The following is a 144,179-nucleotide window of genomic DNA, read 5'->3' on the forward strand; positions in this document are numbered from 1 at the left end:
AAATCAACAGCCAAATACGATTAACTTCGATTCAGCTTTCCCGAAGACTTCTTTCCGGAATCGGTCTCTTTGATTTCCTTTGTTGGATCACAAATTGTCACTGGGGTCCAGGTGGGCTAGTGGAAATTGTTCCTCTAGCCGGCGAGTGAATTCCTGGTTTTTGATTTTGTGACTTGATGGCTGGGGTAAGAGCACGTCGATGGGGTACTTGCACTCTTGATAATATACTTAAGAAAAGAGCGTATAGTCTGTTGTTCTGTGCAGTATCGTGTTTTAGACGAATCTTAGATGCTCCAAATTACCTCAGCAATGACCCCATTGTATCGTTCGACTATGCCGTTGCCAGGGAAGAGGGTAAGGCGTGATTTTTGTTTTGTACATTCCGAGCAGCTTGCAGTACTCCAAGATCAATTCACCTGAAAATTTTGAACCTCTGTCAGTGTGAATTGAATCTGGTGCGCCAGCCACAAGAAGCTATTTCTCCACGACTCCTCTTGCCACCGCTTCAGCAATTTTTTTTTCAAAGGTGTGCTTTCAACATATTTGGTGAAAGTCACAGATTACGAGATTATACCTCTGCCCTCATAGTTTTGTTTTGAGCCTCAGCCCAACTAATCTGCGTCAAATTTGTCGAAATAATCTCTACCGTCAATTGTTGAAAAGGCGCTCACCGTTTCTTCCCAGCTGTAGATGAAGTGCACGTTAAACTAAACAGTATTCACATTTCCTCTCGATGTCTTTACTGAAATTTGGCCACTAAAACCTTGCCTCGTTCTCTCAAGTGTTTATTGAAACGCAAAGTCAATGCCACTTATCTTGGAGTCGTATAGTTGTTATAACTGAGCTGCCTCAGTTAGTTTAGTATTTGCTCCTTTCACCATCCATTTTGGAAATTGAAATCCATCTGCAAGTTGTAGTTGTTCCCACACACACACACACACACACACACACACACACACACACACACACACTCATACACACACACCTGAGTGCCACAACACTTTCTCCGGCTGCAAAGGATGCTGCTTTCTTCATGTGAAGCTTGCCAAGTGATGTTTGAGTGCCATTTTTGTCAACAACGACCCACTAGAAAATAAGTTTAATGGCAGGTTCCTGCGTTTGATGTTGGGGCTTTTCTCTGCCCTCCTCTACGATAATTTCTTTTTATGTCTCCTCCTTTTTGGAAGGATTCAATTTGGGTTGTCGGAACCGTCGGTTTCCCTGGCCAATCAAACTCTCCAATACATGGTTTTGCTTGAGTATGCGCTTTCCTCGTCATCTTCTGGAAGTTCCGATTCCGATTGGTCGGGGCTACCAGTGTCTGTGGTCATATGGAGCCCTTCGACTTCGTTTTTGCTGAGGTAATCAATCTCATTGTCGGTTGACAAGTCGAGACCTATTTTTTTTCTTGATGCCCGCTATTCCATCACCACATTGTAGAGTTTCATGAAGTTCATAAAAATTCATATTAGTCGCTATCGTCGCTTTCTTTCTGTTGAGCTTTCTTCTGATACGGTAATTTTCAGACACATTCTGCGTGATGATGTCTGCAATCTTAATCTCTATCTGTTTCTATCCTTTCCGTAGTCCTGTCTTTGAAATCACTTCTGGTGAATGAAAAAGTTGGCTGAAGAAACCAACAAATGAGCTAACCTCTGTGAAGTTATCCGGTCATTTTCACTCTTTTAAGGCTCTGATTTGTCCTTTAGAGGAGAAATTTCTTTGGCACCAAACTTCTACTCTTCTATGGCTTCTAATTTATTTTTTTTTAGGACTTCAAACAAAATCCGAGGATGCCCCCTAGTTCTTCTTTTGACTAGCTGAAAACATCGTCCAAAAAATTGAGAATAAAACTGAAGAGCTACTTGTTGAGGATGACTGTCATCAAACGTTGAATAGTTCATGTGCATTGCAGAGACCAAATGGCAGTCACGGGAACTCTTAATGACAACTAAATGGGTGAAAAAAGCGGTTTGTGAAATTGCTGCCACTGCAAGTGGTATTTGCTAGTATCTAGAAGCTAAATCTACACGTGAAAAAAATACCTCCAAGAAAATGATCGAGTAGTTGATCGGTTCTGGGTTAGGGGAAAGCATCTTTTCTCGTCCATTCCTTCAGTTTTTTGAATTCTACCTACATTCGTTGCTGCCCTCTTCTTTGTTACAAGTAAAACGGTTGCACTGTAGTTGATCTTAGATGACCGGAATTTGTTCTGTGAGAGCATATCTTCTACTTCTCGTTCCACAACGATCATCTTTCCTGGGGCTAGGCAATAGGGAGCAATTTTATTTTGGCTATGGTCGCCATTATCAATCTGGTGCTCCAGTAGATGTGTTTGAACCAATTCTGTGTTGTTTAATGTGAAAACATCTCGAAAAGCCGCAGTCGATTCTGTTTTACCAGGTTGCAAATCTGATTCACTTCGTCTTCTGATGTGCACTCATTGAGTGCGCCTGCTTGTTTCGTGGAATATGGGTTCTTGCCTGTTTTTTTTTACTTTTACTGGTTTTTAATATCTCTTTAGAAATGTCAAGCTAACTGTACCGCTTTATGTTCCCATCATGAGTTTTCTTTATTAAAATTCAGCTCTAATTCACTTTTTTTTATAAAATTGGCGCCCCCAAAATCAAGGGACGTCTCTGTCCAGGGTAAAAGAAATTCCATTTGAACGACTATACCTGATCCAAAGGCAAGATTTCTTGTGATTTTTCAATGGACTCGAAAGGGGCCGTTGGTTGAAGATAAGACTTTATGGTGGAAGTCAGACATCATCTGTTCTGAATAAAGTTTCTGCGTTTTTTTTGTAATAAAAATTTCACTTTACTGCCATTCAGGTTTGCAATTAAATAAATAGTCTTTTCAAAGATTCCATTAGCGTTCTCGGTACTTGTACTGCTGAAAATTTCAAGTTGAGCTCTCTGGAGGATCATCTCAACGACTGAATGGGTTTCAGGGTTTCTATCTTGTCTTTTTGAAGTTGTGCTTCGATCAGGGCAAGGATTCGAACATTGCCACCAGTAAGGACAATGGTAGCATTTTGCGTTGTCGTATCTCTGGAATCTGGCTGCACTGCGCAAAGATTTATGGGGTGGTCTATCCTGCTGTTTAATAATGCGCTATGTTTAGCTTCTCATGTCGTCCTCCACCAAGTCTTCGATCCCCCTGCTCACGTTCTTTGTCATGTCTCTAATTTCTGTTTTTATGTCGCTTTTGTCGTCATCTCTTTACGTCCACCGTACATTTTCTGTCCACCTTGATCAATAATTTGGCGGAAGCGTTGACTATTTCCGGGTGCTCTTTGAGAAGAAGGGTATATCGTACCTCACAGTCTAATAATCAGTCAAGGAAGGTTTCCTTGTTTGCATCTTGCCTCCTTGCCAAGTTAAAGTGAGGGTTCTTCTTGAGAACTCTTCGAGTCTCTCCCCTTCGCTTTGCTGGAGGTTTTTGTACGCGATTCTGGTACTTCTGTAGTTTGGGAAAGCCGCCGATTCGATTGTTGAATGCATAGAGGTCCAGCTCGTTTGTTGATGCTGGTTGTCTTTGTAACTGATTTGTGCAGACTTGGTAAGACATGTGAGGAGAACTGCTCGCTGTTGGGCATCGTCCCAATTGTTTGCCAGTGACAATGCCTCAAAGTGGCCAATCCACAGCTTGAAGCAGTCAAACTCCGGGCTTGGGTAACGCAAGAGAGTATGGGGCGGCATGACACTAGAATTTGCAAGTCATTTTTATTGTTGTTTGCATTTTCTACGTGTATATCGAATTTTTTTGCGCTGGTGTAGTGTAAGTTTTGTTTTCTTCACGGTTTTGTTTTCCAGGAACAAAAACTAATGATTGGGATAACTGTCCCCTGCCAATGATTTTTATTTAATTAAAGAAAAACTATTAGATTTTTTTCGATTCTTCAATCATTTGTTTCTAATATAGCGAATCATTACTTCATTTCTGAAGTAATTTTTTTCCTTTGTTCTTGTTTTTTTAATTGTTTCCTAAATAGTTTTTTTTGCGACCTAAAACTATTTTGAGGGTTCTCTGGCGATACCCGAGCCCTGTTCGTGTTTCTAGTTTTAATTCTAAGTGAAGTTGTTTGGCTATTTTGCTGACACAATTTTTTTATGCAAAAACCTGTTTTTTTTTGTGAGGCCCCCGTAGTCAGGAGTTTTTCCCCTTATAATCAAAAACAAAACAACAAAAACGAAAATTCGCCGCTTTTTTGAACAGTTTATAACTAAATTATAATAATTTCTCAATAAACGGTTTCCAAGTGAGCAATCGGTCTTCATTAGTGCAGTTCTGATGTAAACATTTTTTGGCTGTTTATTTTTCTAAGTTATCCTTATTTATTGAGTCAACACTTTTTAGTCCTTTAAAAATTCACTGACTGTATGTGAGCGCAGCTCATATTCTATGTTTATTTTAATTCATTGCTTAACCGTTTTTCAAAAAAATCTGTCCGTGGTTGTCATTTTACATTTTTAAAATTTTAGGCAAAGGATTTTTTTTCTATTCAAATCCCAACAATAGGTCAAATTGTGTTTGTTAGAAATAAAGAACTGGAGAAATGGACATTCGCAAGCCTATTATCCTGAGTAGACATGAGGGTTATACCATGTCCTTCTTTTGTTCTCATGATTCAGACCTTAAGACAGTTCGTATAATTGTGCCACCTATTTAGTTCGTATAATACCTCAATTATAAGCAATTTTGATTCACAGTTTGCTCGTCTCAACAATGACCTCGGGTAGAAAAAGGATAAAAACTTTTGAAATAGGTGGCACAATCATTGAGCACTATGGCAAGTTTTCATTTTCATTAAGTATTACTAAGAGATCCATCTGTAATCCTCAGAATTACTAGATGTTGATGACAAAGAGAAGGTCATCGGATTTCACTCCACATCCCAAACAGTCGAGTCTCAGACAATTGAGAAAGGAACGCAAGATTTTTTGGCCACCACTTAATTCAGGGTTTCTACAGGCCCTGTTAATTGTCTACATGGTTCGCCACACTACATGGCTTAGTCTTACTTGCCCAACTTCTACGATCAGGCAAACTTACCCTCAATTTGGGGTCACTTATTCAGTGTCCATCCAAAGGAAGATCACGGTGATTCTCTCAGAAACTTTGATGTCCAAGTCTCAGTAGGTTTTAACTTACGCTATTAATGGTTGATCTCTGTAAAACCACCTATTTCTCCTAAGCTGGTTATAATGAGTTTTCAATTAAAGCCGAAGTTTATCTCTAGCTTTTATTACATCTATGAATGAGAGATTTCGAAGTTACCTTAGCCCTTGTTTCTAAGTAAATCAGAAATGGAATCAAAACAAAGTATTTACTCGGATGAATCTCATACCTATTTACTAATGTACGTTATCTGATTTTGCACCGACTCTATCGAATAATTTAGAGAAATCGAAGCTAAGTAAACACTAATACCGCAGAAAATCGCAAGACCGTATAACAAGCAGGTATATTTAGAATCCAGAAGTTGGGTTAATAAAAAGGCTCACGGACAAGCCGTATTGATACTGGCTTATCTGTTCAAGTCTTGAGATAATTGAGTCCGCAAGCTTATTTTTGTTTATCAATACGTAATAATTAGGTTCCGACCGTTCCATCCAGACCGTTCCAGGTTTTTTTTGTTCAACACTTAGCCTTATTCAGATCTTGAACAATGATTTTCGTAAATTTTCAAATAGTATCGTGCTCGAAAAATGCAAGTTGTTAGTTTTAAGTTGATACCATTTTAGTTTGAGAAAATCAAATTTTATCTCTAATCTTGTCAATCTCACCAATCAATAGTTTCTTCGAGAGGACTTGAATTATCACGACATTTTATCTTAGAAAAAGTGTTAGATTGTTTATTTGAGTCAATTTATGCAAACAAGTCTTAGAAAGGTGGGTGGAAAATACGTACGCATTAAAATTTTGTTTTTACCACGCATTTGTCTAATGTACTTGACTTACTTAGTTGCCTTCTCAATTTTTTTTTAAAATTTCTTGCCATACTTAGTCGCCCAACCGCATAAACAAAATCTCACTATTGAGCTTTTTCCAAGTGCAAACGAAACACGTCTGATTTTTAATCTTTTGATCCACATAATACGCTGGAACATAAATCACAGTCCCATCCGGCCATGCACCCAGCATACTGGCGCAAGCACCCTTGTGTCAGGAAACCGAGAGCCCCATGCGCGATTGAAACTTTGTTCGAGAAAATCAAATTATGTTTCTTGATCTCTACAAACAACCATTTTTCTCTTTAGCTTGTCGGAAAAAAAAGCTGCGATAGCTTTGTAGACGCATGGACTCAAGATATCAATATAAAAAAGAGACAGAATGAACAAAGAAAAATACCAAACGTGACGTCTCAATTTGATATAATCTTATATATAAAGACTCCCCAAAATAACCTTAAATAAGATTGAATCATCCTCAATTGACCCTAAAGACAAAATTCAATATAATTAAAAACGGATTCTTTCTGTTTGTGCCATTGCCGTACGCTATTCACCTAATTACGTAGTACAGAAATATGTAAATTATGGCGCGTGCGTTCTCATGGGTGTAAATAATATGCACGTACGCAAGAGAGTCGAAGTCATTCATCGCGACGTAACGCCATCTGGTTTTGTAAACTCTTTACGGCAAAATAAAAAACAGAAGGAACAGTTGCGGAAGAGACTCAGAGTGTCGGAACTTCCCAAGCAGCCTATAGAACCATTAAACGTTCGAGAAAAACCCCAATTAAACTCGGCACTAAATTCAATTTTCATAATATCGTTGAATAAATAAAAGATCGTTGAAAACAGAAAAAAAAGAAGCTGGTGAAATTAAAACCAAGTTTTCGTAGCGAAAACAACTAGTCTCTTGCTTGCCATATGTTACAGAAACAAATTGCCACGACGTGATCGATAACAAATATGAAAAAACAGCAAAATTTCTACAACTGATCATTTTGCAACAGTTACCACTCTCAAGTCTGCAATGCTAACATTAAAATTACAGGGTTCTCACACTGAATTGAAATTTCAGACTGGAAACATTTTTACAGTGCAGTGCCAGGAGCCATGATATTATTCGGTTTTCAAAATATTATTGAAAAAATTTGTTATGTGACAGGAGTTAAACCAAAATTTCTGCTTCAAGAAGAATAGCGATACACGGAAACGATTGAAGAAGCTTCATTAGTTAGTAACTATATAACTGAATGTAATGAAACTAAAAGTTTTCGTGAAAAAAACTTGCTCGTTTTTTTTAGTTGAATGATGAAAAAACAAGGTGAAAAGGGCATTAAAAATCTTCACAATAAAAGGATCGAACGAGATTTAATCTTTGTTAAACAAATTTGGATATAAGATAACAAGATTTTTTGGAATAAGCGCATCTACTGAAATGACCGGGTTTCACTTTTGAGAGACTTCATTGGTTTGCAAGTAAAAAAAGCCTAAAACTTCCTCTTAAATTTGATCCAAAAATGTTTAGTTTCCATTGCATAAGAAGCAAGACCAGAAATGTGATCCGCGATTCAAAAAACTTGAGTATACCTCTCGCTTGTTAGAAAAGAAATCTACGCGGAGATGAGAGATCTAAAACAAAGCTAGTGGAAGCTCTCTGTTAAGCGTTTTCTCCCAGAAAAATATCCTGAAAAGCTGAGAAAAGCCTGTGTAACTTCTTTTCAAAAAAGAAATAGTGTAAACTGAAATTAGAGACCTATATCATTCACTCTGCTTGTGAGAAATTATTGAAAAGGTGGTTAGCTTGCTAAAGACAGCCTTTTTAGAATTGTAGCAATTAATGTTTGGTTCCGTTTGGTTATCAAACACAAATTCAACAACGGATGCTAACTTAAATTCTGCGAAACAAATTTTAAACAGGGAAAAACAGTCACAAGTAAATGTTTGAGAATTGCAGATGCTCCGATTCTAAAAAATATGAAACTTCTACCAAAACTTGAAAGCTTAAACGAACACGCTACCAATTTTTAAAAAAAATGTTTGAGCAGAGGAACGCAAAGAGAAATTGCCTTGAATGGAATTCAGATGTATTGACTGACTCTGAAAAACTAACAATTTAACAAGGTGTTGTTTTAGGTCCCCTATTATCTATCATTTAAGTTGATAATCATCGAAAACAAAAGTTATGAACAAACTTGCGTCGCTAAAAGAACATAGCCGGTAGAATACGGGAAACAACTAGAAGAGTCGTGCAATCTAATTACAAACCTAACCTCACCTGAATAAATACCAAAGAAAGGCAAAATAACGAAGAAATTAATAGCCTTCTAAAACATCGGGAGCTTCCTAGAAAATAAAGTTTGAAGGTCTCAAAATTAATTGATTTGCAATCTGTCATTGAAAACTTTTGGTTTTAAATTAGAACCAATTTTAATCTTCACCGTGTACATAGAAAAGTTTAGCTTGTTTTTAAGCTCGCTTTTACTCATGTAAAGTAAGGGTCTTTAAATAATTTATTGTTTTCTTATTTTTGCATTATAAATTCTTATTGCATTTTTACCATTTAATTTTATTCTTCTGTATTACAGGAAATTGACAATGTTTTCTTTCAATCAATCATAGAATTAATTACTTTGAGACTAGCTCTAGTAGTGAAAACTGGTTGAGGTCATTCCGCTACAGTTCCCAAATTTAATTTCGGTTTTTGTTCTGCCTCGAGGGGGATTTAAAGCACCTTTTCCTTTCTAGTGGGTTAATACCCTCACCTATATAGCTTTCAGTATTCCGACTGTGTTCACTTCAACTTCTTACTCGTTTCGCAGAAAGATTTTGTCATTTGTTATTGGAACCAATGCCTGAGTAGTGAATTTAGGTGCGGAAATGGCTTATTGGTGGGTTAATCTAACACAGGAGGCTGAAACAGGAGATGTTTTTTCATGACTACTGTACTCTGGACCTGAGATAGGCGTTTTTCTATTGGTTTTTACAACTGCCACTTCCCTTTTAACACTCCTAAATTGCAGTCGGTACCAATTACTTTCAGAATATTTACTATAAGCCCCATATTTTCCAAATTACATGTCTTTTTAATTGAGCAGTAATAAAATAGCTCTCAGCTCCAATGTAGTTCCTGGTTTGTCTGGACAAGAAGTCTGGAGCAATACATTTACAGTATCACGAACGAAAAGAATATAAACATAAAAGTAAATTGGATTAGCGAAAGGAAATTAAATCGAATTCTGCGTATTTACAATTTCTATTTATTTACAAACGAACGGATCGAATCAAAACATCACAACAACCATCACGCTCACAAATCTAATGTCTTCTTTCACGCCACAATTTCTGGCACTAATGAAGCGTGTTAAGGTTTCAAATAAAATAAGCTTTGACTTTGCATGGTTACTCTAAAATCAATCAAAAGGGGGCAAAAGGGGGACCATAAGGCAATTTATTATCAGAGGAGCGTCAATGTTAATTTTATGTTAACACTAATTATTGATTTGGGGTTTGATTTTAGGAATCACAAAGGAATGGACAAATAGTGTTTTATAGTGTATCAAATTGAAATTTGCCAAAAACTAGTTTGTGTTATTGTTGTTCTACTTTCATCTCAAGACACCCGTGGAGAGATTTCTTTGACTGCAAGGTGTTATTTGTTCACATAGCTGTAGGTGAATCAACGCACATACGTAACATACACAAGTAAGGTAATCAAATTAGTACTACTAATAAGCAACTGAATAAAAGCAACTGAAAACTATGAAGGCAAGACTAATTATGAGATGTCTGAATAGCCACAAAAATAGCAGAAGGGAATATATGGACACAAGCGGACACAACCAAATCAGTCAAATCAAAATCTAAACACTTTTTCCATGTCCACAAAGCGTGAAGAGAATCATTCAGCAAACAAACTGATGACGATATTAGACCGTAAACAATTCTCACCGAGAACACTCATTCCAAGTGCATTATACCAACGCAATTTTACAAGAGAAACCTCCTGGTTTTAAACTACTTTGCCGGAAATAATTTGCCTGCTCCAGATAATTTTTGAGGTACAAAACTCCAGGAAATTTGCTTCTTTATATTAAAAAACAAGTCAGTTTCAGGGATCTTTAGCGTGATGAGCTTTAGGAATAGCAAGTCGTCAATCGGATGACTCATGCTTTTGTTGGATTTTGGTCAACACTTGCAGCGCATCGTCAACAAGCGAGTCAAAAATAGCATCGGTGAGCTGTACTTTAACATTCAGTTCATCGTCATTATAATCTACCCACTGACTTTCCTCTTCCCTCAACTCTTGAATCAGGATTTTGTCGACTAAGTCTCGTCTCTTATGGCCAAACTTCAATGTCTGAGTTCTGTGTTGTTGTCTTGAGCTCAAATTAATCATGTTCAACACCTTTTTGTCTACGATATCATTCAACATCTCAATTGACTTCGGCCTCATCCCTTGATAATGGACTCGTTTCGCCATTTTGGGCTTCATCCAAGGCTGGGTGACCTTAGGAACAGTTTGATAGATATCTGCAACAATTTCCCTAACAAGCTCAAACATCATAACCTTGAACGACTTTCTACTTTTCGATACATCATCACCACCTACAGAATCGGATCCCAAAAGCTCAATTGGTATTTTGGAGTCATTAAAATCTTCACCCAAAGATCGTTGATTGAAAAAGTACGCACAATAGGAATTCGAAAGCTCTTTTATTTCGTCCGATTTGCAAGGCACAAACATTTGAGGCTCAAATATTGACGCAATTCGTTCCGCATGTGCTGAAAGTCTTGCACTGAGCGCAGTTTCCTCCACTGAAAGACCTGAATCGGGTAAAGTGGGTTTCTGCGTCTTATCAGGCTCTGAGGTGATCTCACTGATGTCAATTGGAGGAACAATTGGAGCAATATTCTCTTTGGACTCATCAGAAGTCGCAACATTGTTGTCATTGAAGGCAAGATCGTCGTCAATGAACTCGCCACCGATACCCGCAGTTGGACTTGATGGTGATGCTGGCAAAATATTCTCTGAATTACTCTTGTCAGTTACTTCTTCGCTAACTGGAGATTCTGGTCGCGGTTCCACTCTATCAAGAGACACGGATTCCTTTTTAGCACTAACTGGTTTTATATCGTCAACTTTATCTAGTATCAATTTTCGGTCCTCCAATGACTCTTCCCGTAATTTATCAACTTGTTCGGCTTCTAATTTTCCACCAGATCTTTCGACACTTTCAGGACTTTGTTCGTCTTCAGCGCTTGCTTCTAACTCATCTATAGTTTCCGAGGATTCCTCTTCAATAGAATCGACCCGAGGTATTTCAGACACTTCTTTGGAGTACACAACAGTACGAAGTTTAGTTCGCTTCGTGTCCCTACAAATGAACGAATCATCAAGAGCCTGTTCCACAAACTGACTCGATAACTGATGAGAATAATCGTTCACAAATCCAAGATGCAACTTTCGGTCTTCGAATACTTCATCAAGAACTTGATCGAAGATTGATTCGAATACTCGATCGCAGTATTCGCTGGCATCTGTATCGCTTAAATCTGCAGGCGGAAGTGGCGCATCTTCGATGAGAGGAGGTTCCTCAATTTCAACAAAGTCCTCCACCTTCTTAATAGCATCATTTACAAACGGCTCATCATCCACGTAACAAGCTTCTGGTTCAGTAATGACGTCACATGCAGTATCAACAGTTTCGTAAACAGTCGCAATTCCAATAGTTTCTGCGTCATGGATCGAGAAGGAAATCGACTCGAAGTCACTTTCATCGTCTTCTTTAGGTGCCAGCTCTTCTTCCTTTCCTTCAGATTCGTTGATCAAATCCTCGACAGGAGTGGATTCCAGAACTTTATTGCTTCTTTCACTTTGAGCAGACTTATCATTCTCCTCACTTTGAATCAATTTCTCCTCATCGACTTCGGACACTTTTTCGGGTGATGGAGTCTTTTCTAGTTCAACTGCAATATTATTGGGTTCGGCTTCTTCTTTTCCAGAATCCTGAGTTTCGGTCAAAGTGATATTAACGGGTTCATCGCTAGACTGATTTTGATCTTCTGCAGCCGAAATCTCTTTCTCGTTTTGCTTACTTTCACTAGTGGAACTTACTATTTCAGATACAATTTCTTCCTTAATCGATGCAGCAGATGCAAGTATGCGAGGAGTCCCGTGATCTCCAGTGCCCGCCGTGCCAGTGGTCTTATCTTCAAAGTCTAGAGAGTAGTCTTCATGTAGCTCTATCAATTCCGGCTCAACACCTGTGTCATTTTTATCAACCGCAGCTTTAACTCTGTCTGATTGAGAGACTAGCATACCAGGTCCATGTTTACAAGAGAAGAACTCGTCGCACCTCGAGTCGTGTGACTCCAACGAGTCGTCTAATTCAACTCCAATTAGGAACTTGTCCTTTACTTGGGATTTGAACATCAACACACCACTCTTTTTGTCGTCAACTACAACCTTAGATCTAAGACCAATCTCTTCGAGTGGATCAGAAATGGTGGTGAACTTTTCATCACTAATATCCAATTCTTTAAAATCCTCATCCTTCGACTTGGAAAATTCAGAAAGGTGATTGTCCTTTTTGGGAACCGAACCATCTTTCGAGCTCTCAGCCTCCGATGAATGAGTTATAGTAGCGTCAGCAGCAGGGCTCAAAACAGGTTCATTATCTGGCTCAAGCGATCTCGTCTTGTCAGCTGGGGATTTTTGACCCGAAGATTCTTTGGAAACTGGAGTGGATGCGCGCGGTGTTAGGGCAACGTCAGAATCCACTGGTTCTTTAGCAGCTGAGATTGAGATCTCGTCTTCCAAGGTACTATCATCAGATTCATTATCAATTTCTTCCGCAACTGATAGTTCCTCTTGTACTTCATTTTCACTCCTTGGCGACAACGATTTAAGAACCTCGTCTTCGATTAACTTTTCGATCGTTCTACTTTCTGCAATGTGAAGCTCGGGTTCCAAGGCCACTTTCTTTTCCGGTTCATTTTCAGGAGTCTTTAAGACTTCCTCTTCATAATCCTGGTCCTCTTCGAAGACCAGACCTCCAAGTACTTCCGGTTCTAACTTGGATCCAGGATCGTGGACCAGTTCAGTGGTACTGGACTCGCTGTTTCGCGCCGAGGGCACTGGTGTCGTGGAACGAGATGATCGGGCGGACGGTGTTCTGATGACGGGTTTCTTTGATATGTGGACAAGCTCGTCATTTGCACCAAGCAGTACATTCTCACTGTCTGCCTTTTCCAACTCAGCTGTTGCCTTGGCAATATACTCGTCGTAGTACTAAAATCAGGAGTGGTTCCGATTTAATGCAGGGCAATGTTTAAGGAGACATAAAACAGCTCACTAAGTCTACGGAATACGTACAAATAGGTATGGAAAGGGTCACCCGAGAACTTTCTGTTGATCCAATTTGAGGGCTTTCCGGAAGAAGTTAGATATATGTCAGATAAGCTAACCAACTTAGTTTTGCAAAAATTCAAGCCAAATCAAATCAACCAATTAGGATGCACTGATGACGTTAGCATCGATTGAGAGAATCAGCTATTGAAAAAATTCCAATGATTCAAGTGAGAAGTTACCTTGAGCTGTTTCCTGATATTTTCTTCTTGTATCCTAGCATGTTCCCTGTCTCGAGTCCGCTTGCCTTTCTTCAACTGCCTCAGTCTCTCTGCCTCCTCCTTCCGTCTCCTTAGATCCTCTTTAAGTGCCTGAATCCTGCCTTCGACATCACTCGCATCTGAGAATGAGGACGTCCGTCCACCACGACCGACACCAGCGTCTAAAGAGTACAACATAAATAAGCCATTCGTATCAAGTTTAACCAATCTAATAGCTGAAACGTTAAATTGAGGTTTCAAAAAAGTTTCACGGTGTACATACAAACATGGAGGAATTCACATCTCTAGGGGACATGAAAATTTACAATTTCTGCTCGGATGCCTCTAAAGTACAAAATATTCATATTGAGAAACGAAAAAAAAAAACGAAATTGACCGAATAATTTTCAAAACCACAACAAACTCTTGAACTCTCCGGTTTAAATGTATCATCGAAGACTATATTTAGTTCAATTAAAATTAAGATGAGGCTATACTGAGAAAACTTTCACTTTCCATGCTCAAAATAGTTTAAAAACCGCGAAATATCGACTCAGCTATTGGACAAAATTCGCATTGTCAAATTCGAAGTCACTGCTGCACGCTTTCCTTAACTTAAATATCCAAACATAAACTCAACACCGTCAGACGAACTGTCGTTTTAGACGAACCGCTCTCGGACGACAGTCAAGAGGTCTCTTTTGGCTGCAGCGAGCTTAAGAGGGTCAGCCGCTCTTGGCAATATTGGCAAGAGGGGGCAGATAATGAGAGAGGGGCTTTCCAAACCATAAAACCCAAATTACCTTTCAAACTATGAAGTCGTGCTTCCTAGGCGACTCTTCGACCTAGATGGAGCCTATAAAGGCTCAAGGAGAGCTAGAAACTCGCAGAATCATTGCCCTCGAACAATTTTATCTCGCTTCTTAAGACAAAAGGTCATTGATCAAGGGAGGTAACAATCCAAAACGGTACAGCATTTTCTATTCCGCAGAATATCTAAAAAGACTCAGAGACTCTTAGAAATAAAACTCCGCCACCAACAGCGCAAAATATAAACATCAAAATTATAACCTAAAGGCTGGTCTAAAATTAGTATCAGTTTAAAAATTCAGTAAAAAATTTTTCCACTTTTACGATGGTGTGAGCTAATTAAGTTGTTGAAAGCATAGATGTAGTAAGAGCATCTATGGGAAGGGCAAGTGGGGAGGCTTTATTATGGCGGGCGAGCTCAATTAATCGTAGTTTTGGGAGGGCGAGAGGGTACATCGACGTCAGGGCAAAGTGGACAGTGTAGACGGGAGGGGTTATTAGGTGGTAGAGGACGCAGGAGGGGTAGGTAAGAGGAGCGGTGATAGAGTGGGGTAGGAGTAGTTGCGCTAGGGAGGAGTACTCATAAGGGGTCAAAATACCTCAACTGACCGTTTCACCTTGAGTATTACTGGAGGTTAATAACTACTATAAATTAAAAAAAAAAAACAAAAATCAAAACGCTAACACTCAACGTTCGATAAAATAAGCAATTTTCTTTGAGAGCAATTCAGCAATATTCTCCGGAGAAGACCATTACACACTTATGGAATGATCACTTTCTGATTGCGAATTCAGCATTTGAATGAAATTCGTTTTCCGATATTCAATCTTAATCGATAAGTAGTTGTGTACGTGCAATTATATGGGACACCGAAGAAAAGTTGGAGACATTTGGAAATGAGTGATAAAAAGGCAAGACTAATGTGGATATAACCGCTAAATAAGATGATACAGGTGCTAGTATCAATACCAAGAAGCATTAGATATAGATATGATAACTTATACTTATAAGAACATACTTCAAAAAGCAGGGATCTAAATAAAATTGGGCTTTAAGGGTTTATCGCGTTTCTAATTTTGGTTTCGTTTTTTGATTCTATGCATTTTAGATTGCTTTCCTGAGCAACTGCTATTTCATAAGCATTTTGAGCAGAATGAGCGAACAAAGAAACTAGTCTCGAGAAGTCAAAGATTTCACGCAAGATGTCGCAACAGCGGCAAAATGAGTTAAAGCTAAAAAAATTTCGGTTCGACAAAGTAAAGAACATCGCAGGGCATGCAATCCAAACAATTGAATGAAAAATTTAGAACAATTGCCAGCAGATCAATTGAAAAATATCAGCCAAAAAGAAAAACAGTCTCAAAAGTTGAGAAACTGAGATATTCAAACAAATTGAACAAAAAAAATGCTAGCTCTTGAAACTTTAACCCTGAAGGCCAAATTTGATCCAATAGATATACCTATTAACCCACGCACAAGCCATGAAAGGGTTTTATTGGCCAATTAAAGAGAAAAACTCAAATACGAGAAATACTCAAAAAATGAAAATAACCAAAATGAAAGTTACATTTTGCAATGTTAACATGTTCAAAACCCAAATTTGTCTCTTCAATCCATCCAGTACCACATGAAAAAAAGATTTTAAAAACTTTAATTGGCCCTTAAAGATTGATAAAGCAAATAACAATTCGAAAAAAAATTGAAAACAATCGCAACTTTAATTGAAATGTTGCAAAAGTTCGTGATATTAATTTTTTCAGAACCGCTTCTTTGTTTCAAGAAAATATTCAGTAATCCAATTCCAAACCTGAAAACTTTAACTGGCCAATAAAGATAAACTAGGAAAAGAAAATTTTCCAAAACTTTTTTAAAAAAGCAAATTTTATCAAGAAATTGTTAAAACTCTTGACATTAAAATGTTGCAAACCATTCCGCTATCACTAGAAACCATGCAGTAACCTAATAATAAGCCCGAGAGGAGTTTCCAAATAACTTGAAAACTGCAAACCAATAGTATCAATTTTGCTTTTTATGTTAAAACACTCATAAATGTACGCTTAAAAATGTTCATATAAAGAAATTATATCTTGCAAAAGACCTCTATCAACTTTGACAAACGGCAACTCAAGACTAATCAAACAAAAAAACTCAAACAACACCGAAGAGAAAACGTTATATATCTCACAATTTTGGGCTCAAAAACTAGAAAAATTGAACTTTTAGCCTTGAATTAAGGCCGTCCGCAGTTGCACCACTAAGCAATTGATGGACCACAAAGTCATGAAAAAATGTGTGAAAACATGTTACAAAAAATGACAGAGCACCAATACAGTCCAAATCGTTTGGATTGTAAAAACATAGCAGGACAAACCCAGAAACAATTTAAAAAACTTTGAGTGACAAAAATAAACATACCCGGCAGATTGCCGGAAAATAGCCGCCGTTGATTCCAATAAGCATGCATGATTGGGATTTAAAGATTAGAAGATAAGGAAGAAAAAAGATTTTTGTACAAAAACATTTTTTAAGTCCGATTTATTTTGATGGCATTTCGTAGTTGAACATAACGTACTTCTGTTTCTTAGAGAGAGGCTACAGGGTTACCATCAATACCAATAAGCATTAGAGATGGTAACTAAGACTTATAGAAACGATGTTCAAATAGCGGGCATCTAAAATTGGGCTTTATGGGTTTATACCGTTACTACTTTGACTTCAATTTTTTATACTGACTCTGTTCATTTTGAATTGCTTTGCTGAGCAACTGATGTTCAAAATCACTTTTAGCAGAATGAGAGAAGAGAGAAACAAGCCTAGAGAAGTCAAAAAGATTTCACGCAAAATGTTGAAAAAGCGGCAAAATGAGGTAAAGCGAAACATTTTTTTCCGAAGAAAAAAAAACATAGCAGGACAAATCCTGAATTACAATCTAAAGAATTGTAAGGAAAACAGACGTAATGAACCTGCCCAGCCGAGGTTCCCTGGCCACTGAGGAAAAACACTAAAATTTCATAAATTTAAAGAAAAAATTGCAATTTGAAAACCGCTAAAATTAGTATTTTTTTACCACTAGAAACTATGCTGTATCCTATTATCAAAACCTGGAGGAGATTCCTTGGCCGTGCAGGTTAAAGGAAACTGAAAAACGACAAATCTTATCGAAAAACTTGAGAAAAATTGGAAATTTTATCAAAAAATTCGTAGAAAATTTCCGCAAACACTTAGCAAACCCTAGCTGAGGTTGCTTGCCCTCTGGGGCTGGAAAACTTGAATAATGACAAAAATTGACAAAAAATTTGAAAAAAAAAATGCAAGTTTTATAAAAATTGGTAAAATTCGTGCAGTTAAAATGGTGAAAATAATTCCGTTACCACTAGCAACTATGCAATAACCTGTCAGAGGATGTTTCTTTGCGCCAAGGGGTGAAGCAACTCAAAAAATGACAAATTTTTTCAAAAAACTTGAAGAAATTGCAAAAATTAGTATAAAATACTGTGTTTATGTTCGGAGTAGCAATACATACAGTTCTTAAAATGGCTATAAAAAGAAATTACGTGTTACAAAAGATCTTCATCAACTTTTAAAAACCCCACTTTCAGGCTGGTTCAACAAAAAATCCAAATATTGACGAAAAATGCAAAAAATTGCACCATTTTGGGCTCAAAAACTCCTAAAAATGACCTTTTAACCTTGAATTACGGCCTTCCCAGTAGCTTCACCACTCTAAATACTTAGAGTGCTACTAAACGGGGCTGACAGACTCTAATGAAACTTGATGCCCGCTGAGCTTTACCTGTTTATCCCGTTTTGAAAGATCAAAGTCATGGAAAAAGGTGTGAAAACCTCTTACAAAAATAAAAAAAAGACAGAGCACCAATACAATCCAATTCTTGGATTGTAACAAGGAGCGCTATAATAGCCGGCTGAGAAGATGAGGGCGGCTATTAAAAAACTTAACCCAGAAGGGACTAAAAGTGGACTGCGAAAATTATTTAGAAAATAATCAGTAAAAAATCGAAAATAGTGACGATCAATGTCACAATGCCGCGTGTGAACAAATACCACTAGGGAGAAAGCAAATTTTTGTTCAAACACATTTTTCTCACTCCACTTTATAGTTAGAGGAAAAACATTTCACGCCGCAAAATTACTCGATTCTTTGCTCCACTTCCTGTTTCGGCGTGAACAAAATCATCACTTCAATTCAATTTCAAAAATCTTAAAATGTTGCAACAGATCTCAAAAAAACATGGCCGGACGACTCCGGAACCAACTCGAAGCAGGCATTCACTATAGACCTAGCCATCCCCTCACTAAATGAAATCAGCCTATTAAATAGTTCACTAATGATTTTGAAAAATGAACTGAGGAAAATTAAAAACAAGTGAAGCCAAAATTGATATCTGATTAAGTTTCTTCAATAATTACGACTCCATAACAACTATTGTCACAACAGCTTGCAATACAGATAACCATCATTCAGCAAATAAAAACCATCCAATAAAAAAAGAACTGACACGGCGGTACTTACAGAGGAAAAACAGGAAAATGAAAGAAAAAGTCAGGAAATTGCTTAAAACTGAAGAAGCGGCTGTGAAAGAATTTCATCTAAAAGTTTAATATTTGCTTCAAAAGTTCAAAGATGATCCCAAACGTACTATGTATAGCTTGGATAATTGAGACGAACACTGAGTTAAAACTAAAATTAACTCTCAAATTAGTACCTGAATAAAAACCACTCCAAATTTTCCCTCTGTTTGACTTTTGTTCAGCAGATTGACCTATACACTTTTTTTCTCGTGCGGTATTCGTCGTCTTCTAAAACACATCCTACAAAAATAGAAGTCACCGAAAAAAACAGATAAACAATACTACTCTTTGAGTCGTAAAAAAACAGCGTCCAATACAATTCAAATTTATTAAAATTTTCTATTCAGCACAATAATAGCCTGCTGAGAGGACAAGAGCGGCTATTAAACATATAGTTATGAAAAACAAGTGTGCATGATAAATTTTAAATTCAATATTTTTGAGCAAGTTCAATTATCCAACACGAACGATTGCATAAAAGCAACTGGTTGCACAAATTCTTTCTATTCAGAGCAAAGGTACAGACAAACTACGTTTATTGAAGAAGTCTTATTTAGCATAATTACCATACGCAAAAAAATAGGGAAAAAATTATGAAACAACTGAATGACTTTGAACCCAAATTTTGAGCAGTAAACTTTCATATATATAGTTATCAACTATAACCACTATAGATTCTGGAAAAACAGAAGTCCAATTCCAAATCATTGCTCTAAATGCGAATGACTATTGCAAAAGATCTTTGCTGACCAATAAGTTTTTTTCATATTGAGTAACGAAGCAATGTACTTTCAATTTAATATATCGACAATTGCACTCAACTATTGCCTTCCACCTCACTTAAGACCACAACGAGAACTATTTACGAACGGCAAAGTCAAGAAGTCCTAAGTAGGGAAGTCAAGAAAAATGGCAGAGTTATAAATTATTTATTTTCAGCTGAAGGCATTAATGCATTAGAGCACCATTTTCAGCTGAAGGCATTAGAGCACCAAACTGAAAAATAATCCATAACCGACTAGTCGAGCGAATTGCTCTCAAACGACAGGCAGGGCCAATTCTTTTGTAGTCTGCATCAGACCGGGGAAGGAGGTTATTTGAGGCCTGCTTCAGCGGATGCAATAACTTCAATAGCGGGTCTTTAATTATCTTCATAGGGTTTATTAGATACTACAAATTTTCAACTAATTGTGATACACATAATTGAGAGCCTAATTGTGATACACCCTCTAATTGACGTTTAGCAAAGTGCCGCCAATTCAATTCAGCTTCTTAACATTACGAAAGAGAGAAATTTATATCACGTACAATTCAATAAACGCAAGGACAAAACGTCCAAAAATTGGTTAACCGAAAACTGCATTAAAAAAGACACCTTACTGCAAACAATTTTTCACACTTCGTACGAGAGCATCCAAACGATTGAGAACAATTAAAAAGAAGTAGTTGGAAAGTGACTCATATTACAGATAAATATACCAACGAATGTTGACGATCTGCAGAGACGAATTTCCATGTACAGTCTTAAACTCAATATCGCAAAACATAGATGTGCTGAACTTAACATATTGAGAATAATGCCATAATGTGTTAAGTAGTTATAATCTGGGTCTTTGAGCGGCATTTACTCACTTACCTAATTGAAGAATATTAATGTCACTTAAGCTTCTCCTGGTAGCATAAGAGTAATTAGGGCCTAATTGTAATCAGAATAATTAGGGCCGACATATTGCTGTAAATTTTTAAAACGCATTATTGGTGCAGGATTAAAATTTTTAACTCCTCAATTTAGCGATCTTAAAAATTTGCTATAATAAGGATAATCTTTTTTCAGCATCGATTCGAAGTTTTATAACCTCAGTACAGTAAAAAAACAACTGCTGTCCTACATCTGATAAATATTTAGATGCACAATTGACAAGTAACATCGACAATAACAAAACGAATATCCCCAAAATTGCTCAAAAGATGTCCATAATAGTTTGGAATTCATGTGATTATTAAGAATTGCCAAAAAATGACAGATTAGGAGCAATTGAAGAGATATTGAACACTAAAACATTGGTTGTAATTGATAGACGAAAAGAAAAGAACTTGACAAAAATAAGATGCACATGCTAACAGCAGACTAGAACACAAGGAGCATCAGTCTGTAGTAAACTGAGTGACTTGTTACCTGAGGAGTAATTGGCAGTCGAGGAGGAGTGGTGGTCGTCTTCGTAGGCGTCCGAGTATGAGGACACGCTACTATTACTATTACGACGCACCTTCTCACGAATCTCACTCGCAGCTGTATATCAAACATAAAATTACAACCCATATACTGACTTTAACTTATCTGTTGGTTTTCGCGATAGGAGCGTATAGTGAGATATTAATCGCAGAAAAAGACATGCTAAAGTGCAATGTTTAGAAGCACTAATGATGCACACATTTCATTGCCAATATCGGATATAAAGAACCAAGCTTCACTACTCCAAACTGCACTATATAACACTCAGGGTGTCTCAATAGCCACGCTTTACATTTTGCAATAAGTTATCATTGCAATAGTTATCAAGCGAACAAAAGCAAAAGGTTTGTGCCGAACAGTACAAAATATTGCTTTATCAACCCAAAACGGAAACGGAGATAACCAATTGTTGAACATATCCAGAAAAAGTTTGCAAGGATTTAAAAAAATTCGTATTTGTTGGGAGAAAACGCGACAGAAAATGTAAATGCTAAGTTATTTTCCAAATTAATTTCCACGATTTTTTAGCTCCAAACTGCAATAACCTGGGAAACGTTTTGCAGTGAGCATAATAAACTAGTTCTGACAGGACAAAAAATGCGTACTGTACGTTCGCGATAGCTGCTGACTGTGTAAATAAAGGATTGAATTAAATATTGAAATGAATGGCTTGTGAATCAAGAGAAATTAGTAGCTAAAGAAAGCGAGTGAATTTTAAGCGGGAAATTTTGCGTGTGTTTACACAATTGAACAAAAATCAGCCATAGCGAGTAACATCAAAAGTCATTATATGCTTTGAGTAATTTATATGTTTATACATTGCCGCCCCCGTTGATGTATGGCATCAAAAAATATATAAATGAAAAATTGCTTCAGATCATATGTCAGTTTTTGATAGCATCAACCGCTATTCAACCTTAATTACAAGAAGAATCATATTTGGACCAAGTTTAGTCCTTGCGAAGTGCGGCTTGTGAGAATCCAATTTCCAGTGGTCAAGGCTTCTCGTGTCCGGGTACACAGGTACAGAAAGTGGCCTCGTGGGAAGGACGGCGGGCGGGATCGAGTTGGCTCCTTTCTGCAGGATTATTTTCCAGAGCTTCTGGATTGAGGTTAGCTTGTGTTGATTGGTATCTTTCTGAGTTTTAATATGCGTCTGTTTGAGATATTGCCATTTCCTGTTTTTATTTTGGCTACTATGACCAAATTGTCATTTCCTGTATATGCATTTCCTCCATCCAAATAGAGGTTAGCTGTTGTTCCGATTGTTTTGAACAGCAGTAGCTTCATCGATTTGACTCCTGCTTCCCATAGTCCACCAAAATGTGAAGCTTTGGCTGGAATTGTTGACCAGTTGACGCCTAAATCTAGAACAGCTTGAGGTAAACAATCAGTTCCGTATTTCTCTTTCAGCATCCTTTTGAGTTTTATGAGATCATTCAATGATCCTGTAAAGTTTGTACCATTGTCCGAAAAAATGTGAGCTGCGCATCCTCGTCGAGAAATGAACCGTCTGATAGCTTTCATGCATTCCTGTGTATCCAATGCTTTAGTGACATCCAAGTGAATGGCTTTTGTAACGAAGCATACGAAAACTACCAAATAACATTTGGTTTCAGTTTTGCCACATCTGTAAGGCATTGGACCGGCGAAGTCCATGCCCCCGTTACCGAATGGTGGAGCTGGGTTGACTCGTTCTTGTGGTAGGTCGCCTAAGAGTTGAGAAAGGTTACGGCCATTAAACCGAAAACATGTGATGCAGTTTCCAACTATAGACCTTGTCAGCGTTTTCACTCGAATTATCCAGAACTTCTGACGCGTATGAACAACTGTTGCGTTTACGCCTGAATGTAACACTCGTTGATGACTGTCAAGTACGATTAACCTCGAAAGATGATTTTTGTAAGGCAAAATTGATTGAAATTTGGCAGATTCATTCAAGCAATCTGCTGCTACTAGACGTCCACCAACCTTTAAAACTCTTTCCTCATCTATGAAGGGATACAGTTGAACGATTCTCGATTTTCGCCTTATGCTTTGGCTTTTCTACAATTTGTCTATTTCATCAATATAATTTTGTTTCTGCACATCTCTAACAAGCATATTTAATGCTTGTCGCTTGAACTCTTTTCTCTCGATTGACTTTTTAAGCAAAATGTAAGCAAACTTTAGAACTTGCTTTGCTACTCTAATTGCTTTGTCGAGACTTCTGTAACGTTCAATAGGGAATAATTGGTCGATTTGATGATTCGACTGCTCTATGTTTTTGATCATTGAGCGGGTCGTTTTCCTCCACAAGAGGTTCGGGAATAGTGCCCGAATCTATTGTTAATATTTGACTCCGCACTAGTTCAATCTTTACTTCTGTTGACTGAAGAATTTCTGATTGTTTTGGGATAGTCAGGTTTCCATCAGAGAGCCATTGTGGGCCTTCTCACCACATTTTAAGGGATGAAAGCTGTTTTGCTGGCACCGGGCGCGTAGTATGATCGGCTGTATTTTCTTCTGTTGGCACGTATTTCCATTTTTCTGGTTGATTTATTTGTTGGACTTTGGCCACACGGTTAGCTATGAATGTTGAGAATCTGCTAGGGGTAGAATTAATCCAAGCTAAGGCAATTGTTGAATCGCTCCAAGCATATATTTCCGTTGTAAATCCATTTTGGTTTACCGTTGTCTGAACTCTTTGTATCATCTGCGCTCCTACAACCATTGAGCACAGTTCAAGTCTCGGTATGCTAAGTGTTTTTCTGGGCGCCAATCTGGACTTGGAACATAGCAAGGTAGACTTGGTTTGAGATGCTTCCAGTGATCGGGCATATATAGCAGCTCCCTAAGCTTTTTCAGAAGCGTCGCAAAGTAAGTGAAGTTGTATTTTTTCAATAGCGAAGTTGGCCACAAAGCGTGGTATACGTAGCTCAGATAGATGATGTAATCCGATCATTCAAGCTTTAAATTGGTCAGTTATGGTTGCCCCAACGTCATCATCCCATTCAATTTCATGTTCCCAAGTCATTTGGAAAAGAATTTTGCATTGAAGCGTTACTGGTGTTACGAGACCAATAGGGTCAAATATTTTACCCATATTGCTAGATATTGCTCTTCTGGTGGTTATATGTACGTTTTCAGGATGGGGCAATTTGCTGTTAAGTGAATCTATCAACATTTTTTTGTTAGATGAAGTAAAAGTTGATTTTTTAGCTTCTTTATTTTGACTAGTTTTTTGGATCGGCTGCGGCTTCGGCGTTCTTTTGTCGAACATACGTTTGTTGTACCTGGAATCTTTTTGATCAAAAAGTATCGGGCATGGTTGTTTTTGAATGGTATTGTTTTTCGCTATCAAATTTTTCATTTTTTGCGAAAATTTTGTCCTCAAACGTGACCACTAATTTTTGTTTTTCGGTTTTTTGGTTTTCTGTGTTTGAGTAGTTATTTTCAGGTTCTGAAAGCTCGGATGACTTCGGGCAGCTATCAGTGTCTGAGACAACATCTCGGAAGTCGCCGATGGGCGTTTTTTGCAGATGTTTTTTCTTGATTGCATTAAAAATGGTTCCTGTTGAAAATTGCATTGAATTAATCAGGCAAATATGGAGAGTTGCATGGTTAGAAGCGTGGGAGTCCATTAAATGGATTTCCTTTAGTTTGTTACAGTCAAAGTTGACCACTAATTGGGGAAAATCCGATTTTTGAAACTCGTCAAGTTCGACTGATGGACACTCAATAACTGTTTCTTCGTGTTCGGGCAGACTCATAGTAACGACGCTGCACTGACTTTGGGGTCTATTGAAGTAGAAAGTGTCTGTTTTGGGCTGCCAGTTCAGACCAAGTGTTTTGATGGTGTGGTCATGTTCACCGATGAAAAGATCTTTAGTTTTCTTGTAGCTCCTGGGAAATGGCTTCCATAACCTCATGTGAGTTGCTTGCCCACTTGCGAATAGACATCCCAATGAGTTTTAGAGTAGTTTTAATGTCATTGAACAGGCCAATTACTTGTTCTTGTGTGTCACCGCCACCAAGAAGGTCATCAACATAAAATGAGTTCAGTAATCAATTTTTGCAATGAATTGATGGCGCATCTTTTGCTGTAACACGTAATGCCCTGAGGGCGTGGTCTGAACTAGAAGAAACGCCGTATATGACTCGTGTGATACGGTACTTCTTTATTGGTTGCTTTTGACTACTTCGACAATACATCTGAAAAAAGTTACGGTCCTTTTCGTTTAGTTCGATTTGGCGGTACATTTCTGTGATATCACCTGATAAAGCAATGCGATGAAGACAAAGTTGAATCAGTATCTCAAAAAGGACGGGCTAATGTTTTGGACCAATCAGGAGGCAATCGTTGAGACTTCTTCCGTTCGTTGTTTTTGCTGATGCGTTGAAAACTGCTCTGCATTTTGTAGTCGTAGAGCTTGATTTCCATACTGCGTGATGTGGCATCACAAAGTGTTTCTCGGGTGGCAGATTATGGTCGCTTTCAGGCACTGGTTCTAAATGTCCTGTCTCAATCATCTCTTGAAAGAAGTCTGTGTATTGAGTTTGGGCATTTGCGTTTCGTGAAAGCTTATTTTCGTTACCCAAAAATTGTCTGAGGGCTTTTCGAGATGATTCTCCAATGTCGGGCAACCATTCCTGACTGTCGGGATCAAAAATGGCTTCATGTTGGTCAATTCGTAGTCGAACTTGAGGCCTTACATTTTGGCCATATGTTGTTGTCGTCTCATAGTGATTAATGCAAGCCAATTCTTTGGTAGTGAATATGGCTGGAGAAGTGCTGGAACATCTTCGATTTCCCAAAATTTGGCAAAGGACTTGATTTCGTTGTCAAGGAGGCATATTGCATTCGACTTTACAATAGGTTTATTTGCTGATTTTAGGTTGGCTAATCCTAAAACTGTCCAGCCTAGCGTAGTTCCTGTGAGGCATAAGGAACCTTGTTTCAGTATTCGTCCTTTTATTATCTGTGTGTATGCAGAAATACCGAATAGTATGTCTATTTCGCCTGGTTGCCAAAATTGATCATCAGGCAAATTGTAATTGATCACGTCTGCGTAGTCAGTCTCTGAAAGGGGTGATCTGGATTTTCACTGGCTGTAATTGTCTTCAGCACTACGCAGTTGAGAGTAATATTTTCCCCTGTTTTGGGAATAATTTCAAGTTTGAGAGAAACGTCAACCGGCATTGAGTCTTTCTGATTGACCTCTATGATTCTTTCATTGGAAGGTTTTGGTTCTAATCCCAGTGTCTTGCAAGCTTTCGCTGTAACTGCGTTGACATGGGCTCCTATGTCTAACAATGCTCTTCGATTGTGTATTTGTTTGCTTCTACCAATTACTTGAACACGAGCAGTTGGTAAGATAGTCATTTGGGAAGATTTTTGAGTCAAATCAAATGACAAGCATGTGTGCCTGGTATAGCATTGAAAGCCTAATGTAAAAATGTATGATGCTTACCCTGACATGTCTTGCATCTAGATTGTGACGAATATTGGTCACTTTCGTGATTGAATCTCAAGCAATTTTGACAGGACTTACTGGCGGCTATTGCAGACTGCTTATCTTTCGCTGAAATTTCCTTGAATTTTGAGCAAGCCCACGGAGCATGGCATTCCTTGCATTGAGTCACGACACACGGATGTTTGGAACCTTGCTTCGATCGCCCATCCCGTCCAGTGACGTGCAGTTGTTTGGGGGGAATGGGATCGTTTAGCATTTTTATCGATCTTACTCTGTTGTCAAGAAAGGTCATCAGTTCTTCAAATTTAAGACATTCAGTGCCTTCATTTTTGAGTTCCCTTGCTTTCTGAGAGCCGACATCTAATTTTGTGAAAAGAAGATAGTGCCACATGTCGTTATCAACTTGTCGGCCAAGTAAGTGAATCGACTGAGTTACTTCATTGAAAGCACTGTGTAGCAGACGGAGTTGGTACTTGCTTTCTCCTCTCACAGGCTTGAAATCAACAGCCCTAGCTTGCAATGTTCGTGGAATTATGCGATCGTTTTTGTATCTGTGCTCGAGTAGATTTCTTGCAGTCTCGTAGTTGCTGTCAAATGATGATAGGCTTTTTATTAGTTTTTCAGGGGGCCCTGATAAGCAACTTTTTAGACAGACAAGTCGCTGGCTGTTTGACAATTTCGTGCTGAGATGCACGCCTTTATCGCATTGATCGATAAAGGCTATCCGGTCAGTGAATTTGCCATCGAATTTGGGTAGCTGTATCTGTGGTAGCTTTGCAACATGCGGCTGGTGCTGTGTTGCATCTCCGAATGACGTATAGTCACGTTTTCGTCCACCTTTTCCAGCTCAAATTTGTCTATGGCTTTTCCCATTTGAAGTAGCTTTTTACGGACTAGTGTGTGCTTGTCTTGAACCAGATCGAATTCTGTATCGCACTGATCATCCAGAACTGTTTCCAAATAGGATTCGTTTAGATGCTGTTGAATTTTGAAGCATTCAGTGGCTTCGGAGAGGGCCAATCTGAGCTCGTCTTCGTTAAATGGCTGGCTAGGTCTATCCCATTCATCATAGATCTTGTTAAGCTGTCGTGAATTGGCACGCCTCCTTCGGGAACTTGTCTCTGTAGACGCTGCTTGGCTCATTTTGTTGGCGGACCAGAATAATGTACGTTCGCGATAGCTGTTTACTATGTAAAAAAAGGATTGAATTAAATATTGAATTAAATGGCTTGTGGATCAAGAGAAATTAGTAGCTAAACAAAGCGAGTGAATTTTAAGCGGGAAATTTTGCGTGTGTACACAATTGAACAAAAATCAGCCATAGCGAGTAACATCAAAAGTCATTATATGCGTTGAGTAAATTATATGTTTATACACGTACTATTTGGTGAAAACCCATAGCTTGCAAACTGCAGGTAAATAGCCACCATTCACCCCACTGACCAACGTTGGATTAAAGGATTTGGAGTTGACAAAGTTTTCAAAAAGTGTTCTGATTTGGATAGCTGTTTTATTATATTTGATAATATCGTGAATTCAGCTTCTAAACAAGAAGACAATATACTTTATACCAATACTACTTAGACGTATACTCTAAAGAATTCCAAACTTAACGCACTAAGTTTGATATTAACCACATTTGAGTAGAGTTGCCAGAAGAATTCTAAATTCTACCCCACTGAAAATGTGAGATAGGTCAGTCAGAAATCAAACGTGAAGGTCATGACGGGTGTAAAACGAAAAACGTGATCGAAAGGTGAAACGATTTTTTTTAAAAAACGTAGCGCAACATTTTCTGAAATACAGTCGAAAGAAATGGATGGACAAAAAAAAACTTTTCTTTGACCCGGAAAAAAGACTCTTTCAAGTGAAGAATACGAGCCAAAGACTCAAAAATAAAATTCCGCAATTTTTTTAAAATGAACACTATTGGCATTTAAATGGTAGATCTTCTATATTGTGTTGAATACCGAGGTTTCCATTTAACAGGACAAAACACAACAAATTGCCAGAAAAATATTGATGGACATAATAAGAGCACGCAGCGGCAGTTAAAAAAACTGACTGCTGTAATGAAATTTTTAATTTTACTAATAAATCCTTAAGATTCGCTGGAGATTACAAGTTTTGCATACCTTCATATTTTCCATTCAAAAGCTTCGTAGATCTTCAGTCTCAAAACGATAGTAAAAGAAACAGGCAAAAAATAAAATTCATTTCATTAAATGATGAGATGTTACATTTTTTTAGGAATCTGAAAACGCGACCAAAAAATGTAAATGCTAAACAATCTTAGATGCCCACAGGAGAAGCAATTTTTATTTTCCAAATTAATTTCCACGATTTTTTATCTCCAAACTGCAAAAACCTCGGTTTCTTTCTGCAATGAGCAGACTATTCTCTAGTTCTGACAGGATAAAAAATGCGTACTATTTGGTGGAATCCCATTGCTGGCAAATTGTAGGAAAATAGCCACCATTCACCACACTGACCAACGTTGGATTAAAAGATTTGACGAAAGTCTAAAAAATTGACGAAAGTCTTAATTTTACAGAAAAGGTTCTAATTTGGATCGCAGTTTTATTAGATTTGATATATATCGTGAATTCAGCTTCTAAACAAGAAGACAATAAGATTTATACCAATACTAGTTAGAAGTATACTCTAAAGAAGTCCAAACTTAACGCACTAAGTCAACTCTTTGTGCCCGGGCTTTAATGGTTTATCTAGATTCCAGTTCGCTGTTTGACATTGACCACATTTGAGTAGAGTAGCCAGAAGAATTCTAAATTCTACCCCACTGAAAATGTGAGATAGGTATGTCAGAAATCAAACGTGAAGGTCATGACTGGTGTAAAACGAAAAACGTCATCGAAAGGTGAAACGATTTTTTTTTTAAAAAAAAACGTAGCGCAACATTTTCCGAAATACAATCGAAAGAAATGAAAGGTTAAATAAAAATTCCTTTCGTTGAACGGAAAAAGACTCTTTCCAGTAAGATTACGAGCCAAAGACTCAAAACGCAAATGTTTTCTTTAAAAAATGAACACTACTGGCATTTAAATCGTAGATTTCCTATATCATCAAGTTGAATACCGAGGTTTCCAATTAACAGGACAAAAACAAATTGCCAGAAAGATATTGATGGAGATATAAGAGCACGCAGCAGCAATTAATAAAATTTATTGTTGTAATGCATTTTTTTCACTTTGACCAATAAATCCTTAAGATTCGCTGCAGATTACAGGTTTCCATACCTTCATCTTTTCATTTCAAAAGCTTCGTAGATCTGCGGTCTCAAAACGATAGTAAAAGAAACAGACAAAAAAGAAAACTCATTTCCTTAAAAGCTGAGATGTTTCATTTTTATTAAGAGTGTATAACAATGCTGCTTCTATTAGCTACTGTCAAATAACCTTCAATTTGATTGACATACAATCACCTGACCGTATACATTTGAATTAAGATAAATTTAAGTTGAATTCCGCAGAAGCCTTTTTATTAGGGATCTTTATTGCACAAATTAGTTTCTTTAACCTTAAACTAATTCAAATTAAACTTAAAGTTTTAACGTATAAAAGTCATTTTATTGAGTGATGTAGGTCACGTAGGATCAAAATCTAATCAAGCATATGACCAAAAAAACTTTTTCTAGAGTGAGTGAGAACTGACGTCACGCGCGCAAATGCCGTCAGTGAGAGGAAGAATTCATTCAGAAAATTTGACTTTTTCAGCTTTGCAGTGTGAACAAATGTAACAACTGATTAACGTCGGGCGAATTGCTCTCAAACGACCGGCGAGCGGTTGGCATCGTTCAGTAGCTAGCTACGGTTTAGTGAGGCTAGCTTTAGCTTAATTGAAGGAGCGTAAGTGAGCGGAGCGGGGGGTGCACCTGGGGGCTGTTTGGGTGACAACAGTAGGGGGGGGGGGGGGTCAATCTCTAAGAACCACCCTTCGCACCATAAGTATAAGTCCCCAGAACAGATTTTGTGAATCACATACTTGAAGACTAGTGAGCTGAAATGCTCTAAGAGCACTTATTGCCCGCTGGGCGCTACCTGTTCATCCCGTTTTGAGGACGAAAAGTCAAATGCGTCAGACGACAAATTGGTCAAGCGAAAAATCGCATAAAAAAAGACTGACAGGGCCAATATAATTGCTACAAACTTCGTTTGTGAGCAATTAAAAGCGAAAGAAGAGCGTCAGACGGCGAAACAAAAAACATAGCAGGACAACTTCGCAGCTACAATAATAGGCATATGCATGTTAAAGTTATAGTATAGATATCAAATTATCATTAAATATCTTTTCAATTTATCATGTAATATTGTTTTCAAAACAAGTTAAAGATGCTAAAAATTGATTAAAAAACCGATGTTTGCTTCCAAAAATATTAGAAACGTACCGTATGAAGAAGGAAGAGCTGGGGATTTGTGGCGTGGAGTGACTCTCAATTTGCTAGTCTTGGATCCAACTAGAGAGCGAGGGGTGGGGATTGAGGAGGCTGTTGTAGGTTTCTGGTGCGAAAGGTCCTCAGCGTCCGAGACGCTCCTAAAATTATGTTGTGACTTTCTTTATCCAATCATGTTTGCTTTTCAAAAATTCTAATCAGCCAACTTTTCTCACTTAAAGCAACTATAAATCCGTTTTCACGTTGTTTGAAATAGAATTACTCAATTGTCCAGCCTAATTTTTAAAAATAGCGTCAAAATGTAATAGACGCAGAATATCAAAAGGATTCGACAAAGCTGAAACAATAACTTGTTCATTTTAGTTCCAACATTTGAGGTGATAACCCCTCGAACTCGTACTAGTTCCCACTCAAAGTTCAGGACTTCCATAATTAATTATATCTCCGCCTCCAAAACCCGTATGAAAAGCCAGCTGTTAATTAAAGGTTGAATGTTAGTAGACGTCGACATTCACCTGTTAGATGTAGACTGGTAGCTGAGACTGGATTCTACTCTGTCAATTTCTTCCAGCACAGAACTACTGTCTGACCTTGTTCCCTCTACCACTTTGCCTGATGCTCCATTGTCGGATGGTTCACTGGCAGCAGCAGCCGCTGTATTCTTCTTCAGACTAATTAACCTCTTCTCTTCCTCGGCTAGTTCTGCTTTGAGATCTTTGATCTTTCTACTCTTGAGGTAGGTGGGCGTGCTGCTGCGCTTCAGAAGCTGATCCAAGTCCTGAAACATTTTTTATTTCGATTGCATCAATCTTTCAAAGCATAGCCAGCAGATTATTAATTTCCAGAACTCCGATAATTAAATTAAGAGCGCAATTTTATGACATGAAGGAAGAGTCCCTCCCTTTGAAGAGCTCTGTAAAAACGAAATATTGAAGATGAAAATTCAAACAAAATCCTGAAGTATCAGAGCACTTAAGTTTGAGGTATCCTTTCGGTGCACAGTATTGGCATTCAATTACTGAATATTTTAAAACTAACAAGTGACTGCAAAAGTCATTAATGGAGTGCCATAAGTTGAAAAATATTCAAACAGTTGACTTAAGATCTGCCGCCAAAGAGAAAATATTGACGTCTGACGCACAATTTCAATTGCAGAGCGGTAGAAGTCACTCCAAACCAAAAGGTCAACTGGTCGCAAGAATCACCCGAGACGATGAATTAAAAAACATAGCAGGGACAAAAGAAACTAGATCTATAATGGACAAAAACTGAATTGGGAAGAATCCCATCAACAAATTGAAAAAGTTATTAAAAATCAAATTCAATTGCCGCATCTGAAAAAAAACCACAATCGTGAAAGAAAAATTTTGTTCAAACGCCAGTTCTTACTCTTCTTTAAAATAAGAGCAATAAAAATGCACCCCGCAAAACCACTCCTTTTTTCGCTCCACTTCCTATTTTGCCGTGACCAAAATCAGTTCTCCAATTTGACGTCAAAAATCATGAAAGAGCATGAACACATGAAAAAAACTGAAAGACGCCTGAACCAACTCGAAGTATACCTTCCTTTATAAACCAGCCAACCACTATAAAATGAGCCTACTAATTAATTAAACTACTAATTAAATAATAACAGGGGAAAATGAAACAAAAATTGATAGCTGGGAAAATATCTCATAAAACTTTTTCACAAGTTGCGCCATCGAAATCACTATCGACAAAGCAACTGAAATTCAAAGTCTTCATTCAACAACTACCATCTGATATTAAAAACAAACGAAATAATAAGAAATGTAAACCAAGGAAAATGAAGAAATAAAAAATGTCACAAAATTCCTTAAGTTAAAACACTTCTACCACAAATTATTCTGGGAGACCTTTAATTTGTTTTGCTCGGTCAGTGGAACACCAAATGGCAGTGGAACACCAAATGGCAGTCAGAGAAAGGTTTAAAACCAAAAAAGAAAACATCGAAAAACCGGGAAAATAGCAAACTCATTTAATTTATTTCTGTAAAAACTGCGATATATAAACATGAACTGCCAATTCTTGGTAGCAAAGACACTATAAACGCTCTAGATTAAATAGTGAATAAGAGAAGTTATTGCCAAAAACTTATTTTAGAAAAAAAATAAAAATACCAGAGACGAAAATGGGCCACAGTCTGATAAAAAATTATCCCATTTTCTTTTACCCCACTTAAGCAAACTCAAAAACAAATTCTGTCAAACCGAAAGACCACTTGAAACACTAAAACAACTAAGAGCAACCAAAATACTCCCCAAAGAAACAAAAATTTTTATATCGATCGCATCAACCTTTCAAAACTTCTTGAAACTTTCAAAAGTTTCAGAACAATTCGATAAAAAGTTTTCCTCCCAGATTTTGACATAGAAGTCAGTAAAGCAAGTGAACATTATACGGAAATTTTTAAGCACAATATACTATTTAACGTAAGAACGCAAACAAAATCCTTTATTAATTCCACTCAGGGATAGTGACAAAAAATACCAAATGAGTGACAAAAATCGGGTCAACGGTTTGGAAACAAATGCATTTCAAGCATTAGGACTATCAGCTGCAAAAAATGTCAAGCAATGGGGTGGGAGGGATAGGGTTGGGAGGTTGGAGGGGTTCAGATCGTCAGCTGGATGGGGATGGACGAGGTGCCCAAAAAAGATGACCTGACTAATATAATTGCTAAACTTCATTTAACTGAAAAAAAGTAATATTTAACTGAAACAGAGCGAAAACAATAAAAAACGCCAGAAATGAAAATGTTAAATAGGTTCACTCACCAAGATATATGCGGAGACGACAAAAAAAAACAAACCGACTGAGGTCGGATGATTGCGCCCGAATGACAGGCGGGGCAATTGAATTTAGAGCTTAGAATTGTAGCTTGAAATTTTTATGGGTGCAAAGCTCCGAACTCATAGAAGTCGAAACAGAAGAAGTGAAACGTGAAAGAGTGACATGAGAAATTTTAAAAAATCCAGAAAAAAGCGCGAAAAAAGCGTTAAAAAGACAAACACGTTGATAATAAATTATGGGTCTGACCCATAAATGGTTTGGCCGGAATTTACTATAACGCCGGAAAAGTTGACGACTTTTGTTACCATAATTTTGCTTCTATTAAAATAACCTATGGTTCAATCAGAACAATTTTGTTGACCTGGCTTTAAGAACGTTAATTTAGCAAAACTGTTATTTAAGTTTTGGAAAATGTGTGAAAACAGTTAAAAATGTGTACGTTAGCTAGTTCTAACTTAAAAAAGGTAATCACAATCATTTAACGTACGCAGAAATGTGCTCAGACTAGTGGAATCTCTAATCTAATGCAGCCTGAGAGAGAAGTCAAAAAGATTTCACGCCAAATGTTGAAAAAGCGGCAAAATGAGGTAAAGCAAAACATTTTTTATTCGACGAAGTAAAAAAAAAAATAGGAGCGCTATAATAGCCGCCTGAGAAGATGAGGGCGGCTATTAATCACACAAGGCAGAAAAGTCAAGGGCGAGAAGTCTCTCGAAAAGTCAAAACGGGCAGATAAAACCAAAACGTTCACAATCGCTCAAAATTCTTTTAAGGGCAATTTAAAAAATGGCAGATTACCGATAACTAGACACCATTGATTCCCATAACCTATTGAAAGATGATTGAAAAAAGTGAAAACATAATCGACTAACGTCGGGCAAATTCATATCAAATGACCGGTGAGCTGTTGGCCTTGGTAGTAGCCAGCTGGGGCTTAGGGATGCTAGCATTATGGGGTGCGAGAGGAGAGGGGGTTAAGCAATGGGGGTAGGGTTGTGGGAGAGCGGAACGAGAGGATGTCCAAAACGCAAGGTTAAGCGAGCGTGGACGGGGGTGCCGGGGGAGGGGGTTTGGTGGAAGGGGTTGACTGAGGTGGTCAAACTTTTAAGACTAAGAACCACCCTTCATGCCCTGAAATTGTCTTCTGAAAACAATTTCGGTGAATCGCATACTTAGGAGACGAGCAAGGCGTAAGGCTCTAAGAGAGCTGCTAGGCCACTTAATGCTCTCCGAGCGCTACCTGTTCATCCCGTTTTCAAAAACTAATGGGTCAGACAAAAATTTGGTCAAAGGAAAAATCGGATAAAAGATAACAGGACTAAAATGATTGCAACAAACTTTGAAAGCAATTAGAAACTTGAAATTTTTACAAAAAAAAAATTAAAGTGCACGCTTATGATGACAAAAATGCTCTGGAAACGCATTGCTGTATGTTTAACAGCTAATGTGATGCTTTATTCCCTCAATTATAGTTTACATGCCAGTTGAGTTTCAAAATAAGTATCTAGTTTGTAAAACCCAGATTAGTTATCCATGCATGTATCAACGTTATGGTTTAAAAATTTAACAATTTAATAGAGTGTATAAGAGTAAGCGACCATTCGCGTACCGCAGAAATTCATATTTTTATGTCGAAGAAGAGATCTTTTGTCAGATCAAAAAAAATTTTGCTTAGATAAGAACGGCTATTCAGAGCAGAGCTAATAAAACTTAAAGCTTTAATTTTTACCAAACTCCTATAATCAGGGAAGGAAATCATGTTAGTCATCATGCTCATCAGGCTTTTTCAACCGGTTTTGACCCATTAAAAGCTAATACAAAAGAGATCATTGCATTCTTTGAGGATTGAAGTTCTCTCGATAGACAGAAAAAGTTTTGTAGGTTCAGTTGGTTAAGTACTTCTCTAAATGTAAGAAAATGTTTTGGTAATTAGTACAGAAAGAGTCCCCAGAGAAAAAAAACTGCAGAAAATAAAAAAAACTACAGAAAATTTCAACAACTGGCAAATAGGAATAGAAATAGCTAACAAATTGCTAGACAATAGCATCGAAAGACGGTCGAGACATACTCGTTAAAGAAGATCAGCAACCTGGGACAAAAAAAAACGAGATTCCATTTTCGAATTCTATCATTATTTTAGAAATCATAAATTGAAAACTAATGTCTTTCAAACCATATCACTATCCAGTTTCTGTGACCTCTGCTCAATTTCAATTAGAGTTCATTCTCAATTTAGATGAGCGCATACAATTGACCGCAATAAGCTAAGTGCTAGAAGTCATCAAGAAAAGTTGCCCTTTGACTTATCGGAGCATGTTCAAAAAGTTGCAGCACAAATCGAGAAGACAGCGAGTTTACAAAAAACCATAGCCAGAAGACCTTAAAACGAACGGAAGCTTCGCAAAAACTAAAACCTCAGGCCAATTTTGACACTTTACTGTTATTGATAAGGGACAAAACTTAAAGTCCTGATCCTATGATCCCTTAATTAAAATCAAGTTGGCGAGTGTCCAAGTACTCTTAGTGCAGTTCAGTTAATAAGACTTCCTTCGATTTTAGGTGAAACATGTGAATAACCAACCTAGTTAAAAGACTGATTGGCAACCAATATTAACGTTCGGCCCCGTGAAAAAACACAATAAGACCAATAGTAGCTTCCGCTATTACGACTGCGCTGTTAATAAAAGACGTTTGTGTTCGGAGGCCAAAAAAGTTTTAGATAGAAAAGAACAAGAAAACTTTGATAATACAAATCGGCAGATTTATTGTTCAACACTTTTCCGCCAAATTAAAAAACTGTATTGCAGCTTTCAGGAACTATTGGTAAATATCTCACGATATATTGTTAAACATTTCATCAGACAGCTCAATCTAGAACATAGCTGGCAAATTGCCAGAAAATAGCCGCAATAGCTTCGTAGATCTGCAGTCTCAAAAAATAGTTAAAGAAACAGACCAAAAAACAAACTGGTGAGATGTTACATTTTGATTAAGAATCTGTTTAATTTATTGCCGGTTCTGTTATCTGCTCTCAAATTACCTTAATTTAGAGTGACACACACTCACTTGACTTTATACTCCTTGAATTAAAGTTGAAAAAAGCGAGGACGTCATTTTTGAGAGTGAGATAAGCCACGTGTGACCAAAACCTTGCGAATGAACAAAAAACTCGCTCCACTAAGAGCAAAAAATGACGTCACGCACGCAATTGAGTTGAAATTGCTTGAACGAATGAACAAAAAGCAGATTGTGACGTCATATGGTCGTAACAAAATTTTGACGGAACAAAAAAACCAAGAGAAGGCGATAATAGCCGCAGCTATCGCTGTGCGGCTATTAATAACAATCGATCTATCAACTACGACAATCAACTGTTAAAGCATTGGACGTAATCGGAAAATTCAAAAGATAGAAACCATCGTCACACTAACGGCTAACAAAGAACAGACGAGCTGGCTTAAGCTTAATAAGGAGGCTAGCTCCACTTCGTGGGAAGGGCAGGAAAATCGGGAGGGGGGGCAAAGGAGGGGGATCCCAACTTCCCAAAATTGACCTTAAAATCAAGAAACTAACCTCTTCAGAGCTTTTGCTGAAAAGTATATTTAGACTTGCCGAGTAGTAACAGCTCTTAAAAGACACTTTACCAGAATTTCCCTTGGACTTTACCAGTTTATCCGATTTTTGAGGACGAAAACTCAAAAGCCTCAAACGAAAAATGGTTCAAGTGAAAACCCTACAAATTAATGATACGAAGCCACGCCCTATTTGAAGCTAAGAACTATACTTGTCGGAAGGTCAATATTCTTGATTACTTCGTTTTTCTCGATTCCTAAGAGAGATTTGGGCTCTTCGATACTCCGAAACGAAAACACCCAAATCAAAACGTTTTGAACTTGACTTGTCACTAATTTCTTATACACATTGAGGGAACTCTTTGATAACTAAACAGCAGTCTCTAGTGTCAACTAACAGTGGCCACTTAATGCTCTCCGAGCGCTAACTGTTCATCCCGTTTTCAAAAACTAATGGGTCAGACAAAAATTTGGTCAAAGGAAAAATCGGATAAAAGATAACAGGACTAAAATGATTGCAACAAACTTTGAAAGCAATTAGAAACTTGAAATTTTTACAAAAAAAAATTTAAAGTGCACGCTTATGATGACAAAAATGCTCTGGAAACGCATTGCTGTATGTTTAACAGCTAATGTGATGCTTTATTCCCTCAATTATAGTTTACATGCCAGTTGAGTTTCAAAATAAGTATCTAGTTTGTAAAACCCAGATTAGTTATCCATGCATGTATCAACGTTATGGTTTAAAAATTTAACAACAATTTAATAGAGTGTATAAGAGTAAGCGACCATTCGCGTACCGCAGAAATTCATATTTTTATGTCGAAGAAGAGATCTTTTGTCAGATCAAAAAAAATTTTGCTTAGATAAGAACGGCTATTCAGAGCAGAGCTAATAAAACTTAAAGCTTTAATTTTTACCAAACTCCTATAATCAGGGAAGGAAATCATGTTAGTCATCATGCTCATCAGGCTTTTTCAACCGGTTTTGACCCATTAAAAGCTAATACAAAAGAGATCATTGCATTCTTTGAGGATTGAAGTTCTCTCGATAGACAGAAAAAGTTTTGTAGGTTCAGTTGGTTAAGTACTTCTCTAAATGTAAGAAAATGTTTTGGTAATTAGTACAGAAAGAGTCCCCAGAGAAAAAAAACTGCAGAAAATAAAAAAAACTACAGAAAATTTCAACAACTGGCAAATAGGAATAGAAATAGCTATTAAATTGCTAGACAATAGCATCGAAAGACGGTCGAGACCTACTCGTTAAAGAAGATCAGCAACCTGGGACAAAAAAAAACGAGATTCCATTTTCGAATTCTATCATTATTTTAGAAATCATAAATTGAAAACTAATGTCTTTCAAACCATATCACTATTCAGTTTCTGTGACCTCTGCTCAATTTCAATTAGAGTTCATTCTCAATTTAGATGAGCGCATACAATTGACCGCAATAAGCTAAGTGCTAGAAGTCATCAAGAAAAGTTGCCCTTTGACTTATCGGAGCATGTTCAAAAAGTTGCAGCACAAATCGAGAAGACAGCGAGTTTACAAAAAACCATAGCCAGAAGACCTTAAAACGAACGGAAGCTTCGCAAAAACTAAAACCTCAGGCCAATTTTGACACTTTACTGTTATTGATAAGGGACAAAACTTAAAGTCCTGATCCTATGATCCCTTAATTAAAATCAAGTTGGCGAGTGTCCAAGTACTCTTAGTGCAGTTCAGTTAATAAGACTTCCTTCGATTTTAGGTGAAACATGTGAATAACCAACCTAGTTAAAAGACTGATTGGCAACCAATATTAACGTTCGGCCCCGTGAAAAAACACAATAAGACCAATAGTAGCTTCCGCTATTACGACTGCGCTGTTAATAAAAGACGTTTGTGTTCGGAGGCCAAAAAAGTTTTAGATAGAAAAGAACAAGAAAACTTTGATAATACAAATCGGCAGATTTATTGTTCAACACTTTTCCGCCAAATTAAAAAACTGTATTGCAGCTTTCAGGAACTATTGGTAAATATCTCACGATATATTGTTAAACATTTCATCAGACAGCTCAATCTAGAACATAGCTGGCAAATTGCCAGAAAATAGCCGCAATAGCTTCGTAGATCTGCAGTCTCAAAAAATAGTTAAAGAAACAGACCAAAAAACAAACTGGTGAGATGTTACATTTTGATTAAGAATCTGTTTAATTTATTGCCGGTTCTGTTATCTGCTCTCAAATTACCTTAATTTAGAGTGACACACACTCACTTGACTTTATACTCCTTGAATTAAAGTTGAAAAAAGCGAGGACGTCATTTTTGAGAGTGAGATAAGCCACGTGTGACCAAAACCTTGCGAATGAACAAAAAACTCGCTCCACTAAGAGCAAAAAATGACGTCACGCACGCAATTGAGTTGAAATTGCTTGAACGAATGAACAAAAAGCAGATTGTGACGTCATATGGTCGTAACAAAATTTTGACGGAACAAAAAAAACCAAGAGAAGGCGATAATAGCCGCAGCTATCGCTGTGCGGCTATTAATAACAATCGATCTATCAACTACGACAATCAACTGTTAAAGCATTGGACGTAATCGGAAAATTCAAAAGATAGAAACCATCGTCACACTAACGGCTAACAAAGAACAGACGAGCTGGCTTAAGCTTAATAAGGAGGCTAGCTCCACTTCGTGGGAAGGGCAGGAAAATCGGGAGGGGGGGGCAAAGGAGGGGGATCCCAACTTCCCAAAATTGACCTTAAAATCAAGAAACTAACCTCTTCAGAGCTTTTGCTGAAAAGTATATTTAGACTTGCCGAGTAGTAACAGCTCTTAAAAGACACTTTACCAGAATTTCCCTTGGACTTTACCAGTTTATCCGATTTTTGAGGACGAAAAGTCAAAAGCCTCAAACGAAAAATGGTTCAAGTGAAAACCCTACAAATTAATGATACGAAGCCACGCCCTATTTGAAGCTAAGAACTATACTTGTCGGAAGGTCAATATTCTTGATTACTTCGTTTTTCTCGATTCCTAAGAGAGATCTGGGCTCTTCGATACTCCGAAACGAAAACACCCAAATCAAAACGTTTTGAACTTGACTTGTCACTAATTTCTTATACACATTGAGGGAACTCTTTGATAACTAAACAGCAGTCTCTGGTGTCAACTAACAGTGGCTGAGTCGAGGGATGGAGTGGTTTTTAAGCCTGCCCCTCCTCCTGTTGTGCCTTCTTCCAGTTGTTTGATTTTGCTCTTCAAGTGAAGCGTGCTCTCCCTCATCTTCGATATCTCCCTCTGTTGTACCATGAGCAGCTGCCGTTGTTGAGTACCCGCTTTGTTCGCTATCTCTAATCGGCGCAACTCAGCCTGTAAACGCACAAATTCCTATCAAATTTAAAAAGATTTCAACGGTGAATACAGTGAAAATATGGTGACAAAAAACGTTAAAATAGAAGTAAGCCCATTAAAAAATGTAGCCGGCCGATTGCCGGAAAATGGCCGCCTTTGACTCCACTGACCTCCGTTAAGATTGAAAGTGAAAGAGAAAACTTGGTGACAGCCAAAGTGTCCTAATTTGATTTAAAAAAGTGTTCTAATTTGAACCGCAGTTTCAGTGATTCCATAAATATGATGCATTGAGCCTCACAATTGGAAGAGAATAAGCTCAAGTTGCCTAGTTACTTAAAACATAGCCGACTAACGTCGGGCGAATTGCTCTCAAACGACCGGCGAGCGGTTGGCTTCGTCAGTAGCTAGCCAACGTTTAGTGAGGCTACCTTTAGCCTGATTCGACTCTGCAACTTTTAGTTTTCTAGCCTTGTTAGTAAATAAATCAAATAAAAAACTAATATTTTAAAAATTTGCAAAATATTGTAAAAGAAACGTTTCCAGATTTCGCAGTGAAGAAATGTTCAAAACCATTTTCTGTCTCTGGAGTTCTGTCAAGTAGCTCATCTGCAAAGTTTTGTTGGCCAGTAATGATCGATAAACTCAGAAAAGGACAAAAATATTCAAAAACATTAGCAAATTTTAACAAAATCTTACTAAAACTCAAGATAAAATCTTCAAAACGGTTTCACTGCCTCAAGAGACTATCCAGTATCCCTATTTCAATCTTTAAATAGTTTCACTGGCTCATAAAGATCCATAAACTTGGAATATGATAATACTTTTCCGAAAATTTGATGAAAACCAAATTTTATCAAAAAATTGCTGCAGCTTGAATTATTAAAATATTGATAACCATTCCATTAACTCTAGAAACTATGTAACAGCTTATTATCTAACCCTGGAGGAGGTCCCTAGGACCCTGGTGCCAGAAAAAAATTGCAAAATATTTTTTTAAATTGCTTATATTCGTGATACTAAAATCTTGAAAAAACATTTCATTACATCTAAAAAATTATGCAGTAACCATTTATCAAACCCTAGAGGAGGTTATGTAGCTCTTATGTGGCTGGTGCAACCTAAAAAAATGGAAAAAAAAAATCAAACAACTTGAAAAAAAATAGCAAGTTTTTAAAAAAACGCAAAAAATTGTGATAATAAAAAGTTAAAAACTAATCCATGACCAAAAAAATTCCAGTAATTTATTATCAAAACCTAACGGAGGATTTCTGAGCACTGAGAAAGAAAAAAAAACTGAATAATGACAAAAGATGTCAAAAAAATTCAAATTGAAGAGTTGGGTGGAGGAGTGGGAGAGGGTCTAAATAGTTGAGAAAAAGAATTAAGTGACTTATATTATAGATAGCAACAGCTATTGAAAAACGGAGGCATTTGCCGATTCAGTCCATCAACGCTATTGCAAAATTCAGTTTTTTGTTAATAATTATCCAATTTTTTGCTAAAAAAAAATAGTTTCCTCACTTGATTATCCTCCCTAAGCTCTATTTTTACCAGCCCTCATTAAGCATTTTTATTTATTAATCTTGGAAAATTTTAGAATAGCATAAAATGACATCAAAAGTCAATTTAAAGAGTGATGTCACCGCGTAATTTAGCAAAAAAACTCCACAGAAAATTAGCGCAATAGAAGAAGTTACGCATATCATTGATACGAAGCACTGCTATCAATCGCTCTAATGAACTTTGATAACCTAATGCACTATGACTTAATGGCCAGGATTTATCGATTTATCCCCTTTCTATCAATTTTGCTCTTTTGGCATTGACAGAACAACAGGCGGGCAGGCAAATCAATTCAGCGGCTGTAGCCAAGATAAATTTTTCTTCATGAGTGCAAAAATAGTTGACCACGCCGAGATTCGAACCATAGAACTCCCGATCCCTCACCAGAAGCACTACCCATCGGCTATCAGGCCCTTCTTTTTGCTATGCTACAATCGATTTTGTATTAGCAACAACCTTTACTTCAGAGTGGGAGCCATAGCGATCACTCAATATGAAGAACGAAAGCGTGAAAAGGTCACTTGAGAAGTCAAAAATATTCTAGAAAAATGCAAAACGATCAAGCAAAAAAATTGCATAAAAAAGACCAGGCCGCAAAAAACCAAGTATTAGAAATTAACCTAATCAAAAATTATGCAAAAGCAACAATAATAGTTAACCAGGCTATCAATGAATAGAACAAAAATCTTTGAAGCACTGCGTGATCAACTCAACTCGATCATCATCTATCCTTGGTATTTAATCCATCGTGTTCCCAGGCAAATCGACAGGCGGGCAGGCAAATCAATTCAGGGGCTGTAGCCAAGATAAATTTTTCTTTATGAGTACAAAAATAATTGACTACGCCGAGATTCGAACCATAGACCTCCCGATCCCTCACCAGAAGCACTACCCATCGGCTATCAGGGCCTTCTTTTTGCTATGCTTCAATCGATTTTGTATTAGCAACAAGCTTTAATTCAGAGTAGGAGCCATAGCGATCACTCAATATGAAGAACGAAAGCGTGAAAAGGTCACCTGAGAAGTCAAAAATCTTGTAGAAGAAAAATGGAAAACGATCAAGCAAAAAATTTGCATAAAAAAGACCAACATGTTTACAATAATTGCTACGAGCTTCGTTCGAGAACGATTAAAAACAGTAAAAAACATACCCGGCAGATTGCCGGAAAATAGCCGCCGTTGATTCCAATAAGCATGATTGGGATTGAAAGAATAGAAGATACTGAAAAAAAAAGATTTTTGTACAAAAACATTTTTTAAGTCCGATTTATTTTGATGGCATTTCGTAGTTGAACATAACGTACTTCTGTTTCTTAGAGAGAGGCTACTATCAAAACCAATAAGCATTAGAGATGGTAACTAAGACTTACAGGAACGACGTTCAAATAGCGGGCATCTAAAATTGGGCTTTATGGGTTTATCCCGTTTCTACTTCTGACTTCAATTTTTTATACTGACTCTGTTCATTTTGAATTGCTTTGCTGAGCAACTGATGTTCAAAATCACTTTTAGCAGAATGAGAGAAGAGAGAAACTAGCCTAGAGAAGTCAAAAAGATTTCACGCAAAATGTTGAAAAAGCGGCAAAATGAGGTAAAGCAAAACATTTTTTATTCGACGAAGTAAAAAAACATAGCAGGACAAGTCCTGACGTACAATTCAAAGAATTTTCATTGACTAAACAGAAAACTAGACCTAGAACGGACTATGAATGGTTTCGAAAAACCATTTAGAAAAAAATCCGATCCAAAAAATCGAAAAAACAGTAAAAATCAAAGTGAAATTGCCGCATGTGAACAAAAAACCACTACCGATAAAGCGAATTTTTGTTCAAACACCGTATTCTCACTCTACTTTAAAATTAGAGCGAAAAAATTTCACGCCGCAAAACCACTCGCTTTTTCGCTCCATTTCCTGTTTCGGCGTGACCAAAATCACTACTCCAATTTGACTTCAAAAATCATGAAAATGTGTGAACAGACCTTAAAAAAAAAAAAAAGACAGCGCCCCAATACAATTCAAATTCTTTGAATTGTAAAAATAGGAGCGCTATAATAGCCGGCTGAGAAGATGAGGGCGGCTATTAATCAATGTACAATTGCCGCATGTGAACAAAAACACTCGCGAAAGAGCGAATTTTTGTTCAAACACCATTTTCTCACTACTTTGAAATAAGGAAAAAAATTTACTCGGCAAAAACCACTTGCTTCTTCGCTCCCAATCCTATTTCGGCATGACCAAAATCATCACTTCAATTTGACTTCAAAAATCATGAAAATGTGTGAACAGATTCTTTGAATTGTAAAAACCAAGCGAAGGCCAATAATAGCCCCAGCGATCATCGCTTAGCGGCTTTTTAAAGAAGGATAGCGCCTAAATAATAGCCGTTGATATGCTGACGGCGCCTATTAACATAACATTGCCCTTTACACCGTGAATTTATGCTGCCTATACTGCAGTTGGGTGGAGGGGCTGGGGTGGTTTTAAACTCAGGGAATTGCCCTTCACACCATGAATTTACGCTTACTCCGCAGTTTCGGACTGCAAATAAAACCCAATCAAATGAAAAATGGCTACTGAAATTGGAAATGATGCACTTGCTCCTATGTTTATTAAAAATTAGCATTTAGTTTAAAAAAATGATTATAGCCGATGGAAAGGATGAAAAGAGAGGCTACTTCCATGCATTAAGAAAGGCCTCTTCCATAAAAGTTTTGAACGGCACTTTCATACGGCACTTTGATTTCGCTAAGAAAGAATCTTTCGACACTTAAACAATTTCACTGGGTATTAAGATTTCCTAACCTGCTCCTCTTGCAATTTAATGACAACAGCCCTCTGTCGCTTTTTGATGGTCGACATTTTCTCAGAGTCTCCTTTGTGTTGCTGCTTCAACTGGTCCAAATACTCCATCTCCGCTTTCGCCTTATCTTTCAGTGCCTTCTCTCTCAACTTAATCAGAGCAGCCTGGTGCTGTGCCCTTCTCTCTTCTTCTCTCAGATACTGCTTCAGCATTTCCTCCGAGAAGTCGTCTCCGATTACGATACTCCCACTTGCTCCATCATCCAAAGTGTCTTCGAATAGATCTTTTCCCTCTCCTGAAAGTTGTGGTGAGAACAGCTTCTTCGGCTCCAGATGTTTCACTTCCTCTTTCAGCTTTTGTTGATCTGTGCAGGAAATATCAACAAAGTGACTCAATATTGTCAGAAAATTAATACGATTTGCGTTTCAAAGATATTGATGCAATTTTACAGTGCTGCTGACAGTGATCCATGGAAAATAGATTTTTTTTTTCAATTCTTTCAAATGCACAGAATTTTATAGCACTTGCAAACGAATGGACTAAACCCTGAATTAAACAAGAACCATTGACACCTATAATCATTAAAATTGAAGCAGATTAATTTTAATCATTAAAACTAAAACAAGACTAACCCTCGGTTTTCTTACGATCAGGATCCACGGACACGCTTGCCAGTTTAGACTTGCCATCTTGGGTGGCATCAAAATCATCAGAATAGTCAACTGCAGTCAAAATAGAGCCATCTGCTTGTCCCGAAGATTTACTCTTAGCGCCTCCAACAGATGCTGGTTTCGGACTGGATCTCGGTGATGCAGTCGGTGAATAGTGACTCAAAATCGAATCACTTTTTGATAACAATGAGTTTACGTTTTGAGGCAAAGAGGATGAATCTTTCTTGCTGCTAGAAGCAACGGACTTAATGCTTTGAATTACTGATTCTTCTTGAGCTTGAATAGGCGCTGATGATGCTGGTTTCTCAACGACCGTATCTTGTTTTGGATCTACAGCTTGCAAGCTGCCAATGGAGTGCAAGCTTTCGTCATCAATATTCTCCGTCACTTGCGACTCAATCCTATCATTACTTTTATCAGAAATGCGACTCTGCTCATTCTCAGCGTCGCTCATTATTTCCGAATACTTTTCAGTATAGATTGTTCTACTGTCTTCGAAATTGTCCTTATCTTCATTTTTTGTCTTAATGGTTGCACTTTTCTGATGACTTGGAGACGCTTTCAAAGATCCAACAGACATTAAAATTTCTTCGGAACTTGACGACTTCTGGCTTCTAGACTTTTCTTCACTTCTCTGCACCGGTGATCTACGTTTGGAACTAATACTTGTAGTGGGTGACACATCATGAGAAGGAACCTTGTTGACAGTTTGCATTTCCTGTACACTAACAGGTGATTTCCTTGCAGACTGAGATCTCGGAGACAAGGATTCCGATGGCGTAACAGAGAAACTTTCACTGCTTGTTCGGGATCCAACTCTGTTACGATTATATGAAGGTGACGCCGAGTCGTGTTTTCTACGTGAAGCAACTTTGTCCATCGACTTTTGAATGTTTTCAGCTATAACAGCTCTTGCTGCCGCAACAGCAGCTGTAGTAGCAATTTCCTGAGCACTTTGGCCGTCAAAAACATTTTGTCGATCTCTATTGTTCGAAGCTACAGGTGTGACCGGAGTTTTACTAGCTTCCGCTCCCTCGACAACCCTGGCCACAGATGGCAAATTAGTCAGCTCCTGAACAACCTGGGAGGTAGCTTGTGCGGCTCGCTGTTGGCTTTCCAAAAGCTGTTCACTTCTGGCTAGCAAATGCAGCTCGGCTTCACTTTGCCGTTGCATTATACCTGCCTCCAGTGCCGCATGGTTGGCTTTATCTTGGGCTTCTTTCAACTGTCGACTAGCTTCCTGTGTTTCTTGTTTCGCTTTCAAGGCTAACTCCTTCAAGTCATTGTCATGTGCTAATTGACGAGCTTTTAAGATCTGAGATAAAGCTACTGTTTCTTGTTGTACATTGGCAACAGCGTAAATTTTCTCAGCGTCTGTAAGTTGATGCATTGATTCCTGCATCGATTCCAAGTAGTTTAATTCGCTCATCAACTTCTGCTCCAGGGTGCGAGGCGAAAACCTAGGAGAGTTGAAATCAGATGAGACGTTTCGGATTGGAACCACTCGGTTCTGCTCGGAAGCAACTTGACCAATTGCATCATTTTCGTTTTGTTCTACACGTTGCTGTCTAAGAACTGCCTCGGCGATCTCAGTCAACTCTGACGATTCTGATGAAAGCCTTGCACTTCTCGGCGAATTGGGGGACCGTTTAGGTACAGACAGGACCTTGAAGGGATCCGACTTTGTGTGCAGTTGAGACAAACTTTCAGGTTGACTATCTGCTATATTGGACTGACTGTTGTTCAAGCTAAATACATCGCCCGCAGAAACATTGTGCGTCTCAAAAGGAACTGTCGTATTCTGACCAATTTGTTCATCGTTTTCTTCATCAGTAGAATCCAGTTCTGCTTCAATTGAGGTTCGTTGACGAGAATTTGGTCCTGCGTGAGGTGCAGGATGCTGCAGTTTCTTTATTCTCTCAGAGTATTCTAAAAAACAAATAGATTTTAGATAACACCGACATTTACAAGTCTTACACCTTTCTTGAGGCTATTTAATAACTTCAACGATACAAGATATAGAATTGACTAAACGAGTCCCTTTGCGAAGGACACGCATCAACAGAAGTTGAAAGGGTCGGAAAAATACAGCTCCGTGTAAACAGAGCAGTTTTGGTTAACAATACACCAAAGCATATGTCAATATGACAGCATTGATCAATCGGGAAAAACTGCAAGACAAGAGGAGAAAAGATTTTGCTCAACGACTAAACAGTAAACTGATTACTTAGAAAAAAGATTTATGATCCGCAAAAAAGGATCGCATAATACGCCTTACAAGTACAGCTAACCTTTCGCCATTTGTCTGGTGTATATATTGATGACTGAGAATGGATCACCTCCACCCTCTCTGCTCGGCATAAAACTCTCATTGAATTGGTTACTTCCATCAGCTCCACCCCTACTACCACTGTGACCCGTTCTACTGTCCAAAGTGCGCATTTGGTTGGGCGAAAAGATGGACTCGGGCGAATTCAACTCTGCTTCTCGGATGATGCGCTTTAGATATGAGTCAAATTCCTCTGAAAAAGTCTTTAAGTTAATGATAATTTTAATGAAAAATACCTCTAATCCGGTGTAACAAACATAAATTTTTCACACCTAAATTACCCATCGGCAAACCATAACCTTCCTAACTGAATGTTTTATTTGCTCACTGTTTACATCACCTTTTGGGGGATCTAGATAGCTGAATATAATCAAAATAGCCAGCATAATGTTCCTAACCTTTTCTGTCATTTAGTTGGCCCTGACTCTGTTGATTAGTGTTTGCTGGCACGAGAGGAGGTTGTTGATATGAGTCAGTAGCATGAGAGAGGGTGAAACTTGGCCCACCTGTCTTTGAGATATGTTGCATCTATAAAACATCAATGCTCTTCTGACAAAGGGGGCTGATTTATACTTAAAAGGACGCTGTGCATCCGTGCTTTCGCACAATTGCTTTTCCACAACAACAAAAACTTCATTTTGCGATTCCTATGACTTGACTTACTTGCGGAATCTTCAGATTTTATGTCAAGCGTAACAATGACATCATTAGAACTCTGATCCAAAACGCATATTTAATGAATCAGCACTAATTAAGAAATGGGGTTCACTCAAGGTTATAGCATATTCGTGATGATGTTAAACGGATAAGACCCGTTTTAGTACGTCATCAGCATAAATCATTTAACTCAAAAGTTGAACGAGGTTCCCACTTACCACAGTCCTGGTTGTAACTCTAGCCGAATCCGCGTTTGATGCCGCCTCACCCAACGCTAACCCTGGCTGACTACTGTCTGTTGCCTGGGGAGTCGGCATCGTAACCATGTGCAATTTGGGCTCCGGCAGTTTCCATTTGATCGGTTTCGAATGGCTGGCATCTACCTGTTGTTTACGGTTATCATTCGAAACAACGGGCGGCCTTTTCCTTTTACTGCCACTCATGCTCTGATATCTAATGGGTTCACCTGAAACATCACAATGAATTGAACGGCTTTTTATATGCCTTATAGGGCGAATCAGTCCTTTTTATCTGTCCAGCCAAGCGAATCGAAAATAATGTTAAAATGAAAATCATGCTTTTTTGGTACGATACCACCAAAGCCTTTCATTCAAGACTCATTCATAAGTTGTTAACAAGCAAGAATATCAGCAGAATTCTTTTCCCCCTTTAAGAGAACAGAAAATGCTTCCGGACAAAAAGGTTTACCCGGTACCGAATCTTCGATTGTTTATGCTCACCTTATCGATATATTCACAAATTCACAAATGCAACATTTTCACTCAAAACAAAGAAGTTCCTCTTTTTATCCCTAAAATATGAAGTCCTCTGATTCAAAAAAAATAGCCTGCCGATCGCCGGAATAGCCGCGAAATAAACTTGCGTGCCACACAATACAGCTCGAAACAGATACAGAAATGAGTTGATGAAGTTCCTGACACCGCATAAAAAACTAGGACAAAATTTCAGCGATGCACTGATTTAACTTGCTCAATTTCATTCAGCAGGCGGCGTTTTATAACTGATCTTCATTACACAAAGGAGTTTCTTTGAACTTAAACTTATTAAAATCAAAATAAGTTTTAAGCTTTAACAAAATAAGTCATTTTGTTGAGTGAAGCAAGTCACATATGACCAAAATCCGGTCACGCAAGTGACATACAAAATCTGCCTAGAGGTAGAGTGAGAGATGATGTCATGAGCGCAAATTATGTCAGTTAGCTGAGGTAATTCAAAAACTTTTGACTTTTCCAGATTTTCGGCGTGAACAAATGTAAAACGAAAGAGGTCAGACAAAACAAAGAGAAAAGCCACGGAAGAAGGGGTTGTAGAAGAAGGGGTTGTAGATTTTGTGAACAAATGTGAAACGAAAAAGAAGGGTCAGACGACAAAACATTAAAAGAACAAACTAACCGCAATATAACTACACTCAGCTTACAGCTAAAATAAAAACATAGATCGACTAATGTCCCGACGAACTGCTCTCGATCAACATCCGGACTTGAAATTCAGTTTTAGCCCGCTTCAGCGGGGAGAGGGATTGTAACCCGCAAAAATTTAACACTTTTGGGAAGACTTTAACAATTGCACTGTTGTGCCAAAAGTTAGAGGCTTAAAATCTTATGAAAACTGTTTTCATTTCTACAAGCTTCAATATTTTTGAATAGGCGAAAATAAGAAAATTTTGAATTCAATAAAAATATTTTCTCAAAATTAATTTAAAGCGAACACTCAAACTGCGCAAATTAAAAGAGAAGAGGGCCGAATAATTAAAACATGCATGGCAGATCGCCGGAAAATAGCCGCAATGATTCTAATGACCCGATTGGGACTGATACAGCATCATAAAATGAAAATTTTCCTCCAAAAAAAATCCAGCCTGATTTCATTTTATTGCTTTCCTGAGCACCTGCGCAGCATCTGAGCGACAAATCAAACTACCATAGGGAAGTCAAAACGATTTCACGCAAAATGCTGAAAATGCAACAAAAATAGTTAAATCGGATCAAATTAATCATCAAATTAATTATCGGACAAAAAATAGCAGAACACGTTCCGAAATATAATCTAAGGAACTCACCAAAACCAAGACTTGACCATAAGTCAAAGAAGAGGAACAGCTCTAAAAGGTTATCAAAGCACACAGCCGTATGTAGAGGTAAAAGAACAAGGAATATTCTAAAAACTAAATCACTTTCATTCCTCTTTCTTAAATTACAGTTCACAATAACCGTCTTCAAAACGCACACACCAACTACGAAGAAAATCAACGAAGTCAAAGCGTTAGTTTGAAGAACAAGAAAAATGAGAAAATCGAATATCACTTGTCTTTGAAACAGTGAAGTCATTAAAATATAAACTAATACATTAAAACTCTTGATCACATCAAACTATTCGCCATTAGAAAGCACATAGCCAAAAAGACATCTCATTGTTTTTGAGAATCAAAGAAAAGAAAAAAAGAAAAACAAAGACGTGTAAAAGTCAAACATAGCTGGCAGATTGCCAGAAAATAGCCGCAATAGCTTCGTAGATCTGAAGTCTCAAAAATATGGAAAAGAAACAGACCGAAAAAGGCACTTTTTTGAAATGCTGAGCTGTTGTATTTTAAGAATATGTTCAACGTATTGCTGATTCTATTAGCTGCCCTTAAATACCCTTCAGTTAGAGTGACACTCATTTGACCTTATCTCTTCGATTTAAAGCAAGAGAAAGTCAATTTCAGAGAGAGAAATTCATTTTAGAGATTGAGGTAAGTGACGTGTGACCAAAAATTTAATCACATGAATGAACAAAAAACACTCTCCACTTAGAATGAAAAATGACGTCAGGCACGCAATTCAGTTGAAGTTGCATGAACGAATGAACAAAAAGCAGATTTGAAGCGGTGATTGTGACGTCATATCGTCGTAACAAAAATCCTGTTGACGAAATCTAAAAAACCAAGAGAAGGATAATAACAGCCTCAGCTATCGCTTTGAGGCTATTAAAATTTATTAATATTTAAAGAAAATCATTACTTTCAAATTCATTAGTTGATTCTAACTAAAATTGACCAGTAACACGTTCAATTATGCCTAACAATAAAATGTCATCAGATCTGTCATTAATATCCCCGAGTGACAAGAAAACAAAAAACCAACAAATATGGAAGAACTAACGAATCACTAATATTGTATTGAAGCAAACAAGTCAGAAAACGAGAATACTAAAATGAAAACTTCAAATATGACCATCGATATCTCACTAGAAGTAAATCCATGTCTTTTCATTAGTGAAACTTAACATATATAAAGAATAGTAAAACGGTTAAAAAATGACCAAAAATTTATTTAAAAAAAGGTCATGGTAACGAATGTACTGAGTTATCAACTGCAACGCTTATATAAATATACCTCACTAGATCGCCGATGAGACCTTTCGGTATAAAGTCTAAGCAACCGGACGTCACAAGAGCTACAAATAAGGGCAAAACCCAAAAACTCACTAAATAAACCAAAAGTTCTTCACTAAAAAGTCGACAAAGCCTGTCATTATTGAGCTTATGCAAAAAGACATCAAAATGAACAATAATTAAAAAAACCCATTATCAATTTGGAAAAAAAATCAAAGTCAGAACATCATTAGTTATTGACTGAAACACCCAAATAGACGCAACTATGCCTCATTAGTTGTCAAAGTCACAAAAACTAATAGCTATAAGTTGAAATGGGTTACTACTTTCATTTGTATCCAATTAGAACGCCGGAAAGACTTGTTGTTAATAACATTATGTGACAGAACAGCAAAAAGAATATCAAATAGGGGCAATTCTGAAAAATGTCTAATCCTTTTTAAAGACAAGTAGTGTTAAACACGTAAAATAAATAGCTACTGAAACCATTAACCACTTTGATTTATACGATTTATTAGAGAGCCGATAAAACTTAATGATTTGAAGAGACAATACATTAAGAGGTCAAAAATCATTAAGAAGCTTTTTCTCTCCCTTTATTAGCGTGACCAAAATCAATACACTAATTTGACTCATCATTGAAATATAAAAACATAAACCGACAAATGTCGGAGGAATTACTCTTGAACAACAGGCGACGCAATTTAATTCATGGTCTTTAGATTTTTTTATGGGTGCAAAAAACTTTTCCCACACCGGCATTCGAACCACTGACCTCTTGCTCCACTAACCACTGCGCTACGAGTCAGTTAATTTTGCTATGCTGCAACCGACTTTATATTAGCAACTTCGGAGCACTAGAGATCACTCGAAAATGATGAACGAAAGCGTGAAAAAGTCACTTGAGAAGTCAAAGAATGTTCTAGAAGAAAAGCGAAAAAATTTGCATAAAAAGACACACACGTTTACAATAATTGCTATGAACTTCGTTCAAAAGCAACTAAAAACTAAAAAATATGTGAACAGATCTTCAACAGAGCTCCTCGAGACAGTCCAAATCGTTTGGATTGTAAAAAAACATAGCTGGCAGATTGCCAGAAAATAGCCGCAATAGATTCGTAGATCGAAAGTCTAAAAAAACAATAAAAAAGACAGACCAAAAAATTCGTCTTCTCATTGAGGCTGATCTGTTATATTTTGATTAAAAATCTGTATAAGTTATTGCTGCCTCTATTAGCTGATCTCTAATAACCATCATTTAGAGTGACACACACCCATTTGACCTTATCTCTTTGAATTAAAGTAAATAAAAGTCAATTTCAAAGTGAGGAAGTCATTTTTGAGAGTGAGGTAAGTCAAGTGTGACCAAAAATTTAATCACGCGCATGAACAAAAAAACTCGCTCCACTAAGAGCGAAAAATGACGTCACACATGCAATTCAGTTGAAATTGCATGAACGAATGAACAAAAAGTGGCTGTGACGTCATATGGTCGTAACAAAAATCATGACGACGAAATAAAAAAAACCAAGAGAAGGCCAATAATAGCCCCAGCTATCGCTGTGCGGCTTTTAATAAAAGAAAACGAGCGGGAAGATGACACTATTAAGTAAAAGATGAGGTTTAAAATTTTACAAGACTATACAATTTTTCAGGTGCTTTCAACTTAACGCCCCGGAGAATTGTTCAAGTTCTTTTGATTGCATTTGAATATATGCAAAAGTTTTCCACTTTGAATGACAAAAAATTAAGTAGGTACATATTCAACATAAGTCACGGCAGCAGTTTAAAAATTTAGACAAAACCTCTGACACCAAAAACGAATATTGATGGTCTTCAAATTGTTCGTCGCTTGAATCTCTAATTACACAAAAGTCCTCAGACAGAAATCAAAGAGCATTCACATAAAAGCGGATCCAGAACTCAATTCTAACAAGCATAATTTACTCATTTTGAACATTTAGATCCGTTAATATGCAAAAAATCTCTTCAAAAAAACTATGCAAAAAACTAGTTGCATTTCATTTCAAACTTCAGCGCAATTCCAAATGCAAAATTGATACAGCTTCAATAGTCAAGCAGTTTTAAAATATTAACATGCCTACTGCTCATGGAGAATTCACACCGCCAGCTTTTTAAAAACATAAAAGACTAACGTCGGGCGAACGTAGGTAGAACCCAAATGGGGCATAGGGATGCTTACATTGGCGGGGGGCAAGCGATTAGGGGGGTTGGGCTGGGAGAGAAGCGTCGCAGCCACCAGGTAGATGAGGGAGGACTGGGGGTGTGTTGGGGGCGGGGTGAGACTGGGGGATCAAACTTTCAAGATTAAGAACCACCCTTCATACCGTAAAATTGACGACTCAAAGCATTTTTGGTGAATCGCATTTCTAGAGACTGGTTAGGCGTAATGCTCTAAGAGAACATAATGCCCTCCGAGCGTTACCTGTTTATCCCGATTTTGACGACGAAAAGGCAAATGGGTCAGACGAAAAACCGGTCAAGCAAAAGATCACATTAAAAGATATAGTCGTTAGGATACCAGAAACGACTCGAAGAGTTGTTCAAAATTACTACCAACTTAACCTTACCTAACAAAAATAATATCACAGAAAAGAAACAACGAAGAAATTAATAGCCTAATGAAACTATAGACATTGTTTTAAAAAAATTAGCAGGGAAGTAGGTTGAAGGGGTAAGTGGGGGGAGGGATAGGCGGGGTTGGGGGTAGGTGGAGGGAAAGTCTGAAAATTTCTCAAAATGTCCCTTTGACTTTGAGTATTATCAGAAGCTCCTTATTACGATGTATTAGTAACTAAGCTAATGTTAAAGTCCAATGTTCTCAAGTCGTACGCATTGCTCAGGAGCGACAGTTGAAAGCTCAATTTACTTCTAGACTTCTTCATTAGAGTGGGGATATTAGCCTGGTAAGATGTCCCTATAGCATTCCTTGGACCACTACTAAAATTTAAAAAACAAAAATTTGGCACACTTTTCTTTACAATTTTATTAGCAGATTAACGCTAGTTGGCTACTTAAACTCTGCTAGGAATTTCAACATAAATATAGCCATCAAATTGCAAAAAAAATAACCACTGTTGCCCGCTTGACTCACATGAGGATTGAAATAAAAAAGGAAATTGACAGAAATCTTCAAGTATCAAAAACTATTCAATTTGATGGTTCAGTTAGATTCCAAGTTATACTTAATGCAGCTCCTAAACAGAAGGCTAACAAGTTTTATACTAATGCGAGCTATCACTCGATATCATGAATTTTGACAACCTAATGCACTTTGACTTAATGACCGGGCTTTATCGATTTTCCCGCTTCTTTTAATTTAGCTATTTTGATCTTGATCGTTTTCACTACATTGCGTAAGTCATTTCAGTTGAAACAGTGAGTGAGGTAAGTCAGAAGTCAAGCGTGAGAGTTGTGAATTATGTAAAACGAAAAAAGCTATCGAAAGGTAAAGCGAAGTGAAAAAAGAAGAGCGGCTAAATAATGGCCTTTCAGAGGACAACTTGCTAAAGTGAGCGATGGAATATTCTAGAGCTAATTAGTCCATCAGACACATATGACTAAAAACACAAATGACTAAAGACAAAAATACAAAAATTGCTGCGTCCTTCTTTCAAGCGCAGATAACCACAATTTTATTGGAAAAAGTCAAAAATTTTCCCAATAAAAAGTCGAAAAACCATTGAAATGACTGTTTGATGATGCCATACAGAACCCTCTACTGTAAAAAAAATATCAGTGATCGACAAATGAACTGTCTAAAAGCGTAGGATCTCCCAGATAGGACAGTCGAAAGCAAACAAAATTTAGGTTTATGGTGAAAAAAATGAACCTTGAAGGTAGTTGTAAACGCTCTAAAATTAAAAACATGCCCCGTAGATTGGCGGAAAATAGCCACCGTTGATTCCCATAACCAAGATTGGGATTGAAAGAAGAGAAAAAACTCAGGAAAAAATGATTTTTTCACACAATCAATTTTAAAGTGCAAACTATTTTGTGATTTTGGAGCTGAACAAACTCCTGCTTCGTAGTGAGCCTACACTGGGGCTAATATCAATACCAATAAGCATTAGAGATGATAACTAAGAACAATATTCGAGTAACAAGCATCCAAAACTGGGCTTCATGGGTTTATCCCGTTTCTATTTTTGATTTCGTTTTTTGATACTTACTCTGTTCATTTTGGATTGCTTTGCTGAGCAACTACTGCTAAAAATACTTTTAGCAGAATGAGAGAAAAGTGAGACTAGCCTAATGAAGTCGAAAATATTTCACACAAAATGTTGAATAAGCTGTGAACTATGGCAAAGCGACAAGATTTCTTTCGACGAAGTAAAGAACATAGCAGGACAAGTCCTGATTTACAATTCAAAGACTTTCCAATGACTAAACAAAAAACAAAACCTAAAACGAGGGGGACTATGAGTGAATTGGGAGAACCATTTCAAAAAATACCAGAAAAAGTAAAAAAAAAACAGAAAATCAAAGTCAAAATGCCGCATGTGAATAAAAAACGCGAGAAAGGGAACTGTAAAAACCCTTTAGAAAATCCAATCCAAAACATCGAAAAAACAGCGAAAATCAAAGTGAAATTGCCGCATGTAAACAAAAAACCACAAGCGAGAAAGCGAACTTTTCAAACACCGTTTTCTTACTCTACTTTAAAATTAGAGTGAAAAAATTCAAGCCGCAAAACTACTCGCTTTTTCGCTCAACTTCCTGTTTCAGCGTGACCAAAATCACTACCCCAATTACTTCAAAACTCATGAAAATGTGAACAGATCTCTCAAAAAAGAATTAAATTAATTTATGACTTGACAATCATTAACTTCGCTTTAAAAGCCAAATGAGAGCTGGTAGTCATGAGACTAAGAAATGACTTCGGAACATTAACAAGCAAGACTAAGAATTCAACTTTTATGTTTTTGAAAAGACAGGATCAACATCAAAAAACAACTGCTGAACTCAAAACTGCCACCTATATTCTTTTAATTCATATTAAAAGTCGATGAGTCCTATCACTAAAAATATTAAAGACACAAATAACCAAAAATCGCAAAAAAAACTCCCTGAAACTTTTTGAAAACACTTAGTATAAGAGTCACATAACAAAACAGCAACTAAAGGATACAATTATATCAATTATTTGAGTACGCAATTATACCTTTCATCAATGAGATGAAGTGATGAGACAGCAATCAGTACAACAAAGACTAGCAAAACTGAAAACATCACTGAAATTTTTTAAAATGAACAAGCGTATAAGTCACAAAAAGCAACAGCTATGAACTGAACTGACTTGCTTTAATTGAAGCCTCCTTAGCAAGCAAGGAGACCTGTCTATAATGAGACAAAGTTAAGACGCCAAATTTGAAAAGAAAAACTCGCAAAACTCAAACAACTCGAAAATTGTTATTGAAAAAAAATTATTGTCAGAGTCATAGAAAGCACTAGCTCGAGCAAAAATGATAAAATCGATACATCTATTAATAGCAACAGAGATTTGTCCCCAATGAGATTAAATGAAAAGACATCAAAAAGTACAATAAATACTTACAGAATTGAAAAATTCACTCAAAACTTTTGAGAAGAAGTAGTGTCAAAGTCACGACACTGGGGCTAATATCAATACCAATAAGCATTAGAGATGATAACTAAGAACAATGTTCGAGTAACAAGCATCCAAAATTGGGCTTCATGGGTTTATCCCGTTTCTATTTTTGATTTCGTTTTTTGATACTTACTCTGTTCATTTTGGATTGCTTTGCTGAACAACTACTGCTAAAAATACTTTTAGCAGAATGAGAGAAGAGTGAGACTAGCCTAATGAAGTCAAAAATATTTCACACAAAATGTTGAACAAGCTGTGAACTATGGCAAAGCGAAAAGATTTCTTTCGACGAAGTAAAGAACATAGCAGGACAAGTCCTGATTTACAATTCAACGACTTTCCAATGACTAAACAAAAAACAAAACCTTAAACGAGGGGGACTATGAGTGAATTGGGAAAACCATTTCGAAAAAAAACCAGAAAAAGTAAAAAAAAAAACAGAAAATCAAAGTCAAAATGCCGCATGTGAATAAAAAACGCGAGAAAGAGAACTGTAAAAACCCTTTACAAAATCCGACCCAAAACATCGAAAAAACAGCGAAAATCAAAGTGAAATTGCCGCATGTGAACAAAAAAACCACAAGCGAGAAAGCGAACTTTTGTTCAAACACCGTTTTCTTACTCTACTTTAAAATTAGAGTGAAAAAATTCAAGCCGCAAAACTACTCGCTTTTTCGCTCAACTTCCTGTTTCAGCGTGACCAAAATCACTACCTCAATTACTTCAAAACTCATGAAAATGTGAACAGATCTCTCGAAAAAGAATTGTATTAATTTATGACTTGACAATCATTAACTTCGCTTTAAAAGCCAAATGAGAGCTGGTAGTAATGAGACTAAATGACTTCGGAACATTAACAAGCAAGACTAAGAATTCAACTTTTAAGTTTTTGAAAAGACAGGATCAACATCAAAAAACTACTGCTGAACTCAAACTGCCACCTATATTCTTCAAATTCTTATTAAATGTCGATGAGTCCTCTCACTAAAAATATTAAAGACAAAAATAACCAAAAATCGCAATAAAACTCCCTGAAACTTTTTGAAAACACTTAGTATAAGAGTCACATAACAAAACAGCAACTAAAGGATACAATTATATCAATTATTTGAGTACGCAATTATACCTTTCATCAATGAGATGAAGTGATAAGACAGCAATCAGTACAACAAAGACTAGCAAAACTGAAAAAATCACTGAAATTTTTTAAAATGAACAAGCGTATAAGTCACAAAAAGCAAAAGCTATGAACTGAAATGACTTGCTTTAATTGAAGCCTCCTTAGCAACCAAGGAGACCTGTTGATAATGAGACAAAGTTAAGACGCCAAATTTGAAAAGAAAAACTCGCAAAACTCAAACAACTCGAAAATTGTTATTGAAAAAAATTGTTGTCAAAGTCATAGAAAGCACTAGCTTGAGCAAAAATCATAAAATCGATACCTCTATTAATAGCAACAGAGACTTGTCCCCAATGAGATTAAATGAAAAGACATCTCAAAGTACAATAAATACTTACAGAAGTGAAAAATTCACTCAAAATTTTTGAGAAGTAGTGTCAAAGTCATGAAAACCACTAGCTATCAGCTCGAGCCATTAATTTGGTTCTTTTATGCCTCATTAGCAACCAACCAGATCTGGTTGATGGTACTAAGTGATAAGACAACAGATAATTTTAAAAAGGGGCAAAATCTAAACTTCATTTATATTTTATGACAACAAATAGTTGCATAGTCATAAAAAGTTTTAGCTGCCCCTTAATGAATTCAAGCAAAGGCAAATAGCCACAATTAGAACACATATGTACCGTCATAACAGCATTGAATGAGAGGAAACTTTGAAGACAAGTCAAATTGACGCATCGGAAATAAAATCCATCTCAAAAACCGCCAAATTGTTCAAACACCAATTTCTCACTCCACTTTAAATTTTTCGCTCCCTTTACTATTTCAGTCTGACCGAAATCATCACTCTAATTTGACTTCTCACTGACGTGAAAAAGCCGAAAAAAGCCTCAACAGATCTTGAAAAAGACAGCGCACCAATACAAATTCTTTGAATTGTAAAAAAGGAGCGCAATAATAGCCCGCTGAGCGCGGCTATTAATAAATTACCTATTTCTCCAGCATTGAAAACGGCAATGCAGAAGAGGATGCCAAACGAGCACATTTTCATTCTTTGACTGATACCTAGGTTACAATGCATCAATCTCGATACAAAATAACAAAAGGGAAAATTATAGAACTTGACAATTTATCTGAAATGGTGATAAAATTACGAAATATTGCAAAATATAACGTCACCGGTATTATCAGAATGCATGGGAGACGCTTGCAGCGTTACAACCCAGGTGGCTGTTTTATATAGTTTAGAAGGAAGTGGCAAAGTTGTATACAAAGCGGTGAAAAAATCGAAACTTCTATGTCGCCATAACACAATCTTGGGCGTTCAGATGGTTTAGAGGGATGCTCGAATCACCAGGGCCTAATAATTAAACATAGGTTTCGGATTCTCGAAAACAAATGCACTGAAGCGAATAACGAGCGGTTGCCTTCGTCAGTAGCTAGCTAGATTAAGGTTAACACTCAGAGAGAGGGAAAGAGAAAAAGGGTTGTATTAGGGAGGGCGCTAAAGAGGGGTGGGTGTAAGGCAGAGGGCTGGAGAAGGATTTTCGCGAAGGGGTAGAGTGAGATGGTCTAAACCACCAGAAACCGCCCGCACACAATCATATTTGTAATCCCAGCAGCTTCAGTTAGGGGTAAATTTAGCGACTAGTTAAGCCCCAAGAGACCTGCTCAGCGGCTTACTGCCCTCCCGCCTTTACCTCCTTATTCCCTTTTGAGGAGGAAAAGTCAAATGCTCAGGCGAAAAAAACTAGACGAAAAGTCGATAGTACAGAAAATCTCATTAAAGAAGACAAACAGGACTATTATAAATGCTATACACTGTGTTTGAGAGCAATTAGAAATCTCAGCATTCGAATAAGCCATGTACGCAGTTCAATTGGACGAGTGTTGATTTCAAGCAATCACTACCCAACAAACAAACCCATTGTGCTAATCATTACTCATAATCTCATGCCCGACACCTTGGGTTTCTTGGGTAGTATGGTTCCTGAGGTATTCTACGTTGTTGCAAAGTTTGCTTTGAACGAGCAGAGCCATTATTATGGCTATTTTCAGCCTTATATTATGGGAATTAAAAAAAATAAACACGTCACATTGGGAAGAATACACAAGGAACTCACCAAACTCATTTCTTCTAGCATCGACTTCACTCTGTCTCTTTTCATTACTCTGAGGTGCTTCCGACCACCCGACGCCACTGGCTGGAAACCGGAACTCCTCGTGGTCCTGTGAAGTATCCAGGTTCCCAATGTCAACTCTCGATTCAACTGCATGTTGTCGACTTTCATAAACTGCAGCTTCTTCAATCGGCGCTAAGAATGGAGAAGTTTTTCTACCACTTGCAGAAGACGTTGCCGCAACATTTACACGTGGGGAGGGTCTTTGATTGGAAAGGACAGTTGGGTTATTAAAGCTAGAATGGGGAGTTTGATTGACATAATTGGTGGTTGAGGATGCTGAAGGATAAAGTCGGTTTCTATCACCCAGATTAGCACCACTACTGTAAGATGGTGACGCAACCCTGTTGTCGTAGATTGGATATGCTGCCGAGATGGTGCTCGTTCTGCCATTTAACAGTTCGGTTAGTAGCGATTGTACAGTTGGGTTAGAAGAGTTTTCTAGAAAGATTCATAAAGAGAAAGGTTATAGTTAGAAGAGCGGACAGTTTGATTTTTAGTTAAAAACTCATAACAAGTTATAGACAACATGAATTAGAAATATGCCCAGATCTTCGATTTTGCTTCAGCCAAAACTAAAGTTGGATTTACAATATTTGGCAGTGTAGCTTAATGTTAAGAATTCGAATTTAATGTCGCTTAATGTCGAATTTAATAGAGCTCCCCCCCTTTAAAACTGGGGTATACCAACTATGAATGATTCACATCACGTCTCGGTACATAAGAAGACATGACCGGATTGGACGCTCTAGCTTTAATGTCCCAAGCGCGGTGTTCAATTTTATGATTTTGAGATACTTAAAATAAGTTAACATTAAGTTCACATCCCAATTTAAGGTAGATTTGTTCTCATTCTTAAACTTATTTTGAATTTTCGGGAAATAAAGTCGATTGACCTTATTTGTTTACACAGATGATTCATATATTGAACAATAACATGCAAATTCTGGTTGCTAAATGATTACGTCAGAGTCAATCATTGCGACGAACCAAATAACGCAACAAAATAGGCAATCAAATCCGATCAATTTCAAGTAATTTGCTAATGGTCTCCTTGCATATGTGGCAAACCATTAGACAACTGATTCAATCCACACAATTTTGGAGGCCAAAAATGTAACTATAATCAAAGATTTTCCTTAATTAATAAAAAAAAGACTCAATCCTCTAACGAAATTTACGGTAATCCGAAAGGACATCTGGCATTCAAACCCATGTAATACACTTGATTTTATCAACAGGGACCGAAATTTATCAATATTGTTAATGCAAGCTGAAAAAGTCTCATGCATGTTACTTACTAGGATTGATACGATCTGCAAGATTTTTCGTCTCGTCTGAAAGACGACTTCGCAGGTCATTCGCAGTTTTACTCAGCTTCATTAGCCTGTCATTAAAGTTTCCACTTTTATCATCGCCAGAAGCAGCACCTCTTTGAATGTTGGGATCTCTTTGGGTTTCATTATTCCTAACATCCTGTTCAAAGCAGCCAGTCGCATTTCTTGATCCCTCAGTATCATCAGGCTTCGAAGTAGTATTAGTTACTGGCTTTTGAGATGACGGAATTCCCATCCTCTTCATGTTCAGTTCTGCTAAGAGAGCTTTGGACCTTTTGAGCTGTTCGTTGACTTCTGACGTGGATATAGAATCCCTTTGGCGTCTCACACCTGTTGATATAGATTCTTCATCCAGGGTATAGTCAGAACTTTCTAGAAGATCAGTGACGTCAAATTTGATTCTAGGTCCACTCTTAACTGAGTCTAAGGATGCATTGTTCCTGGAATGCATATCCGACCTCTCTTTTCTGACAGGACCTGTATGCTTTTTGTTCTCCTTATCAGAGGAATCCAAAGAGTTGTTCAGATTAACGCCGTTCTAAAACGACAACATATCTTCCTGAGAATGAAAACAAAATGCATTTCAAACCACTAAGCAATCCGATGCGAAACTTAAAGTCAGCTCCAACTAATCCACACATGACAAAATTTCTTAATTTAATTTTAGATTCCTAATCACAGTCACATTTATCATCGGTAACAGCCAGAAGCATTTCTATATAGAAAAACAATAATATTTTCACAAACAAGCAATGCGCTAAAAACCCTGACATACCACCCGTCCAAAAAAATTGAGAAAAAATTAATACAGCAACCCACAGACCTATATAATGTCAGTACCCTAACATTTATTTTAGGTGCTCCTCTAATAGATGACATGACTGAATCAATTTTAGAAGTTGGACGTTCGGAAAAACCATCAATCTCGTCAGTTCCATCTTGCTCATCATCGCCAGCAAACTCCATTCCCAGAATCCTGTCACTTCCTGGCATATCAAGAGCAGAGCCCAACTCAGGGTTAAAAGGTCTCTTCACAGCTCTCGAAGCGGCTTCTTTCCGCTTCCGTTCCAACTCTTTCAACCGTTTTTCTTTCTCCTCTCGGCGTTTCTTCTCGTCTTCTTGATTTTGTTTGTCTTTTAGTTTCTCCAAATGACGTTTCTTTGCCATATATTGACGGATGGAATCTGTGTCATATGTTTTAGCCTTGCTAACAATTTGCTCTTGTGGTTGTTGAACACTGCTTACATCACTCGGGTCCTTTGCTCTCCGCTTCACACCAATATTGCTCTCCAATAGCTGTTTTGAAACCACTAAAAAATAAAAGTCATATCTCAATTTTACAAGGTTTCATTAGTCTACAGCAGTTTCAATAGTCAAAAAAGTTTCCGGGCAAAAGTTAAGCACGCCATTACAGTCGTTTGATATCTTTCAACTATGGAACTATTAGTAAAAATAAGTCATATGTAAAAGCCACAATCAATTCAACTTTTCGGGAACTTTTGGACTTTGATTACGTTTTACATAGTTCAAGCAAATCTCTTCTTTTTACTGCCAAACTAAACGTAAGAAACTGAGGCAAGAATGATGTGCCGCTGCCGAAAGCCTTCCGATTTCAGTCACCTAATTTTTAAGGATCGTCCGCACAGAACAAATGGCCATGCGTCATACTTTTATCACTCCCAAAAAGAAAAACGAAATATTTAGTTTTCCTGCCCGATTTGAGGTTCTAAAGCAAATTACCTCTTTGCTCATCCTGGATTTCAGAGAGGATCTCTCTTGCTGTTTTTGACATAGGTGGATGCCTAGATGACGACAGAGGTTCTTCTGCTTGATTAGAGAGAGGCATGGTTGATGCATGAGTCTTCGCAGATGGAGTTTTGACAGGCACTGATGAAGCCATCGCAGTCGGCACACTGTCGTCCGGCAGACGCACTTTGCCATTTGAATTTGCATTGCTTTTTACTAAAATGATTTTTTTCTGGAATCTGAAAGGTCTTGACAAGAATAGCAGTTCAAGCCATAAACATAAACCGACTAACGTCGGACAAATTGCTCTCGCACGACAGGCGGGGCAACTTAATTCATGGGCTGTAGCCTCGATAATTTTTTCTTCATGGGTGCAAAAATCCGATCATTAAGGAATTCGAACCCCCGACTTGGTTGCTGGACAGACATTTTGAACACTCAACTATCAGGCCCTTGTGGTATGCCATCTTACAATCATTTTTGTTTTAGCAACAGACATAATAGCTAAAACATAACCGACTAAACGTCGGAAGAAATGCTCTCGAACAACTAGTGGGAGCTCTAATCAATTGCAGCCTGCTTCAGTCGGGGTGGGGGATGGGATTAAGAAGTTCAATAGTGGGCTTCCAATAACCACATTAGAGGTTAACATATACCACTATTAAGATTTAAAGTAAAAAATGACACCAATTTCGGCGCACTTTTCATTTGACTTTTAGTATTAAATTGCCAATTTAGTTTGAAATTGTGATTGAGAGAGAATTTTAGATCACGCGAAACTCAAAAAGTAAAGGGCGTAAAAGTCACTCGAAAAGACAAAATTGTCAAGCGAAAATTTTGCATAAAAAAGACACACACGTTTACAATAATTGCTATTAACTACGTTCAAGAGCAATTAAATAGCTAATAATTTAGATAACGCAAAAACTAAAAGATCAAGCGCGACAAAGGTACTCGGGAAATGAAATCGAAAGAATGTTCTAAAAGCGCACAAACGGACAAGCAAAAATTTTCCTTTGAAAACGTAGCAGGCAGAATTCCGGAAGCCACCCGAAAAAAATGTAATTGCAATCTACAGCATAATCGTCAGACAACAATTGCTCTTTGCCTCGTCAGCAAACTAAAAGATTTTAAAAATTAAACCCTTGTCGTAAAGAAACATTTTAGCAATGACTCATTAAGCAAACAAAAACAATAACAACCCGAATCATAAACAATATAAGCTACAAATCTCTAAATCGGATGACAAAATTTTGACAGCAGAAAAACAGTAAAATGTTGAAACCACAAAATTGCTGTAATAATAAAAACACATCTGGTAACGCTGAAAAACAGCCGCAAGCCGACCGGGCTACTAATTCCCTAAGGAAAACTACTTTTTCACATAATTTAAACAAAACCGACTAACGTCGGGCGAATTGCTCTCAAACGACCGGCTGGTATAGCCACTGTATAGTGAGGCTATCTTTGGCTGAATTGAAGAGGCTGGAGGTGAGCACAGCGGGGGAGGGGTGCACTGGGGGCGTGGGAGCGCGGTTTTTGGCTGCACGGGGCCCTTACGGCATGAACGATGTGCAGGGGTGGGGATTGGGGGAATTGAGAGGGAGCTGGTCTGGTGGGCGGGGGGGGGGGGTGGGTGGGATCAACCTTAAAGAACCGCCCTTAACACCATAAGTATAGGTCTCCAAAACCATTTCTGTGAATCGCATACTTGGAGAATAGTGAGCTGAAAGGTTCCGAGAGCACTTAATGCCCACTGGTCGCCACCTGTTTATCCCGTTTTTGAGGACAAAAGTCAAATGGGTCAGACAAAAAATAAGTCAAGCGAAAAATCGCATAAAAAAGACCGACAGGACTAACATAATTGCTACAAACTTAGTTTGAAAGCAATTAAAAAAAATTAAAACTACTCTATTGTTGGAAAACTTTGTTAAAATGAAAACATTGTAAAAATTATATCAAACTTTAAAATTATCAGAGAAAAAAAAGATAAGATTAAAACTCAAAGTCTAAGAAATTGTTCATTGCCATAACCTAACCCCAAGAAATTGACATCAGTAAACATACCACTATAGCTATTTCAATTCTCAGAGCTGCAGTACGTTGAATGAAATCAACTTCAAACAAAAATACTGACAAAAACTCTATTTTCTTTTAACAACTCATTTAACTACAAAAACTCAACATACCTACCTTAAAAGAATCGAAATGGTCCCAAATTCTATAATTTGGAGGTTACGTACACGTTGTAAAAATTATTAAGACATCCTCATAATTTTGAAAGCTGAAAAATGATAAACTTAGCCGGCAGCTTGCCGGAAAATAGACGCTTGGGGCCTTCCATGAATTGAAACAACTAAAGAGATCAGATAGACAGATCAACCACCAGTCCTTTAATAGACCACTAGACTTTTTGGGTTAGATTTGGACTGTCATTTTTATGAGACACATAAGCTCTATAAGGAGAAGGCCCTAATAGGGCTTTTCAAAATTAAGATCTTTTCCGTTTGTGTCCCCTCAGCTTAGTGAGCGCATATTATTTGCACCCCTCAGATGCACGTGCAATATTTTTTTTACATAATGACTTACTATGTAATTGCACGTGCTCTGTAACTGAGGGGTGCATAACGTACTGGGGGCACAAACGGAGAAGATCCCAAAATTAATATTCGAAAACAAAAACTCAAGACTCTAATAACCTAGAATTAGGGCATATATGTTTGGCAGTACTTAGATGCACACTATTGACCTTTAACAAGTAAATGTTCATAAAATTTAAAGTCCTATAAGTGAGTTCAGAAGTCATTTTATTGAGTGAGGCAAGTCTTTGAAGATGTAAATTCCAAGAAGTCAGGGTGAGACGAAACAAAAATGTGTTAGACGAAGTAAATAAAAAAATTAGGAGCGCTATAATAGCCGCCTGGAATTGAGGACGCGGCTATTACAAACAACAAAGCTGAGAAATAAAAAGAAAACAGGTACATCTCATTGTTGCAAATTCAGTAAAAAATACAAAGCCCTTTGTCAAAATAAAACCATGGTAACATAGTTAAAATCTGTTTTTAACAAATTTTTATCAATTTCAAACACTTAACGCCTAAAATAATTGAAACATTAACAACACGCCATTAAAAGCCCCAACGGCGGATAGCTTTCAATGAAAGAAACTAAACGACAAAAAATCGCACAAAACCGACAAAAATTAAATTATTATTATTATTATGAATTAGTATCTGTATATTCGGATTGAAAAAGAAAAAATAAGAGATCGAAATTGACAGAAGTGTCAAAGTGTTCTTATTTGTAGTGTAAATTCGGCTTCCAAACTTACACTTAATTCAGCTTCTAAACTGAAGGCTATTAAGCGTAATACTAACACCAGCTAGCAATCGCTTTAATGAACTTTGATAACCTAATACACTATGACTTAAGGACCGGGCTTTATCGGTTTATCCCGTTTTTTTGATTTTGCACTTTTGACATTGACCGGCTTCACTACATTACGTAATTCAATACGTGAAAGAATTTAAAATCCATTCTAGTGAAACAGTGAGTGAAACGAGTCAGGAGTCCAAGCGTAAAAGTTGTGACTTATGTAAAACGACAAACGTGATCAAAAGTTAAAGCGAATCAAAAAAAGCAGAGCGCCTAAATAATAGTCGTTCACAGGCTGACGGCGGCTATTAAAAATAAATGAAAAACCCAAGAAGTCACAAAAAGTAAGAAAAATTAGCCAATTTCAAACATGAAAAGCATTATGGGACTCTCAAAAACATTGCAAAATCGGGTAACGAGTACAGAGGCCTACATATAAATTCACCGTTGATTAAAAAAATTTTCTAATAAAGTAAATAGAAGTAAATCTATTGAGCCAAATCAACGATAAAAGGCCTTCGAAATGTTTTTATATATGCGCCATTTTCTCAAACACTTTTCAAAAATGAGAACTCTTAACTCAACGCAGCGCATGAACAATATTCTCGAGCTCAGAAAAAATAAGTTCACACAAATTTTTCTCACTTCGTCTGGACAAATAGTACTTTCATTAGAAAACAGAACCGAAAGAATTCCGGAGGCAACTCGCACAGTCTGAGCTTCAAAAGCAACACGGTAACTGCAAACCACGAGCGTCATCTTTTGTCTTGAAACATTTCTTTACCTGAACAATTTTAATTAAAATGTTTAAATAAAATATTAAAAACTTAACCTTGTAACTTACACCTGAAAGATTTGAGAACTGACATCAACGAAACAAACTATAAAAATTACAGCATTATTCAGAAACCATACAAAAGCACAAATTCAAGAAAAAATTTAGAGAAGAAACGTACTGCGAAATTTTATTAGAAATATCTGCTGAGGTTGATAACGGGTCAAAATTCATAGGATGGAACAAAAGTGATAGGATCAAAAAACTGACTTACACATTTTCATGAAATAACTCATCATAATGGTCTTAAACACTGACACTCCGTAATTAACTCCAGAAAGGCAGTGTGAAACATAAGGCAGATATAATTCTTGAGAAACTGAACTGAATTAATCAAAAAATCAAATACAAAAAATCTAAATAATGAAAAAGAGTGCAAAAAAAAACAAAAAAAATCGTTTATAATCAGAACCTAGCCCCGAGAATACTCGCAGAAAACATCAGTCAAAATTTTAAAGTAATTATAGCAAACTTTCATCACATTATATCAAATAAATTAACTGCAAACCAAAAAAAGGAAAATTTAAGAACGGCGAAAACTTCTCAACAACTAGAAAGCAGAGTGAAGAGAGCTATAGGTTTAAAGAACAAGCTAGAATGAAAAATGCTATACCTTGATAATACGGCCACATGGTTAAAAAAAAACAAAAATACTGCTTCGTAAATTTTTAAATAAAATTGAAAATGAGGTCGAAAATCAAAACATTTCATTGTTTAGCAGTCTTGGATTGAAAAATTCTATAGTTATACACCTGTATCACTGAAAATGATCAAAGAAATTAGAGGTTCGAAAAAACTCGATATTTTGGAAAAAATGTCGACAAAATACTTAAAATTGCTATTAAGAAATAAATTTTAATAGATTTTCAGAGTTAAAGCGAAAAGTCAGTTAAACAATTATTAACACGAAATTAAAATCCGTCATAAAGACCTTGAAAATAATAGGATAAAAATCGCCAAAATTTGGATGAACAAAACTATAACTTCAAAAAACAAGAATACCTCAGTTAGTGAGGTGTCCAATGCATGATTTCTCAAATGTCAAGCATCTCTCTGTTGCCAAGCATATTAACTTTTTATTTTAAAAAGTTCGCTCAAAGACCCAAAAACAAAGAAGCGCATGTAAAAGCCAAAAATTTACTAACATAGCTGGAAACCAAATCCAGGTAGCGGGCACCTACAATTGTGCTTTCAATGTTTATCCCGTTTCTAATTTTGATTGTTTTTTCATATTTCATTTCAGATTGCCTTACTGAGCAACTGCTGTTTAAAAACAATTTGAGCAGAAGGGGCGACGAATGAACTACTCTAGAGAAGTAAAAAAACTTGACTTGGTAAAAACTCAAAAAAGCTGCAAAATGAGGTAAAGCGAAATATTTGTTCGACCATGTAAAAAAAATAGGAGCGCAATAACAGCATGCTGAGACGATGAGGGCTGCTTTTACTAACAACAAAAAAAATGAGCCAAATGGACAAAAACCGGCTTCAAACGGTTATCTATATGCGACATTCTCTGGAAAACACTTTTCAAAGTCAGACAATTTTACTCACTTTTGCGTTTGGGCCAAAACGTCGTTTGAACAAATACTACTTCCGGCAAAAAAGCTCAAGAAAACCAATACTCCTCTTCGAGTCGTAAAAACCTCAAGACAACCAATTTACCTCTTCGAGTCGTAAAAAAGACACACCTTAGGGAGCAATTAAAAAATCATATTCATTCCAATGGCTTGCTTTTCTGCGCAGTAGCCAGTGTGCGCGGACAATAGATCGAAAACAGTTAAAACAGACAGTAGGTCGAAAATTAATCTCAATTGTCATTAGCTATAATTAAGCGTTATTTGCGAGCTGGCATGAGGTTATTGCATCAGACAATGCCTCGCGAGCCATGGGCATGCCTTAGCGTCTTGATGGAGGGACTTGGTATCAATCAGTCAAAACCGAACATGTTATACGCTGTATTGCAAGTGAAACTCAAATATCTATTGCATTTTCGATCTATTGCATTGCACCAACTCGAATTTCATTTTCGATCTATTGTCCTGGCACCATTGGCCAGATGCTAAGTAGTCGACTCATCACTAGTCACAGTCATTACTTAACTAACCGATATAACATGCTTCTCCGTTACCATTATTTTTTCCTGGTGGCCAAAATTTTTTTTTGACTCAATGCCTAATTCAAAAATATCCCGCGATATTCTTAATCTCAACTTAGGGCTGAACTGTGTAGTTATCGTGAAGACATACCTGAGACTGCTTTGGTGCTTTTCCAAACATTTGTGTTGAGAATGGAAGGATTCTTCTGATGTGCCTCCTCATTGAACGCTGCCACCTTTCTTACCACCTGAGTCTGTTGCTGTTTGCTGGGCTTCCTTTTCATAATACTTTTTGAAGTTGCTGTTGGTGGGTACTCATGTCCATGTTGATCAATAGTCTCAACGCCTGATATGGAAAATAACCCATTATTGTCACAAATATACATTAAGTTTCGACAATTCGCAATAGAATATTTGAATTTTCAGTACAACTGAACTATAGGCTCAAAACTCCTGATCTCTTGAAACTATAGCTGATAGTACACTATTGTTTCTCAACAAAAAGTCGAAGCAAAAACTCAATTACATCAAAAACCAAATTATAAGCAGAAACAAAGGGCGCCAGATATCCGAAATGTGCTGTAGAATACAGATAGCAACAGAATTGAGTTGATGGAATTGCCGATGCAATCAAAGTACCTTTAAAATCTTCATTTTAAATTTTTATTCGAATAAATCGAATTTGGTCTCAAAGCTCTGTATTAATAAATCTTTCATTATATGGGGGCTTCATTAAAAGGTTCATTCATTTAAAAAAGTAAACTTCAATGACCTATATAATAGCGATAGAAGTTGTTCAGTGGGGCAAGATTAATAAAAATAATAACGCAATTCAGCTCAAAACTCACAGTAAGAAATGAAAGCACGTACAAGTAGTAAAATAGCAGATCAAGAAAACTACTCTTTTCAGTTTTACGGCGTGAAAAAATAAAAAAAAAACAGACTGAGCGACAGACAAAACAAAAATGCTACTATTTCCATAAATCTAGTTGGACATTTGAGTACTTGAGAGTTAATTTTTGTTTGAAAAACTACAAATTCGAAAACTGGGGTGATACTCCGTAAAAAGCCTTTGAGCTACAGTTCTTAAAGTAGCAAATAAAATGTAAGGTTGTCGAAATAAAGCGCTAAATTCGAAATGCAAGACTAATTACCCACAAATTACAGCGTCGAGAATTGCCCCTTCGTTTTCATACTGAGCGAAAAAAAATTAAGCAGTCCAGCGAGTGAATAAACGAAGTCAACCCCAAACAACACAGAAAACAACCAAAAAAATCCCATCTCAATAATGCTAGTGCACAGACAAACAAACAAGTAAACTATCGACGAAAACAAACATAACCGACTAATGTCGGGCGAATTGCTCTCAAACGACCAGAGAGCGGTTGGCCTCGTCAGTAGCTAGCCACGGTTTAGTGAGGGTAGCTTTAGATTAATTGAAGGGGCGTAAGTTCAGCGCAGCAGGGGTGCAAAAGTGGATTGGGGGACTGATGTGGGGGGCGGTGGGTGGGTGAGGTGTGGGATCAACTTCTAAGAACCGCCCTTCACACAATAAGCATAAGTCTCAAAAACAGTTTCTGTTAATCACATACTTGAAAACAAGTGGACTGAGCAGCTCTAAGAAAACTTAATGCAAACTGTGCGCTACCTCTATATCCCGTTTCTGAAGACGAAAGTCCAATGGGTCAGACGAAAAATCGACCAAGCGAAAAATTGCATAAAAGAGACAAATAGGATTAATATATTTGCTACAAATTGCTTTTGCGAGCAATTAACAATGATTTCCCAAAAAGTGCCTGTTAAGTCATTTTTGATTAAAACATTTCTTCTATAACTCATTGTTAAAGATGATCAGAGATGATGACATTACGCCACATAACAGCAGCTGAAGTGCGACATCAACAAAAAGAGAGATAGAGATAAAGGAGAAAGAACGAAAGAAACCCTAATCCACAGAGAGAGAACGAGAGAGATAGGAATATTTCCCATGATGGGATTCGACTCTGCAACTTCTAGTTTTCTAGCTTTGTTAGTAAATAAATTAAATAGAAAAAACTGCAAAAGTCCAAATAAAAAAATTTCAACTTCGCAGTAAAAAAGTTGAAAACCATTTCTGTCGCAAAAGTTCTGCCAAGTAACTCATCTCCGAGAATTAAAAAGTTTCGTTGGCCAGTAATGGTCATTAAACTCCGAAAAAAAACAAAATGAAAAATTTTGGAAACAATCGCAAATTTCAACAAAAATCTTGCTAAAAATCAAGTTAATAATATGTTAAGAACCATTTCATTTTCTCAAGAGGCTATCCAGCATCCCTGTTTCAAGCCTGAAATATTTTCACTGGCTCATATAGATCCATACACTTGGAATATGATCAAGATTTTCCGAAAGTTTGAAAATTTTGAATTTCATCTAAAAATTAGAAAAACTGAAGTCATAAAAATATTGATCACCATCAAATTAAATCTAGAAACTAAGCAGCAGCTCATTATCAAACCTTGAAGGTCCCAAACCTTGAAAAAACCTTGAAAAAGAAATTTTCAAAAAGCTTGAATAAAGCACGTTTTGTCAAAAAATTGCTAAAATTTGTAATATTAAAAAGTTGAGAACTATTCCATTGCAAATACAAAGTTTTCAGTAACTCATTATGTAACTCAAACCGTTAAGTAAATTTTCTGGCCCCTAGGTCTGGAAAGACTTGAATAATGAAAAATATCATTAAATTGAAATTGCACGTTTTGTCAAAAAATGCTTAAAATTCGGGATGTTAAACTACCACTAGAAACTATGCAGTAACCTAGTATAAAACACTAGAGGAGGTTCCTTGACACCTAGGGCTGATAAAACTCATAGAATGACAAAGCTTTCTTTCAAGCTTTTTTAAATTTTGCTATAACTCAAGATATTAATATCTTAAGAACCATCTCATTGTCTCAAGAGGCTATCCAGTATCCCTGTTTCAAGCCTGAAATAATTTCACTGGCACATAAAGATCCAGACACATGAAACATGATAAAAAATTTTCCAAAAATTTAAAATTTTTAAATTTTACCGAAAAATTATTAGAACTGGAGACATAAAATATTGATCACCATCCCATTAGGCCTAGAAATTATGCAGCAGCTAATTATCAAACCTCGGAGAAGGTCCCAAGGCTACTGGTGCCGAAAAAAAAACATGATAAACATGATAAGCTCTTGAGGCTAGAGAAACCTAAAAAATGACAAAAAAATGCAAGTCGAAAATTGCAAGTTTTATAATTAAAAAATGCTAAAATTTGGGACATGAAAAAGTTGACATGAAAAACTATTCCATGGCCAATACAAATTGGTCAGTAACTAATCAAACTACTTAGGAGGTTTTTTGGCCCCTGGGTCTGGAAAGACCTGAATGTCGAAAATTTGAAAAAAAGCAAAAAGCACGTTTTGTCAAAAAATGCTAGAATTCGTGATGTTAAAATATTGAAACGATTCCATTACCACTAGAAATTATGCAGTAACCTATTATTAAAACCTAGAGGAGGTTCCTTGACACATAGGGCTGATCAAAATAAAAAAATGTATCAAATTTGCAAAAAACTTGAAAAAATTTGCAAAAGAGCATAAATTTGCGTGTTTTTGGCGAGCGGTTGTTCGTCATTAGCTAGACACGGGGGGGGGGGGGGGCAACAGTAAAGTGGGGGGCAACAGCTTGATGGTGTGGGGGGGGGGCAATAGTGGGGGCTCAACAGTGGGGGTGTCTTCAACCTCTAAGAACCGCCCTTCGCACCGTAAATATAAGTCTCCTAAAGTTTGAGCTGAAACAGCTGAAAGGCTCCAAGACCACTTATTGCCCGCTGGGCGCTACCTGTTTATCCAGTTTTTGAGGACGAAAAGTCAAATGGGTCAGACGAAAAATCCGTCAAGCGAAAAATCGCATAAAAAGACCGACAGGACTAATATAATTGCTACAAACTTCGTTTGAGAGCAATTAAATAAGTGAACTATCGACATTTCAATTTCCAAAAAAAGTTAAAACCTAAGTGTTCAAAAACTGATTTTCTAATGATTAGGCTAAAATGGGTATAAGTAAAGGAATAAAATACTCAGAAAAAATGAGTTCCAAATGAGTATATTCAAGTCATTTAAAAACCCAAGATATAAATTTGAAAGGTTATATGGACAGATTTCTAAAAATTAACTGTTTGGCAACGCTCAACTTGAAAATGTGCCTAAAATTATTTATAAATGAAAAATACTACGTTGGAAAATCCCCTGAACAATTTATTGACATACATAATTAGGTGCTCAGGTAAGGCTTTAAATCGCTTAATAGGCAAGCTTCCAAAGGAATTATGTTGCATTAATCCTCAAAAGCAACCGACATATCACATTCTCACGAAAAAAAATTGACGTTGACTAGCTAAACGTACTTAACAAAGTCAACAAATAGTTAGCTACCATGTGTGAAAACGATCATTTTTTTCACCTTAAAATTAATTGTGCAATGAAATCGGTAAACATTTTTTTTCCAAAAAAAAAACTAAATTTGAAAGACAAATAGTGTTCAGGAATGAACTATAATCCATGTGAACGCCACTGTTTGTTACATTTTGAAAAACTCAGGGAAACTTATCTGATGCCTGTTCACGTAATTGCAGGTTCACGTGAAATTGAGGCGTACAGACACCTGAAAAGAGCCTTAACTGTAGTTCAGCTATTTTTTACATGAACTGTTCCAGGTCTAATTACTGAAAAAGTAGTTTCAGCTTACTTATCAATGAGATCAATCGGACTACGTTGTTTTTAAAACTTTCTCAAACAATCAAATTTTGTGGTTGCTTTTCAACGAGAACTAAATTATCCGGGCCTTAATTTCGCATTTTCATGAGTCAAGATTCATCTGACACTAGGGTATTGTAACTCTTTTCCTTCTTCGTTTTTTTTAAGTTATCAGACTGCCTGTACAACACTGCTGTGCCATTAAACTACTATCCAATTCTTCAGAATGAACACCGTTCTTGACAGTAATCAGACCAAAAGAACATTTTGATACAGTTTTTAGCCTTTCTGCCGTTCTTCGGAATGCAGTTTTTTTTTAAATAAAATCAGACCCTTCATCGACCATCTGCTCCTCCCACTGAGAATGAGTTCTTCCAATTTAACTACAAGAATTGCAAATTCAGAATAATAATGGTCAAGAACTCAGTCCATAGACCATTCCATTCACACTTAAGGTCGGGAGATCAGAAACAAATTTTTTTGGGCGGATTAATAACAATTTTATGCAAAATTTGCTTTACTATATCTATTTAACTTATATATGGCTGAATACGTTTCCGACATCAGTTTGTTCAACAAACAAGCCTCGAATATTCTACTTTTCGGTTACTTTTTAGGCCAGTCATTAGTATCTGTTCGTTAACGGAGACGTTACCGCAGACGTCTCTTCATGCAAGAACCAAAGTTTTGGCATAGTCGGTAACAAACTTCTGTTGCAGCAGAAAAACTCACAGAGTTCTTCAATTTTTCAAGCTCTTGTAGATTGGAGATATTTCTAAAGATTCCGTGGTTCCTTCTACTCATTAGTCTGAACCAAACACATGAATTGCAATTAATGCAAAAACTCCGTCGGAATGAGAAAATTCCAGAAGTTGGATATTTCGAAAGAAAGCCGTTTCTACAAAGATTGAACCTATTTTACTTTTGTCGACCACTTAACGAATTACCTAATAATCTTTGACTGTTAATTGATATGTCTTACGTTCTGATTGTATTTTTCCGTGGTATCTGTAAGTAGTAAGAAACCAGTACACCTGAACTCACTTTTTGGCTGATTTTACCCAAACATGGTCGATCATGCGCGCGGATGAAAAGTTCTTGGCAATTATTCCCTTTTAGTTTAGGATTGTTGCCTGAGAATTTAAAACACTTACCTGAAATCCAATTGAATGTGGCAGTGTGGAAGTTTATACGGAAAATTAACACACTGTGGAGAATACTGTTTGTATATCCGACAAATGCCTAAGGGCTATAAAACCAGTCTAAATTTGTCAAGAACACTTTTGCGCAGAAATCTGGGCGTCTAATGTGAATAAACTATATATTGGTATTGCGAATGCAGGCTTAATTCCTACTTACGCAATTTTGAAAAACACAGTTTTATAGGTTTATAATCAAGCGTTTACACTGTGGAGAATATTGTTTGTATACAAATGTCTGAGGGCTTTAGATCCAGTAAAAACTTTTGCGTAGAAATATCTGGGCTCCTAATGTGAATAAACTATATATTGGTATTGCACATGCGAATTACAATGTGACTACATGTGAAACGTCTGGGTAGGAAGCGTTCAACTTTCTGATGAAATTATTACCTAAGGGCTATTTTTAGAACACAAACTCAAACTCGAACTCGTCTGGTTCAGACTGTTAATAGACTTCCCTTTCATTTATTACACAATAAGCCATATGATTCAGACGTATTACGTTCTGACGAAATTCGTATCCGAAAACAACAAGTTCGAACACGGTAAAAGGAAGTAATTGATTCTTCAATAGAATTTATTTAAAAAAGGAACCAAAAAGCATTCTGAAAGATAATAATTTACTGAAACTTTGACCTCATCAACTGTTGTTTTGTCCAGCAAAGACCAATTGACAGGGAAGACAATCTTCGATTAGAAAGAACACAAGTTGAGAGTAACTTCTACCCCCCCCCACCCCGCAATTTAAATCAGGTTAATTCATCATTTGAAAAGAAATCATAGTTTGAAGTTATACTAAAAAGTTAGGTCCTTGAGGAATCCGAAAAGTATAGAAACATCTTGTTTTTAGTTTTGAAGGCTCTAACAGAAAAACGAGTAGTGTCAAGAAGAACCTTTGGGTGTAACAACATCTTGTCACCTTAGTTGCAGAGAATACAAATACACAAAAGACGGAAAAAACCTTGTTTGAATTCCGAGCGCTTCAAAAACAAATTGGCATAAGGAAGCAAAAAAGAACAACTGGAAACCAGAGGAACAGCATTTTGTTTGTCTATCATCAGAGCGCATCAAGAAGCCCTAAGCAAGAGGAGTGGTTCAAAACAGAAAACTGGTGCAAAGTAAGTTAAAAAAACTTCTTTTGTCTTCATGTAGCTCCTCCATCATTTCAACCTATATAACTCATCCACGGATCAAAACAAGGTAGTCGGAAAACATCAATTTTGCTCACATAACATATGTATGAGTCATCAAAGGTCAATTGTACATCTTTTTTTTCCGCTTAATGTGCAAGTCCTAGAGAAAAATTTCTTAAGGAAAAGTTGTTCTATTAGTAAAAACTAACACAAATATACTTTAAAAAACATCACTTTTGCTCATATAACATATGTATGAGTCATCAAAGGTCAATTGTACATCATTTTTTTCCTCTTAATGTACAAGTCCTAGAGAAAATTTTCTTAAGGAAAAGTTGTCCCATTAGTGAAAACTAACACAAATATACTTTAAAAAACATCACTTTTGCTCACATAACATATGTATGAGTCATCAAAGGTCAATTGTACATCATTTTTTTCCTCTTAATGTATAAGTCCTAGAGAAAAATTTCTTAAGGAAAAGTTGTCCCATTAGTGAAAACTAACACAAAACTACTTTAAAAAACATCAATTTTGCTCACATAACATATGTATGAGTCATCAAAGGTCAATTGTACATCATTTTTTTCCTCTTAATGTACAAGTCCTAGAGAAAAAATTCTTAAGGAAAAGATGTTCCATTAGTGAAAACTAACATAAATATACTTTAAAAAACATGAATTTTGCTCACATAACATATGTATGAGTCATCAAAGGTCAATTGTACATCATTTTTTTCCTCTTAATGTACAAGTCCTAGAGAAAAATTTCCTTAGGAAAAATTGTCCCATTAGTGAAAACTAACACAAATATACTTTAAAAAACATCAATTTTGCTCACATAACATATGTATGAGTCATCAAAGGTCAATTGTACATCATTTTTTTCCTCTTAATGTACAAGTCCTAGAGAAAAATTTCTTAAGGCAAAGTTGTTCCATTAGTGAAAACTAACACAAAACTACTTTAAAAAACATCAATTTTGCTTTTATAACATATGTATGAGTCATCAAAGGTCAATTGTACATCATTTTTTTCCTCTTAATGTACAAGTCCTAGAGAAAAATTTCTTAAGGAAAAGTTGTTCCATTAGTAAAAACTAACACAAATGCACTTTAAAAAACATCACTTTTGCTCATATAACATATGTATGAGTCATCAAAGGTCAATTGTACATCACTTTTTTCCTCTTAATGTACAAGTCCTAGAGAAAAATTTCTTAAGGAAAAGTTGTCCCATTAGTGAAAACTAACTTAAATATACTTTAAAAAACATCAATTTTGCTCACATAACATATGTATGAGTCATCAAAGGTCAATTGTACATCATTTTTTTCCTCCTAATGTACAAGTCCTAGAGAAAAATTTCTTAAGGAAAAGTTGTTCCATTAGTGAAAACTAACACAAAACTACTTTAAAAAACATCAATTTTGCTTTTATAACATATGTATGAGTCATCAAAGGTCAAATGTACATCATTTTTTCCTCTTAATGTACAAGTCCTAGAGAAAAATTTCTTAAGGAAAAGTTGTCCCATTAGTGAGAACTAACACAAAACTACTTTAAAAAACATCAATTTTGCTCACATAACATATGTATGAGTCATCAAAGGTCAATTGTACATCATTTTTTTTTCCTCTTAATGAACAAGTCCTAGAGAAAAATTTCTTAAGGAAAAGTTGTCCCATTAGTGAAAACTAACTTAAATATACTTTAAAAAAACATCAATTTTTGCTCATATAACATATGTATGAGTCATCAAAGGTCAATTGTCCATCATTTTTTTCCTCTTAATGTACAAGTCCTAGAGAAAAATTTCTTAAGGAAAAGTTGTTCCATTAGTGAAAACTAACACAAATATACTTTAAAAAACATCAATTTTGCTCACATAACATATGTATGAGTCATCAAAGGTCAATTGTACATCATTTTTTTCCTCTTAATGTACAAGTCCTAGAGAAAAATTTCTTAAGGAAAAGTTGTTCCATTAGTGAAAACTAACACAAAACTACTTTAAAAAACATCAATTTTGCTTTTATAACATATGTATGAGTCATCAAAGGTCAATTGTACATCATTTTTTTCCTCTTAATGTACAAGTCCTAGAGAAAAAATTTCTTAAGTTGTCCCATTAGTGAAAACTAACTTAAATATACTTTAAAAAACATCAATTTTGCTCATATAACATATGTATGAGTCATCAAAGGTCAATTGTCCATCATTTTTTTCCTCTTAATGTACAAGTCCTAGAGAAAAATTTCTTAAGGAAAAGTTGTTCCATTAGTGAAAACTAACACAAATATACTTTAAAAAACATCAATTTTGCTCACATAACATATGTATGAGTCATCAAAGGTCAATTGTACATCATTTTTTTCCTCTTAATGTACAAGTCCTAGAGAAAAATTTCTTAAGGAAAAGTTGTTCCATTAGTGAAAACTAACACAAAACTACTTTAAAAAACATCAATTTTGCTTTTATAACATATGTATGAGTCATCAAAGGTCAATTGTACATCATTTTTTTCCTCTTAATGTACAAGTCCTAGAGAAAAAATTTCTTAAGGAAAAGTTGTCCCATTAGTGAAAACTAACTTAAATATACTTTAAAAAACATCAATTTTGCTCATATAACATATGTATGAGTCATCAAAGGTCAATTGTACATCATTTTTTTTCCTCTTAATGTACAAGTCCTAGAGAAAAACTTCTTAAGGAAAAGTTGTTCCATTAGTGAAAACTAACACAAAACTACTTTAAAAAACATCAATTTTGCTTTTATAACATATGTATGAGTCATCAAAGTTCAATTGTACATCATTTTTTTTCCTCTTAATGTACAAGTCCTAGAGAAAAATTTCTTAAGGAAAAGTTCTCCCATTAGTGAAAACTAACACAAATGTACTTTAAAAAACTTCAATTTTGCTCACATAACATATGTATGAGTCATCAAAGGTCAATTGTACATCATTTTTTTCCTCTTAATGTACAAGTCCTAGAGAAAAATTTCTTAAGGAAAAGTTGTTCCATTAGTGAAAACTAACACAAAACTACTTTAAAAAACATCAATTTTGCTCATATAACATATGTATGAGTCATCAAAGGTCAATTGTACATCACTTTTTTCCTCTTAATGTACAAGTCCTAGAGAAAAATTTCTTAAGGAAAAGTTGTCCCATTAGTGAAAACTAACTTAAATATACTTTAAAAAACATCAATTTTGCTCACATAACATATGTATGAGTCATCAAAGGTCAATTGTACATCATTTTTTTCCTCCTAATGTACAAGTCCTAGAGAAAAATTTCTTAAGGAAAAGTTGTTCCATTAGTGAAAACTAACACAAAACTACTTTAAAAAACATCAATTTTGCTTTTATAACATATGTATGAGTCATCAAAGGTCAAATGTACATCATTTTTTCCTCTTAATGTACAAGTCCTAGAGAAAAATTTCTTAAGGAAAAGTTGTCCCATTAGTGAGAACTAACACAAAACTACTTTAAAAAACATCAATTTTGCTCACATAACATATGTATGAGTCATCAAAGGTCAATTGTACATCATTTTTTTTTCCTCTTAATGAACAAGTCCTAGAGAAAAATTTCTTAAGGAAAAGTTGTCCCATTAGTGAAAACTAACTTAAATATACTTTAAAAAAACATCAATTTTTGCTCATATAACATATGTATGAGTCATCAAAGGTCAATTGTCCATCATTTTTTTCCTCTTAATGTACAAGTCCTAGAGAAAAATTTCTTAAGGAAAAGTTGTTCCATTAGTGAAAACTAACACAAATATACTTTAAAAAACATCAATTTTGCTCACATAACATATGTATGAGTCATCAAAGGTCAATTGTACATCATTTTTTTCCTCTTAATGTACAAGTCCTAGAGAAAAATTTCTTAAGGAAAAGTTGTTCCATTAGTGAAAACTAACACAAAACTACTTTAAAAAACATCAATTTTGCTTTTATAACATATGTATGAGTCATCAAAGGTCAATTGTACATCATTTTTTTCCTCTTAATGTACAAGTCCTAGAGAAAAAATTTCTTAAGTTGTCCCATTAGTGAAAACTAACTTAAATATACTTTAAAAAACATCAATTTTGCTCATATAACATATGTATGAGTCATCAAAGGTCAATTGTCCATCATTTTTTTCCTCTTAATGTACAAGTCCTAGAGAAAAATTTCTTAAGGAAAAGTTGTTCCATTAGTGAAAACTAACACAAATATACTTTAAAAAACATCAATTTTGCTCACATAACATATGTATGAGTCATCAAAGGTCAATTGTACATCATTTTTTTCCTCTTAATGTACAAGTCCTAGAGAAAAATTTCTTAAGGAAAAGTTGTTCCATTAGTGAAAACTAACACAAAACTACTTTAAAAAACATCAATTTTGCTTTTATAACATATGTATGAGTCATCAAAGGTCAATTGTACATCATTTTTTTCCTCTTAATGTACAAGTCCTAGAGAAAAAATTTCTTAAGGAAAAGTTGTCCCATTAGTGAAAACTAACTTAAATATACTTTAAAAAACATCAATTTTGCTCATATAACATATGTATGAGTCATCAAAGGTCAATTGTACATCATTTTTTTTCCTCTTAATGTACAAGTCCTAGAGAAAAACTTCTTAAGGAAAAGTTGTTCCATTAGTGAAAACTAACACAAAACTACTTTAAAAAACATCAATTTTGCTTTTATAACATATGTATGAGTCATCAAAGTTCAATTGTACATCATTTTTTTTCCTCTTAATGTACAAGTCCTAGAGAAAAATTTCTTAAGGAAAAGTTCTCCCATTAGTGAAAACTAACACAAATGTACTTTAAAAAACTTCAATTTTGCTCACATAACATATGTATGAGTCATCAAAGGTCAATTGTACATCATTTTTTTCCTCTTAATGTACAAGTCCTAGAGAAAAATTTCTTAAGGAAAAGTTGTTCCATTAGTGAAAACTAACACAAAACTACTTTAAAAAACATCAATTTTGCTTTTATAACATATGTATGAGTCATCAAAGGTCAATTGTACATCATTTTTTTCCTCTTAATGTACAAGTCCTAGAGAAAAAATTTCTTAAGGAAAAGTTGTCCCATTAGTGAAAACTAACTTAAATATACTTTAAAAAACATCAATTTTGCTCATATAACATATGTATGAGTCATCAAAGGTCAATTGTACATCATTTTTTCCTCTTAATGTACAAGTCCTAGAGAAAAATTTCTTAAGGAAAAGTTGTTCCATTAGTGAAAACTAACACAAAACTACTTTAAAAAACATCAATTTTGCTTTTATAACATATGTATGAGTCATCAAAGGTCAATTGTACATCATTTTTTTCCTCTTAATGTACAAGTCCTAGAGAAAAAATTTCTTAAGGAAAAGTTGTCCCATTAGTGAAAACTAACTTAAATATACTTTAAAAAACATCAATTTTGCTCATATAACATATGTATGAGTCATCAAAGGTCAATTGTCCATCATTTTTTTCCTCTTAATGTACAAGTCCTAGAGAAAAATTTCTTAAGGAAAAGTTGTTCCATTAGTGAAAACTAACACAAATATACTTTAAAAAACATCAATTTTGCTCACATAACATATGTATGAGTCATCAAAGGTCAATTGTACATCATTTTTTTCCTCTTAATGTACAAGTCCTAGAGAAAAATTTCTTAAGGAAAAGTTGTTCCATTAGTGAAAACTAACACAAAACTACTTTAAAAAACATCAATTTTGCTTTTATAACATATGTATGAGTCATCAAAGGTCAATTGTACATCATTTTTTTCCTCTTAATGTACAAGTCCTAGAGAAAAAATTTCTTAAGGAAAAGTTGTCCCATTAGTGAAAACTAACTTAAATATACTTTAAAAAACATCAATTTTGCTCATATAACATATGTATGAGTCATCAAAGGTCAATTGTACATCATTTTTTTTCCTCTTAATGTACAAGTCCTAGAGAAAAATTTCTTAAGGAAAAGTTGTTCCATTAGTGAAAACTAACACAAAACTACTTTAAAAAACATCAATTTTGCTCACAGAACATATGTATGAGTCATCAAATGTCAATTGTACATCATTTTTTTCCTCTTAATGTACAAGTCCTAGAGAAAAATTTCTTAAGGAAAAGTTGTACCGTTAGTGAAAACTGACACAAATATACTTTAAAAAAAACATCAATTTTGCTCATATAACATATGTATGAGTCATCAAAGGTCAATTGTACATCATTTTTTTCCCTCTTAATGTACAAGTCCTAGAGAAAAATTTTTCAAGGAAAAATTGTTCCATTAGTGAAAACTAACACAAATATACTTTAAAAAAACATCAATTTTGCTCATATAACATATGTATGAGTCATCAAAGGTCAATTGTACATCATTTTTTTCCTCTTAATGTACAAGTCCTAGAGAAAAATTTCCTTAGGAAAAATTGTCCCATTAGTGAAAACTAACACAAATATACTTTAAAAAACATCAATTTTGCTCACATAACATATGTATGAGTCATCAAAGGTCAATTGTACATCATTTTTTTCCTCTTAATGTACAAGTCCTAGAGAAAAATTTCTTAAGGAAAAGTTGTTCCATTAGTGAAAACTAACACAAAACTACTTTAAAAAACATCAATTTTGCTTCTATAACATATGTATGAGTCATCAAAGGTCAATTGTACATCATTTTCTTCCTCTTAATGTACAAGTCCTAGAGAAAAATTTCTTAAGGAAAAGTTGTTCCATTAGTAAAAACTAACACAAATGCACTTTAAAAAACATCACTTTTGCTCATATAACATATGTATGAGTCATCAAAGGTCAATTGTACATCACTTTTTTCCTCTTAATGTACAAGTCCTAGAGAAAAATTTCTTATGGAAAAGTTGTCCCATTAGTGAAAACTAACACAAAACTACTTTAAAAAAATATCAATTTTGCTTTTATAACATATGTATGAGTCATCAAAGGTCAATTGTACATCATTTTTTTCCTCTTAATGTACAAGTCCTAGAGAAAAATTTATTAAGGAAAAGTTGTTCCATTAGTGAAAACTAACACAAAACTACTTTAAAAAAATATCAATTTTGCTTTTATAACATATGTATGAGTCATCAAAGGTCAATTGTACATCATTTTTTTCCTCTTAATGTACAAGTCCTAGAGAAAAATTTATTAAGGAAAAGTTGTTCCATCAGTGAAAACTAACACAAAACTACTTTAAAAAACATCAATTTTGCTTTTATAACATATGTATGAGTCATCAAAGTTCAATTGTACATCATTTTTTTTCCTCCTAGTGTACAAGTCTTAGAGAAAAATTTCTTAAGGAAAAAATGTCCCATTAGTGAAAACTAACACAAAACTACTTTAAAAAACATCAATTTTGCTCACATAACATATGTATGAGTCATCAAAGGTCAATTGTACATCATTTTTTTCCTCTTAATGTACAAGTCCTAGAGAAAAATTTCTTAAGGAAAAGTTGTCCCATTAGTGAAAACTAACTTAAATATACTTTAAAAAAACATCAATTTTGCTCATATAACATATGTATGAGTCATCAAAGGTCAATTGTCCATCATTTTTTTCCTCTTAATGTACAAGTCCTAGAAAAAATTCCTTAAGGAAAAGTTGTTCCATTAGTGAAAACTAACACAAATATACTTTAAAAAACATCAATTTTGCTCACATAACATATGTATGAGTCATCAAAGGTCAATTGTACATCATTTTTTTCCTCTTAATGTACAAGTCCTAGAGAAAAATTTCTTAAGGAAAAGTTGTTCCATTAGTGAAAACTAACACAAAACTACTTTAAAAAACATCAATTTTGCTTTTATAACATATGTATGAGTCATCAAAGGTCAATTGTACATCATTTTTTTCCTCTTAATGTACAAGTCCTAGAGAAAAATTTCTTAAGGAAAAGTTGTTCCATTAGTGAAAACTAACACAAAACTACTTTAAAAAACATCAATTTTGCTTTTATAACATATGTATGAGTCATCAAAGTTCAATTGTACATCATTTTTTTTCCTCCTAGTGTACAAGTCTTAGAGAAAAATTTCTTAAGGAAAAAATGTCCCATTAGTGAAAACTAACTTGAATATACTTTAAAAAAACATCAATTTTGCTCATATAACATATGTATGAGTCATCAAAGGTCAATTGTCCATCATTTTTTTCCTTTTAATGTACAAGTCCAAGAGAAAAATTTCTTAAGGAAAAGTTGTTCCATTAGTGAAAACTAACACAAATATACTTTAAAAAACATCAATTTTGCTCACATAACATATGTATGAGTCATCAAAGGTCAATTGTACATCATTTTTTTCCTCTTAATGTACAAGTCCTAGAGAAAAAATTTCTTAAGGAAAAGTTGTCCCATTAGTGAAAACTAACTTAAATATACTTTAAAAAACATCAATTTTGCTCATATAACATATGTATGAGTCATCAAAGGTCAATTGTACATCATTATTTTCCCTCTTAATGTACAAGTCCTAGAGAAAAATTTCTTGAGGAAAAGTTGTCCCATTAGTGAAAACTAACTTAAATATACTTTAAAAAACATCAATTTTGCTCACATAACATATGTATGAGTCATCAAAGGTCAATTGTACATCATTTTTTTCCTCTTAATGTACAAGTCCTAGAGAAAAATTTCTTAAGGAAAAGTTGTTCCATTAGTGAAAACTAACACAAAACTACTTTAAAAAACATCAATTTTGCTTTTATAACATATGTATGAGTCATCAAAGGTCAATTGTACATCATTTTTTTCCTCTTAATGTACAAGTCCTAGAGAAAAATTTCTTAAGGAAAAGTTGTTCCATTAGTGAAAACTAACACAAATATACTTTAAAAAACATCAATTTTGCTCACATAACATATGTATGAGTCATCAAAGGTCAATTGTACATCATTTTTTTCCTCTTAATGTACAAGTCCTAGAGAAAAATTTCTTAAGGAAAAATTGTTCCATTAGTGAAAACTAACACAAAACTACTTTAAAAAACATCAATTTTGCTTTTATAACATATGTATGAGTCATCAAAGGTCAATTGTACATCATTTTTTTCCTCTTAATGTACAAGTCCTAGAGAAAAAATTTCTTAAGGAAAAGTTGTCCCATTAGTGAAAACTAACTTAAATATACTTTAAAAAACATCAATTTTGCTCATATAACATATGTATGAGTCATCAAAGGTCAATTGTACATCATTTTTTTCTCTTAATGTACAAGTCCTAGAGAAAAATTTCTTGAGGAAAAGTTGTCCCATTAGTGAAAACTAACTTAAATATACTTTAAAAAACATCAATTTTGCTCACATAACATATGTATGAGTCATCAAAGGTCAATTGTACATCATTTTTTTCCTCTTAATGTACAAGACCTAGAGAAAAATTTCTTAAGGAAAAGTTGTTCCATTAGTGAAAACTAACACAAAACTACTTAAAACATCAATTTTGCTTTTATAACATATGTATGAGTCATCAAAGTTCAATTGTACATCATTTTTTTTCCTCTTAATGTACAAGTCCTAGAGAAAAATTTCTTAAGGAAAAGTTCTCCCATTAGTGAAAACTAACACAAAACTACTTCAAAAAACATCAATTTTGCTCACAGAACATATGTATGAGTCATCAAATGTCAATTGTACATCATTTTTTTCCTCTTAATGTACAAGTCCTAGAGAAAAATTTCTTAAGGAAAAGTTGTCCCATTAGTGAAAACTGACACAAATATACTTTAAAAAAACATCAATTTTGCTCATATAACATATGTATGAGTCATCAAAAGTCAATTGTACATCATTTTTTTCCCCTTAATGTACAAGTCCTAGAGAAAAATTTCTTAAGGAAAAATTGTTCCATTAGTAAAAACTAACACAAAATTACTTTAAAAAACATCAATTTTGCTTTTATAACATATGTATGAGTCATCAAAGGTCAATTGTACATCATTTTTTCCTCTTAATGTACAAGTCCTAGAGAAAAATTTCTTAAGGAAAAGTTGTTCCATTAGTAAAACCTAACACAAAACTACTTTAAAAAAAATCAATTTTGCTTTTATAACATATGTATGAGTCATCAAAGTTCAATTGTACATTTTTTTTCCTCTTAATGTACAAGTCCTAGAGAAAAATTTCTTAAGGAAAAGTAGTCCCATTAAAGAAAACTAACACAAAACTACTTAAAAAAACATCAATTTTGCTTTTATAACATATGTATGAGTCATCAAAGGTCAATTGTACATCATTTTTTTCCTCTTAATGTACAAGTCCTAGAGAAAAATTTCTTAAGGAAAAGTTGTCCCATTAGTGAAAACTGACACAAATATACTTTAAAAAAACATCAATTTTGCTCATATAACATATGTATGAGTCATCAAATGTCAATTGTACATCATTTTTTTCCTCTTAATGTACAAGTCCTAGAGAAAAATTTCTTAAGGAAAAGTTGTCCCATTAGTGAAAACTAACACAAAACTACTTTAAAAAACATCAATTTTGCTCACATAACATATGTATGAGTCATCAAAGGTCAATTTTACATTATTTCCCCCTCCTAATGTACAAATATATGAGTAATCGATAGTCAACTGAAATTTTGAACGGAAATTGCCTTAGGTAAAAAAATTAAGCAGTTTTGAAATTTAAGTTTAAAAATTAAGTTGCCAAAAAGAATTCTCTAAATGCTTCTTTGTTTCATTTGTCTCTCTCTTCACATCTGTGAAAAAAAATGGATTGACACCAAAACTTTCTTATTTTGAGATATAAATATAGCAAATATCGAAATAAACTTGTCATTGAATCAAAATTCCTCAATCATAGCAAAGATTTCTCGCCTAAACTTAATTTGCAGACCAAACGTCAGTCTACTTGATTAAAATAACGGTCTCAAAAAGCACTAAAAACTCCCTAATAGTCCTATGTATGCATCGTTGGAGGTTTGCAAATCTTAATTGCAACAGAAATTTTCGACTAAATTCCGTTAGTGCTTTACAACATAAATAAATTTGTTCAGAAATATTTCAAAAAAGTGTCAATGAGTCATCATAGATATAAAGTTCATAGTAAAGACATTTCTTGTAGGTAAAGTTTTTTCTAAATCAACTAAGGATTTTAAGAGAAAAAAGTTTTCAAAGGTCAGTAGAACCACTATGCGCATTTCTTAGCATATTTGTTTTGGATTTAAATCAAATTCAATCTCCTTTATGTAAAACATACGAGTTGAGTTTTTGTAAGATAAGCGGTGAAATTCACTTTCACTTATATTTAAACAAAACAAAAATTTTGTCCTGGAGGCTGTTCAATTGTTAATGTACGTTCAATTGAAATATGCAAACAAAAACGTACCAAAGAGTTCATCTATTTAAAATCAAAGAAAATTTCAGATAAAAGTTTGAACATTAGCAAAAGTTTCTTATCATTAAGTAACTACTCATGAATTTTTGTTGAGGTTGTTTTTTCGAAACCATCCTAAAATTTGTAATAAACGTTTCCAGCAGTCAATAGATGCAAATTAGTTTTTATTAGATGTCATAGACTATGACATAGTTTCTCTAAGTTTGTTTTTGAATGAAAAACTAAAATAAAAACGTTCAGACCATTTTGTTGAAGAAGCATTTATTTTGCTGATTCGATTGGCAGCATCAAAGAAGAAATTCAACATCAAGAATTTTTTCAAAATTACAGTATGAACTATGAACGTTATGTACTACATACGTATATGTAGTAACAATAACTTTTAACCAATTTATAGAACCGAAAAAAAAACTTATCTAGATAAAAGTTGCATATTTCGTAATCAAGGGCAAATTGAGCATCCGTTTTACATTATGTGGTACTGAGTGCGGGGATCTGCAATGTCAAAGTTTGTTAAACTGTCAAAATAAACTGAACAGAAACAGAATGTTGATATTTATGACAAAGATCAGCAAGACAAAATATGCTTTGCGCTACCCAAAAAAAAGCCAGATTTTTTTTCCCATGCTACAAAAAATGGCGATTAAAAATCACAAAACTACAATCCAGAAATCAATTGGGTAGACTCCTTCTCCTTCAGGAAACAATACAGCCCTTTTACAATCTACTCGAACTTGAACTTACCAGATGAAGCAAAACTGAAAAACTTTTGGTTTCTTGGAAAAAAATTACGACAACTATATGGATTTTGACATTTTTTTAAAGTTTTTTATTTTTGTCAACTTTAGTTAAAATTCGTGATCCTTTTTTTGCAAGGTACGATAATAAACTAGTGTGCTATGAAATTTGATATGTAAAACATGATTTTCTCTTCAGTCTTTTAACTTTTGATTGACTGTTGAATTAATTGTGTTCGTCAACCACAAAAATGTCCTCAGTTGACTTGTGAGAAAATTCGTTTTGAACACCGAGGTCACAATCATCAATTTTTGAAAATTCAGTCAATTTTTTTGTCATATTGCATCTAGAGATTGCTTTTATCAAATTTTTTATTGAACCTCAAAAGCATTAAAACTTTTACTGCAACCCAAATTACCAACGATTTGATTCTGTCACACTTTATTGAAAACATAATTTTCTGTAAGTAAAAGATTCATCTGACAGTTTTTAAAGCAACCCAAAAAAACATCAAGGAGAAAAAGTCAGTTGGAAACTTTAAGCAACTCTACATCGAGTTTCTAATCAGATATAAAATTCATGAATAGTAAAACAAGTCGCAAGTCAGTCAAAAAAACATTAGGGCCTTATCTTGATTTTAGCCTAAGTCCACTGGGTCCACACAAAACAAAAAATCAATTCAACACAAAAAAATTCAAACAGATTTTAGAGAGACAAGAGTACTATGAAAAACAATCCTTGCTTTAAAAATATCCATTTTGAAGCATTCAACAACTACAGATCAGTCGTTCTTTTTCTTTCCCAATGAATTAGTTTTGATTTGTAAAAACTTAACAACAAAAATCTTATAGAAGTAAGTTTAATCTTATATAATTGAATCTAGTTGTTGCAAGTGGTTGCCATATAGTGAGTTCCCAACTTTTTTTCTCCTAATTTAAAGCAAACCACCTAATTTTGGAAAAAGCAGGACTACCATGTTTTTGAGGTTCAATCTCAAATTATCGCATCAGTTTGAGACAAGAGTACCATGAAAACAATCCTTGCTTTAAAAAATAATAATTTTGAAGCATTCAACAACTACAGATCAGTCGTTCTTTTTCTTTCCCAATGAATTAGTTTTGATTTGCAAAAACTTAACAAAAATCTTATAGAAGTAAGTTTAATCTTATATAATTGAATCTAGTTGTTGCAAGTGGTTGCCATATAGTGAGTTCCCAACTTTTTTCTCCTAATTCAAAGCAAACCACCTAATTTTGGAAAAAAACAGGACTACCATGTTTTTGAGATTCAATCTCAAATTATCGCATCAGTTTGAGACAAGAGTACCATGAAAACAATCCTTGCTTTAAAAAATAATAATTTTGAAGCATTAAACAACTACAGATCAGTCGTTCTTTTTCTTTCCCAATGAATTAGTTTTGATTTGTAAAAACTTAACAACAAAAATCTTATAGAAGTAAGTTTAATCTTATATAATTGAATCTAGTTGTTGCAAGTGGTTGCCATATAGTGAGTTCCCAACTTTTTTTCTCCTAATTTAAAGCAAACCACCAAAATTTGGAAAAAAACAGGACTACCATGTTTTTGAGGTTCAATCTCAAATTATCGCATCAGTTTGAGACAAGAGTACCATGAAAACAATCCTTGCTTTAAAAAATAATAATTTTGAAGCATTCAACAACTACAGATCAGTCGTTCTTTTTCTTTCCCAATGAATTAGTTTTGATTTGTAAAAACTTAACAACAAAAATCTTATAGAAGTAAGTTTAATCTTATATAATTGAATCTAGTTGTTGCAAGTGGTTGCCATATAGAGAGTTCCCAACTTTTTTCTCCTAATTTAAAGCAAACCACCTAATTTTGGAAAACAAAACTGAGGACTACCATTTTTTTTGAGGTTCAATCTCAAATTATCGCATCAGTTTGAGCCAAGTTTTTTTTGAAACAATCAAAAACTATAAAAGCAAGTTATTTAGTTAGATAGATCATTTTAAAGCATTCAACAAGTGCAAACCAGTCGCTTAGATTGGAGTCAAGCAAATTGTGTCCCAAACTAATGTTTTTTTTTCAGGCAAAATATTTCAAACAAATAAGAAGTGTAAGTTTCTATTTTTCTCATTAAAACCAAATTTTTTAACAGCAGTTTAAAGATAGAAAAATACAAAAACAAAACGTCTAAATATATTCACTTTTCCTTAGATTACTGATTCTTAAAAAAACTGGCTATTTTTTTCGGAATTTTTAAAATCAAATGTACACTTATTGTTTCCATGTTTAATTGTGTTAGAGTGAATTTCAATCAGGTCATTCCTTGTGAGCTCACAAAATTTAAAAACCACAAAATCTTATACAAGGTCAAAATCAATTAAAACACCGATTTCATTGATAGTATCTCTTAGGAATTTTAATTGAATAGGTTAAGTGATTAAATTCCTTTTATTCATTGTATGGTTTAAGTTACTATATATGATCCGTGGATGAGTCTCCTTTTGATATGCTTTTAAAAATGATTATCAGTAATCAAATATTAATATACCTTTTTCTGTTTTAGATGAAGACTTTCAACTGCGACGAGTGCTCGAAGAAGTACAACAAGAAGCAGAAACTTTTGCAGCATATGGAGGAGGAGCATAACACAAAATATGAAAAAACAGCAGACTATGAATGCGGACAATGTAATAAGAAGTTCACTCAGAGCAGGAACTTGATTCAGCATTTGAAAACAGTTCATAGATGTCAGACGTATGCGAAGTGCAAGCAATGTACACAAATTTATGGCGATACTTCATCGTGTGCCAGACATGAGGAAGACGCTCATGGTACTCACACAGAGCTTTCCGAGAAGATTGAATGCAGTTTGGAGCTACAAGAGAAACAAGCTATTGGAAAGTTTTTTCAGTCGTTCAGGATACAAGCGGACAACCAAATTGATGTGTTCACCTTTGTTACGGAGCATCTCGAAGACCTTAAATTATTTGTGAGAAACAAAATAGCAGAGCTTGGACCTTTGAAAATTCAACTCTCTGTTTTTGTACAGATGTTGAAACCAACAGATGATACCAAAGTCGGCTGTCATGCAAACACAAAGTCGAAAACTTTAACAACAGAACTATCAGATGATGAAATTTTTGAAATGGTTGACCAAATGAACAATTCAATCCAGATTTTTTCAACCGGTGGAAGTGGATTCGTTGTTCAGAAAATTGATCACATAGATATCAACATCAACAAATTTAAACCTATCAGAGGAAGCAGCTACATTGCTACACCATCCACTTTAGTTGGAAACCATTTTCTACTGAATATACGAAACAATGACAGCAGATGTTTCGCATACTCACTACTTGCTGCATTGTATCCTGAGAACAAGAACCGAGAGAGGCAAAACAAATACAAGCAAAATTTGCACAAACTCAATTTGGATAATATTGAGTTCCCCATGTCTTTGACGGATGTTCCAAAGTTTGAGAAACAAAACAATATTGGAATTAATCTTTTTGGTTTCGAGAAAAACAAAATTTTACCACTTTATTTGTCTAAAATAAAAACACAAAAAATTATTCCTTTGCTTTTGCTGACCGATGAATTTACTAGTCATTACTGCTTGATAACGAATTTTCACGCTTTCATGGCCCACCAATTCAGTGGTAAAGAACACCACCGATACAAGTTTTGCGAACGTTGCATTCACGGATTTCAAGACAACATATCACTGGAGAAACATTTGGATTTATGTGGGGAGCATAAAGCTGTTCATATTACTATGCCAACGGAAGACTCAAAAATCGAATTTACAAACTGGCATAAAACGTTTTCAGTTCCCTTAGTGATTTATGCCGACACAGAGGCTGTCAGCCTTAAGCATGACACCTGCCGCCAGAATCCTGAGAATAGCTACACCTTGAACAAAGAAACTCAGAAACCTTGCGCAATAGGTTTTTGTGCTGTTGATAAAGCTGGTGGAAGTGATTATTACAGTTTTGAAGGTGAGAAATGCATCGAAGAGTTTTTTCAGTGGCTCAGAGAGAACGCCAAATCTATTTCTGAGAGAAAACAGAAGCATAGACGCCTCATAATATCTGATGAAGAACGAATGAGAATGATTGATCAGGGTAAAAGATGTGTTATTTGTCAGATGTGTCTGAACGACGAAAAAGTAATCCATCATGATCACTTTACTGGTGAAATCTACGGAGTTGCACACAACAGCTGCAATCTGAAGCTTCGTACGCAGACTTTTACGCCTATTTTCTTCCACAATTTGAGTAAATATGACGCACATCATCTACTGAAATACACTGAAATCCAATCGGAAGAAAAATTGACAGTAATTCCTTGCAACAGTGAGACATACATCTCATTCTCGTTCTTTGTTCCTGTTGGTAAAAGCAAAGATGACAAGCTAATGTACGAAGAATTTCGTTTCCTTGACAGCTTTCGTTTTTTATCGGGGAGTCTTGACACTCTGGCTACAACACTCGAAACAAAGAACTACATTCAATTATCTAAACATTTCCCAAAACATGTCGACATTTTGCAAAAGAAAGGAGTTTTCCCATATTCGTATCTCGATAGCTTTGTGAAACTCTCTGAAAAGTCGTTGCCTCATTATGGTGATCAGTGGATAAATTCACTGTCTGGTCAAATTGATGTTTCTGAGGAGGATGTTCAGCACGCTAAGAAAGTTTGGAATATATTTGGCTGCAAAAATTTTGGTGACTATCTCATGTTGTATCTCACAACTGATGTCATTCTTCTGGCTGACGTGTTTGAAAGATGCCGGAGACTCTTTTATCAGGTATATGGATTAGAACCCTGTGATTACTATAGTGCACCCAATATTTCATGGGATGCAATGCTGAAAACAACTGAAGTGAAACTGGACTTGCTCTCCGATACAGATATGCTGTTGTTTTGCGAGAGAGCAATCCGTGGAGGATTGAATGGAATTGGTGAAAAGCGGTATATGAAAGCTAACAACAAATACTTGGACGACTTCAATGAAGAAAAACCGAGTACGTATGGACTTTTTCTGGACGTCGTTAACTTATACGGTAGAACAATGATGAAAAAACTGCCAACCGGAGGATTTGAATGGTCAGACATCAGTTTGGACAAAATTATGCAAACATCTGACGAAAGTGATGTTGGGTACTTTGTAATGGTTGATCTGAATTATCCTAGCAACTTACATGACAATCACAATGATTTTCCTTTGGCTGCTGAAAAGTTAAAAGTTGATACTGAGATGCTTTCTCAGTATCAATTAGAATTGGGGAACAAGACCAGTCATATCCCGAAGCTTCTCGAAACGTTTCAGTCAAAGCAAAATTATGCATGTCATTATTCAGTTCTGAAATTTTATTGTCAACAGGGGCTCCAAGTAACCAGACTACATAAGACTCTGAAGTTCAACCAGAGTGACTTTATGAAGTGCTATATTGAGCAGAATACAAAGTTGCGACAACAACCCGGTATCAGCACCTTTGAAAAGAACTTTTTCAAACTGTTGAACAATTCATGCTTCGGAAAAACGATGGAAAATTTGAGATGTCGTTACAAGATGGTATTTGTTGAAAATGAGGAGAAAGCAAAATTTTATTGCAACAAGTGCAATTTTGAGAAGTTCACTATATTTCGAGAGAACCTTGTTGGGATCACTCTCAGCCAGAAAGATCAGGTGGAATAAACCAACTTATCTGGGTGCTGCTATTTTGGATCTTTCAAAACTACACCTGTACAGGTTTCATTATGAAGAAATGAGGCCTTTGTTTGACAAAAAAGCTCAAGTGATGTATCGTGACACTGATTCTCTCTTTTATGAAATTGAGACGGATGACATTTACGAAGATCTTAAACAGCTGAAACACGTACTCGATTTGAGTTATTATCCCAAGGATCATCACTTACATAGTGAATTGAACATAAAAGTGCCACTTAAATTATCAGATGAACTGAATGGTGACATTGTGATGGAAGCAGTTTTTCTGAAACCAAAAGCTTACTCTGTAAAAACTTTGCAAACAGTCAAACAAAGTGCCAAGGGTGTGAGCAAACATGTGAAAAAGAAACTTCATCATGATAAGTTCAAAGATGTGCTCAAATCCAGATCACCATTGAGAAAACTAGTAACATCTATAACTAGTGACAAACACACACTCAACATAACAGAGTCTAACAAAATTGCTTTGAGTGCATTTGACAATAAACGTTATTATCTGAGTGATGGCATTCGCTCATACGCTTATGGACACTACAAAATTGGTCAAAAACAGAGAAAACACCAGGAAAGAACTCTAAAGTCCTATATTGAGATGAATGAACGTGAAAGTATCGGAGATTTAGCTGAAAAACTGGATAGTGAGGTTGAAGAAACATATTCTCCACCTGATCCTGGATTCTGGAAAACTTCTCAAATTGAGTCCGATGATGAAGAACTAATGGATTTTGATGCAACTCCCAAGGAAAGGCCGTTCTCAAGATGTCCGTATATCGATTTCGAAGCAGAGGAAGAGCCGCCAGCAAAGAAACAACGCTTGTCCAGTGAGCGTTGAATATTGAAGATGCTACCCAACTCCACCCCGGTAAGGAGATAAAAAAACCTGCGACTACTCCGCGCAGGAGCTTCTCCGCTATGACAATAACAGCTGTAATAGGGGATAGCTGCCCAACTCAACCCCGGTTGGGAGTCTCAAGAAGTATTGACGAGGAGGTACAAAAACCTGCGAATTCTCCGCGCAGGAGCTTCTTGTGACAATAACAGCTTTAATAGGGGATAGCTGCCCATCTCCACCCCGGTTGGGAGTCTCAAGAAGTATTGACGAGGAGATACAAAAACCTGCGACTGCTCCGCGCAGGAGCTTCTTGTGACAATAACAGCTTTAATAGGGGATAGCTGCCCAACTCCACCCCAGTTGGGAGTCTCAAGAAGTATTGACGAGGAGATACAAAAACCTGCGACTGCTCCGCGCAGGAGCTTCTTGTGACAATAACAGCTTTAATAGGGGATAGCTGCCCAACTCCATCCCGGTTGGGAGTCTCAAGAAGTATTGATCTACAAAAACCTACGACTGCTCCGCGCAGGAGCTTCTTGTGACAATAACAGCTCTAATAGGGGATAGCTGCCCAACTCCACCCCAGTTGGGAGTCTCAAGAAGTAATGACGAGGAGATACAACAACCTGCGACTGCTCCGCGCAGGAGCTTCTTGTGACAATAACAGCTTTAATAGGGGATAGCTGCCCAACTCCACCCCGGTTGGGAGTCTCAAGAAGTATTGACAAGGAGATACAAAAACCTACGACTGCTCCGCGCAGGAGCTTCTTGTGACAATAACAGCTCTAATAGGGGATAGCTGCCCAACTCCACCCCGGTTTGGAGTCTCAAGAAGTAATGACGAGGAGATACAACAACCTGCGACTGCTCCGCGCAAGAGCTTCTTGTGACAATAACAGCTATTTTAGGGGATATAGATTTCTTTTTCTACTCATGCTTTCCCTGAAATATCCAGATGTCCAGACAACACACAAATAGATGTATGCAGAAGCTGCTGACGGAGATGCGGTTTCAAACGGGTGCATTTATAAAACTTAAAACAATGACTTAAAACTGAATTTTGTGTCTTAAATTTTTTAGATGTTTGTTATAAATAGTTTATTGATTGTTCTTAACCTTGCTTTATTAATTTAATTTCTTTGTTTGTTTCATTTTTACATTTAAAGCAAAATAATAGTTCCAAGATATCTGTTAAAAGTATGGTTATTTTGTTTGTGTTTCCTCTGTCTCAATAATTAACCATCAAGAGACAAGATAACCGCGGAGTTTGAGTAAATAACCCATAAAAAAGGTATCTCTCTATTTCAAAATTAAGTTGAGGTATGTCTATTACATATTCAGGCAACAATCCTAAACTAAAAGGGAATAATTGCCAAGAACTTTTCATCCGCGCGCATGATCGAACATGTTTGGGTAAAATCAGCCAAAAAGTGAGTTCAGGTGTACTGGTTTCTTACTACTTCTGTAGTTCCCTAGGCTGTACCAACCAAACGGATTGCAATTTAAAAGAAATTCAGTCAGAATGTGAAAATTACAAAAGTAGAAATTATTTTTAACTGGGAATTGATATATCCCACATTCAGAATGCAAATGAACATTTTGGGATTGTGGCAAAGTGGAATTTATCCGTTGCGTACTTAAAGAACTAGGTCTGCTTTCTTCCGAAAAAAGGCTTATTTTCGCAAATTTCTTCCTAAGTTGATTTTTGGCCCGCTGACGGTCAAGATCTGTCGGTAACTACTAGTAGACGGTTATAATGAACAACCTGGACACGACAAACATGTCCATTCAAAATTCTAATAAACGTTAACAGTTAAAAATAATTTGATTTCTCGCGAAATTTTGACCAAAATATTTTATTTTTTTTCAACCCTCTTGAGAAACGATTGTCAGTTTTCTGCTGTTAATTGCTATGTCCCATATTCAGGTTGTTTGTGGACCCGGCCGTTGTGGATACAAAAGTTAATTTAATCTTTCTTCTCGCATTCGTATTTAGAACTAGGTTTAACTGTTCTTCCAAAAAATAGCTTCTTTTTAAATCAGTTTTTCTCCAATTTATTTTACCGCAAAAGAACAACAGTTTTGACATAGTCGGAACCACTGGAAAATCTTTACTCTAAATCAAAATAAATCTGCGAAAATTAGCTTTGGAGGTCTTGTAGCTGTGAGATGTCTGTTTTCCTTGCTTTCTGCCGTTCCCTAGCAAATTTTGCAAAATCCGTCGGAATGTGAAATCTGTAAAAAAAAAGTTGTTTTCCGAAAAATAAATTGGGTTCTCGAAATTTTGACATTATGATACCTTTTTCAATCCCGTTGATATTTGACTGTAATTGATATACCCCATGTTCAGATTGTAAATGGACACCACCACTGTGGATATCAAATTAAATTGATTTTTTTCTCGCTTTCGTACAAAGGTCTAATTTTTCTTTCAAAATACAACTTTTTATATCGTTATCTCACCAAATTAATTATTATCACAATTTGTCATCAATGAGTTCTAGATATTTTATAATGCCTAAAAGATCCAGAGACAAGCCAGTCAAATTTGACTTTTTCAATGAAACTGCGAGCTCCCCATTGTTTTTTTTTCGACCACCTAAAAAAATTGTGAGTCTGAAATTTGTGAAGTTGATTGATTGTCCTCACTGTTGATTGATTGTCCAGCATCAGGCAAAAAATGTGTATGAATTAGACAAAAACAAGAAAAATAAAAATAAAAGACAAAAAACTTACCTCTCTCGATATAGAAAAAAGGAGGGACAAAGGCAGAAGAAAAACGAAGAAGGATTGTAAAAGAAAATAGAAAAACAAAACACGAGGAAAGCGAGAAGAATCAGAATTCTAGAGGAGATCTAGAAAAGAATTTTAAAAAGTAGCACTCAAAACAGTGTAAGAAAAATTGAGAAATTAGGAAAAACAAAAAGAGAGGATAGAGTTAAAAAAGAGAAAGTAAAAATTAAAAAGGGTTTGGAAACAAAAGAAGAGAAGGAAAGAAGACTGAACAGAAAACGGTCAGCAAAAAAACAGAAAAACAAGGAGTAAAAGTAAAGCAGATAACGAAGAAAAAACAGTGACAGAGAAGAAAGTCATAGAAAAAAGAATGAGAAATAATAAATGAGAAAACAAGACGAAACGAGAACAAAGAAAGAGAGAAAACGAAGACTAGAGAAAACAAAGATAGGAAAAAAGAGAGACACGAGGAGAGAAAAGAATGAGAGAAGAAAAGCTGAGAAAACTACAAAAAAAACATACCCGGCAGATTGTCAGAAAATAGCCGCCGTTGATTCCCATAACTCTATTGGGATTGAAAAGAAAATATTTGAAATATTGATTTGTATATAAAACATTTTTAAGTGCAAATTATTTTGATGTCATTTCGTAATTGAACATACTCCTGTCTCTCAGTGCGAGGCTGCAGGGTCTAGTATCAATACCAATAAGCATTATATATAGTAACTAAAACTTATGAGAACAAAGTTCAAGTACCGGGCATCTAAAAATGGGCTTTATGGGTTTATCCAGTTTCCATTTCTGACTTTGATTTTTTATACTGACTCTTTTCATTTTGAATTGCTTTGCTGAGCAGCTGCTGTTTAAAAGGACTTTTAGCAGAATGACAGAAGAGTGAAACTAGCCTAGAGAAGTCAAAAAGATTTCACGCAAAATGTCGAAAAAACGGCAAAATGGGTAAAGCGAAAAAAGTTCGACGAAGTAAAAAAACATAGCAGGACAAGTCCTGACGTATAATTCAAAGAATTTTCATTGACTTAACAGAAAATTAGACCTAGAACGGACTATGAATGGATTGGGAAAACCGTTTAGAAAAAAATCCGATCCAAAAAAATTGAAAAAACAGTAAAAATCAAAGTGAAATTGCCGCATGTGAACAAAAAACCACTAGCGAGAAAGCGAATTTTTGTTCAAACACCGTTTTCTCACTCTACTTTAAATTTAGAGCGAAAAATTTCACGCCGCAAAACCACTCGCTTTTTCGTTCAACTTCCTATTTCGGCGTGACCAAAATCACTACTCCAATTTCACTTCAAAATCATGAAAATGTTTGAACAGATCTTAAAAAAAAGACAGCGTCCCAATACAATTCAAATTCTTTGAATTGTAAAAAAAATAGGAGCGCTATAATAGCCGACTGAGAAGATGAGAGCGGCTATTAAAAAGAAACGAAAGACTACTTAATGTTAGTACTACATTAGGAAACAAAAAAGGTATAACCAGCCAGAGCAAGCTTTCTATCCGGACACCAACTTTCTCCTGCCTCCTTTCCTGTTGCAGGCTAGAACCCTCAACCTCCGATTCCAACCCCAGTGAACAAACCACTGCACTACAATTCCCATTTCTTAACAAATTTTTTAAAAAGCAAACTTGCAATAGGACAAAATTTACTGAAAATTTATTGTTTTTCTGCTGATACGGCGTTGCCTTTAAACATGCTCTTGGATGCTTCTTAAACATGTTCTCCGATAGCTCTTAAACATTGTATTCAGAGGCCCCTTAAACGTGTATTTTTGTTTGTTAAACATGCATTTTTAAGCTGTCGTTAAACATGATCCCTTATCATGTCTTAGGTTTAATATATAGGAAGGATGTATGAATATCTATGTTGCCTAATGCATCAAATCAAATTAATTTATCGATGACAACAAGAGAACCGGTAGTTTCTAAACAATAATGAGCGGCGCCCTTAAATGAAACGAAACTAACTAACCAAATGATGCAACATGATCCCCTATCTTTATAAATCCATTGTTTATATGCCTTTACAGAAAAACTCACCATTATGCCTCTTTGTATGCAATTCGTGATGCAGATGGCCAATCTCTTCTACTTTGCTGAAACCTAAACAAAGGCGAACGATAAATATCTCCTTTTTAAAATAAAATATCACAGATTGCACTATTGTTCACGAACCTAAGTAGTTTGGAGCAGCAGGTCCCTGAGTAACTTTTCTGACTTTCGGTTGACTAGACTGGGCCTCCGGGTGCTTGCTGCCATTGATCTCATCCCAAGATATATCACGCTTCAACAACTCTTGAATGTCTGAAAGACTATTAATATTTAACAAAAAAAACTAACATCAAGGTCATCTAATTCTTCGATAACCAATAATGAGAAAAAATATTCCATAAACTCAAGATAGGGTATCATTCAATTCACAATATCCAACTTACCTGCTTGCGTAGCAGCTTTGCCTTGCTTTTGTTCTTCTATTCTGCGCATTAGCTTCTCCATTGATGTCATAGTACCATCAGTTCTTTCTACGCATTTGTAAGGTTAACTTTGGGTCATCTTTCTGCCCTAGAGGGCTAATTTGTGCTGTTATTTTCAAGTCTTAACTGTAAAAAAAAACAGACTGATGATGCACACATGAAAAATCAAAATTCAAGCAAAAAAATCTATGATGCTAAGTTAAGCACATCAATAGTGTAGAACGCGAAAGCTAAATAAGACCTCACAACACTAGTAAATTATGATCCCCATTTTGTAGGAACACAAAAAAATCAGCTTAGAAAGGTTAAGTCAACAAACTGGTTACATAAATTTTTTGGAGCTTTTCCGTTTAAGCCCCCCATTATGTTATGCACCCAAGTTACAGAGCCATTACATATTTATGTAAAATTATAGCAGTGCGTCTGAGGGTGCAAATAATATGCACCTACTAAGCTGGGGGGCATGAACGCCAGAGATCCAATTTATTGCTCAATGGTAACTGATTCACTCATTTCAATTGTCATTGATTTAATATGTGGTAGCCGACTTTTTAAGAGAAAATAAGAATCCTCGTAACTGGCGACAATTTCAGCAACATTTGCTGGTCGACAATGATGTCTACATGAGAAATTGAAAATGTAGTATTAGTAGTAGTAGCGAAGTCTTTAGAGATATACCATGGGTTTTCACCCCTTTATGTCATTAGTAAGTTTGGAATGTTGGTTACAGTTCGTGCATTGGCAGAGTATCCTCCAGGTACATAGATTGGCTTCGTTGAACTTTTCAAAGAATTTCCAAAATTGCTGCGTTATTCGTGCTTTTCTGTTTTCTTTCGTTGTTAAGTCGATATGTTTACTCAGAATATTGTGCAGTTTTCCGTTTCGTGTCCAGAAGTTATCGTCGGTCCTTTTGAGTCTTGTTTTGGGAATGTTGAAGCTGGAGTTGGAGCCTTGTCTGGTTCGTTCGTTGGTATTTAGTGATTTGTAGTCTGATGTTTTTATGACATACTTTGATGGCGCAGAACAGTAGGAGACTGTGGAGTTCGAAGTACATTGAGTGGCAATAAGTTGACTTCTTTGAGTCTTTCTTTATAGGGAATTGTGTTGTTTAGAATCCACTGTTGCACTTTTCTGTATTCTTTCGATGTTTGACAAGTCTGTTTTGGTGGGGTACCAGACCTCACATGCGTACGATATGACGGGTACCACGTATCCTGTGTACGCGTTTAGTTTGGCTTTAGTCGTTGACTTGAAGGAAATGTTACATTTGAGGAACCAGAATGATTTAGTTCGACGCAGGTTAAAGTTTTCTTTCCAGGAGAGGTCGTTCGAGATTAGGACACCAAGGTCTTTTTGAACTTTAACAGGTTTGACAGCGACTCGTTCATTTTGACCATTGATTGTTTTTTTGAAGTGTATCAGACTACATTTGTCATCATGGAGATTCATTTTGTTTGCGACACACCAGTTATGTAAACTTATTAGGTTACTTTCTAGGAGTTCATGAGATGTGCTTAATATTTTGTAGTCATCGGCATATCCGAAGCATACACTTTCACTTGCAACAGTGGGGAGGTCATTTATGTAGATTAAAAAGAGTAGAGGACCCAGTAGGGACCCTTGTGGGACCCCGCTAGTCACATCACGGAATTCAGTTATTGAGTTGTTTATTTTCACGCATTGTTTTCTATTGTCTAAATAATTGGCAATTACTTTTAGGTCAGTTCCACCTATTCCCATTTTGTGGATTTTCAAAAGCAGGAGATCGTGAGGAACCTTGTCGAAGGCTTTTTCGAAAACTAAGTAGAAAACCGTTAGTTCATCTATTGCCGACGAATCGTTGAGCAAGTATAATTTATCGAGGAAGCAGATAAGTTGTACAATGGCCGAGCGACCGTTTCTAAATCCAAATTGAGAGTCGTGAATTTTATGCCTTACTACTGGATATAACCAGTCAAAGCTGACCTTCTCTAGGACTTTCGACGGGCAACAGAGGCAGTTAATGCGTCTATATTTGGTTACGTCGTTTTTATCACCGTCTTTGTAGATTGGAGTTATTTCGCTTTCTTTCCATTATTGTGGGTATACACCTTTGTTTAAGCAGGTTTGAAAGATGACAGTTAATGATTTAGCCAGTGTGGTTGCAAGTTGTTTTAGGGTCTCGTTTCCTATTTGATCCGGTCCTTTCGCCTTTTTTGATTTAAGAAAAGTGAGTATTTCCGTGACTTGTTTTTCGCAGCAAGTTATTTTGTTGAATGTATTTGGCCCGAAGTCAACGTTTGTCTTGTTTGTTTTTAAGTTAAAAACACTTTGGAAGTATTGGTTAAACAGGTTTGCTTTTCCTTCATCATTTTCTGCTACTTTGTTTTGTAAATGCATTTCATGTGGGTACGGTGGCGCATGTTTAATGGATCTCAGATAGGCTTGGATCAAACTGAATTCCCTTGTTCTGAGAATCTTGTTTTCGTAGTCGGCTTTGTCGTTAGAAGATTCGATTTCAAGTTCAAGAATTTTTTTGCAAGTTTAGGGGTTGGGCTTTTCTGTCTTCTTTGCGTTTGAGTGTGTTAAGTTGGTTGATCAGGTGGGAGGTAGGTTTCGAGGTCCATGTAGGGGGTAAGATCGGTGGCTAGTAATTCTTGGTACGTTTTCGGTAAACAAATTGTTGACGCATAGGTACCATTGGTTGGTGACTTCGTCTACATTGCTGTAACAGTAAGGTTCGAAGGGATTATCGACGATTGTTTGATAAATATTCTCTCAAAGTAATGTGTTGGATTAAAATGTTTGATTAATGTATTGGAAGCCTCAGTTGAAAACCTGCCTCATCAATTTTTCAATGTCCTAATTGTTCTATGTAATAGCCCTGAACTGCAGTCAAGAATTTTTTCAGGACGTCAATATACCAAATTAATGGAAAAACTTCCGATCATCACCTCATCGTATCCCAGCTAAACTGTGTACATAACTGCCACATTAGAAGTGAACGTAAACTCGCTTTTAAACATATTGAATGGTATGGATTGGACTCTTCCAGTATTGAGGCAATTTTCAAACACTTCTGTTACAGAAATATCGATGTCCTGGTCAAACAGTGGTACATCTGGTTGAACTATAAAATTGAAAATTATTCTGAAGTACCGTAAAACAACGATCTTCTTTGCGACAGTTGATTAGTAATGAAACCTCCAATTTGTTAAATCGTCTCCAAACAAAGAAATGAAAGCCCAATAATCACGACAAACACTTCCGTGTTTACTTAAGATTTGAAAAAAAATGAAAAGTTGACAGAGCTACAGACAACGGTCTTAGTTGTTTGAGGCTGAATTGTTTGGAAATCGCTGATTCCGCAACAATCAAAAAATCTGTCACGCATTCGAAGAAGAGCTTGTCTATAACCAAAGATGATTCTCGGTCAGTTAATAGTGGAAGGCAACTCATGAAACGCCAAAGGGTTAAAAAAAAGTTCTCCAGTTTCTGTGTACAAATCGCACCCATTGGACAATTTGACAAAAAGGGCATCAACTATGTTCCCTTTGACGAAAAAAGAAATCGCTTAAGTTTAAGACTTGGTGGCATTAAAAACAGCTGGTCAAGACTCTTTGGTAAACTTGTATTGATGGATTGTTGTTTCCTAGTTGTGATAAACTTAAAAAACAGATTTAAAATTGTTTCAAAATGAAAAATCTAATTGTTGTGATGAATCTATTAAATATTTCCATATTCTGCAATGACTAATATTGATAAAACTAGCAAGGACAGAACCCAATCAACTTCAGAAACGGGAAATTAAGATTACTTCCCGTCAAGAGACAAATTAATGTGTGAAGACAGTGAAGGTTGTAAGAGGCTCACTGGCAAAATAAAGAAGGAATGGCTTGCGTGCCTTCTCCAAGATGCAGTCTCCCATCTCAGAAAGGCCATTTAAGTGCACATTTAATTTCTTAAATTCTATCGATGACAAACTTATTAAGCTAACAAGTTGTAAAGCAAAACTTAATTTTCCCAGCTAACTTTTAAACTCAACTAAAGAAAAGCTCGGTACTGCTACCAGAACGTTTGCCTCCAAAAGACTGAGAACAACAAAAACAATCAGTTACGCCAAATTTCATCGGCGTTTCGGAAAGCAAGATGAATTCAAATTAAGCGTGATTTGGTTGACAAAACTGAAGTGCACATCCTTATTAATGACCTCTGGTCAGATGATGCCTCTACAGACTTTGTTCAGACTTGGTGGACATGCAACAGCTGATGACTCCCCCAAAGCTCGCCCTCTCCTAGTAACCTTCAAAATTGTTTGGAGGCGACGAAAGTGATTAGCTAAGTCTAATGAAGTGTGTTACTACCAGAACGAAAAATATTAACAGTGCCAGATCTCTCACCAAGTGAGCGTATAAAGGAGCAAAAAGTTTTGAAAAAGAGAAAATAATGGCTTTCTAATGGAATTGCCGAGTCACACGAGAAAATTCCAAATCTCAGGTAATCGTTCATGGCCTGGAACAAACTCCACAGTGACTGTTTGCAGTAAATATTCATGTGCTGAACTGCCGAAAACTAATCAGTTTTCCGAAAAAATTAAGTCTAACCACCCTGCTATTACAAAGCCCTCCAGATATCCTGTAATATACTGAAACATGGTTTGACAAGGACAAGATTCTTCCGATTATATTACTAAGCGACATTTATATTGTGGCTGCAAGAACCAATTATTCAAATGGCCGGCAAGGTGGAGATTCTATTCTTTCTAAAACAAAATCGCTTTTGCGGCCGTAAAAATTAACGAAGACCACATCTAATATGTCTCCTTTTATCTGAGCCTTCCTCTTCTTGTTGTTTGTGTTTATCGCCCGCAACACAGTAGCAAATATTGGATGAAGATTTCAGTTTTACTAAATTCACTTGTATATTTAATCGATTTGTTGGAAATACGCCGCAATTTTAGTTGCGGCAGATTTTAATGAAGCTCATTATGACTTGGATTTATTTTTATCTGCTGATCTTGAGCTCACTAAACTCGTAGTTTACTTAATTAGCTGTAATTCTAAACAATTATTTGAAAAAACCACTCATTCTGGAAGAAATATTCTGGACCTCGTTTTCAGAAATTTTGATGCGCTGATTTCTGGTAGCGTCACCTCTCTAAATTTGTTTTCTTCAGTGATCATAAGCATCGATGCTGAAACTAAATTACTTTTTGAAGAGAGGTATTTCCTAGCAATGCTCAGATTTCAGCCATTCGGCTGAGTCATACAGTCTAAACTCTTTGCTTTCAAAAACGAAATCGAGGCCCCAATTTACATTAATCAGTGATTTCAGGATTTTTTTCTAGGCTATTTCCCTTTTATTCCCACAAGAGAAGCAACCAGTTGTTTTTATCCTTCTTTTTATAGCTCATATACTATGCACTGTCTTAACAAGAAAGATGAGTATTCGAAACCGCCAGTGCTATTTTTATGAATGCTGGTATTTCTAACAAAATTATGCGAAGACGCCATCAAACTTGATACAACTATCTTCATTAAAAGAATTTTACTCAAATACTCTAGTACTCAGCCGTGTTTTAAAAATCTCAAGACACTTAAAAAGACTGCTTCATTACCAGCTATTATGTTGAGCGGTAAGAGCAAATTAGTAATTCCCTACAAGAAAGCACGAGATTTTAACGTATTCTTCTGTTCTGTCTCCACGGAATGCAATCAGGTTTTCAAAGATTATTCTGATAGAGCCCATAAGTCGAACAAATTTGACATTTACGATACAAAAGATGTCTTTTCACGAGTGAGACCTGATTTTGGAGTGGTCAATGTTTCAAAACGTATCCTTAGCATAGTTTCCATGTAAATTGTTTTCCATTATTTAATTTATTTAATTACATAAAGGTCAAATGCACCTTTCCAGTTTATTGGAAGATGCGTTGATCACCTCAATGCACAAAAAAGACTACAAGTTTATTTGTCTTCCAACCCACATATCAGTAACCTGCTAAAATTTTCATTGGTCTTCACGATAATCATCTACTCAAACGTTTACCCGATTGTGAGACATCAACTTTCTAAATTACAGCTTGGTTTTATGCTATTACAGCTTTTTTCTCTGTGCACAACTTATTTGACAAATTTGACTCTGGTAACTGCTCCTAGAATTGTTATTTAGATTTTAATAAAGATTTCAATCGTGCCCCCACAGCTTTCACATGGAGAAGGTAGCTTCTTTTGACATCGGCGATGGTTTTCTAAAACTTTTCTCGTCGTACCTCAATGGTCGCTCAAAAGTAGTTAGCGTGACCCCTTTACCAGTAAATAGTTGAGTCCCACTGGCGTCAGTATTATAGCACTTGTTATTTATCTGTTTTATAAATGAGTAACCTGATGTCGTGAAAGATGGCCGACCATTTTTATATGCCGACGAGAGTAAAATTGTTAATCGTACAGCTGCTGCTTTTGAATCACTTAATAATTAGCAGATCTGTTGCAGACATTGAAATTTCCTGTGGAAAAACCACCATGGTGAAGATATTGAAAGCGATATGAGTGTTACCGTTAGTGCCAAGTTAAATGGGATAGCCACATCTTGAATAAAATCAACAAAGTATACTTTACTTTTCTATCTGTTAAGAGAAGTTTTCCAAAATCGCTCCCGAAGATCAAAAAATACTACTCTACAATTGCTGTGTTTTTTCTTCCTTAGTGCACTCCTCTGAAGAATGGCATCCGTCAAAAAATTCTCTCTAAACTAGACTTCTTTCAAAGTAGAGCAACTGTGTGGTTGTCTTCCTATGTCAAAAAATTATTTGAATCTCGAATTTATCCGATTAGCCTTCATTTATAATCGAAAGAGACATCTTTTCTGAACACATTGATAACTGGTGGATTTCATTTTCCTCTTGAGCTAGTATTGGTTGATGATCAAAAAGATGATTTTTTTGACAAAAACAGCGGCTAAAGGTCCCTAAGACTGTGTGCAAACTAGCCTACTCCAATCTTTTGTGAGAGCAGTAAAGTGTGGAAACTTCCTTCAACGGTTCACAGAACTCAACATTTTTGAAAAACTTAAAAGGTTTCAGAAGAAACGGTTCACGTTTTTTTCGGATTTCAAATACTCCACAAATCTTTTTAAACTCCTGTCATAATTAATGTTTTAGTTTTCACTATTTTAGTCCCCCTTGTCGTATTTAAGTTGTCAATGCAGCAAATAAAGTCTTTTACTCATACAACTACAAAATGTAAGCAAGTCACTGCAGCATTTTCGAACTATCAGTAATAATGTCACTTACCGAAAATTTCGGAAAGCTAGCCAAATTAGTTCCATTTTTTTGATAAAGCTAAGGATAAAGCTAATGTAACATGCTAAAGGCCAATCAATCTTTTATCGTGCATCTCAAAGCTACTTGAAAAATTCAATTTTAACTTCTTTTGCAGACAGTGCCGTGGCTGATGTTCTGAGAATCAATATGGTTTCAAAAAATGGTTTCGGCTTGGTCTCTAACGCTCCAATTGTTCATGTTTATCAATCCTTAATGCAATTAATTGCCAGTACTTTACTTTGATTTTGCAAAGGCATACAAAACGCTGCCACAAGTCAAATTCAACTTTGAAGAGGAAAAGAAAAACTGTATCGTTTTGTGGAAAATTGCTGACGTTGTTGTCATCTTTTTTAGTTGAAAAAAAAACAATTTGTTAGGGTAAACCGAATTACAGTTGTCAAATGCCACAGGTGGTGTACCACAGGGCTTAGTCATAGGGCTTCTGCTAATCCTGAACTTTATTAAGGACTTACCAATTGCTCTTCTGTACGTTGATTGGTATTGTTTTGCAGACGACTTCAAAGTTGTTACAGAGAGCAATGCAAATCGTGTCTTAACTAGGGGGAGCAAATGGTTCTGGAAAAAGGGTTTTGTTCCCCCATGTATTTGTCTCCTAATATATAATGACGGGGTATAGTTTCCACATGAATTAAGAGCAGCCAAGATCTGAGTTTTTGCATAAGATAAACTATAGCTGTCTAATTATATTAAGATTAGATACAACCGACTACGCGTATTAAGAGTTGTTATTGCCAACTGCATGTATTTGGATTAGATACAATCGATTACATGTATTGAGATTAGGTATAGCCGGCTACTTGTATTAAGAATAGTAGTAGCTGATTACATAAATTAAGGTTAGTCGTAGCCACCTCAATATATTAGGGTTAGGCATGGTCGCTCTTTGCTAGCTCATTGATAGGAAAACAATGAATGCTTGGAAATAAGGAATGAAAAAAAAACAAAGGTACAGACAAAGTAAAAATTTCAAGAACGGCTCAATAAATGCTGTTGTATGTCTGCTCAATAAATGCCATTTTTGATTTTTAGCTTTTTGAACACCATCATACATAATTTTATGAGCAAAATTTAAATAGAGAGAATCAGTATCTATCTCTATCTCCTCGAAATTGTCCACACCGCAAAATTTGTCCAAAAAGTTGTAGTAGAACTCCAGCATACGACTTTAGTGTGTTGAAGCATAATGAAAGGAAAAAATATTGAGTCAAAACGTTTCATTTTTGATTTTGCTCAACTTCGTAAATTCTTTTGAGACGTTGCTCAGTCATTTAACATTTTCCAATTGATTTCTTTGTGCTTCTTCCAGAGTTTCAAATATTTGTTTTCTGCATGTCTGCTTCCAAACGCATCTGATCACTGTAAGAGCTACTACCTGGTCTTAATAACAACATTGGTAATTTCATCTTCAATTCTTATAGCGTCTACCAGTGGCCAAACAAAAAGTTGCAAAAAAAATTTTTTGCGTGTACTCTACAAAACAATAATTTGTTGTGCATTTGAGCTCAAGACTGAGGTAAAAATTGAGTAATGGAGTAATAAGTATTCCACTTGCTAGCTTGAAGTTCGCTATTAGCGTTTGCTGAAGAAGTTTTTTTCAACAGCGTACTCTCTCGCATAGTTCCCAAAATCAACTTGACAAATTTTTTAGGACTATGCTAAATTTTCAAGAATAGGAGGGAAGCTCACACTTGTATTTTTGATCCTCCGGTAAATTCCAAATCGCACTTTAAGTATCCGGACATTTTGCTGTCTCTCATTTGCTCTAGAAAAGAGTTTTTTTTAGCGGTACGTTGAAAGAAAAATTCTTTCTTACGTGATTTTTGATATTTTGTCTTCTTTAACTTTCTTCGATTTACACTCCCAAAAATCAATAATATTGTATCCTTTGCTGTGTAAGTAATCTCTTCTCAATTCGTCATGTTCATGCACTCTTTTTCTAATACGCCTCTGTGTTTTGTCTTCCTGGGTTTAGTTTCATGACAGAAATTTGTTTCCTGGAGACTTACTTTAACTTATTGAGAGAAGTGAAAATAATAATCCATGGCTTCAAATAAAACCTCGCAATATGAGCAAAATCCATCTATGCTAAAACAGTCAAACACTTTCCTGTTTCCGATTGTTAGTAGTAGCTGCCAATATTACAATTGAAATATAATTGGTAATGCCTTGAAAACTTTCTAATCTGTATCAAGCTCCCAAAGTTAATACAGTCAATTAGGCGCTCACTGACTCCTTGAAAGGGATATAATTGACTAGCATCAATACCCAGGGTCGGTACAATTACAAAAGTTTTCCAGTTTTTTTATGATGATCTGATCAACTTTTGTTTTCCCGGTACAAACAAAAATTGGACAAAAATTGATTTATTTTAACGTAATTTTTCATGTGAAACGTTTTCATTTTCAACGAAAGAAAAATGTTTTTGATTCCATCACTCGAGAAGACAAAAAATAGATAAGTTGGGAAGTGGGCATGCAAGTTCTATACTCTTCTTGTGTTTCATCTGCTCTTTCTCGCAGTAATCATCTGCTCTTTCTCGCAGGCCAGTTTCAAGTAATTGTAAATATCAATAATAGACGGAGGAACACAATTAAACTTCTTTTACTTAACGCATCATGTTAAGACAGTCCTCTGCTCAGTAATTTAGTGATATTGGTTTAAGCCTTCTCCAAAGTGTCGTGATCTGTCAATTTATAGAATAACACTAGCCAGGAGGGAACGAAGTCGAAACAAGCTTGTCCAGAGAGTCAAGTAATTCATAGGAGAAAAACATTTTAGTCGGATTCATTTTGTTTTTAAAACAAATGAGTCAAGGGATATAGCACCGTCAGATAGTTTAGAATGTCGAGCAATTGTACGCTACCGAATTGTAATGATACCAATTGATGTGGATTTTTATTTACAGATTGTAGGACATCAAGCTCATGAGCTCATGAATTAGACCGATAGGTTAGAAGATAGGACCTGATAAGAGTTTATTGATACTTTCCACTTTTGAATCCCAACACAAGTAAAGTTTTCATGTATTGTTCAAGGAGTCACTGTATATTGAAAAGCAATTTTCTGAATTTGGAAAAGTACCGTAGAATGGTCAAATTTTGCTTCTGCCTGGATAATCTAATCTTAAACGTTCATATTCATATTCTCTTTTTTTAATTCTTCTTTTTGTTTTGTCTTCCTTGCTTAAGCTTCCTGACAGAGACTTGCTTCCTGGGAGACTTGCTTTAACTTATTGACAAAGATGAAAAAATAACCTATGGCTTCAAATAATACAGATTTATCCTAACGTAATTTTTCATGTTAAACGTTGTCATTTTCATTGAAAGGAAAATGTTTGTGGTTCGTTCACTTGTGAAGACAAATAATAGATAAAATATGAATTGGGCATGCAAAATGTACATTCTTATTGTGTATCAATTTACAAAAACTCTGAAAGTAATCATCTGGTCTCGCTCGCAGACCGCTTTCAAATGATTGTAATTTTCAACTCTATGCGACGTAACATATTTCAACGTCAATTTTCTCAGCGCATCATGTTGAGACATTCTTTTGTTCAGGAATTCATTGAAAATGGTACACGCCTTCTCCAAAGTGTCGTGTTCTCTCAATTCATAAAAAAACACCCGTATAGAGCGGAAAAAAACAAAACGAGCTTGTCTGGAGATTCATAAACTTTATAGGAGAAAAAAATCAGTCTGATTTGTCTTGTTGTCTTAACAAATGATTAAAGTGATATAAAACCGCCAGATAGTTTAGAAAGTCGAGCACTTGTACGTCACCGATTTAGAAGGATACAAAATGATGCAGATTTTTAATTGCAAATTGTTGGTCATCAAGCTCATAAGTTCCTGAATTAGATAGGTAGGTTTGGAGATAGGAATTGATGTGAAACTATTGATACTTCCCCTTTTTGAATCCCAACACAAGCAAAGTATTTATTTATTGGTTACAGAGTCATAGTAAATTGAAATTTGTTCTTGCTTTTCGAAAAGTTCCGTAGAAACTTCAACGTTTTCCTCTGCCTCGATTGACTAATCTTCCAACTCAAAAGCTGTAGCGTTTTGACCCTTTTTTAAATTATGTTTTAAATTACGCATTAATTTGTGCTCTGATTTTCTGAATTCGAAAGAAGATACAATCAAATGAAAGGAAAGTTCTTTCTCACGTGATTTTTGATGTTTTTGTCTTCTTTACCCTTTTTTGAACGTTTACACTTCCAGATTTCAACCATATTGTATCATTTGCTGAGTAAGTAATCACTTCTCAATTCGTCATGCTCATGTTTTTTTTTCAAATACCCTTCTGTGTTTTGTCTTCCTGGGTTTAGTTTCATGACAGAAATTTATTTCCCGGAGACTTAATTTAACTTATTGAGAGAAGTGAAAATAATAACCCATGGCTTCAAATGAAACCTCGCATTGTGAGCAAAATCCATCTATGCTAAAACAGTCAGACACTTTCCCGCTTCCGTTTGTTAGTAGTAGCTGCCAATATTACAATTGAAATATGTTTGGTAAAGCCTTGAAAATTTTCTAATCTGTATCAAGCTCCCAACGTTAATACAGTCAATTAGGCGCTCACTGACTCCTTGAAAGGGATATAACTGACTAGCGTCAATACCCACGTTCGGTACAATTACAAAAGTTTTCCGATTTTTTTATGACGATCTGATCAACAGTTGTTTTTCCGGTACAAACAAAAATTGGACCCCCTGATTTATTTGAACGTAATTTTTCATGTGAAATGTTTTCATTTTCAACGAAAGAAAAATGTTTTTGGTTCCTTCACTCAAGAAGACAAATAATAGATAAGTTGGGAAGTTGGCATGCAAATTCTACATTCCTCTTGTGTTTCATCTGCTCTTTCGCGCAGTAATCATCTGCTCTCCCTCGCAGACCACTTTCAAGTAATTGTAATTGTCAATAATAGACGGAGGAACGCAATTAAACTTCTATTACTTAACGCATCATGTTAAGACAGTCCTCTGCTCAGCATTTTATTTATATTGGTTTAAACCTTCTCCAAAGTGTCGTGATCTGTCAATTTTTAGAATAACACTAGTCAGGAGGGAACGAAGTCGAAACAAGTTTGTCCAGAGAGTCAAGTAATTCATAGGAGAAAAACATTTTAGTCTGATTCATTTTGTTTTTATAACAAATGAGTCAACGGATATAGCACCGTCAGATAGTTTATAATGTCGAGCAATTGTATGTTACCGAATTGCAATGATACCAATTGATGTGGATTTTTGTTTACAACTTGTAGGACATCAAGCTCATGAGCTCATGAGTTGGACAGATAGGTTAGAAGATAGGACTTGATAAGAGTTTATTGATACCTTCCACTTTTGAATCCCAACACAAGTAAAGTTTTCAAATATTGGTCAAGGTGTCACTGTATATCGAAAAGCAATTTTCTGCATTTGGAAAATTTTCTTAGAATGGTCAAAGTTTGCTTCTGCCAGGAAAATCTAATCTTAAACGTAAGCGCTGTAGCGTTTGGATCCTTTCTTTCAATTAATTTTTTAAAATATGCGTTAACTTGTGCTCTGATTGTCGTTTCATTGGATGAAAACTTTGTCTTTTTTCTTTTACTTATGGCAACAAACATTTCAGCAAATTCGACAGAAGATACTATCAAGTGAAAGAAAAATTCTTTCTCACGTGATTCTTGCTATTTTTATTTTCTTGCGGCCACTTACACTCACAGATTTCAACAACATTGTATCTTTTGCTCGATATCTAATCTGTTCTCAATTTGTCATGTTCATGTTCTATTTTTTTAATTCTTCTCTTTGTTTTGTCTTCCTTGCTTTAGCTTCCTGGCAGAGACTTGCTTCCTGGGAGACTTGCTTTAACTTAGTGACAAAGATGAAAAAATAACCTATGGCTTCAAATAATATATCGTATTGTGAGCAAAATCCATCTAAGCTAAGAGAGTCGAAATCTTTCTGTTTTCTGATTGATAGTAGTAGCTGTCAATGTAACACTTTTGATCTGTCTGTTTGAGCCTTGATTTTTTTGAGATTGTTACCAACTCCTTAATTTACTAAAGTTAGTTAAGCATTCACTGACTCCTTGAAAGTGATGCAGTTGACAAGCATCAATACCAAAGGTTTGTAGATTTACACAAGTTTTACAAATTGTTTTATGACGACTTGATCAACTTTTCTTTTTCTGGTCTAAACAAGATTTGAAACCCAGATATATCCTAACGTAATTCTTCGTGTTAAGCGTTGTCATTTTCAACGAAAGGAAAATGTTTGTGGTTCGTTCGTTTGTGAAGACAAATAATATATAAATTAGGAATTGGGCATGCAAAATCTACATTTTTCTTGTCTATCAATTTACAAAATCCATGAAAGTAATCATCTGGCCTCGCTCGCAGACCACTTTCAAATGATTGTAATTTTCAACTATATGCGATGTAACATATTTCAACGTCAATTTTTTGAGCGCATCATGTTAAGACATTTTTTTGTTCAGGAATTGATTGAAATTGGTACACGCCTTCTCCAAAGGGTCGTGGTCTCTCAATTTATAAAAAAACACTCGTATAGAGGGGAAATAATAATAATAAAACGAGCTTGTTGGGAGATTCATAAAATTTATAGAAAAAAAATCAGTCTGATTTGTCTTGTTGTCTTAACAAATGATTAAAGTTGTGTAGAACCGCCAGATTTTCATGTTTTTTTCAAATACCCTTCTGTGTTTTGTCTTCCTGGTTTTAGCCTCCTGACAGAGACTTGCTTCCTGGGAGACTTGCTTTAACTTACTGACAGAAATGAAAATAATAACCCATGATTTCAAATAATAAGTCGTAATGTGAGCAATAACTATCTATGCTCCCTTTCTCGTTTGCGGTTGATAGTAGTAGCTGTCAAAATAACAATTGAGATCTGTCTGTTCTAGCATTGAATTTCTTTGAGTTTGTTACAAGCTCCCAGTATTAATGAAGTCAATTACCCTTTCACTTACTCATTGAAAGGGATACAGTTGACAGGCGTCAATACCCACGGTTGGTAGATTTACAAAAGATTTCCGAAATTTTGATGACGATCTGATCAACAGTTGTTTTCTGGTGCAAACAAGAGATGGTCCCCCAGATTTATTCTAATGTAATTATTCATGTGAATCGTTGTCATTTCCAACGAAAGGAAAATGTTTGGGGTTTGTTCACTTGTGAAGACAAAAAATAGATAAGTTGGGAAGTGGGCATGCAAGTTCCACATTCTTCTTGTTTCTCGACTTACAAAATCTCTGAATGTAAACATCTGCTCTTGCTTGCTGACCACTTTCAGGTAATTGTGATTATTAGCTCCTGACAGAGGAACAAAATTCAACTACAGTTTTTTCAACGCATCATGATGAGGTCCTCTAATCAACAATTTAATGAAAATGGTACAAACATTCTCCAAAGCGTCGTGATCTCTCAATTTATAAACAAAGGACTCGTAAGGAGGGAAAAAAGTCAAAAAGAGCTTGTCGGGATCCTCAAATAGTTCATAGAAGATAAACATTTTAGTATGACTCGAAATTTTCTTAACGAATCAGTCAAGCAATGTAGAACCACCAGATAGTTTAGAATATTGAGCAATTGTACGTCAACGAATTGGAGGGATAAAATTTGATTAGGAATTTTTTACAACTTGTAGAACATCAAGCTCATGAGCTCATGAATTAGACAGGTAGGTTAGGAGATAGGACTTGATAGGAATTTATTGATACCTGCCAATTTTGAATCGCAACACAAGCAAGGTATTTATGTATTGGTCACAGAGTCACTGTAAATTGAAAAGCAATTTTTTGCATTTGGAAAAACGCCGTCGAAAGTCAACATTTTCTACTGCTTCGATACATTAATCTTCCAACTCAAATGCTATAGCGTTTTGACTCTTTCTTTCAATTAATTTTTTAATATATGTATTAACTTGTGCGTTGATCGTCGCTCCATTTGATGAAATTTTGTCTGAAATTCTTATTTACTTTTGGCAACAATATTTTCAGCAACTTCGACAAAATATACAATCATATGAAAAGAAAGTTCTTTCTCACGTCGTTCCATATTTTCACGTCGAGAAGACTAGAGCCTGGTCGTTGCATATCGATCACTTGAGTACTTTCGAGCTCCCCTCGAGTCTTCAGTTCTCTGCTGTCGCTGGAAAATTCAGTACATCCAGTTGGTTTACTGAAGCGCACATTGAGGCGTGTGCTGATGACTCAATTGCCGCCGTTTTGATGGGGACGAAAGTTTTCATCTACTCAAGTGAGATCGCTGTTTCACAATGGTTGCTCAGACGTCTTAGGACTGTACGAAATTTCATGGAGATTGCGATGTCGGGTCCTCCTCTGGGCTGGTCCGACAAGCTTTTCGTGTGTATTCCGGATCACAAAAGCCTTGTAGTTCAACCAACGATGTGGGCGCCTTCAGTTGTCACCTTGGATAGCCCTGCTTTTGTTGCTGGATGGGAGGCCGCATGTCCGCAGGATAAAGATTGTCTGACAAAAGTACAGTCAATGTTTGCGAAAGGCCTCGGAATTGAAGAGCAGCGTCAAATAAGGTCATTGTCGCCCAGTGAACAGATCGAGATTCTTCCTTTCGTACCAGGCGACGTTGGTGAACTCATGCGAAGAGAAGCTGCTTCCGGCCAGTTGACAAAAACCTCGAGTACTAGAGGCCGTAAGAAGAAATTCTGGAGTCACCTACCCAATGTGAAAAAGGCCGAGGCCAGAAAACAGCTTGAGAAAGAAGGTGAAGTCTTTAATGTCTCTTTCTAATAGTGTTGTCTCTGCCTCTTTGTCTCTGCCTCTTTGTTCCGAACCCATACATGGTGGGGGGGGGGGTAGCAGTGTGTGGCGGGTAGTTCAATTATGCATGAAAGACTGAATGACTATGATATACTGAATGGATGAATGACTGAATGCATGATTGACTATGATAATTCAGTTTGGGGGAGGGGGGTGTACCAGTGTGTGGGGTTACCTCAATTACGATCATAGTTTTAAATTGTGCTGTTCAAGAGTGAGGCATGGCGGTGTACAAGAGACTCAAACCCGATAATGACACCCAATAAGACAATGACATCCAAAAAGGTAAGCCTCATCGAGCGCGGTCACTTTCTAAAAAGTGGTCAAATCGGGTCCGAAAATTGGGTCTGGCCCCAAATTGATCGTTTTATTCCAAAGTCTGGCTAAATTATAGGTCGCCCCTTAAAAATGGAGCATTTTGGTCAAAAATGGCAGATTTGGTGGCCAAAAGAATGTTCAGTGATCCGAAAAATTAAACCTCATGTAAAATTTCAATTTTTCAAAAAACTCTTCGAAAACTTTTAGAGTAGGTAGAGCTGTCGGGTTTTTTTCATAGTGTTTTTAGGCATCGTATCTAAGTTTATCGGGGATTTTTCATTTTCTATCTAAAAGTTTCTGAAAATGATTTTATAGCGGGCGATCATTTTTTTTGTCGAGCAGCAGTAAAAGATTCGTTTTTTTTTAAAAAACTCTCCGAAAACTTTTAGAATAGGTAGAATTCTCAGGTCTTTTGCATAGTCTTTCCAGGCATCGTATCTAAGTTTATACATCGGGGATTTTTCATTTTCTATCTATAAGTTTCTGAAAATGATATTATAGCGGGCGATCATTTTTTTGTCGAGCAGCAGGAAAAGTTTCGTTTTTTAAAAAACTCTCCGAAAACTTTTAGAATAGGTAGAATTCTCAGGTCTTTTGCATAGTCTTTCAAGGCATCGTATCTAAGTTTATACATCAGGGATTTTTCATTTTCTATCTATAAGTTTCTGAAAATGATATTATAGCGGGCGATCATTTTTTTGTCGAGCAGCAGGAAAAGTTTCGTTTTTTAAAAACTCTCCGAAAACCTTTAGAATAGGTAGAGTTCTCAGGTCTTTTGCATAGTCCTTGTAGGCAGCATATCTAGGTTATACATCGGGGATTTTCATTTTTTGATCTAAAAGTTGATCTACTAGAGCTTTTTTTATGCATGTTACTTTTAGGGTGTTCCTTTTTATGGTGCATATCGGCAACTTCTTAGTTCCTTTGATTCCTCAATAAAGATTGTTTGGCTTATGAAAATGATGTTTAAGAGCTTTACTATCAAACAGATAGATAAAGAGGTTGGTATCTAAGGATTAAAGTATTAAAAGATTAACAAACATAATCAATTAGTTATTGTTTCCAAATAAGTAAATTCAAAGACTAGAGATGAATCAGAGAACGCAAAATGATACATAGTAACAAATATGATTGTATCAACAAATATAAATGTACCAAATATGATTGTATCAAACAAACAAATGTGATTGTATCATTTTAAAATAACAAATATCATTTTAAAATACGAACAGCTGCTTTCAGTTTGTTGGAAATTCTAAATGAAGAAGAAGCGTCTAGTTTAAAACCTCCCTCAAGCAGTCTTGCTTTCACGTCCTCTAGAGACACGGTAACATGAATGTCTTTGAATAATAAACATGCCTTTTTCTCGTCGTCTGTCCATTTCTGTTCTCCTGCTTTTACTCGAAACGTTCGAAGGGATTTCTCGAATTTTTTTCGAACCTCACTGGTGTTGTCGCTTCCCAGTGTTGAATTGAGAGAAGCTCTCGAAGATGCGGATGAGCTGGTTGATTGTGTTGCGGCATGTGGTGAGGCATGTGTTGCGGCATGTGCTGTATTTGAGGTATTAAGGGAGTTTCTGATGGTATTAAAACCTTTGACCACAGGTGATTTTTGAGGTGATTCTTGGGCTGCTTCATTATTGTCGTCAGAAATTTCACTGTCTGATACAGCTGCTGGTTGTTCTTCTGCTTGGTCATCATTTTCATTTGACTCTGGGTCTTCTCGCAAATCCTTATCGTAAATTGACAACAGTTCTTTTCTACCTTGATTAGATCCTTCTTTTCCGATATACACGTCTTTATGCCGTTTTTCTCCGTGCGCAGTTTGCGCTAAATGCGCTTTGTTAACACCCTCAGTGATTTGTATTTTCATTTTGATTTCTTTCCACCGTCGTTCCCAGTATTTTCGGATGGAGTTGGCATTAAATCTGACTTCGGAAAGACTATCTCCGAACAGGTCCTGGAATGTTTCCTGCAAATGTCGCGAAATCGATCTTTCGACTTTGTTCTTTTTTGAGGCGAAGATATACTGGGATTCAATTCCATTCTCACTAAAGAAGCAGTCTCTCATTTTCTTCAGTAGGGCTCTTTGATCTTCTTGAAGAAACAGATGCACTGCAAAATATTTGCCCGTTTTGTGCCTGTCTGTGGCGACTGGTTCCTCTGTTTCTTCGATCACTGCCAGGTCGTCCCAATCAAGGTGAAGTATCGGTCCCGAGCGCGTATTTAAACGAACTTGCAGAATAAAAAAATTCAGAGCCTGTTGTTCCTTGTAGGACAAATTGGATTCGTTTAAATTCTCCTCAAGTAATTTGAGACTGCCTTTCAATCCTTTACAAACAAGGGAGCGAGTGGGGACCTTTGCGCGCATTTCTTGTGCCACAAATCTGTAATCTTTAAGGGCTGCCGTCGAGTCTGCCTTCCTAGCATTCTTTATCGCTCCGTTCATCGTTACTTGGTCTCTTCTTCGGTCACCGGAAAACTCAAACAGAAAACAGTAGTCCAGAAAATTGCTGAATGCTGCCAAACAGATCAGCATTTTTTGCGGTTTTAAAAGTTTTCTCTTTTGCAGGTCCACAGACGCAGGAAGCAGATCCTGGGTCTTTTGAGCCCCTGCGTTGCACCATACAAAAGAGCAAGAGTTTGCAGAAGTCCAGCCCTGCTCTGGTTGCTGTTGTCGTTGCAGGCACACTCTGCTAACTGCTTCTGGTAATCCAGGTACCGGCGAACTACCTCAACATCCTGACTCCCAGCTAGAACAATTGATTTTAACTTACTGCGTAGAGCATTTGGAAGGGAGCTGAAATACATCAACACATTAGCAGGTCAAAGTTTGACTCTAATTTAGATTTCCCGTTCAATTATTTTAAACGATACAAAACGATACTTCTACTTTAGATTTCCCGTTATTTTATTTAAAACTCAACTCACCTTCTGCTCGCACAGTTTTCAACTCGAACGACGTTTGTACAGTCACATTTTGCTTTGTATTGGTGTGTAACTATTGATACAAAACGTCTGTAACAATTGAGGCAGTCGTATACTTTTTTGCTTTTGGGGGCATTCCTCGTCCTGTATAAGTCAATGAGGAAGCGCTCCTCTCTCTTACAGATTGTGTCACGATGTTGTTTAAGATGGCGGTCAATTCTCTTCACCGTGACATGACATATGAGGCGCTCAACAACCTCATCAGTTTTCACTGTCTTAACGCGCCGAACTTGTTGATCGACTTCCATCTCTTCGGCGGATACTACAACGTCATCCCGCTCACAAAAATTATCGACTTCAAACTCGGCTGATCCAACAACTGCAGGCTCACAAACGATATCAGGCGGTGGAGCAGAGATATTGACGGAAGGCACTTCGGAGGACACTTCGGCGGATACTACAACTTCATCCTGCTCATCAATGTTATCGACTTCAAACTCGACTGATCCAACAACTGCAGGCTCACAAACGAAATCGGGTGGCGGAGCAGATATATTGACGGAGGACACTTCGGACGACACTTCGGCGGATGGTACGACGTCATCCCGCTCACAATTGTTATTTTTCGGTTGACTGATGGTTCTCGCAGTGGATACTTCGCTGATTGTTTCGAACAACGGAGCTGTAAGGTCTAGACTGGAAGCTTGCTGGCAACCAACACACCGGCAGTTTTTGTTGTCATCTCCAAAATAACTTTCTCCATAACTTACTGTTATTTCATCTCCAGCTTCGATTGTCTTTATTGATTGAATGGCCACTGTTGACGCACTCTTTTCTCCGTCGACAATAAATCTGGCATTTGGCTTACAGTCGTGGTTAACAAATGACGCCAGACCCAGCATAATACGGGTATGTTTTTAGTTGCTTGTTGGCGCAAAGACAGAAAAACTCATGTCCTCCTGTAGCTCATCCTCCGAAATTTTTGCTAAAAATCCTTTCAGTCCTGGTAAAATTGTTTTCGGCTTTATTTTGCCTCTTGTTAGAACTGCCATCTCCGTAAAGGAACTGTTGTTACCGAACCTTTCTGTGGGGACAATATCCGCATAGTCAAGAGTTTGGAGATACGATCTTAAAACTAAATCGAAGAGGCATTTAGTTCTTGTCTTGTTTATAAAGAGTTCAAAATTTGGATGGATGCATAGCTTGTGTGTCTGAATTTCACTATTGTCGATGTAATTTTCGGTGACCTCTGCATCAATGAAACCCAAGACCTGCCATTGGGTTGGATGAATCTGGAATTCCACCTCTGTATGTTGGTGCACAGCAACTGTTGGGGCAACCGAGACCGAGCTCATGGAATGTAGGTTTTCTACCACGATACTGGGATTTGCACACAGCTCGGTGAAGTCCTGGCTTGCATCCTGGAGTTCTTCTTCTTCGAGAATCTCCACGAAGACAAACTCCACTGTCGAACACTTCAGAGTGTGTTCTGGATTGTTTTTGCGCGCGTGTAATAACCTTCTCTGTTTCCAATCGTCTTTTTTGGACTTTGCTTCGTGTAAGAACCCTCTCAGGTTCAAATTGTCTTTTTTGGACTTTGCTTCGTGTTATTCGACTTGACATGATTCGTGGTTGATCAGATAGATAAAATCAGATAGATGACTTCAAATTGAAATGGTACGAAATGCAGTGAACAAATTTGAGAAGATAACAAAATACAGTTCAAATACAGAAAACTTGAACAAATTGAGTCCAATTTATTTGAGTTTGACACCAGTCAACTGCTTTCACTCAACATGATATCTAACAAGGTGCTACTTAATATGTGCTAACAGGTGCTATCTCTGAGCCTTTGGTGGGGGGGCTGAATTGGGTTTTGGTGGGACTCATAAAGGGTTAAATACAAGGCGATTGATGAGTTTGCATGTTTAATGCACGGTTTAAACATAATGAATTCATGTAGGCACTGAAAATTGCTTTCGATGCCATCCAGACGTTTTCCCCACAATGGGTCTTGGTGGTCAAACAGGCCCCTCGCGGGGGGGGGGGGCGTTATAATGTCGGGCTTTAATTATGTCAGTGAAGTTTGATGAATAAGCAATTCGAACACAATGATTTATGCGTAGGATTTGTTTTGTGCTATAAGACCAAAACATCGGCCCCAATTTCTTTTTCTGTTTCCATTATAACGAGGAATTACAGGAATCCCCCCATAAAAATTTCTATTGATAGTTCTTGATCTAATACAGTTATTCTAACTAAGAGAATATTATGATATTAGACATTGACTTCAATTAATGACTTGTGGAGTCTAATACAAAAACTCGGAAGGTGCTTTTTCAAATATACGTCATCTTTTTACGGATTTTTATCTTTTTTGTCATTTTTTATCTTTGAATGCTATCAACAAGAAAACACCAAATGAGCTTTGGAAACACTGTTGAAAACATTTGTTTCCTAGTCAGAGTCCAATGAAAAGGATAAATTATAACAGCATTAAATCTTTTCTAGTGTATCAGTGGGAGATATTCAAACTGAATGAGCGAAGGAAAGTCAACGAGCGGCGCTGAATTGAACGAGTCCCAAGATAGCTACTATACTACTATACAAAATAGCTACTATAGCTACTATGAATTAGCTACTATACAACAAGTTGCGTGGTCGCAACAACCCAAACCTCTCCCCCCTTTGGTACCAACCCGGATTGCCTATCCCTTTCCCCCTTCCATCTTGTACACCCACTTCTCCTTCAAAATTGATTTTGGCAGTGAATATAAATGATATATTCGGGTATAATGTGAGCGTTCAAACTTAACTGTAATTTAGAATAGTTGTTCGATAAGTTACAGATAAGTCTTTTTGTATCAGAAATTCTACTGTATAATTCTATTGTTTTGTGCTATAAGACAACATAAATATATATACATACCTACATATATATATATATATATTTATATATATATATATATATATATATAAACATATATATATATATATATATATATATATATATATATATATATATAATCCCCCAACTTAGGTGTATTCGATACTCAGGTGTATTTTCTTGCCGAAATTGTATGAGTTTTGTAAATAAATATTTGTAAGTTGAATACATCTTGTTAATTGAATGTTAAATAATCCAGTAAAGAGCTTCAGATAAAGAGTTACTTTCATCAGGACCAAGTGAAGTTAACTTGATTTTCATTTAGCTAGATAGTTAATAGCTACATACTAATCTCCTTTGAATAGGTTGATTTTTGAGGCTTGTTGTTAAATGTATTTTACTGTTGCAAAATAAATCAAAATGAGGTATTAGTTTTATTAAAATTGGCGTAAAATGGGCCCATCAGTGCAGAAAACTGCCTTGACACTTGAATTTCAAAAAAAAAAATTTACTACTACTGGAAATTTTGAATGACAATTGAAAATTTCAGATTTTAAATTGGCGTTGGGATCAATTTTTTTTGTAAATTGACCCCAAAATTTGACCTTACTACTTTCCAGAAAAAAAAGTTTTAAGCGGTTATTTTTTCTTTTCCTATTCCTTAAAGACCCTCTTTTTTCATTTTCTGTGAAAAAATTTCTATTTCGGACTCTAGAAAAAATACTACAGCAAAAATGAGGGGCAGCCAAAATAAGGTCCAATTTACATACAAGTGATTTCCCAATTGTCAAGAGATCAATTTTTTTCCTACTGTCAATTGTCATCGAGATCAATACTACTACTACTACTACTACTACAACTACTACTACTACTACTACTACTACTACTACTACTACTACTACTACTACTACTACTACTACTACTACTACTGATACTACTACTACTACTTCTACTACTACTACTACTACTACTACTACTACTACTACTACTACTACTACTACTACTACTACTACTACTACTACTACTACTACTGCTACTACTGTTAATGCTCCAAAAAACACTGCCACTTTTTACTTAAAAGTTCAGAAGCATTTTCTTTTTTAATCATATACCATCTAAGGACTGACACACGTAACACTGAATGTTCGGATCTGTCGAATAAACTTATTTATTTGAACAGATTTAAAAATGCTCCATTACAAATATTCAAATGTTGAAGATTTATTGGAAATAAAAACAGAAAACAAAGTTTCAAGTTGCGAGTCACTTTTTTCTGTTGCATTTTTTGATAATAAATATATTAAGAGGATTTTTCCATATAATTTTTGTAGTATGAATAACGGTATTTGAATACTTATCTAAACAATTTGCTAGTTCGGTTTTCGCTTCAACGATGAGATCAAGCTTTAATTATCATTATTCATTAACAGAAGTATTTAGCAGAAGTCATAATCATTCAATTCAATAGAGTTTCCAGATTTTAAGTTTAGAGTTGCCTATTTCGTGTTTTAAGCTTTGAACTCCAAGAACCATTTTCATTACAACTTTATTGACTTGAATTTCTAAGTGATTGTGATAGCAATGGTATATTGTTACATTGTTACTTCATTGTTGGTTTTTTATATGTTGTTACCTATATTGTTTCGACAAGGTATATTTTAACTAAATTTTTCATAAAAATTGTTTACCCTTCTTTTATTGATTCAATTCTCCTGTAAAATGAAAAAACTTCTGTTTTATCATAATGTGAAATTTGTTCATATTCGTGAATCTTATGTTGACATTTTCAAAATTTGGTCAAACTATATTTGCTTCGGTGACGAATAACGTGAGGGGCGATATCTGGCATTCATCGGCAGATTGTTGTAAGTCAGCGAAATTCGTTATTGTTTGGTTAAAGTAGTGGAGGAGTTCGTTGATTAAACTCGTCGGAACACCCTTTGTTCAATTTTGTAACAACTAATGAAAATGCGGTTACCTCGTCACCCCAGAATTCTATCAACCAAAGACCTTCCATTAAAATCAGGACTAAACATTTCAAACCAATTCTTTTTTTTCTGCAAGTTTGTTGACAAATACAGTATTAAGCATTTGTTGAACTCAGTGGAGCAACAAAAATAAAGTCTTATTCTCTTCTTCTTCAATTTCTTAAACAATTGACTCCTTTAGTAATAGCGAAGCAACAATGTCAATTTTATTCAAAATCAGAGATTCGATGAATCATTGTGTTAAGGTACCAAATTTAATTTGATTCTTGTGAATTCAGTATTTGTTTCCGAAAAATAAGAAAAAACATTGGTCACTGGCAAGACTTTGGCTTATTACAACGAATGGATGACAAACAGTTTTGAAAGAAAGATGCAATATTTATCAATTTGTACAACTGCAGGCAAATATAAAGTAATGAGGTGTTTCTGATTAAGTAAATTGTTTCTTGACCAATTAAAATTATATTATCAGAACTTTTGAATGCGGGAATTAAAAATACACGGGTGTATAGGTTTAGTCGTATTGAATTCTTGTTTTGTGAAGAGCAAACAACACACTAGTGAAGAGCAAACTACTACTACTACTACTACTACTACTACTACTACTACTACTACTACTACTACTACTACTACTACTACTACTACTACTACTACTACTACGGCATTTCTGAATTTGTACCACCAAATCCACGGATTTAGCATACCCCCGCGAACAATGAAAACGCGTTCCGGGTCCAAAACACATGCCATAACGTGATAGGTCAACGTATTTGTAGCTCAAAAATCGAAAAAAGCCCCGAAAAAACAGTTCATAGGACCATTTTTAAGTTGATCGAAAATTTTTCAAATTTTTTTTTTTGCAAATTTTGGTATTTTTTTAGACTTTTTCTCGCAATTTTTCCAAAAAAATTGCATTCTGAATAGAGTATGGCTCACGCACAATCCGTAGCAAATTGATTGATGGTTTTAAATTGAATATTCGAGGATTTATGAACCGAGCGGAGTAGGGTACCAAAAGCGGCCAAACACCACAAAAACTGCGAAATCCAGAAAATGAATTTTCTCCGCAAATACACGTTCTTTTGCAAAAATTTTTTGATATGTGTCTTGTCGGAGTACTTTAAAGCATATTTGGTATTTGCAAGATAGTGCGTAGTCTTTTTAGAAACGACCGTTTTTTCAGCTTTTGATTCAGGTTTGTACTAGTAGACCTCACCTGCAAAACCCAAGGATCCAAAAATAAGTGATTTGGCAAAAATCATCATAGAAACCTGAAATTTTGCATGTGCCTTCCCTTTAGTACAACAAACTCATATGCAAAGTTTTGAAACAAATGATCTTATTGATTTTGAGAAAAAAGGGTTGAAAAAAAAGCGTTCTTAATTTGGGAGGCGGAAGTTTCCCTTAGTCTGGCCACTTCAGCATTTCTCCTGAACCCATGAGAATTTGCCACTAAAACAACTCATTTGAAAGTCGAGATTTTAGGCACATGCCGGAGACAAATGCGGCCATAAAAAAATGCCAGTGACAGTTTTTTTTTAAGAAGTTGTGTTGATGTCAATTTCGAAATCATACCGTTCATCAGAAAACTTGAGGCCATTTCAAAGCAATAGTTATTTAACTTTTAAAAAAAGCTGCCTTTGATTGCTGCTGTAATGCAGTGATGGTCTCCTTAAAAAAACAGACCTACAAGTTCTAGAAGGGGGCAAATTGAAACAATTTTTCTGCAAGGAAGTCCTAGAATTTTTCATTTTTGAATGATCACTGACACTGACTTAATTCGCTCTACGCCTCGTTTTTTGCAGCGATCAGGTATTTATTTTTACCGGGATGAGGCTAAAGTAAAAAAAATCTGTAAAAAACGTTTTTGGTGATATTTAGAGCTTTTGATTGCATCAGCGAAATTTTTCTGAATTTGGGTATGGAAAATTATTCCAATTCCAATCCGCTTATATAAAAATACTCTAGGTACTCTAAACGTACCTAAATGGTCCAAAAGCGCAATTTTTATAATCTTAGCAGATTTGTCTGCAAATGGCATTGAAAAAAAACATGAACCAATGGTTCTGCTTTTATATAAGTATTCGCATTTACTGCAAATCTATAAATCAAAAATATTTCAATTTGCTTTTCTCTAATCAATCCTGTACTTGAGATCTTCTACGCAAAAATTGGACACAAACAAATATGTCCACGTCAACTACAATGTAGGAGCTTTGCAACGATATGTGTTTCATTTGGTTAGTTATTCAATTAACATCCAATATCTTTACTTTTTACAAAAATTTTTAGAAATCAGCACGAAAAATGACAGTTTTGAAAAAAAGTGATACTTACAGCCCTCTTACGATCCCAATTAGCTAATGGCTGCAACAAAGGGATTCTTGTCTTCAAAGTGGACTATATATCAATTCACTTGAGTGATTATTCGTTGAGAAATTTTACATCATATACAAATCGAAATTTCAACTCGCTGACCAGTGTTTCTAGGAGACATAAACGCACCTAAACGGTCAAAAAGTGCCCGTTTCTTTTTCCTTGCGCAATTGTCTACACAAGAGCTTTTCAAAACTTTATATAGGGTCATTGTACCAGTCTTAAAAGTGGGCGGACTCAGCCACTATTTACCAAGTCATAATAGCTTCGTTTTTTCTTTTATCTTTGAAGCCACTTTAGGTACCCTTGAAGCAATCGTTTACAAAAAATAAAACATACGACTGCAAAGCCTATCTAAAATGCATTAAAATGAGCTATAAAGAACGCAAATTGAGCTAATATTTGTTACGTTCTGAGTAAAACAAACAAACATCGAAACTTGTCTATTTTGTGCCTAAGCGTTCAAAGGGTCGTTTCATGGTCAAAGCTGTCAAAAAACGCATGTTATATTATCATCGCGCAATTTTGTAAACAAGATCTTTTCGAAACTTTATGTAGAGCTATTGTACTATTAAAAAAAAATGGGTAGACCTCGCCAATATTTACCAAGTCATAAACGACTCGATTTTTCTTTTATGTTTGATGCCAATTTAGGTACCCTTGAGGCTTTTATTCATAAAAGTAAAAAAAGGCTGCAAGTCCTATTTTATGAGCTTTAAAATGAGCTATATATGAAGCAATGTAAAACAATATTTGTTACCTTTTCAAAAAAAACAATCACTAGTTCTATCTTGCCTTTTTTGGACCTAAGCGTTCAAAGAGGCGTTTCATGTTCAAAGCGGCCAAAAAATGCCTGTTTTATTATCTTCGCCCAATTTTCAATACAAAAAATCTTCAAAAATTTTTATACTGCAATAATGTCGATCTTAAAATTGGTCAAAAATACCCTCAGGATGACAGAATAGATAGAAAACTTGAAAATATTTCGTTTCTCCAGGTATTTTTGCTTCCTAGAGCAAAAGTTTAGAGAAAGAAAGTGAAAATTTATTGTTTTAATATAATCTCCCACATTGAAGAAGTTCAAAAATACAATTTTTAACTCATTGGACGCCTATTTATACTCCACAGGATGACAGAATACATAGAATCCTTTAAATTCGTTTCTCCAGGTATTTTTCTCCTCAAAGCAATGTTTTTCCGCAAAAAGCCTGGAATTTTTTATTAGCGCAAAATGACGCACGCAAAAGAGGTTTGTGATGAGGGGTCAAAAAAAAATCCCCAGTGGGCCAAATGGCCCACTGGGGATTTTTTTTTATGTTTTTTGCAAATAATTTTTTTCTAAAAATAGGCAATTTATCAATTGAAAATGAGTTTCGGTGCAAAAATTTGACACTTGAAGGAAATTGGTGGTTAGCAAATATTTTTGCAAGGCAATTTGTTTTCCTGGAAAGCCAAAATGTTTGAGATAAAACAGTGATATCGTGCAAACAGTTCTTCAAAAAAGGATCTCATTGAAAAATTTTTCGAAAACTTTTGTGAAAAGAGTGTTTTTACAAATCGCCAAATGCATGAAACGCTAATGTAACAAAACACTTGAAACTCACAAATAACAGACTAATCCAATTGCAGCTGGAACTTCCAAAAAAACGCAAAAAACGTTGTTTTTTAGTTGTTTTTTGAATAGGAACAATATTTTTTTTCACGGCTCTCCACGTCAAAACGAAATACGGCTGTCTTTCCGTAATACGCCTGGAAATTTTTATTAGCGCAAAATGACGCACGCAAAAGAAGTTGGGGATGAGGGGTCAAAAAAAAATCCCCAGTGGGCCAAATGGCCCACTGGAGATTTTTTTTTATGTTTATTGCAAATAATTTTTTTTCTAAAAGTAGGCAATTTATCAAGTGAAACTGATTTTCGGTGCAAAAATTTGACATTTGGAGGAATTTGGCGGTTAGCACATCTTCTCTCAAGGCCATTTTTTTTCCTGGAAAGCCAAAATGTTTGAGATAAAACAGTGATATCGTGCAAACAGTTCTTCAGAAAAGGATCTCATTGAAAAATTTTTCGAAAACTTTTGTGAAAAGAGTAACTTTACAAATCGCCAAATGCATGAAACGCTAATGTAACAAAACACATGAAACTCACAAAGAACAGACTAGTCCAATTGCAGCCAGAACTTCCAAAACAACGCAAAAAACATTGTTTTTTTTTAATAGGAACAATATTTTTTTTCACGGCTCTCCACGTCAGAACGAAATACGGCTGTCTTTCCGTAATACGCCTGGAATTTTTTATTAGCGCAAAATGACGCACGCAAAATAGGTTTGGGATGAGGGGTCAAAAAAAAATCCCCAGTGGGCCAAATGGCCCACTGGGGATTTTTTTTATGTTTTTTGCAAATAATTTTTTTTCTAAAAGTAGGCAATTTATCAAGTGAAACTGAGTTTCGGCGCAAAAATTTGACATTTGGAGGAAACTGGCGGTTAGGACATCTTCTCTCAAGGCCATTTCTTTTCCTGGAAAGCCAAAATGTTTGAGATAAAACAGTGATATTGTGCAAACAGTTCTTCAAAAAAGCATCTCATTGAAAAATTCTTCGAAAACTTTTGTGAAAAGAGTGTTTTTACAAATCGCCAAATGCATGAAACGCTAATGTAACAAAACACTTGAAACTCACAAATAACAGACTAATCCAATTGCAGCCGGAACTTCCAAAAAAACGCAAGAAACGTTGTTTTTAGTTGTTTTTTTAATAGGAACAATATTTTTTTTCACGGCTCTCCACGTCAAAACGAAATACGGCTGTCTTTCCGTAATACGCCTGGAATTTTTTATTAGCGCAAAATGACGCACGCAAAAGAAGTTTGGGATGAGGGGTCAAAAAAAAATCCCCAGTGGGCCAAATGGCCCACTGGGGATTTTTTTTATGTTTTTTGCAAATAATTTTTTTTCTAAAAGTAGGCAATTTATCAAGTGAAACTGAGTTTCGGTGCAAAAATTTGACATTTGGAGGAAACTGGCGGTTAGCAGATCTTCTCTCAAGGCCATTTCTTTTCCTGGAAAGCCAAAATGTTTGAGATAAAACAGTGATATCGTGCAAACAGTTCTTCAGAAAAGGATCTCCTTGAAAAATTTTTCGAAAACTTTTGTGAAAAGAGTGTTTTTACAAATCGCCAAATGCATGAAACGCTAATGTAACAAAACACTTGAAACTCACAAATAACAGACTAATCCAATTGCAGCCGGAACTTCCAAAAAAACACAAAAAACGTTGTTTTTTTAGTTGTTTTTTTATTAGGAACAATATTTTTTTTCACGGCTCTCCACGTCAAAACGAAATACGGCTGTCTTTCCGTAATACGCCTGGAATTTTTTATTAGCGCAAAATGACGCACGCAAAAGGGGTTTGGGATGAGGGGTCAAAAAAAAATACCCAGTGGGCCAAATGGCCCACTGGGGATTTTTTTAATGTTTTTTGCAAATCATTTTTTTCTAAAAGTAGGCAATTTATCAAGTGAAACTGAGTTTCGGTGCAAAAGTTTGACATTTGGAGGAAACTGGCGGTTAGCCGATCTTCTCTCAAGGCCATTTCTTTTCCTGGAAAGCCAAAGTGTTTGAGATAAAACAGTGATATCGTGCAAACAGTTCTTCAGAAAAGGATCTCATTGAAAAATTTTTCGAAAACTTTTGTGAAAAGAGTGTTTTTACAAATCGCCAAATGCATGAAACGCTAATGTAACAAAACACTTGAAACTCACAAATAACAGACTAATCCAATTGCAGCCAGAACTTCCAAAAAAAACGCAAAAAACGTTGTTTTTTATTTGTTTTTTTAATAGGAACAATATTTTTTTTCACGGCTCTCCACGTCAAAACGAAATACGGCTGTCTTTCCGTAATACGCCTGGAATTTTTTATTAGCGCAAAATGACGCACGCAAAAAAGGTTTGGGATGAGGGGTCAAAAAAAAATACCCAGTGGGCCAAATGGCCCACTGGGGATTTTTTTAATGTTTTTTGCAAATAATTTTTTTTTCTAAAAGTAGGCAATTTATCAAGTGAAACTGAGTTTCGGTGCAAAAATTTGACATTTGGAGGAAACTGGCGGTTAGCAGATCTTCTCTCAAGGCCATTTTTTTCCTGGAAAGCCAAAATGTTTGAGATAAAACAGTGATATCGTGCAAACAGTTCTTCAGAAAAGGATCTCATTGAAAAATTTTTCGAAAACTTTTGTGAAAAGAGTGTTTTTACAAATCGCCAAATGCATGAAACGCTAATGTAACAAAACACTTGAAACTCACAAATAACATACTAATCCAATTGCAGCCGGAACTTCCAAAAAAACGCAAAAAACGTTGTTTTTTTAGTTGTTTTTTTATTAGGAACAATATTTTTTTTCACGGCTCTCCACGTCAAAACGAAATACGGCTGTCTTTCCGTAATACGTCTGGAATTTTTTATTAGCGCAAAATGACGCACGCAAAAAAGGTTTGGGATGAGGGGTCAAAAAAAAATACCCAGTGGGCCAAATGGCCCACTGGGGATTTTTTTAATGTTTTTTGCAAATAATTTTTTTTCTAAAAGTAGGCAATTTATCAAGTGAAACTGAGTTTCGGTGCAAAAATTTGACATTTGGAGGAAACTGGCGGTTAGCAAATCTTCTCTCAAGGCCATTTCTTTTCCTGGAAAGCCAAAATGTTTGAGATAAAACAGTGATATAGTGCAAACAGTTCTTCAAAAAAGGATCTCATCGAAAAATTTTTCGAAAACTTTTGTGAAAAGAGTAACTTTACAAACCGCCAAATGCATGAAACGGTAATGTAACAAAACACTTGAAACTCACAAATAAAAGACTAATCCAATTGCGGCCAGAACTTCCAAAAAAGCGCAAAAAACGTTGTTTTTTTAGTTGTTTTTTTACCCCCCCCCCAAAGGACCCACCAAAACACAAATCGACCAACGCCAAATTTTGGCATGAGTTCTGGATCAATGCCATGGAACTCAGACAACTCTAAAAGTGAGATTTACATGTCAGTAAAATGGTCATCAATGTAGTGTTTCCCCTCCTCAGGGGTCAATCTGGGGTCAACTTTCCCGGTCAATTTCTCGAAAACGACTGAAGAAAAACAAACGCCCTTAGTACCGTCTGTAGCACTGCTTGAGATACGCATCATATTAAAAAATGAGCCCAATCGGTACATTTTTCGAGGAGTTATAGCAAATATAAGGTACCGTACCAAATGACCCCAGAGCAGAGATACAGCACATTCAGAGCTAAAATTGACCTTCAGAACTTCATAAAATGGCCTGTAAAATATATATGGGGACAATCCCCATTACAAAACGAATCTAACGAACTAACTATCGAGTCTAAAACAGCGAATTTTGATGGTGTAACATGTACATACACGAAAAGTACCGGACACGAATTGGTGAAAATGGAGGTATGTGTCCTGGCCAATTTCTCAAAAACGGCTGAAAGAAACAAAACGCCATTTACAGGGATTCAAGTACGGCTCAAGCTGAGTTCAATTCAACAAACAAATCAAAAATCGGTTCACTATACGAGGAGATATTCCAACATAAAGGTACCGTACCAAATGTCAAAATTGACCAAGTACGGCTCATGTTTCGCTAAAATTCACCATCTGGACTACATAAAACTGCATACGAAATATATATGGGGAGACTCCCCACTAACTGAGGATTTCAAAACACCCAACTTTCATAATATAGTTCAAAGCTTCAAGGTTTCACTGGTGTCAACGGGGTCACCCGCTGGTGTCAACCGCTTCTGGGGCTTAAATCGAGGGCAAGTTTACTGGCTAATTTCTCTAAAACGGTCGAACTAAAATAAACGCCCTTAGTACTGTTTGTAGCACTGCTCAAGATACGCATCATATTAAAAAATGAGCACAATCGGTACATTCTTTAAGGAGTTATAGCAATTATAAGGTACCGTACCAAATGCCAAAAAAGCGAGGTGACCGCTCTGCAGAGTCAAAATTGACCATGTCAACTACATAAAATACTATATAAACTAAATATGGGGATACTCCTCGCTAACTGAGGATTCTAAAACACTAACATTTATTGGGTAAATCGCGTGTTTTGTAGTACCGAAATTTGGGTCACCCATAATAGCCCGAAAATTCGAACTATTTCAACTTTGATCATTTATAACTTTTTGATTAGGCCGATTCGGGAAACCAACCAAACACTGCAAGCAAGAGGGGTTCAGTGCTAACAAAATGCGACCACTCTCGTTTAATTTGGTCCAGTACTTTAGCAGATATTAACAAAATACTGTTCTGTACCCCATTTTTTTGGCTAAAATCGAAGCCCAAGATCTCCGGAACCGACGTAAAACATTGTGAAAACGCGTGCCCGGCGTATTTGTGGGTGTAATTCTAGTCCACTTCCACGTTATAGGTCACGGCAAACCTTCATGACAAGGTGGGAAAAAATTTCCCACCTCGCCATGAAGGTTATGATGTTTTGTGTGTTTGGACACAAAACAACATCCACAGAAATTTGATGAAATCGTGAAAAAAGAAAGATTGTTGAAATAACCTCATCCTTTCATACAAGTAGCTCCAGGGACATGAATGGAGACTAGAAAACACATCCTGCACGCTGAAAAACCTGTTCTCTGCGCAAAACACCACTAAGCGATTAAAATTTGAGAAATGTTATGTTTTTCAGTATTCACTGTAAAATTAAACATTCACAAAATTTTTTAGGGAGAAACTAATAACCCCATTAAAGATACGCTTAAAGGGAAGAGAATGCAACCTAAATTACGTAATTTGATTAGTAATTGACAGAGAAATAAGAAGAAAGTACAAAAACTAATTGCCTATTTTATGCGACGAAATAAACTTCGTTCCTCAGCATTTGCAGACTCTACTTGATTATCCACCGTAAGTACTTCAAATAACCCGGGTATTATCTTTTTATAGGCTTGGAACAACGTAAATGATCAAAAAGATACAATTGAGAGAAATTTCTAACTGCCAAACCATTGCTTTCAAAAGAGTGTTTTACTTTTATCAGACAAAAAGTTTGATTAATTTTCATTTCAAGAGAAAAATGTTGTTGTTCTTAATTACCAATAGCTAAGAGAAAAATTTCAAGAAGCTAGTGAATGACATTTGATGAAACAAACATTAGCACTTGAAAGAGGCGCCAAAAAACTAAAGAGAGTCAAACAATTGAAAAGCATGTAAGAAAATTTATTAGAGACTATAATTAACTTTTCTAGTTGTTAAAGGGCAGCACAGTCATAGCGCTGCGCTCTTTCCACAAGGGAAGTTGTAGAACGTTTATAAACGTTATGAGGACTATGCTGAAGTGGAAATTGAGAGTTTGAGTTCACTTGCAACACAAAAACTTTCCTTTGACTTATTAAGGATGAAAAAATGTTAGTTGAAAACTTTTCACTTTTATAATCTTAAAAATCAATGAAATGAAGTTTTATACTTTAAAATATGTGCACTGTTGAATTTTTGTCGATTGTGTAACCAATGAAGAGCAAAGGTCTAATGAAAAAGTAGCAAAAACTATCCTTGATCCACTTTACCCTAACTTTTTTACAACTTCTAAAAATCAAAAAGTTTTCAATTTTATTCAATTTTCCCAACTTTTTGAGCCTTAGTTGTCACTTCAAACTTGTGTAGGGTTCAACGGAGGCCCAATTCTGCTGCAGAATGAGTTTAAAAGGGATTAGAACGTTGGGGGGCATTTGACCAATTAGGAGTTTTGCCAGGTATCTATTTCATCAGAGAAAAATAATGTTATCGCAACAAAAAACGTATGATTGACAAATTTGCCGCAACTTTTTGATTTTTCTCGCTCAACTAACTACTGACAATTTGTTTGTAGTACTTGCTATCTAATAACAATTTAAGATAAAGGGACTCTCAGAAAATGCTTTCTACAGAACAAAAAGTCCAATAAAATATTTAAAATCACAATCTGGAACACACTGGATGCTTTTGTTCGATCTTTGTACTACCTGCCACTTCACTCAGTTTTGTTATGAACAGAAAAAATTATTGAAACAATCATGAAAAATTATCAAAAACTATCCGTGATCCATTTTACCCTAACTTTTTTACAACTTCTAAAAATCAAAAAGTTTTCGAATTTTTTCAATTTTCGTAAAATTTTGAGACTTAATTCTCACCTCAAACTTGTCTAAAACTCAAAAGAAGTCCTATTTGGTTACAGAAAGAGTTTCAAAGGGATTAGAACGTTGAGACTTTCCACCATTTAGGATTTTCGGCAGGTATCTATTTCATCAGAGAAAAATGATGTTATCGCAACACAAAACGTATGATTGAGTATTTCGCAGCAACTATTTGATTTGTCCCCTCAATTAATTACTGACAATTGTTTTTTGTAGTACTTGCTACCTAATGATAATTTAAAATTAAGGGACTCTCAGAAAATGCTTTCTGCAGAACAAAAATTCGAATAAAATATTTAATATCACAATCTGGAAGATTTTTTTATCAAGTTTGGCCGTAAATAACTTTTCTATTACAACGAATGAAGGAAGCAGCCAGCCGGTTAAAAAAGAACAGCTCAGTATCATAAAAATGCGACTATGCTGAACACTTTTGAAACAGTGCTTTAGAGATATTAACAAATTCCTCAAATATACCCAATTTTTCATAATCTTCATGTTTGAACGGTATTTAGGAAAAGTCAATTAGAATGAGTTCTGCATTTCGATATGCTCTTGAAAAACAGTTCAGCTGATTTTCATTTAGGTGCCCAAAATAATCAAAAAAAGTTTGCCAGAAATTAAAAATTCTCAAGATTGTTGCCAGATTCTTGCAAGATTTTGAATCTGGATTAAAAAAATTTCTCTTGATTATCAATTTGGTAACTTGTTTTTATTAACGATATTGTGTCTCAAAAAAGTTTTCTAGAGTGTTTTTAAGTTTATTTTACTTGTTTTCTTGCGTTGATATCTTGCAAGATTGTAGCAAGTATCTTGCAAGTTTTGAATCATCTCAAAATATTCTAGCAAGATCTGAATGCGTTCATCTTTAGGAAACGACTTCACTGATTTGAAAATAAACGCAAAGCACGCCAAATAACCCATGAAAACATCATTAGCACAATCTGAAAGACCAAAACACGATGAGAAGCTTGCTCGAGAGAATGCCCAACATAATCTTAGAATTCGCCCTACGTGGACAGATACATCACGAGGAAGTCATTTCCTAGCTTCACAACTGCTGCCGACTGCTTCGATTTAAATAGAGGAAAGACATGTTTGTTATAGCTGTTTGTCAAAGTTATGCCTGTTGTGTTTAACAATTGACCTGCACTGCCACATAAATTTGGGCGAATTTTTTTTCGTGTTTTGTGTTTGTTAAATTTCTGGTCGACTTTTTGCATTTTAATCATTAAACTTTTGAAAGTCTTGAAAATGAGAAGTCTCTTTCTTTTGTCGTAGTTTCACAACCCTTTTTTGCCCAATTTCTGATTCGGCCATCATCCCCATAACACTTACCCAAATTCCAAGGAGTAGTAGGAGTGGAGTAGGAAAATGGGCACCGGGCCAATTCCGAAATTGGTCAAAAAATCCATTTCTGAAATTGGGCAACCCTCTTCTGAATTCGGGAGGCGGAAGTTTTTCGTAAAATGGTCTTCTTAATTTGGGTAAAATGTTTTTCACGGCTATTCTGAAAATGGTCGAAGAAATTGCCCAAATTCAGAAAAGGCTACTACTACTACTAATACTACTACTACTACTACTACTACTACTACTACTACTACTACTACTACTACTACTACTACTACTACTACTACTACTACTACTACTACTACTACTACTACTACTGCTACTACTGTTAATGCTCCAAAAAACACTGCCACTTTTTACTTAAAAGTTCAGAAGCATTTTCATTTTCAATCATATACCATCTAAGGACTGACAAACGTAACACTGAATGTTCGGATCTGTCGAATAAACTTATTTATTTGAACAGATTTAAAAATGCTCCATTACAAATATTCAAATGTTGAAGATTTATTGGAAATAAAAACAGAAAACATAGTTTTAAGTTGCGAGTCACTTTTTTCTGTTGCATTTTTTGATAATAAAAATATTAAGAGGATTTTTCCATATAATTTTTGTAGTATGAATAACGGTATTTGAATACTTATCTAAACAGTTTGCTAGTTCGGTATTCGCTTCAACGATGAGATCAAGCTTTAATTATCATTATTCATTAACAGAAGTATTTAGCAGAAGTCATAATCATTCAATTCAATAAAGTTTCCAGATTTTAAGTTGAGAATTGACTATTTCGTGTTTTAAGCTTTGAACTCATTACAATTTTATTGATTTGGATTTCTAAGTGATTGTGATAGCAATGGTATATTGTTACATTGTTACTTCATTGTTGGTTTTTTTATATATTGTTACCTATATTGTTTCGACAAGGTATATTTTAACTAAGTTTTTCATAAAAATTGTTTACCCTTCTTTTATTGATTCAATTCTCCTGTAAAATGAAAAAACTTCTGTTTTATCATAATGTGAAATTTGTTCATATTCGTGAATCTTATGTTGACATTTTCAAAATTTGGTCAAACTATATTTGCTTCGGTGACGAATAACGTGAGGGGCGATATCTGGCATTCATCGGCAGATTGTTGTAAGTCAGCGAAATTCGTTAATGTTTGGTTAAAGTAGTGGAGGAGTTCGTTGATTAAACTCGTCGGAACACCCTTTGTTCAATTTTGTAACAACTAATGAAAATGCGGTTACCTCGTCACCCCAGAATTCTATCAACCAAAGACCTTCCATTAAAATCAGGACTAAACATTTCAAACCAATTCTTTTTTTTCTGCAAGTTTGTTGACAAATACAGTATTAAGCATTTGTTGAACTCAGTGAAGCAACAAAAATAAAGTCTTATTCTCTTCTTCTTCAATTTCTTAAACAATTGACTCCTTTAGTAATAGCGAAGCAACAATGTCAATTTTATTCAAAATCAGAGATTCGATGAATCATTGTGTTAAGGTACCAAATTTAATTTGATTCTTGTGAATTCAGTATTTGTTTCCGAAAAATAAGAAAAAACATTGGTCACTGGCAAGACTTTGGCTTATTACAACGAATGGATGACAAACAGTTTTGAAAGAAAGATGCAATATTTATCAATTTGTACAACTGCAGGCAAATATAAAGTAATGAAGTGTTTCTGATTAAGTAAATTGTTTCTTGACCAATTAAAATTATATTATCAGAACTTTTGAATGCGGGAATTAAAAATACACGGGTGTATAGGTTTAGTCGTATTGAATTCTTGTTTTGTGAAGAGCAAACATCACACTACAAGATTTTAAAGACTACACTCTGCGAGGTGGTAACACAGGCTTACAAATCAATTTTTTTCTCCTTTATCTTTAACGAGCTTGATAAAAAGAAAGCAAAATGTCCGGGCTAATGTTTCCCCTCTGCTAACATACCCAAACACTAATTTTCTACGGATGTAAGTTTGTTTGGTACATCAAAGAGTTTCCTATTTTTTTTCTGAATATCTGTTGATCAATTGTTTTGGAATGAAAGAAATCCCAGAGCCTGGGTTTTTCTTCATTCAATATCCTTTCAAGAATTGTTTTTCTGATTGATCATACTATGTTCCCAAGTCTTGATTTTGCTTATGCTGTGATGACTATACCCTTTCATCTCACGTCTTTTGAACACTAGAAGGCATTCAGGATCAAACAAGCTGCTCATCATATTATTTTTTTCTTGCTGAATGAATATTTTTGTTGGTGCATGCCGCTCAAGTGTGAAAATTACTATTTTAATGGGTTAACAAAAAAACAGCAGTTTTTTTCGATTCAACTCCCGTATCGTCCAGAGCGTGAAACCCACTTTAAGGTTTTTAAAATGGAACGGTCGGGGAGTTGGTGTCTTAGATTTGTAAAGATTTTACCGAAACACGCCAAACTTCTCTAATACACCAATGAAATCGTCTCAAACAGTTAAAAAAATAAACTTAGGTTTGCCTCCACGATTTTACTCTGTTTCTAGAATCAAAAAACATTTGCCCAATTAGTCTCAATTAAAACGGAGTCAGACTATGGTTCTTTAGGCGCACAATTTCCGTCGCCAGTTGCACCAAAAACAGCAGAACTTACCTTTTGTCCGCCTCGCGGACTAACTTCACTATTAGCATAAATACCATCTGATAATCATTGGAATTACAATTTTGAGCATTTGAACTCTTACAGAGAGCGGCAAAATTTAATTTTCAAGGCACTCTTTCCTTAATATTTTTCAGTTCCTGCAACACCTGAAATAGACCAACAAACATGCCTTTTTATATCTGAAAACAAGAACGCATCTTGTTTTATTCCATTTGTACCACTAAAACTAGATCCAACAATTGTAACTCGGTTGTACTTGAGGATCATAATAATGGGACAGAATTATATAATCGGGCAACGCAAATCCCAAATGTCTAGAAATTATTCCGTAGCAAAAGCACCGAGATGTCCTAAATTCATAGAAAAACAACCAAGAATTTGATAATCAGTTTCTTTGCTGCCTAGGATGTTCTTTATTCTTATAAATATTATATTAGCACTATCAAAAAATCCTAAAAAAAATTACTACAGAGAACATAGAAGCAATTTTAACGTGGATTTTTTTATATTGGACAATCACAGGCTTGTTTGATCAATTTTCGGAACCATTCAGAATCGGTATTATAATACAACTCACAACCAATGAAACCAAATGAGTCAGAAACATGATGACAATATGTACAATAGCCGTTTTCATCACCTCTATAACCAATCAGGACTATCCCAATCTGAAGTAATCACTAAACTTCCACATCAGTGTATCAAAAAAGACCTTATCGCGAAAAATAATTTCAAGATATATTCATTGAGAATGATGAAGACCTAAAACGAGCCACTTTCATCCTGTCGTATAATAGGTGAATACGGGAAACAGAATGACGTTTGCAACACTCTCGTGCTCTAATTTAAAATCAATGTTCCAATTCATATATCAATTTATTATCAATAAAAAAAGTTTACTACCCCTCCGGTAATTGCAACTGATTGCTTTGAAATGTATTTTCAAAACAAATTAAGATTTGTTCGTCAAGTCAATCGCGAAACATTATCTTGGTCAGTTAAAGCACTCTGTGAAGGCGACATTTTAGACCAACTAATTACAGTAGACGCCGATGAGGATCACTGAAGTCGTCAAACGCTTTATCCAATTCAGTCAAAAAATATTGTAAAAGAATTTATACCCAGTAATATACATAACCGCTTCACAAACATCAATATTACTTCTAATAAAATAAAACATTCTGCCTGAAGTATTGACCGACCAACTCATTGAACAAAATGCAGCTCAACGGCCTAATTGATTAAGCACCAGAAAAACTGAGTTAGCCCTAGCTGTAATTTTTGCCAATCTTGCAAAACAAACACCAATACGATCAAAACTCTCTAAGCTACAAAAACGGTAAAGAAACTGCTTTTGTAAAAGGCGAACAATTACCAACGGGCTGCCTCGATTGGCGCCGTCCTATCAACGGAAGTGTTTGAAAAAGACTCCATTACAGCAATTTTTGATTACCATTGCTACGTATTAATAGAATTAGCTATTGATTGATCGATGGCTAATTTATTTTTGTACAACATGTCTTTGGTGCTCAGTGTTTTAACACCTAAAACTTCTTTTATGCTCAAATTTCAATTTTGCTGAAATATGTATTTTTTCTTTCAGGGTTTTTTATGAAATCTTTTATCATGCTTTGAAAACAAGAAACGATAATTATAAACCACCTACTGCAAGAACTCTGTGAACCATAACACTTTCCATTAAAATCAATACTGAAAATTGTAAACTAATTACTTTTTTTCCTGCAATTATATTGACCAATAAAACTTCAAGCATTTGTTGATTCCAGTGAAGCAGCATAAACGGGTTTCGTATTCTCTTTTTCTTCAAGAATTGACTTCTTTAGTAACAGCGAAGCAACACTGGTCAACTTTATATAAAATCAGAAATTCGATGAGTCATTGTGTTAGACCAAATAAAATCTGATTCTTGTTTTTTTTCTGGAAAAAAGAAAAAGCATTGGTCATTGGCATAAGACGTTTGTTAATATCAAAGAACGGATAAACAGTTACGAAAGAAACATGGATTATTTACCAATTTGAACCGCAGTAAATAAATAGGAACAAGTACAAGGTTTTTGATCGCAAAAGTTGGGTCTAGACCAATTTAAAGTATAATATCCGTTGTTTTGCATGTAGGAACTAAAAATAAACGGACGTACAGGTTAATGTGCATTCAATTATCGTTTTTGTAGAACAAATTCACAACACCAAATTATTTTAAAAATTAATTTCACTGCAAGGTGGTGGTTCAGGTTTACAATTAAAGTTTTTCCCCCTCAATCAATGACTAGCTTGATAAACGAGAAAGCAAAATAACTTGGCAAATATTTCTCCTCCAGTAATATACCAAACAGCGCAAACTTTCTGCGGTTGTAGTTTTGTTTGCTTCTTAAAAAGAATTTTTATTTTTTTCTGAATATCCGCTCAATAAGTTTTTGCAAGAAATTGGAATCTCAGAGCTGGTTTGGATCGTTTTTCATTGACAACCTTTTCAAAAATTTTCTTCCTGATTATACTATTTTCACAAGTGTTATTTCTGCTTATTCTCTGTGCTTATAAGTTAAAACGGGTAATAAAAATACGCTCACAACGCTGTCGAGCTCTAATGTAATCTCAACGTTCCAATGTAAAACGGTTTCCTACAGGTCACTCGTGAATCATTACCCTGGTAAGTTAAAGCATCCTGTAAAGGCGATATTTTAGAGCAACTAATTACAGTACATGCCGGTAAGGATCACTCGTGTCGTCAAAAGCCTTATCGAATTAAGGCGAAAATATTAAAAAAGTATTTATACCCAGTGATATACAAAACTGCTTCACAAAAATTAATCGTACTGCTAATCACGTTAACACATTCAACCGGAAAATTTCAGGCAACTAATTGAATAAAACGCAACTCAATGTCTTAATTGATGAAGCACAAGAAGAAATTGAGTAAGCACAAGCTATAAATTTTGGGGATCTTGCAAGACGAGCACAATTACAAGCAATTAGAAGCGCAGTTAACTAAATTTCAAAAGCGGTGAAGAAAAAGCCTTATAAAATTTTTAAAAATGGCAATTAATTACCAATGAACTGCCTCTATTGGTGCCACCTTTTGGGTTTTTTACTAGGTTTTTACTAGGCTTTTTACAATAATTTTCCATTTTTTGAAAACAGGAAACGATAGTTATAAATCACTTATTTGAAGAATTCTGTCAACCAAAAGATTTCCATTAAAAGCAGGACCAAAAATTCTAAACCAATTTATTTTTATTGCAAGTGTTTTTCAGCTGTTGTTCAATCCAGTGAAGCAGCATGGTTACGTCTTTTTTCTCTAATTCTTCAACAATTGACTCCTTCAGTAAGAGCGAAACAACCCTGTCAATTTTATTAAAAATCAGAGATTTGATTATTCATTGTATTAAGCCACCAAAAATAATCAGATTATCGTGAACTCAGCTTTTTTTTTCAATAAAATGAGAAAAACCATTGATCACTGGCATGAGACTTTGATTAATTTCACGGAATTGATAAACAGTTTGGAAAGAAAGATGGAACAATTTGAACCCCTGCAGACAAATATGAAGTAATAAAAAATTTTTAATTACGAAAGTTAGATCTGGACCAATTAAAAGTGTATAATCAATAGTTTTACATGCAGGAATTGAAAATACATGGACGTACAGGTTTATTAGTATTCAATTCTTGTTTTGTGGAGAGCAATCACCAATCTACAATATTTTTAAAACTAAATACTCTAGGAGGTGATGACTCAGGCTTAAAGTGTAACTTCTTCTCACTTATCCTTGACTAGCTTGACAAACGAGAAATCAAAATTTCTTGGCTAATGTTTCCCC

General features: G+C 35.7%; 1 protein-coding gene across 3 annotated transcripts; it reads right to left on the reverse strand.

Annotated features, from left to right (window-relative positions):
* Positions 1-9,147: 9,147 nt before the first annotated feature.
* On the reverse strand, positions 9,148-101,748 carry LOC142339266 (uncharacterized). Of its 3 annotated transcripts, none has more exons than XM_075389158.1 (19): positions 101,495-101,748; positions 101,235-101,363; positions 101,100-101,162; positions 70,685-70,879; positions 64,223-64,444; positions 63,329-63,792; positions 62,447-63,020; positions 61,089-61,280; positions 49,035-49,282; positions 48,558-48,687; positions 48,122-48,352; positions 45,792-47,759; positions 45,162-45,523; positions 40,619-40,813; positions 31,585-31,847; positions 31,064-31,209; positions 21,146-21,259; positions 13,551-13,750; positions 9,148-13,251 (listed from the first exon to the last, which is right to left on the reverse strand). In XM_075389158.1, exons 1-19 carry the CDS (start codon positions 101,562-101,564, stop codon positions 10,111-10,113), a joined length of 8,907 nt encoding a protein of 2,968 aa, XP_075245273.1. In that variant the 5' UTR covers positions 101,565-101,748; the 3' UTR covers positions 9,148-10,110. The 3 variants fall into 3 exon arrangements, with proteins under 3 accessions (XP_075245273.1, XP_075245271.1, XP_075245272.1); XM_075389156.1 differs by having other exon boundaries at positions 61,089-61,586; XM_075389157.1 differs by lacking the exon at positions 21,146-21,259 and having other exon boundaries at positions 61,089-61,586; positions 101,495-101,747.
* Positions 101,749-144,179: the final 42,431 nt, after the last annotated feature.

This window comes from Convolutriloba macropyga, chromosome 5 (assembly GCF_964194025.1).
Source record: "Convolutriloba macropyga chromosome 5, txConMacr16.3, whole genome shotgun sequence".
Taxonomy (NCBI): Eukaryota; Metazoa; Xenacoelomorpha; order Acoela; family Convolutidae; genus Convolutriloba; species Convolutriloba macropyga.

What these genes read in the sequence shown, in the direction of transcription:
- LOC142339266 (XM_075389156.1), bottom strand. Translation starts at nt 101,564, where the DNA reads ATGACATCAATGGAGAAGCTAATGCGCAGAATAGAAGAACAAAAGCAA. An exon ending in CACCAGACAAATGGCGAAAG is followed by an intron (nt 47,760 to 48,121) that starts GTTAGCTGTACT and finishes TTTGTTTTTTAG; the next exon opens with AATACTCTGAGAGAATAAAG. An exon ending in TACCAGTCTACATCTAACAG is followed by an intron (nt 31,210 to 31,584) that starts GTGAATGTCGAC and finishes ACATAATTTTAG; the next exon opens with GAGCGTCTCGGACGCTGAGG.